This window comes from Gopherus flavomarginatus, chromosome 8 (genome assembly GCF_025201925.1).
Source record: "Gopherus flavomarginatus isolate rGopFla2 chromosome 8, rGopFla2.mat.asm, whole genome shotgun sequence".
Lineage (NCBI taxonomy): Eukaryota > Metazoa > Chordata > Testudines > Testudinidae > Gopherus > Gopherus flavomarginatus.
In genome coordinates this window covers 54,771,554-54,913,099 of record NC_066624.1, presented here as the reverse complement: position 1 = coordinate 54,913,099, position 141,546 = coordinate 54,771,554, and the positions used below count along the sequence as shown (strand labels likewise).

General features: G+C 55.2%; 2 protein-coding genes across 2 annotated transcripts; one reads left to right on the top strand and one right to left on the bottom strand.

The window, feature by feature from the left end:
• Window positions 1-46,389: 46,389 nt before the first annotated feature.
• SHROOM4 (shroom family member 4) lies at window positions 46,390-114,519 on the bottom strand. The gene is made up of 11 exons (XM_050965748.1): window positions 114,335-114,519; window positions 78,681-78,832; window positions 71,093-71,224; window positions 67,229-69,500; window positions 65,143-65,204; window positions 59,185-59,871; window positions 57,339-57,469; window positions 56,980-57,256; window positions 52,854-53,025; window positions 52,244-52,516; window positions 46,390-51,424 (listed from the first exon to the last, which is right to left on the bottom strand). Exons 1-11 carry the CDS (start codon window positions 114,470-114,472, stop codon window positions 51,155-51,157), a joined length of 4,566 nt encoding a protein of 1,521 aa, XP_050821705.1. The 5' UTR covers window positions 114,473-114,519; the 3' UTR covers window positions 46,390-51,154.
• Window positions 114,520-137,426: 22,907 nt separating this feature from the next.
• On the top strand, window positions 137,427-141,226 carry BMP15 (bone morphogenetic protein 15). The gene is made up of 2 exons (XM_050965609.1): window positions 137,427-137,772; window positions 140,209-141,226. Exons 1-2 carry the CDS (start codon window positions 137,427-137,429, stop codon window positions 141,063-141,065), a joined length of 1,203 nt encoding a protein of 400 aa, XP_050821566.1. The 3' UTR covers window positions 141,066-141,226.
• The last annotated feature ends 320 nt before the right edge of the window (window positions 141,227-141,546 follow it).

Below are 141,546 nucleotides of genomic sequence, written 5' to 3'. Positions count from 1 at the left end.
TGCATGCTCCTTCAGGAGGGAGGCAGGCCAGTGCACTCTCCCCGCAGCTCAGCTCGAGGGCAGAGGTGCAGAGGGCAGTGACTCTCTAGCTAAAGAGACGGGGATCTGCCCCCTCTCAAAAACAGCTGTGGAGCCCCAACCTCACAGCCTCCACCAGACACAGCTTGGAGGTGCCCTGACCGGGGCTGAGGGGTTGGGAACATCTGTCTCTACACCAAGCACCTCATCCCCCTGCCAGGGGCTCAGAGGCAGATGAAGGCAGGAGAGAAGGAGGCGCTTGGCCCCATGCTGCGGAGAGGTTCCCTGTTGTTCCAGAGACAGCCCTTCCCTGAAACATACAGGCAGCTTGAGGGGGTCCCAGCGCAACCCTGGGGTGGTGACTGCCTGTAAAGACAAGAGTAGTGCTGGACTTCGTCAGCTGAGGCCAGGCTGAGTTTGGATGGGCTGATCGCCCAGCTCATGCCCACCTCCTCAGCCACCTGCACAGCTCACAGCTCCTCACGAGCCGGGGCCCAGCTCATGGCAAGCAGCTGACAGGCACTGGCTGCTGCTCCATTACTAGCTGGAGAAACAATTCCTCTGAGAATGGAGTCAGGCTGGTGAGCAGCATGAGCTGTAGCACATTTTGCCATGCCTTGCCCAATGTGCCCCAGTCAGCCACACCAGCCCCTCCACTGCTTCCTAGTGAACAGTTCTTAGCCAATGGCTGGGAAAAAGGAGCCTGGCTCGTTGGCTCTCAGCCCAGCTCCATCCCAAGTGCAGATGAGCCCGAGCAACCCTCCCTTGGACAGGACAGGCAGGACAGGGCTTGTGTCTTTGTTACCAGCAGCAAAAGAGGAGCAGGCTCACTGTCCATCAAAGCCTCACTGATGAGCTGGGATCTGGCCCAGGCCCTGGCTGCAAGGCAGGGGTTCCGGCCAAAGAGACAATGCTGGATTGGAGGAGCTACAGAGCACAGTTGGGGAAGTGGGGGGAGGCACAGAGGAATGGGGAGCCCCAGCCAGAGCACAGGTCCAGTCCAGAGTTGGGGGGGAGGGTGGATCCAGGCCCAGGGCTGGCTTTAGGAAGTGCAGGGCCCAATTTGAACAGTTTCAGCAGGGCCCCGGCAGGATTGGGTGGCAAGTTTGCAGAAATTTTGGTGGTGCCCAGAACTCAGCCCCCACAGCTCTGCCCCCTCCAAACTCCACCCCCCACCTGCCTAAGGCTCTGAGAGGGGAGGTCTAGGGTGCAAGTCTTGGGCTGGGGATTAGGATGCAGGAGGGGTGCAGGGTGCAGGCTTTGGGATGGAGTTTGGGTGCTGGGTGCAGGCTCCAGGCTGGGGCAGGGGGGTGGGTGTGTAGGAAGGGGTGAGGGGTGCAGGCTTTGGGGTGGAGTTTGGGTGCAGGCTCTGGGCTGGGTTGGGGGGCGTAGGAAGGGGTGAGGGGTGCAGGCTCTGAGAGGCAGTTTGGGGGTGGGAAGGGGTGTGTGGGAAGGGGGAGGGGGTTTGGGGATAGGAGGGAGTGCAGGGGTGAGGACTGTGGGGCTGACGATGAGGGATTCATGATGCAGGAGGGGGCTCAGGGCTGGGGCAGAGGGTTGGGGTGTGGGGGGGATGAGGGTTGGGGCTGAGGATGAGGGGTTCATGATGCCGGAGGGGGCTCAGGGCTGGGGCAGAGGATTAGGGTGCAGAGGGATGAGGGCTCTGGCTGGGGATGAGGGGTTTGGGGCGTTGGAGAGGCTCAGGGCTAGGGCAGAAGGACAAGGTAAGGACAGCCTGCCTTGCCATTAGAGAATAGCAGGCACTAGGACAGTAGACAGCAGTTCTGCTGGGAGCCGCTCCACGTAGGAATGTGCTACACCGGCAGCACAAGCAGGCAGGGGAGAGGCACGCACCACTTTCTTTCAGGCAGGGACGCGGCAGGGGGGAATGATGACACGCAGGGGGAGGGGTGGCAGGTGGAGGCCAGGACCCGCTCCAGGCAGGGACGTGGCGGGGGGGAATATTGCTGGTGCCTGAGCACCACAAACATATAACCTGCTGGCAGGGATAACTTTAAAAAAAATGTAAAAAACATGTGGGGCTTGTACTCACCGGGCGGTGCTCTGAGTTTTCAGCAGCACTTCGGTGGTGGGTCCTTCACTCGCTCCAGGTCTTCGGTGGCACTGAAGGACCTGCCACTGAAGTGCCGCTGAAGACCCAGAGCGCCGCCAGGTGAGTAAAAATTAAAAAGGCGCCTCTAGCCAGGGAAGGGATTCTCACTGGGTGTGGGGCCCTCTTAGGTGCGGGGTCCAATTCGGGGGATTTGGTGGAATCGGCCCTGCCCATCCTAAACAATAACCCAGAGATCAAGCAGTTTTACTCTGGCATCAGCACCCCTTAAATTCCTGGGGATGTGAGCTGAGCAGCTCATCCCAGCCACCCCCTCTACCCTCCCCACACTGGCCTAGGCCACCCTACTGCAGCTCTTTGGAGCCACAGTGAAATTAAGAGTGATGGTGTCCAGAAAAGAACAGACATGAAGCCCTGCTGACCACTGGGTTCCTCAGCCACAGATCTCACAGCACTTATTGGGGGGAAGATAGCTCCCTCCCACAAGTGGGGAAACTGAGGTATGGATGTACCCCAGGTCATCTCATGAGTCAGAGCCAGGACTGGACCCCAGGAGTCCTGCTGGCTAATGACAGTCTAGCACTAGCCACAGGCAAAGCACCATGCAGCTCAGCGGCAGCCAGCACAGGGTGGGGTCAGGGCAGAGGCGGCCAGCATGGGACTGTCACGGCTCAGACAGTCACTGCACCATCAGCCAGCACCTGTCGCTTGGGCAGGCTGGACTTCTGGCCCTCAAAGGCCTGAGAAGCAGGCTTTGCCCAGCTGCACAGTGCCAGGTGTTTCTGTAGCTGGAATTACTGGCCAGAGTGTGTTTCACTGCCCTCAAGTGGTGAGTGTTGGGATTGCAGTGATCTCACTTGCAAAGGCTTCGCTGAAGTCCTATGGTGGGGGTGGGGCAGCAGTTTGTGGGCAGGCCTGGGGCTGCTCTGTGCCCGGCGTGGCAGCAAGCAGGCTGTCAGCACTCACCATGCAATCATCAGTGACATTAACAAGGGGCAACCAGCGCTCCCTGAATCCACCTTCCTCCCAGGGGAGAACACTGAGAAAGCCTCTTTCTTCAGGGATGGACTTTCCTAGGGCTGGGAGTAGCTGTGTGGTCTGCTCAGGGGCCAGGCATCGAGGTCTCCAGTGGGTTCATCCTGCCAGCTTCCTTGAGACAGTTGCGTCAAGTGTATCAGGTTAACCACTAACCTGCCTTCCCTGGGATTTGTGCAGCAGCTTAGCTAGGGTTAGTGAAGCCCTCTCAACACATGAATGCTGCACTGAGCCTTCCTAAACTGTGTGCTTGCTGCTTATCAGTGCCTCGGGAAATGTGCTTGTTAAAATTCACTGTTTCTCTGGAGACTCCCAATTACAATCTTTGTTCACTTCCAACAACATGTCCTGAATATGCTCCTGCCCGCCTGAGATGGCTTAGGGCAGGGTACGGCCCTCAGCCCTCACTGCTGGCTGGGGTCTGGCACTAGGGAGCAGGAAGCCTTTCACACCCAGGACACTGGCTACATCAGCAGCTGTCCTAGGGCTGGATTCTTACTAGGACTGAGGCATTGCTTGGCTAGGCACAGCACGGCCTAACCTCCCCAGCCCCGAGTCAGGCAGCACTATACAGGGTGGGGTAAGTGCCTAAGGCCTGGTCCACACTACGCTGTTAAACCGATTTTAACAGCGTAAAATCAATTTAACGCTGTACCCGTCCACACAACGCTGCTCTTTATATCGATTTAAAGGGCTCTTTAAATCGATTTCTGTACTCCTACAAAACGAGAGGAGTAACGCTAAAATCGATATTACTATATTGATTTACGGTTAGTGTGGACGCAAATCGACGTTATTGGCCTCATTCTTTTACAGTAGCTACCCACAATGCACCGCTCCAGAAATCGACGCTAGCCTCGGACCACGGACGCACACCACCGAATTAATGTGCCTAGTGTGGATGCGCACAATCGACTTTAATATCTGTTTTATAAAATCGGTTTTAGCTAATTCGAATTTATCCTGTAGTGTAGACGTACCCTAAGAAAGGGCTTTGCAGGAGCCAGCCAGCTCAGCAGGGAGCCGGCTCAGCTAGCTAGGAATGAAATGCCAGAGGTGTGGAGAAGAAAGCAGCTGACCTGGGGCCCCTGACAGGCCAGAGACTGGTGCCCCCCACTATGGATCCTCAGATGCTAACCCTCTCCTGGAGTCAGGCACCTTAGCCAGGTCAGCCACTTCTGTAGCCCAGCTGTTGGCAGCTGAAACCCTCTGTCTTAGCCAGTCTCAGTACCTCAGAGTCTCACGCTGTGACCCTGGCCATCTTCTGCAGACACTGACCTGCCACAACCCCCATTGGCAGCCTGAAGCCCCTGCTTTAGGGTTAGAAATCCAACAGTGAAACCTCTGGGGTTTTGGCATGAGCTAGGGCTCTGAGCAGCAGCAGCACCACTTGACTTTGAAAATGCCCACCAGAAGCAACCCAGGGGGGTTAGGCACCATGGGGAAGGGAGTTAGAAGCCTAGGGGTTAGGTGGCACCTGAGCTGCAGCTATGAAAATATCAGTAGCACTAGCATCTACATAGTGAACTCAGAGCCCATCTGCCTGGTTAGGTGCCTAAATCACTTTTAAAAGGCCCTGCTGTTACACAGGTGTCCGCTGGCCTGCGTGAAGCAGGAGAGTTGCTCTGAGTCTGGTTCGGGGTTGATGGTTCTCTGGATCAGGCAGGTCATGTGACCTAATGGATACAGCACAGGACTGAGAGTCAGGAACCATGGTTCTGACCCCAGATATGCTGCAAGGTCACCCTGGGACAGTCAGTGCTGCCTGTTTCCCTTTATCAGTTGCATCTATTGTGACTGTAGCTCTTGCGGGCAAGGCCTGGCTCTGTGCATGCAGCATTCAGAACAATGGGCACTGAGCATGGCTGGGCCCCAACAAGCTACTGGAATACAAAGAATTGTCATCAGTCAGGCCAGAGAACCGCCCTGGATTGGTTCCAGTTTGAATTAGAGCAGATCTTTTAGAAATTCTTCCAATCTTGATTGAACCACCACAACCTCTAGAAAATTGCTTCGATGGCTAATTACTCTCACTGTTAAAAATATGCCTTATATCCAGTCTGAAATTGTCTAGCTGCAACATCCAGCCATTGCATCACTGTGCGGCCCGCAGTGGGTGAGTAGGTAGGCTCACTGTGCAGCCCATGGGGGGTGAGTAGGCAAGCGGCGGGTGAGGGAGAGGGGCTGAAGAGGCGGGTAGGCAGTGGTGGGGGGTGAAGAGGCAAGCCAGGGGGGTGGGGGGCTGAGGAGGTGAGCGGGTGGGCAGTGGAGGGGGGGCAGGTGAGCTGTCGGCAGGGGAGGCGAGCGAGCGGGCAGCGGTAGGGGCTGAGTAGGCGAGCCGAGGGCGGGGTGGGGGCTGAGGATACGAGCTATGAGTTGGTGGCTGACCTGTTCTACTGATCTGGTCTGGCTCCTATCCCCTCTCCAAGGGTTGCAGCTGTTTGGAGGTGCTGCCTTCCATGCCTTCCTCATTCACACCTCATTCATTCAACAGGGCAATTGATTACAAAGTGGGGGGAAGATCTTATTCTACTTCTAGCAAAAAGACATTTTTCTTTTACCTTAACTATACAACCTTAGGGACTTGCTATAACATATTACCAAGGTTCAATACCACTGTTTCAGTAGGGCGGTGCTGGGGAAGGAGGGTTTGTTTCCATGGGGCGGGCGGTGCTGGGGCAGGGAGTATTTCAGGGGGGCTGGGCGGCGCTGGGCAGGGGGTCAGCGGGGTTCAGCCCTCAGTGTTTTCTTTGGAGTAATATGGCCCTTGTCGCTTTACAAGTTGTGCAGGCCTGTGTTAGAACTGCCTCTGCTAGACTGAAGAGGCCTCTATTATCAAATTTCTGTTCCCCATTGTGACCTGGGGTGCCCAGGGCAGCCCCCACTGGAAATGTCAAGGTCAGGGCAGGCTGCAAAAGGAAGAGCAGGTACTCCCAAGACTGGTGAGAAACACTGAAGTTAAACTCCCCAACCAGTCACAGACTGTGCTTCCGATCCCCCCTACTCCTTATCAAGAAGCAAAAAGAGATCACACAATGCCCTCATTGCATTCCAGTTCTCTGGCTTCCAATCAGCACTTAGGTCTAGTACAGTGAGAAGTTATTTTAAAACTCTGCTCATATACACAAAATGTTCTGACACCAAAGGGTCAGCCACATTACCAGGTCAATATAGGTTTGGATCTTACCCAAAATATCACGCTGCCAGCCAATCATTTAGCATCTAAAACTAAAGGTTTATTATAAAGAAAGAAAGAACGAACAAGAAGGGAGTTGTTAAATGATACATACAAAGATTCAAAGTCCATGAGGTTCCTAGCAGTATTGGTGAGTTTGCTGGCTTGAAAGCCCATCTGGAACACATCCACAGTTGGATGGGTCGTTCAGTCGTTTGTTCAGAGCTTCGTTTGTAGGCAGATTACTCCAGAGGAAAGAAGCAGGAATGAACACAAAAGGGAGAAGATGCAGCAGCCTTTTACAGTCTTCTGCCACGCAGCTTGTATTTCCTTTGTTCCAAACACAAGCTGCCCAGCACATGGCCTGGAAGCCTGAGAGTTCTGTCCATAGGCACGTCCCTGCATGCCTTGCTGAGTCATAAGGTGTATCTGCCTTCTCTCAATGGGTCAATTGTATACTGATATCCCTTGATGGCCTGTCAAGCAGGCCAGGCAGTGCTAATACCAATCTGTCTGGAAGCATCACCCAGATGCACATGTAAGCAGAGTCAGGATAAGCTCTACCCTGACATCTGGTGGAAAGAATGTGAGAGAGTGTATTTGCATAGGCACGCCCACCCTATCCCAGACTGCCAAGCTGTGGGACTGCTTGGTGACAAATTGCTCACCCTCAGTTGGGTGGTACTGGCTAGACATGGGACATGGGTTCCAAAACCCAGTGAAGTAGAGAGGCTGGGGACAGGTATCTGTGCCTGGTGGTGCAGTTGCCTTGTAGAGCCAGAAGCACCAGTTGCATCCCCTCCTCTCTCCACTGTGGAATGTCAGAGTTGATTTTTTTATTCCCTCAAGAATCTAAATACAGGTTGCTGAGCTGAACTCACTTTGGGCTAATGGTGCACTAGCACTGGGGCTCCCCCACTAAGAGCTGAGCTCACTAAGAGTTGAAATCACAAAAAAGATGAAATGACTGAGCTGAGAGCACTGAGTACTGTGCTAACTAGTGGGGGAGCCTGAAGATATGCTGTGGAACAGAGCAGCTGGCGGAGTGGAGCAGTTGCGGGAACGGCTGGAGTGGATCACGGGACAGCTGGTGGCAGCAGAGCGGCTGGCAGAGCGGAGTAGCTGTGGGACGGGTGGAGCGGCCCACAGAGTGAGCGGAGCCGAGCAGTTTTGCAGAGCAGCTAATGGAGCAGAGCAGCTGGTGGAGCGGAGCAGTTCCTGAGGACGGCTGGAGGAGCAGAGTGGAGCAGCTGGTAAAGTGGAGCAGCTCGTGGAGAAGGCGGAAGCAGAACCCACGGAGAGGCAGGGCAGTTGGCCCTGGACCACGTAAGGTGCCCCTTTCTACCCAGGCTGGGGGGAGGGACCTCTACAGATAGACTCTCGAACTCTGGGGTGGCATTGACCAGAGACTTTTGGGTTGTTGGACTTTGGGGTGATTGGACTTAAAACCCTAAGCGGAAAAAGGACAGTGCCAAACGTACTTGGAGGTGGGTTTTTGTTTATGGTTTGTGTTATAACCCTGTTTGTGGTGTTTCTCCAATGGGATGCCGCATTGATTCCTTCCTTTATTAAAAAAGATTTTGCTACACTCAGACTCTGTGCTTGCGAGAGGGGAAGTATTGCCTCCTAGAGGCGCCCAGGGAGGTGTGGTATGTGAGTGTCCCAGGTCACTGGGTGGGGGCTCGAGCCGGTTATGCATTGTGTTACTGAAACGGAACCCCTGGATACTGAACCCGGCCCTTGTTGCTGCCAACTAGAGGGGCAGAAGGGTTACACACAGCACAAGTTTGGGACTACTGACATACCATATATATAACTTATAATACAAAGGTAATATAAAAATATTAACAAGATGATCACACCTGGAAAATTATAACATTTTTGCAGATACAGTAATTCCTTGTGTAACATTGTAGTTATGTTCCTGAAAAACGCAACTTTAAGCAAAACAATGTGTGACAAAGTTCCTCCTCTACCTTGGTGGGTCCTGTGCTTATTGGCGGATTTGCTCACCTCAGAGATCTTCCCCTCTGGTGGAACCCACAGCCTGGGACAACTCCTCCTGTGTCTGATCAGGAGTTGGGAGGTTTGGGGGGAACCCAGGCCCATCCCCTACTCCAGGTTCCAGCCCAGGGCCCTGTGGATTGCAACTGTCTATAGGGCCTCCAATAACAGCTGCATGACAGCTACAACTCCCTGGGTTACTTCCCCATGGCCTCCTCCAAACACCTTCTTTATCTTCACCACAGGACCTTCCTCCTGGTGTCTGATAATGCTTGTACTCCTCTGTCCTCCAGCAGCACACCCTCTCAGCTCCTTACACCTCTTGCACCCAGCTCCTTTTTAAACCCAGGTGCCCTGATTAGCCTGCCTTAATTGATTCTAGCAGCTTCTTGATTGGCTGCAGGTGTTCTAATCAGCCTGTCTGCCTTAATTGTTTCCAGAAAGCTCCTGATTGTTTTGGAATCTTCCCTGTTATCTTACCTAGGAGGCCAGCCTCTACTCCACCCTGGTCCCAAGGCCCACTGGGGATATCAGTTGGCGGCTCCTCCATGGGGCCGTGAGCACAGGCGTGTACTTGGCGCGGTTTACCCCTGTCCCGGACACCTGCCCCTTCTGCGGCGTGAGGGAGACCCTGGCGCATGTTTACTTAGAGTGCGCCAGGTTGCAGCCCCTACACCGGCTCCTCACAGCCATCCTCTTACGTTTCTGGTTACACTTTTCCGCTCACCTCCTTCTCTACGCACTCCCTATCCGTGGCCCCACGAAGTCCCGGGACCTCCTGGTCAACCTCCTCCTCGCCCTGGCGAAAAAGGCCATCCACGCGACCAGAGAGAGGAGGTTGGCCGATGGAGACTCCGGTGACTGTGGGGCTTGCTTCCGCTCCATGGTCCGATCACGCATCCGGGCGGAGTTCCTCTGGGCGGCGTCCACTGGCTCCCTTGACGCCTTCGAGGAGCAGTGGGCGCTGTCCGGGGTTCTCTGCTCGGTGTCCCCATTAGGTTCCCGCCTTCTGACCCTTTGACCTCACTCCTGTCCCTGTTCTTCTATTAGTTGTCCCCCGCACTCAGTGGGTTCTGTGGCCCTGTGGTTCCTCCCCTTAGGCTGGGGGAGGATCCTTTGCCCGCCCACTTCCCAGACACCCAATAGGTACCTTACCTAGGGAACAAGGGACCTGTTTGTTCTGAGGGCTGAGATACCTGCCTTCCACTCTTTTGAGGCCGTTCTGCTGGCCAGTTGTCCACCCGGCTGCTGTGGGGAGGACCCTGCTGGTAAGACCCTCAGAAGGGAGTGCAAGGCCCCACTTTTTCTATCATTTTTGGGGCCTCCCCGGCTGGGTTGTTGCTGCCCTTGCCGCGGCTGGGGAGCTGTTACTGCTGCTGGTACTAAGGAGGGAGTAGAGGAGGCCTTGTTTTGTGGTGGGGCGTTGTAACATCTCTGCTTTTGTGGTGGCAGGTACCTTTTCTGTGGGGAGCTGGGGGAGTGGCCTGGAGCCCTCCCCCTGGTCCATCCACTCCCCTGCTACCACCACCACTGCCCCCTCCACCTTTCCATCTGCCTCTGTTCTCTGCTCCCCGGCCCAGCAGTTTGCTCTGCCCTTCTAACCATCCAGAGGCCGTAGCGGCAGCAAACAGGTATTTGTTTTTCAGACACCCGTGGGTGCTCATTTCCTTTCCCTTCCTTTTGTCCTCCCTCCCCTGCTGCATTTGGCTGGTGGGTCCCCTTTTCCTCTGCCTCGTCCACTGCCCAGTTTTTGCAGCTGCTTGCCCCTTTTCCCTTTGCTGCCTGCCCCGCCTGTCCCCCTTTTAGCTGCCCTGTTTTCTCTGGTTTGCCCTGTTGTGTTTTTTGGTCCTGATCAGTTTGTTTGCCCTGCCCTTGCCCTGTGGTGTAGGCCTGGTTACCAGACCCATTTCCCCCTTTTTTTGGTCTGGTTGTTTCTGAACCCACCTGTTCTTTGTTCCATGCCTGAGGCACACCTGCTTTAGCCCTCCCCTGCATTCTGCCCCGTTGCTTCTTGCCCTCCCTCCCGGTCAGCCCTCATTGCCTGCGTGCCCACGTTTTGCTGTTGGTGTTTGAGATTCTCCCCCCTGTTTTTCGTTCATTGACTCCTTCACTGATGCACACTCCCCATGAGGTCTTAGTTTTCTCTTCTTTTCCTTAGTGCAGCCGGGGGAGCCAGTTTCTTTCTCGTCTTGTGCTGGCATTGTGTTCCTTGTTTCCCTTTGTTCCTTTCTGTTGGTGTCCCTCCACCCTGCTTTCAGCCTAGTGGGTGGGGTGTGGTAGACGTTCTCCCCCCCTCCCCTTCCACTCTTCCCTCCTCTTCCTTTCATTTCCCTGCCCTAGTGGCTATCCCCTTCCCTTTCTCTCTGTGGTGGGTGATTCAGGGGGTGGGACTTCCCTGGATGCCCCTGCGGTTCCCTTTCAGTCCCCCTCCCCACACCCTCCCTTGCGATAGCTGCCTCGATGCCGCTGTGGGGCTGTCTGCCATCGCTACCATTGAGGCACTGGCAGGCAAGGACAGGGGCTCCCGAGAATCTGACCTCGGCCGCATCCACTTCTGAGACCGCTCCCTTGGCTGGTGGGAAGGGCCAGGGGATGAAGAAGGGCAAGGGCCCTGCCTGAAAGGTGAACCCCCCCCCATGACAGTGGTTCCTTCTCCTGCTGCGGCACCGTCAATGTCCACAGCTCCCCTTTCTCCCTTGCCCGTTCCCTCAACCACCTCTGGAGGTGCCGCTCCCTCGGCCCCCAGGGCGTACTCCCAGGTAGCTGCGACCCCTCGGCCCGCTGCCTCGCCATCTGCTTCAGCTGCCTCCCGGAATACCAATCCTGGTGGCCGGGGCCCCTTTCCCACCCTCACCAGGGAGCATGGGGTGCGTTGCCTCCTGGTGCCAGCCTCGCCCCATGTGGAAAGCTATGTACGGGCGTTGGCACAGGTAGTAGGGCCCACAGCCATGGTGGCAGCCTCTAAGATGTTTGGGAAGGTGGTGTTCTTCCTGGCGTCAGAGGCCACTGCCCAGGAGGCAGTGGAGAGGGGCTTGGCGGTGGGGGGCATTCACATCCCCCTCGAGCCTTTGGAGGACCTGGGCGTACGGGTGGTTTTCTCCTCTGTTCCTCTCTTTCTCCCCAATGCCACCCTTTTGCCATTCCTCTCCACCCTGGGGAGGCCCCTGTCCATCCTCAGCCCCCTTCCGTTGGGCTGTAAGGACCCCGCCCTCTGCCAGGTTTTGTCGTTCCGCCAGCAGGTGCAGGTTCAAGGTCCACCGGCGGCATGTGATGGGGAGGCTCTGGAAGGGTCCTTTCTGGTGCCCCACCGAGGGGCCCAGTACCGGGTTTATTCTTCTTCAGGGGTGGCCCAGTGCTTTCTCTGCCGGGCGGTGGGGACACGTCGGGAGGGACTGCCCCCTGGCCTGGCTCAGAGGGGCATCTGGGACCCCGATACCTGGAAGGGCGTAGGTTCTATCATCGCCAGTGGCCCTGCTTGTCCAGTCCCTGGGGTCACCCCTCCTCCATCCGTGACCGTTGTCAACTCCGCTTGGGTCTCGGGGGAGGCCCCCTTGACATGCCCAGATGAGCATGCGGGCCCCGCCGCTGAGGTGGGTAGTAGATCGGGGCCCATGGAGGGGAGGGTGACGGGGCCAGTCGCAGGACTCGAGCGGGGCGTGCCTCAGGGGGAGTGTGTCTCTTTCCCTGTTGTCTTGCCCTTGTCTTCCCTTACCTTTCTGTCATTGCCCTCACTCCCAGGCCCTGACCCAGCTGACGAGCCCCCATCTTCAGGGAGCTGGAAGCTTGTGCGGAGGAGACGCTGCAAGCAGGGAGCGCGGGCCCAGCACTCCCTCCCCTTGTTGGCAAGGGGGAAGGGACCCCCAGTAAAACTATGAAGAGGGTTGCTGGTGCTGGGCCTTCCGTTGGCTCCCCTGCTGACATTCATCGTTTGGAGTCAGCCGAGGTCGCTTCAGCTGCGGGGGCGGGTAGTACCATCTCTCCTATGGACTCCCTCCCTGAGGGGGTTACGGACGGTACCCCCGATGCCCCGTTGCCATCTATGCCCCTTGTAGGCACCGCAATGGCTACTGTCCCGGCTGCTGTCGAGGAGGAACCTGTGGAGGCAGGTGGGGACTTTGATTCCATTTTTGCTGAGATCGAGACCCTGGGCTTGACCCCAACCGGAGAGGGAGTGGCTGCCCCCTGTTGGAGGGCCTCGGTAAGGGTGATTGCTATCTGGCGCCCCCCCCCCCGACCTTCCCTCCGCCTCAGGTGGTTGACCCTGTTTCGGCCTCTGCAATGCCCCGGGCCCTGACCACCTGCCCAGCCACCAATGGTAATCTGGCTGATGCCACTGTGCCCACTGTGGCGGTGGTCAATGCCAAGCAGCCAGGCTCTGAACCCATGGGTGCCCTACCCCATGAGTTGGGGCTGCAGCTTTCGCCTCCCCCCAACGCTGTAATTGTGGGTGCCTCATTTAGTGGGGCACCTGAGCCTAGCGCTGTGGAGGCGCCCCACTCCCTTGCTGCTCCTTTGATTACCATGTCGGGTCAAGAGGCACTTTGCCCCGGTGGCTCTGCCACTCGGGCCTTAGATTTTGTCCCCGCTCCCTGCCCTGACCCTGCTCCCATCCTAGATCTGTGTCCTGTCCCTGTCCTTGACCCTGTTCCAGCCCTGGTTCCTGTCCTTAACCTCTTTTCCATCCCCTTTCCTGTTGCTGCCGCCCCCAGGATTGCCTCATTTTCTTTTTACGGAGGCCCCCAGGAGGTGGTTTTTGTTTTTTCCTCTTCTGGCCCATTTGGGGCTGCAGTTCTCCCTTTGCCGTTGTCCCTGGGGCTGAGTGTTGCATCAGGTGGCGTGGTGCCAGAGGGACGGGCGCTGCAGCAGGGCTCTGATCCCTGCGCACCCGTCTCGATAGGCCATGGGGCTGGCAGGGGGGTCCAATTGGGGGACGCCCTGGGGTCCGTGACCCTGGTCCCTGCCATGCAGAGGAGCAAGATGCGCTCTTCCTTGGAGGACACTTGTGGCTCCACAAACAGAATGAATCTCTCTCTTCAGCACTGGGGTGATTTCCATCATGTTCTCCAGACCGTGAGAGCCATTATGGGAGAGGGCAATGGGACCGGGAAGCGGGATGCTGCAGCTTTCCAGCGGGCTCGCGGCTTCCGTGATGCCCTGCTGGCTTTCGGGGTTGGTCACAGTTTGCTGCGGGGTCCAATGGGCGCCGCTAGCACCCTGGACTGTGAGGATCATCCCCAGCCCTCCTTATATCGCCGTCCATCTTTGCCACTTTGAACACCCGAGGCTGTAGGTCAGGTCTTCGCAGGTGCCAGGTGCTCTCCTTCCTTCAGGAGGGGGGGTACTCAGTTATTTTCCTGCAGGAGACCCACATGGACCCAGCCGCCAAAGCGAGCTGGCAGCTGGAGTGGGGGAACAGGGTCTACTTTTGCCATCTTTCAGCCCGTCAGGTCGGGGTGGCGAACCTGTTCTCCCCGCACCTACAGCCTGAGGTGCTGGGGATTACCGAGGTCATGCTGGATCGCCTGCTGCACCTCCGGGTTCGGCTGGAGGGGCTGATGTTGCATCTTGTCAATGTCTATGCCCCAGCATCTGGTCCGGTGAGAGCGTACTTCTTTCAGCAGGAATCTGCCTTCCTCGATACTTTGGATCCTGGTGAGTGCCCGGTCCTGGGTGGAGACTTCAACTGCACCCTCGAGGAGTGGGACCGCACGGGGATCGAGCTGAGCCCGGCTGCTGCAGACGTCCTCAGGGAGATCAGTGTCCATCACTTCCTGGTGGACGTCTGGTGCGACCACCACCCAGACGATGACTCTATGTTCACTTTTGTCCGGGTGGAGGAACAACGGTCGAGCCACTCCTGGTTGGATCGCATCTATTTCTCTTGATGTCATCTTTCGCAGGCCCACTCCTCCAGCATTCAGCCGGCCCCCCTTCTCGGACCACCACTTGGTGTCCGTGACAGCCTCTCTTTCTTTGGGGAGACTGGGCCCGGCCTATTGGCATTTTAATAACAGCCTACTGGAGGATGCGAGATTTGTGGCATCCTTCTGGGAGTTTTGGCTGGTCTGGCAGGGACAGAGGCATGTCTTTCCCGCAGCGCAATGGTGGTGGGATGTGCGGAAGGTGCGTGCCTGTCTCTTCTGCCGTAGCCACACCCGGGCGCCAGCCGGCAGAGGGATGTGGTAATAGAGCAGCTGGAGCGGGAGGTATTGGAGCTGGAAAGGTATCTGGCCGCCAGCCCCGGAGATCCACCCCTCTGTGGAGCATACCGAGAGAAGTGGGAAGAGCTCCGGGCCCTTGACAATCTTCGGGCCCAAGGTGCTTTCGTACAATCCCGCATCCATCTCTTTCGGGAGATGCATCACAGCTCCCGCTTCTTCTATGTCCTGGAGAAGAAGAGGGGAGCGAAAAAGCACATCCTCCTTGGTGTGCCGGAGGTTGGTCCTGGCGGGAGTCACCAAGATCGGAGACCTCCTGAACTACTACCTGGGGGGCTGGGTGAATCCTCAGGCGCTTGGTCGGCACATGGGGCTCTCCACCCTTATGAACCCCTGGCGTGTACTGCAGGAGGTGGAGGCAACCCTGCCTCCTGTGGCTCAGTTTTTCCTCGAGTGGGTCCTGTGCGAGGGTACGCTCTGCCCACCCCTCACTCCAGGCCCTCCGATCTTTCCATCGGCTCCTTGTCCCGTGAGCCTTCCCAGCCCTCCCCCCTGCCATACCTCCAGCCAGCTGCATGTCATGCAGCCAGTTCATTTCCAAACCATGCCAAGGGACCATCTGTACGTGCTCGTGCTGCACACGCTTCATTACCCCACCCTCGTGTCCCGCCCAGACACCAAGTGGCGGAACTTTTTACCAGCAGTAGAGGGTGAGGAACCCCGGTGGGCCAGTTTCTATTCCACTTTAGTCCCACGGTCCGCCGGGGATATTAGCTGGCGGCTCCTGCATGGAGCTGTGAGCACGGGCGTGTACTTGGTGCGATTTACCACTGTCCCTGAAGCCTGTCCCTTTTGTGGTGTGAAGGAGACCCTGGCGCACACATACCTTCAGTGTGCCAGGCTGCAGCCCCTCTTCTGGCTCCTCCAGAACCTCTTATTGAGGTCTGGCTGCACTTTTCCCTGCACTTATATCTTTATGCACACCCGATCCGAGGCCTCACGAAGTCACGGGACCACCTCGTCAACCTCCTCCTAGCCATGGCCAAGGTGGCCGTCCATAACACCAGGGAGAGGAGGTTGGCTGAGGGGGACGGCCTGTGACTGGTGGGGCCATTTTTCATTCTTTCATCCATTCATGTATCCGGGCAGAGTTCCTCTGGGCAGCATCCACCAGCTCTCTCAATGTTTTCGAGGAGCAGTGGGCGCTGTCCGGGGCTCTCTGCTTGGTGTCCCCTTCTGGTTCCTTAGTTTTGGCCCTTTGACCTCCATGCCTGTTCCTGTTGTTGCCTTTGTTGTGCCCCAGACTCAGTTGGGTTCCGGGTTTAGTAGCCCCTCCCTAGGCTGGAGGAGGGGCCTTCAGCAGTGCTAGTGCTCACCCACTTCCCAGTACTCAAAAGGATCATTCTCCTGTAGCTATCTGGCCTGACCCTGTCACAGATGTTAAGCGAATCCAATTTCCCCATAAGAATTAATGTAAAGGGGGGGTTAGGTTCCAGTGAAATTTTTTTCACCAGACAAAAGACTATATTGTGTATAAATTTTAAACAATTTAATGCCGTACACAGCAATGATGATTGCAAAGCTGGGTTGAGGTGGTGAAGTCAGAAGGTGGGATATTTCCCAGGGAATGCCTTGCTGCTAAATGATGAATTAACACTCTGCTGAGCCCTCAAGAGTTAACATGTTGTTAATTTAGCCTCACACTGTACAAGGCAGCACAAATGGAGGGAGGGAAGACAGCATGGCAGATAGAGACACACACGCTGTGAGAGAGATGTGCATTGCCCCTTTAAGTACACTGACCTCACTCTAAGTACATTGCCTTTTAAAGTAGATTAGCAAGTTGAGACAGCAGCTGCTGCCAGCAAACTCCCTCCATCCTGAGCCCTGTCTTGTCCCCCTGCTCTATGGAGATGGGGTAAGTGGGGGGCAGGAGCAGGGGGAGGGGGACACCCTGACATTAGCCCCCCTCTCCCCCCTGCTCTCTGCACAGCAAACAAGCGGCTCCTGGGAACAGCTCCAAGGCAGAGGGCAGGAGCAGCCCATGGCAGTGGAGAGAGGGACTGCTGAACTACTGGCAATTGATAGCCTGCTGGGCGGCTGCTGCACAGGGAACTTAGGGGAGTGGGGAGCTGATATGGATGCTGCCAGTCCACCCTGGTTCCAAGCCTCCACCAGCTAGCTGCAACGGGCTGCTCTTTCTGCAAGCAGTGGACAAAGCAGGCAGCTGCCAAAAAACGTTATAAGGGAGCATTGCACAACTTTAAATGAGCATGTTCTCTAATTGATTAACAACGAAACAACGTTAACCAGGATGACTTTAAGTGAGGAGTTACTATACCTTACATGGCATATCTGGCACAACTCATTGCCATTTTACAATATTGGTATTCATAATATCCTAAAGTGTCCCCCAGATTCCATACATCATCACACCCATATAGGTATTTACACACTGTAATCAAGCCTTCTCTTCTCTACGCAGACTGAGCTCCTTGAGTCTCACTGTAAGGCAGGTTTTCTAACCCTTTAATCATTCTTGTGGCTCTTCTCTGACCCCTCTGTCATGGAGTGTAGCGGGGGACAAGGCCCTGCACCTCCCGGTTTCCTGCGATTCACCATAATTCTCAGCCAGCCAGTAAAACAGAAGGTTTATTTAGACAACAGGAACACAGTCCAAAACAGGTCTTGCCGGCAACAGGAGCCCCTTCAGTTAGGCCCATCTGGGGGCCCCATGGAGGCCACAGCCCCGCTGGGAAGCCCAAGCCCCTTCAGGGCTCCACTCTCCATTTCCCAGCCCGCTCCAAACTGAAACTCCCTCCAGCCTCTCACTCAGCCTCCCTGCCGGCTCCTCCCCCAGCCTTTGTCCTTTTTCCAGTTTCCCGGGCAGAGGTGTTACCTGACCTCCAACTCCCCTCCTGGGTTCTCAGGTTATATGCTCAGGTATCCTTCCTTCCCCAAAGGCAGCCCCAGCAAAACTCCCCTGCAATCTTCCCAGGTTAATACTCCCCACTCAGTATTCAAATAACACATCAAGAACATTCCAACTTCGTCACATTTCTTCCCCCTTCGAGACCGACCTGAGCAGGGTCACTTCAGCCAGTTACCTGGGGAAGTTCAAACCTATTCACGTTCCCATGGACACCCCAGCATCCCCCCTGTTCCTTGGTGAGAATTGCACCAGGCCCTGCCAGTTTCCTGCCCCCACTTTAGGTCAGGTGTGCTTGATGGCACTCATAGTCCATGTGGGAAGGCTTATGTGTCCCGTGCCCTTTTTCCACCCCAATACCCCTAGGGTTCAAACTGGGAGGGGTTGTCTTCCAGCGTTCCAGTCTGGAGGGCTGTGATTCAGGCTCTCTTGGTTAAGAACCCCCTTTTGACCTTGGCCACCCTCTGGAAAGACTTCTCTGTGATGGGCAAGGGTTCTAAAGCTGTTTTCCCCTTGTCCTGGGCCTTCCTCACCCTCTGGTAGGGGTCACAGGATCGGCAATACTGTCCGACATTAATAAAGGCCCCAGGCCAGTAAAAGTTTTGTAGCAGACTCTGTTGGGAATGCCAGATTCCCTGGTGCCCTGAGAGGGGGGTGTCATGGGCCCGGTACAGCAGCTGGCAGCGATACTTCCAGGGTACCACCAGTTGCCTCTTGATTCCCCCTGACTTCATTTCTCCTGGGGAAGCCCATTCTCGGTACAGGAATCCCTTCTCCCACAGGAACCTTTTCCAGCAACCTCTCCCTATGGTCTGTACCACACTGAGGTCAGCCAGGTCCCTTATCTTTCGCAAGGAGGGATCTTTCTGCAACTCAGCCTGGAACTCAGCAGCTGGGACAGGGATGGAGACATGCTCTCTCTCGCTGGCTGGTCTGAAGCCGCAGCCTCCTTGAGCTGTGCCTCTAGGCATTCCCTCCCCACCAGGTTAAGGTCCTGCACCTCTGCCAAGGTACCGTCCCTGTGGTCAAGGCGCAGTGTCCCTTGCAGGCTTGGGCTACAGGTCATGACCAGGGCACCCTGGAGGTTGCTTGGCCAGTTCTCCATGTCCCCCTCTCCACCCCCCGTTAACACCTCAGTGGGCAGCTGGTGGTGCACCCCCACTTCCTTGGGGCCCTCCTTGGCCCCTCATTTTAAGTGTACCCTCACCACGGGCACTTTGAATGGGGTCCCGCCCACCCCCGTCAGGGTCAGATAGGTGTTGGGCATCACCTGATCTGGAGCTACCACCTCAGGCTGGGCCAGCGTCACCTCAGTGCCCGTGTCCCAGTATCCATAGACTTTCCTCCCATCCACCTCCAGGGGAACAAGGAACTCACTCCGCAGGGACAGCCCTGCTCCCACCCTGTAAATGGAGAACCTGGTGGCCGGAGCATCCAGCCTTGCAGAGGAGTTGGCCTGGGGCCCTCCTCTCTCCTGAGCAGTTGATAAGCTGTCAGCCCCCCTTGCCTGGGAAGCCTGCCCGTCGTCCGGTTGGGTCTCTACCCAGTTAACCCTCTGTGTGTTCGGTCTGCTCAGTCTGTCCCTGAGCCTGGGGAACTGGGTCTGTATGTGGCCTCTCTGGCTACAGTAATAGCAGCTCATGTCCCGTTGGTCCCCTCGAGCTGGTCGGCTGGCCCTGATGCCGGATGTTCACCTTGGGAGGGGGTTCTCCATGTTTCCCCTATGGGAGGTCCCAGGGTGACTCTCTTTCTGCATCATGACGGGCCTGTTCCTTTGGGACTCCTCCCTGCCACCCCCTGACTGGCTCTTCACAAACTCATCAGCCAGCCGTCCTGCACGTCGCAGGTTCTCTGGGTTTTTGTCCATCAACCACAGCCTCAGGTCAGATGGTCACCGCTCATACAGTTGCTCTATGATGATCAGTTTAACCAGGCCCTCCTTCGTCTGGGCCCCATCTACTCACTCGCTGGTGCTGATCCCTCTATGCGGACAGTTAGTTGCAGATATGAGACCTCAGGGGTTTTATACTGACCCTGGAACCTTTCCTGGTACATCTCAGGTGTCAGCCCAAATTTGTGTAGCAGAGCCTTTTTGAATAGTTCGTAGTCCCCTTTCTCTGCCCCTTCCAGATTGCAGTACAGTGCTGTAACAATGTGGTTCTGGCGGGACCCAACTGAGAGTGCCAATTCAGGACAAATCGCTTAAAACAGGACAGTTACAGCCCAAGGCTGGGGTTTTGCACCCCTAAGCAAACCAAACCAGCCAGACAAAGAGGACTTTGGTCTCATCCCACAGGCTAACCACAAGTCACACAAGCAATTCCCTTAGACACTCCAGTTTCCCAGTATCACCACCAGTGCCACTCGTCCTAGGGATGAATGGTTATGAAAACCAGCACCCCAATAAAAGAAAAAAGGGTTCTCTCGATCCCAAAGAATCAAGCCCCAGACCCAGGTCAATATACAAATCAGATCTTACTCACAAATCACGCTGTTGCCAATTCTTTAGAATCTAACATCTAAATGTTTATTCATAAAAGGAAAAAGATATAGATGAAAGCCAGAATTGGTTAAATGGAATCAATTACATACAGTAATGGCAAAGTTCTTGGTTTAGGCTTGTAGCAGTGACAAAATAAACTATAGGTTCAAATCAAGTCTCTGGAGTACATCCCCCGCTTGGATGGGTCTTTCAGTCCTTTGTGTAGAGCTTCCATTTGTAGCAAAGTCCCTCCAGAGGTAGGAAGCAGGACTGAAAACCAGATGGAGATGAGGCATCAGCCTTTTATAGTCTTTTCCAGGTGTAAGAACACCTCTTGCTTCTTACTGTGGAAAGTTACAGCAAAATGGAGTCTGGAGTCACATGTTCAAGTCCCTGCATACTTTGCTGAGTTACAAGGTGTATCTGCCTTCTCTCAATGGGTCAATTGTATAGCTGATGGTCCTTAATGGGCCATCAAGCAGGCTAGGCAGATCTAACACCAGCTTGTCTGGGATGTCATCCAGAAGCATAGCATAGGATTGAAGTACAGATAGTATAGAGCCAATATTAATAACTTCAACTAAAAAATGACACATGCATATAGACAGCATAATCATAACCAGCAACCCATGACCTGGTCTTAAGACACCTTATATGACCCCCTTTACATAAGATTTGGTGCCACTACAGGACCTTGGTTGAAACTATGTTCTATATGGTCCCAGATTATATCAATAATGTCACAAATGCCACAACTTCGGGGTCCAGTGAGGCGGTGAGAACCCGGAGCCTGTCCGCAGGATCAACCTGGTGCAGCTTGCAGGCCAACTCAAAGGCATCCGGGAAATCATCCATGTCCTTCCTCTCCTTACGCTGGGCCAGGATGCACTTATCAAAGCTATGTGCAGTCCTGGGTTCCCCTTCACTCACTGCAGCCGGGGGCCCACTGCTCCTCAGCCTCGCCAGTTCCAGTTCATGCTGCCTCTGTCTCTCTTTCTCCTCCAGTTCACGCTGCCTATGTCTCTCTTCATGCTGCCTCTGTCTCTTTCTCCTCCAGTTCATGCTGTCTCTGTTTTTTGTGATCCTCCAGCTCTCTCATTTTTAGCTCTCTTCCCCATTTCAGCCGTTTCCACTCCACGGATGCGGAATGTTGCCGGAAGAATCTCCTGCTGGCCAGCGAGCTTCGCCAGGAGGATCCCCTGCTGGCCGGGGGGGTCACGGTGCCCTCGGTATTCACTGGGCTCCTTCCAGCCCTTCCCCTAGGCAAAGGAAGGAGGGATCTCGGGAAACCCTCAGTGGCCAGCTGACCACTCCCAGCTGGGACAGACATGGGTGCCTGCGCTGCATCTGCCAGGCTGCTTCCCTCAGAGACAGGGATCAGTTCATTCGAGCGATCTCCCTCCTCCAGCCGGGCAGTCAGCTGTTCTTTGGTAAGCCCCCCACTGCGAAGCTCCCTCTGCTTGCACAGCTCAACCAGGTTGCTATTAAGGCACTTGGCATACATCTTCCTGCTGGCCACTCACAGACCTGGGTGCTCGCCGCTCCCCACAGTTTCCAGGGAGCAATCCTAGTGTGCCAGTCCTTCTTGAGCTCACCCCCTCTCTGGCTACACACTCCCAAGGTTAATAGCCCCATGAAACCGTCTCTCTCGGACTCTTCAGCACACCTGGTCCCTGTCAATCCCTCTTCATTTTACTGCTCCCCAGTCACTTACTGCAGGAAGCGCCATCCACGAGGTGCAATACGTCCCACCGCTATCACCAGTTGTCACAGAGTGTGGGGGAGTCAAGGCCCCGCATCCCTGGCTTCATGCGATTCACCATGACTCTCAGCCAGGAAAACAGAAAGTTTATTTAATCAACAGGAACACAGTCCAAAACAAGTCTTGCTGGTACAGACAACAGGACCCCCTTTAGTTAGATCCATCTGGGGGCCCCAGGGAGGCCACAGCCCCTTTGGGAAGCCCAAGCCCTGTAGGGGCACCCCTCTCCATTTCCCAGCCAGCTCCAAACTGAAACTCCTGCCAGCGTCTCACTCAGCCTCCCCCCCGGCTCCTCCCCCAGCCTTTGTGTCCTTTTTCCAGTTTCCTGGGCAGAGGTGTTACCTGGCCTCCTACCCCCCTTCTGGGTTCTCAGGTTACATGCTCAGGTATCCTCCCTTCCCCAAAGGCAGCCCCAGCAAAACTCCTCTGCAACCTTCCCCCAGGTCAATACTCCCCACTCAGTATTCAAATAACACATCAAGAACATTCCCACTTCGTCACACCCTCTCCAACTGATCAACATCCTTCTTGAATTGTGGACACCAGAACTGGACACAGGATTCCAAAAGCAGTCGCACCAGAGCCAAATACAGAGGTAAAATAACCTCTCTGCTCCTCTACTTGAGATTCCCCTGTTTATACATCCCAGGCTGGCATTAGCCTTTTTAGCCACTGCATCACACTGGGATTGTGCTCAGCTGATTATCCACCGTGATCCTAAGTCTTTGTCAGAGTCGCTGCTTCCCAGGACAGAGTCCCCCATCCCCATCCTGTAAGCGTGGCCACATTCTTTGTTCTTCCTAGCTGTACATTTGGCCTTATTGAAATGCAGGTTGTTTGTCTGGGCCAGGGTTACCAAGCCATCCAGATCACTCTGTACCAATGGTCTGCCCTCTTCATTATTTACCACTCCTCCAATTTTTGTGGGATAGCTTAGTGGTTTGAGCATTGGCCTGCTAAAACCAGCGTTGTGAGTTCAATCCTTGAAGGGGCCACTTAGGGATCTGGGGCAAAATCAGTACTTGGTCCTGCTAGTGAAGGCAGGGGGCTGGACTCAATGATCTTTCAAGGTCCCTTCCAGTTCTAGGAGATAGGATTTCTCCATTAATTTATTTTATTTAATTTATTTTTTTTATTTATCTGCAAGCTTTACCAGTAAGGATTTTATGTTTTCTACCAAGACACTGATACAAATATTAAATACCATATGGCCAAGAACTGATTCCTGTGGGACCCACTAGAAACACGCCTAAGCAGTGATGAGTCTCCATTTACAGTTACATCTTGCAACCTGTCAGCAAGTCAAATTTTAATCCATCCAATGTGGGCCATGTTGTCTGTAAAATTCCAGTTTCTTAAACAAAATATCATGCAGTACCATGTCAAATGCCTTATAGAAGCCTAAGTATATTACATCAGCACTATTGCCTTTATCAATGAAACATGAAATCTCATAAAAAAACAGATATTGTTAGTTTGACAGGATGAGAGGGTTACTTACTATAACTGGAAGTTCTTTGAGATGTGTGGTCCCTATCTGGATTATCTGGATTCCAAACGTGTGCGCATGCACACCATGTGCCGAAGCCAGAACTGTTCATAGTAGTGTCCGTTGACTCACACGTTCATCAACCACGTGGCACGTCTGAGGCTTTAAGACACTGTGCGGGTCGTTTCTCCAGTTCCCTCTTACCTGGCAACAGAGGAGCCTGAACAGAGGGGAACATAAGAACATAAGAGTGGCCATACTGGATCAGACCAAAGGTCCATCTAGCCCAGTATCCTGTCTTCCAACAATGGCCAATGCCAGGTGCCCCAGAGGGAATGAACAGAACAGGTAATCATCAACTGATCCATTCCCTATCACCCATTCCCAACTTCTGGCAAACAGAGCCTAGGGACACCATCCCTGCCCATCCTGGCTAATAGCCACTGATGGACCTATCCTCCATGAACTTATCTAGTTCTATTTTTTAACTCTGTTATATTCTTGGCCTTCACAACATCTTCTGGCAAAGAGTTCCACAAGTTGACTGTGTGTTATGTCAAGAAGTACATCCTTTTGTTTTAAATATGCTGCTTAGCAATTTCATTTGGTGAAATGAAATTGTGTTATGTGTGTTATGAGAAGATGTAAATAACAGGGAAGGAGGGCAGGATTGGAATCCAGATGGGGACCATACATCTCAAAGAACCTCCAGTTGCAGTAAGTAACCTCCTCTTCTTCTTCGACGGCTGGTCCCACCCTATGTGGATTCCAAATGCAAGAGAGTAGCGAGCAGTGACCAGGAAGGAGGTGGGCACAAGGGCTTTCGAAAAGACCAAGTCTGTAAGACACTGTGACTGACTGCTGCATCCATTGTTGTGGAGGAAGCAATGGTGTAATGAGTGGAGAAAGTGTGGACGAAGGACCACTATCCATTCAACATATGTCCGGCCACGGAACATCTGTGAGGAAGGCTGATGTGGCAGCATATGCCTGTGTGGAGTGGGCCATGAGTCCCAGTGGGAGTGAGTGCTCAATAGAATCATAGAATATGAGGGTTGGAAGGGACTGTAGGAGGTCATCTAGTCCAACCCCCTGTTCAAAACAGGACCAATCCCCAACTAAATCATCCCAACCAGGGCTTTGTCAAGCCTGACCTTAAAAACCTCTAAGGAAGGAGATTCCACCACCTCCGTAAGTAACCCATTCCAGTGCTTCACCACCCTCCTAGTGAAAAAGGTTTTTTCCTAATATCCAACCTAAACCTCCCCCACTTCAACTTGAGACCATTACTCCTTGTTCTGTCATCTGCTACCACTGAGAACAGTCTCGATCCATCCTCTTTGGAATCCCATTTCAAGTAGTTGGAAAGCAGCTATCCATTCCCACCTCATTTTTCTCTTCTGCAGACTAAATAATCTCAGTCATATGATCATTTTTGTTGCCCTCCGCTGAACTCTTTCCAGTTTTTCCACATTCTTCTTGTAGTGTGGGGCCCCAAACTGGATACAGTACTCCAGTTGAGGCCTCACCAACGTTGAATAGAGGAAAATGATCACATCCCTCGATCTGCTGGCAATGCCCCTACTTATACAGCCCAAAATGCCGTTAGCTTTCTTGGCAACAAGGGCACACTGTTGACTCATATCCACCTTCTCATCCACTGTATCTCCTAGGTTCTTTTCTGCAGAACTGCTGCCTAGCCATTTGGTCCCTAGTCTGTAGCAGTGCATGGGATTCTTCCATCCTAAGTGCAGGACTCTGCACTTGTCTTTATTGAACCTCATCAGATTTCTTTTGGCCCAATCCTTGAATGTGTCTAGGTCCCTTTGTATGCTATCCCTATCTTCCAGCATATCTACCACTCCTCCCAGTTGAGCGTCATAGCAGGTCTCAATGCAGCAGGAGATCCACTTGGAGAGACGTTATGAGGAAAGAGCTGAGCCACGGCAGTGCTCTGCGATGGCTACAAAGCCAGGGGGACGTGCAGAGGGCACTGGTGCAACGGAGATAAAAGGCGAGTGCCTGACAGACATCGAGGGAGTGGAAGGCGCGTTCCATGGGAAAGGCATGAGGCTTGGGGTAGAAGAACAGGAGGTGTATACTTTGGTTGAGATGGAAAGAGGAAGCCACTTTGGGCAGAAATTTGGGATGTAGATGTAAGGAGACTTTGTCCTTATGCAAGATGGTAAACAGGGGGTCTGCCATGATGGCCGCCAGTTCACTGACACAGTGTGCGGAGGTGATGCATCGAAAGGGTGCTTGGTGAGGGCAGAGAGGACCAAGGTGAGATCCAAAGGCAGGGTGGGCCTTTGTATGGGGAGAAAAACATTGAGGAGGCCTTGGACGAATTGAGAGGTGGTTGGGTGAGTAAAGACGGAGAAACCGTCCATGGGAGGGAGGAAGGCACTGAGCACATCTAGATGAATGCGGACAGAGGAGTACACTAGGCCCGATTGGCAGAGATGGAGGAGGTAATCCAGGAGAGTAGGAATGGAGACACGACAGTGGTGTGCCCAGGCAGTGAAGCAGCGCCACTTAGTAAAAGACGTGTGAGTGGCTTGGTGCCTGCTGTTAATGAGGCTGCTGTGGATGAGTGCAGAGGAGGCCTGATCTACCCGTGATCCCCAACCAAATAGCAGGCCATGAGGTGAAGAGGACATGGATTGGGGTGTTGCAGTCAGCCACGGTCTTGTGTCAGGAGATCCAGGATGGTAGGGAGGAGGATTTGGGGGTGAGCAGAGAGGAGGAGATCAATGTACCAGTATTGGTGAGGCCAGGAGGGAGCTATGGGGACTACTGTTGTCTGATCCCCACATAACTTGCATAGGACCTGTGGGAGAAGTGGTGTGAAGGCATAGAGAAGATCTGAAGTCCAGGGAATGAGAAATGCATTGTCCTGAGAGCCCAGGTCCAGGCCCCTTAAGAGTAGAATAGTGGAAGCTTGCGGTTTATTGGTGTTGTGGAGAGATCCCAGCGTGGTGTGCCACACCCACGAAAGAGGGACTGGGGACTGGGGTGGTGGAGCTCACATGCAGGGTTTGTGGCAAAGGATCATCTCAGTCTGTCTGCCCAGGAGGTGCACCACATGTACGGTGATCTTGTGTCAGTGGCACCAATTCCAAAGGCTTCCATACAAAGAACAGGGTACCTGGCATCACCTCGCTTGTTGATGTCTATGGCTGTTGTCATGTTGTCTGGCAGTATTTGAACACGGGGGGAGTGGTGGGAAGCTTGACATGCAAGGTGGCCTGCCCGGAGCTCTAGGATGTTGATGTGCATCCACATGTCTCATGGTGACAAAAGGACTTGTGCCATGTGGTCATGAAGCTGGTGCCCCAGCCCACCAAGGAAGCATCTGTGGTAAAGGTGGGAGTGTAAACAGCATGCCTGCTAGGAGTGCAGAGGCGTTGCACCACCAGGTGAGAGAAGCTAACACACAGGATGAGTGGTTTGTTTAGTCGATCCGACTGAGGATCATATACAGTGCGGAGCCAGTGTTGAAGGCAGCACATATGGAGGTGGGCATATGGTGTAACAGCAGTGCAGGCCACCATGTGGCTCAGGAGGGAAAGGCACTGAGGGACGCATGTGCTGGAAGGTGTTGAAGCGTCCCGAGGGTGGCAAAGTGGCCCTTGGGGAGAAAGGCCCAGGCCGTAAGAGAGTCCAGGTGTACCCCTATAACAGTAAGTGAGTGGGTGGGGACAAGGATCAACTTTGCCTCATTGATGCAAATACTCAAACTGTGGAAAAGGGAGCATAGAATCTGTATGGTGGCAAAGAGGTGGGAGCGAGAGGGTGCCATGAGAAGCCAGACATCCAGGTAAGGGAAAAGGGTATGGCCCAGTCGGCACATGTGGGCGGCCATGACCACGAAGACCTTCATGAAGACGTTGGGGGGGGCGGTAGCGATCCTGAAGGGAAGGACACAGAATTGATAATTGGCACTGCCCACTAAGAAGTGAAGGACTTTGCGATGAACGGAGTGGATGTCTATGTGAAAGTATGCATCTTTCATCTTGACAGCTGTGAACCCAGCTCCACGAGGATGGATGGGGATGATGAAGGAGAGGGTGACCATCTGGAAACTTGTTCAGGGAGCGGAGTGGAATTCCAGGATGGGGTGAAGACCACCCCCTTTCTTCGGAATGAGGAAGTAGGGAGAATGGGGCCACAGCCATGGTAGCATCATGCAACAGGTTCTAGGTACCATTGTGAAGGATTGCGGTGGAGAAGATGGTCTTGGGAAGGGTTCGGAGGGTAGCCCCTGTGTGCGTGGCAAGGAAGGAAGGAAAGAAATTTGATAAGGTATCTTGAGGGATGATGTCCAGCACCCAATGGTTGGAGGTGATCCTGCCTCAGTTGTGGGCAAGATGACCCCCAAAGACGACTTGTGGTGTGACTGGAAGGGTCAGGGAGAGTTTGTGGGTCTCAAGGGAAGAGTCAAAATGGTTGTTTGGAGGGTCAGTGAGAGGGAGAGGCAGCAGAGGTGGCAGAAGAGGAATGTCAGGGTTGCTGGGAGTGAGGGTGGTGGTGAGGTGGGTCAAGTGGTTGCTGGGGATACAGTTGGTTAGTGGTCCGAGGGCGGAAGGAAGGCCATTGCTATCAATGGAGGGGGGGCTGCAGTATAGATTCCCAGAGAATGGAGGGTAGCTCGGGAGTCCTTGAGGGAGTGAAGGGACTGGTCCATTTTGTCACTGAATAATTTCTTATTATCGAAAGGGAGGTCCTCAAGGGCCATCTGGACCTCTTTGGGGAAGCTGCTAGACTGGAGCCAAGAGTCATGGCGGAGGGCTACAACAGATGCCAAGGAGTGAGATGCAATATCTGCTGCATCAACCGCATCCTGGAGTGTGACCTTGGCTACTAATTTGCCCCCATCTAGCAGGTGTTGGAACTTCTGCTTTCAGTCTGGTGGAAGAGAGTCTTGGGAGTCTGTCAGCTTGGAGTAGGATAGGAAGTCGTATTTGGCAAGAATAGCCTGGTAGCTGGTGATGCGGAACTGTAGCCGGCGATGCGGAACTGTAGCCTGCTGATGAAGAAACCTTGTGACCCATCAAGTCTAGTTTCTTGACAGCACAGTTAGGGGGTAGATTTCAAATGTTGCTGAGGGGCACACTCGGTGGTGGCATTGACCACCAGGGAGTTAGGTCGTGGGTGAGTAAAAAGAAAGTTGGTGTCCTTTGAGGGAATGAAATATTGGCATTCTCTCCTTTTTGGTGTAAGGGGCGCAGAATGCTGACGTGTGCCACATCATCTGGGCCAGTTGTAATATGGCAGCATGGGTGGATATGGCAGTACAAGAGGGTCCAGGAGGTTGAAGGATGCCCAGGAACTGGTCCTGGGGGTCCTGAACATCTTCCACCGGGCCACTGAGACCAGTATCCATGCGATGGAGCGGGGACTTGTACTGTGCGAGGTCATCTGGTGGTGAGAGGGAAGGTGGAGTAAGGGCATCGTCTGGTGACAACGAAGTGCCTGTTGGGGTGGTTCCAACAGTGCGGTCGGGGCCAGCTGTGCTGATGGAGATGGAGCATCCAGGGGTTCTTCCTGGAGCATGGCAGTATGGGCAGGAGATGTGTGGTGCAGGTGATGTATACTGCAATGATGGTAGGTGTCCCACAATGGCCATCAAGGCCTGGAGTTGGGGTTGCCATGTGGGTACTGGAACCATGGGTCAGCTGCAGGACCATAGTCCAGAGGGTAAGACTGATGTTGAGGGTCCGGCTGTAGGAGTGGACCAGGCTGGAAGACCAGTCAGACTCTAAAGGGTCCAGGAAAGGAGGAGCTGTTGGTGCTGGTGTAACCGACGGTGCCAGGTGTGGAGTGGGAAGGCAGTTGACGAGCAAGAGGGGCTCATCCGTCACCAGAGCCAGTGGAGAATGATGGAGGACAAGTGATTTGTCTGCTGGAGAATGGAGTCTGGAGCCGGGTGGCAGTCCAGAGCACTGTGGAGTGCTCACAAAGGGCAACATAAGCTCTGCCGATGATGTGAGAGACCATAAACAGCTCGGAGTGCACAGACCCGGCTGTGTCAAGCCCAAGGGTCCCGGTGGAGTCAACAGTGCTGGGAGTGAAGTAGAAGGTCCCGGTGTCGAGCTAGAAGGTGGGGCCAGTGGTAAGCGTTTGGAGCAGTGCTCTTGGTGCGCTCTCTTTGGGTCCAGACCCAAAGTCAAAGCTGAACCTTCTGCTGTGATGCATAATTTCTCATCCGACTGTCACAGCTCGGGGAGGGAAGACTGTGTTTAGAGGCAGTCCCCATTGGGGAGTTGCCTTTGTGCCCATGCTTCTTGTGCACATGGTGGGGCTTAGGTGGATGTGATGGTGCCGCTGGTGCCACATTTGAGGGACCCAGTGAGGCACTCACCACCTGTGACAGGCGCCGCTCCAGTGGTTCCAGCGGAGCCGGGTCCAGTTGTACACATGGGCGCATCGCCTCCTCTATTAAAAAATTACAGAGGTGAAGTTCACGATCTGCTAGGGTCTGTGATGGAAATGAGCGGCAGATGGAGCAACGGAAAACTATATGGGCTTCACCCAGGCAGTACAGGCAATTGGTGTACTCATCACTCACTGTAAAGGAGTGAGGACACGAGGCATAGTTTTTGAAGGCAGCTTGACAGAGCATAGTTCCTGGGCCGGAAGGGAGGAGACGTCCCCGAGAGAGAGTCCAAGGCGAGAACCTAACTACAATGAATAATGGACAACTAATTAACTAGATAAGAAAGCTATATACAATGAAAGGTTTGATCACAGTACTCTTAGATGGTTAAGAATACTAAGGAACAGGGGTTCTGACTCTGGCCATGTGGCTGTAAGAGGGAACTGTAGTGGCATTGGCCCATGCAACTTCTTAAAGCCTCAGACATGCCACATCACTGACGCACGATGCACACATGGGTCAACTATGAACAGTTCCATCTCCAGCACATGGCATGCATGCGCACCCGCATTTGGAATCCACGTAGGGACCAGCACTCAGACAAGAACTATTTTTCGTGGTGATTGTCATTAATTATACTATTTGCAATTAATTATTGACTCCCATATGAGCCATTCTGTCATTTCACCTGGGATCAATGTCAGGTTGACAGGCCTATTCTTACTTATTCATCCTGTTTATTCTTTTTAAATAATGGCACAACATTAACTTTTTTCTAGTCCTTGAGAATGTCCCTGGTGTTCAAAGACACATTGAAAATAAACATTAATGGGTCTAAGAGTTCCTTGGCCAGCTTTTCTAAAACTCTTGGAGACGAGTTATCTAGAGCTGCTGATTTAAAAATGTCTAACTTAGCTGCTAGTTAACATCCAGCTGAGTTACTCTCTATATGGAAAGTATTTAAACACCGTTATGTGATATGATAATACTACATCCTGCTTTTTTTCCCTCAAAAAGAAATATTTATTGAACACTTTTGCCTTTTCTGCATTATAATTGATAATTCTACCATTTCCATCTAGCAATGGACCAGTACCATTTCTAGGACTTCCTTTGTTTCTAATATACTTTTAAAACTCCTTCTTATTGTCCTTAAGTCTGTTGGCCATAGAGTTTTCCTTGTGTCCTTTTGCTTCTCTTATCAATTTTCTACAACACTGAACTTCCAATTTATATTCATTTTCATCAACTTCCTCTTTTCTATTTGTTACATATTGGGGAGATGGATAAAGGGGGGAGAAGTAGATACATCTCCCTACATTTCCTTTCTAAACCAGGTTGATTGTTTTTAGCCTTTCTTCTTGATTCTGAGATTGTGGCTTTTGGGTCACTTAATTAAAATATTCTTAAACAGTCTCTCATTATCATTTGCATTTTTCTGTATAAATACATCCTCCCAGCTGATCATTGTTTTCAGCTTTGTAAAATTGGCCTTTTGAAGCACTGAAGACACCATCACAATTGACCCCTTTTTTTCCTGTCTCAGCAGGGAGACTGAGGACTGAAAGGGTCATTGAATTAGCTCCCCTCCCATGAGTAAAGCGAGGCTCCCTCCAGGGCAAGGATGAGGCATTGGTGGGAGCTGTGCTAGGATGCTTGCTCCGCCACTGCTAGTGTTCTTGTGGCACCAGCTAGCTCCCATTGTGGAATCTGGTTTCAATAGGGCAGGCTCAAATCCTAACAGATCTGTGGCTACACTAAGGCTGCCCTTCAGAAAGGGGACAGGGGAGACCTGAGCTCGTTGTTAAAAGTCTCTTGATTGAGATTTATGGCAACATTCCCTAGTTCAGGGGTAGGCAACCTATGGAACATGTGCCAAAGGTGGCACGCAAGCTGATTGTCAGTGGCACTCACACTGCTCGGGTCCTGGCCACCAGTCCAGGGGGCTCTGCATTTTAATTTAATTTTAAATGAAGCTTCTTAAACATTTTAAAAACCTTATTTACTTTACATACAACAATAGTTTAGTTATATATTATAGACTTACAGAAAGAGACCTTCTAAAAATGTTAAAATGTATTACTGGCACACAAAACCTTAAATTAGAGTGAATAAATGAAGACTCGGTGTACCACTTCTGAAAGGTTATCGACCCCTGCCCTAGTTAAACCTCCACAAATGTATTTTTAACCACCAAATAGCATTTAACACACTCAGAATCTTAATGTATTGGCGTTCCCACAGCCTGTAAGGCAGGCCTGGCAGCGTGAGTGAGATCAGTTGCTATTCGCAGAGGTGGCAAGGCTGTGAATGTTGCTGGCAAATTCATAACCTGCAAACCCTCCCCCGTGATGGCAGGGACCTAGCGGTCTGTGTGACAGCACCTGAGGGGGAGTTCGGCGGACCTAGTTGCCCCGACATGGAAAAGCTGGGAACTTTGCTGAGATGGAAGTGTAATGCTGCAACCCTTGAACCACCAGATCTGCCACCATTAACCTCTGAGCTAAAGCCTGCTGTGCAGGCCAGGAATGCTCAGCAACCTGTGTGTGACCCAACCACCACTAGAGGGGGGACAGAGCACCACACAGAGCCTGTGCCAGGTACAACCACAGCACCCCATGCTCACCCCCATGTGGTGGGAGTGGAAAGCAGCATGTTGCGAGTCCTGCCCCACTGGCTGCAGCAGTGCTCAGCTAGGAGACCTACCAAGAGAGACAGAGCCAGCTCCTCCCCCAGCCTCACTGCAGGGCAAAGACTCCTTGTGATGGGTTAGATCACAGAAAACCCCTTGGGAACTGCCAATTGATGTGCTGAGACTACCCCTGAGCCTGCTTCCCCTGGCAGCTTGGGACTTCAGTGTCCTCTCTGGTTTGAGCCAGACACGCTAGCCTGCTGCAAACCCAGACCCAGGTCTAAACCACATCCCCCAACAGCTGCAGGCTCAACTGAAAACAGCTTAAGAAGTGTTCCTGTCTTTAACACTGAGATGCCCAACTCCAAATGGGGTCCAAACCCCAAATAAATCCATTTTACCCTGTATAAAGCTTATACAGGGTAAACTCATAAATTGTTCACCCCCTATAACACTGATAGAGATGCACAGCTGTTCCCCCCACCGCCGGGTATTAATATATACTCTAGATTAATTAAAAAGTAAAAAGTGATTTTATTAAATACAGAAGGAAAGATTTAAGTGGTTCCAAGTAGTAACAGACAGAACAAAGTAAATTGCCAAACAAAAGTAAAATAAAACACACAAGCCTATGCCTAATACAGTAAGAAAGTGATTACAGATGAAATTTCATCCCCAGAGATGTTTCAGTAGTTTTGCAAACTAGCCTCCTTCTAGTCTGGGTCTAGCAATGACTCACACCCCAGTGGTTAAGTTACTGTCCTTTGTTCCTGTTTCTTTCAATATCCTTTGGGGGTGGAGAGGCCATCTCTTGAGCCAGCTGAAGACAAAATGGAGGGGTCTCCCAGGGGCTTAAATAGACTTTCTCTTGTGGGTAGAGCCCCCCTCCTCTCTCCTATGCAAAGTCCAGCTCCAAGATGGAGTTTTGGAATCACATGGGCAAGTCACATGTCCATGCATGACTCAGTTTTTACAGGCAGCAGCCATTGCACACATGCTATCTTGAATATTTCCAGGAATACTTCTTATGTGGACTGGAGTCTTCCAAGAGCCATTGTCAGTTAAGTGTTTCTTGACTGGGCACTTAATTTGCACATTCCTTTCTCAAGAAACTGAGCAAATGCCTTACTAAAGCTACTTAAACTCAAGCAAGTACACAGCCAATATTCATAACTTTGAATACAAAAATGATACATGCATACAAATAGGATGAATATATTCAGTAGATCATAACCTTTGCAAAAATATGTTACATGGCATATCTAGCATAAAACATATTCCAGTTATGTCATATTTGCACTCATAAGCATATTTCTATAAAGCATTATGGGGGTCCAACGTCGTGCCCCTCCAGTACTGAGCCATGTCAGCCCCACAGCCACATCTGAAGCCCCATCAGGGCTGCCCCTGCCTGCAACAGCAATCACATCCAGCCCCACCAAGAGGTGATGGCTCCTCCACATCAGCCGTGCTAGCCCACTTGCACAGTGACTCCTCCACCTGGGTCAGTGGCTCTAAGCCCCACTGGGTGCTGGGTCTGCCTCCCGCTCCCACTCCCCCTGATCCATGGTGCCTAGTTCGCTGGGCCGCTCAGCCAAGGGTGCTCAGTCCATTTGGCGCCTTACTGGTACTGCAGCCAACATGGGCGGGGCCAGAGATGCTGCTCCTCCCACCCCCAGGCAGCCTTGAGTGCCAGAAGCAGGGGCTAACAGTAGCCAGAGGCCAGTGCCAACTGCTTCTCCACGGCAACCCAAGCTGGTCTTAGATGGCCATGGGGCAGCGTCCCAGACCAACGCACTAGCTACTAGATTACACTGTATGTATCTCTCATTCCACCACGTGTCTGTACAGCACCTAGCACAATGATGCCCTGAGCTCAGTGGGGACCTCTAGGCACAACCAACATACTGAGCAACAGCATGCTGAGCTATTTATAGCCCCACCCACAAACTCCACCCCCACAGGGTGTACAGTCCTGCATGGAGCTGTGCTGGGAGCAGGGCGTGGGTAGGCTCCATACAGCCCCTGCCAGACTGTCAGGCAGCTCCTCGGGTCCCATTTCCCCTCCAAGCACTGGCAGGGAGATGCTGGATACCTCCATGATAAGCTGTTGGCTCACGGGCCTCCTTCATTGAGATTTGTGCCTTGTCTCAGCTCAGCTCTATGCACACTCATGGCCCAGCAGGGTGCTGCCATGAATCCAGCCTCTGACCTCAGCCTTTCGACGGCAGCTTATTGTGGAGCAGAGCCAGGAGCAATTCGTTCAGCATGGCATGGGCCTCTGGCCCAGCCCTATGGCCTCACAGCTAGGGCAGAGCTGTGTCTCACTGATCTCACTTGGGCTCGCATTGAATGAGACAGCCAGTCTTGTGTTCTACATGACAAAGGCCCAGCATTGTGGAGTGGGCATCTACTCAGGAGGCATGGGGCTGGAGTCTGCTCCTAGTTGTGATGCCCAGGCCACCTGGGGTCTATTCCTAGCTGTGCCACTGGCCTGCTGAGTGACTTTGGGCAAGTCACCTTGTTGCTTTGTGCCTCAGTTTCCCCATCTGTGAAATGGAGGTTATGCTACTTAACCTCCTTTGCAAAGCACTTTGAGCTGGTGGGAGGGAAGGGATGGACATGCTATGGCAGAGCATGGGGCTAGTGTTAATAAGGACTGTATTTTCACTGCTTCCCCCACCTCTGTCTGTCTACCAGGTGTTCCTATCTTTTGCCTTCCCCTGTCAGTTCACTGCCCTGCTGATGGTTTGTGCAGCTCCCTTGTGTGGCCCTGGCCCTGTCTCACACCCTCCTCACATCTGTGATGAACTGGGAATGTTCTTAATGTTTTCTCTGAATACGGTGTTGGTGCCTCAGTGTCCCCTATATGCCTGACACTCTGTCTCCTAGCAACTGATGGCCTTGGCCTCTCCTCTGCAAAGGTCCCAACTGAAGGTGTTGGAGACAAAGAGATCAGGTGGCCTACTGGCCTGGGAAAGAGACAAAGGCCAGAAAGGAGGGGCTGGAGGGGTTTTCAGTCTGGAGCTGGCTGGGGACGAGGAGTGAAGTGCAGACTTGGGGTTCTGGCTCACTGTCCCCCAGAATGGACCCAGCCGAGGGGTCCCGTTCTCTGTACTTACAAGCTCTGTTTTAGATCGTGTTCCTGTCATCTCAGAAACCTCTGTGATACTGGCTGGCTGAGTCAGTAAAGTGGGGGTGCAGGACCTTCTGGCTTCCCCAGGACCCTGCCTGGGAGGACTCGCTGTGGGAAGTGCACGGAGGGGCAGAGGATGCTGAATGCTCCAAGGAGAGACCCAGGAGGTGAAGACGTGTGAGCTTCTTGCCCTGAAGACAGTCTGCTACAAGGGAGAGGAGGCTCCCCAGAGTCCGGACTGGCTTTGTGGGGAGCAGTTCCAGAGCATCGCCTGGGGACTCCGTGACAACATCACATTTGCTTTCAGTAAAAACTCAGTCAAACTCACAATGGCCTGGAAATGCCAGGCAGGGCCCTTCCCTTTCCTGTGGCAGCTGCCCATATGTGGCTCAGCACTGCCACTCAGTGCCTGGGAAAGCTCATGTGGTGCAAAGCATCTGGCCTGTGTGTGAAATTCACCCCAGGCAGAGGGTCAGTATGAACCCTCAGGTCATAAATGGGACCTGCCTAGGGGTGAAATTCATGCTCTGGATCTACCTACACTACAGCCACACAGTGATCAAGCTGACTCTGTGGGTCAGGCCGATGGGGGAACAATCACACACAGACTGTGGCTGGCTTACATACCTGGGCAGAGGAAGCCATCCCAACCATCCAACTCCTACAGCAATTTGAATCCCAGCAGCGTGTGTCACATAAGTGGGGCCAACACTGGAGACTGAAATGAGGGGCTCACATGACACCTGCTGCAAATGGCCGTGCTCAGGAGGGAATTCTGGGAGAACGCATCCATGCTCCAGTGCATTCTGGGAGGAAAGGAACGCACCCCCAGGAATGCCCACAAGTGGCCCCTTTAGCCAGGTTCAAGAGCCCCTGGGAATTTGTGTGTTGCTGCCAGAAGCCCCGTTCCAATTTGTGCCTGCATCGCTGCTGGCACCTGCCCACCTGCACCAAGGCATGCCATGCTGCACTGAGTGGCAGCTGGCAGATTCTCAGGGCACCTGGGTGAGGCAGTGGCACATGATCATTTCTAGGGCACCTGGTTTCAAAGAGTCCAATCTCTCTCCCTTTGAAAGTGCCATGAGCTTGTCCCTGGGAGCTGGGCCAGGAGCATACCATGGGAGCATACCACTTGGCCTCCAGCGCACTGACTTCCCTCCTGAGCCACAGCCTGCAGGGAGCCTGGGGCGCCCTGGCTGTAAAGAGAAGTCATTGGGCAGGACTACGGGCCAGCGCCGTGCCAGCGAGGGTTGGAGGAAAGCCAGTACAAATTACCGGGACCTGGCAGTCCGGAAGGGGGCCCGGGGCCCAGCTTCCCCAGCTTCGTCAGCCCAGTTTAGCCGGTCCATCCTTGCTGGGGGGCTCGAAAAATGTTTTTCACTGGGGCCCAAACCCACTCTCGGCGGCCCTGGGCCAGCACCCGTGCTGCTATAAATCAACAGCGCTCCATTGGATCACTGGGACAAGCTCCCCAGCTGCTATCATTCAGCATTGCTCCATTGGCCTCAGTCTGTACCATGTAACCTTATGTAGAGCAAGGCATGATCCCTGCCCCCTCTCCTGGGTGTAATGTAGACATGGAGGTCATGCATCTTTATTGCTTGGCCCTTTGGAGGCAGGAAAGTAGGGGTGGAGAGCAGACTGCTACCTGGAGAGCTGCTAGGCATCAGAGAGGGACAACCAGGGCCGGATTAACCTTTTGTGGGCCTGGCATCAAACATATTTGTGAGCCCCCATGGAGGCAATGGAGCATGGCAGGGGGTGGGGGTGGGGGTCAGCCATGGCAGGGGTGGCCCTGCTCTGCCCAGCCCAGCCCAGTGCAAGGGCTCTATTTACAAACTGGCAGTTGACAGATGCACAGTGGCCCACGCATCCCTGTGCTGGGTGGGACCTGATCACTGTTCTCTGCATCTGCTGCAAACGCCAAGCCAACCACGGCACAAGGGACATTTCAAGTGGGACTTTCCCCTGCATTAGAGGGAGCTGCAACAGGCAAAATGCAGCACGCCTGGTGTCATTAGCTCTGCCCCCCGTGCATGCAAAACTATAGTGTTGCTGATGATGTGTGACAGAGCTGGGAACTGCCTGCAATAGCCTGGCCAAATATCACTGAAAGTTTCTGTACCATTGTGGCCAGGGCCTGTCTGCCATGGGGGAGAGGGTCCACAGCCCTGCAGGGATTAGGAACAGTGAGAGGGGATTAGGCACATTCATTTAGGCTGTAATGCCTCCACAGAGGTACTGGAACCTGGCCAGGATCACACCTGCTGGGTCACATGGGATTTTCCAGAGCCCGACAGCCAAAGAAAGGACTTCTGAGTAAATAGTTTGAGTTCAAACTACCTTGGTGCCTTCATTCAGACCCAGCAACCAGACAGGCCCCTCTGGCCAGCGGGTCCCCAATCCTTAGGGAAAGGTTTCAAGGCCTGACAGCCCCAGTGGAGCTGGGGGGATGAGCTCCGGTAAGGCTCTTAGCATGTGTGGAGAGTTCTCTGGGATGCTTTGTACCTTACCAATAACTGTGCTTGCTTAGCAAGCGTAGGGTGGTAGCTTACCTGGGGCAAAGCACTGTTTACTGTCTTGGAGGAGAGACATAACACGGGTGGCATAGGCAGCCTGCCTTTGCTGGGGAATTTATTAGCTTGGCAGGGAGCTGTGCAGCCTGGAAAACCCCAACTCAGGAGGGAGAGTCGCTGCCAAGTGGGGTTGCCAGATGTCCAGTTTTTGACCAAAAAGTCCAGTCAAAAGGGGACCTGTACACCAAAAGTCCAGTTACTACCTGTGGGGCACCAGAATGGGGGTGCCAAGGCAGTGCCCTCCGCAGCATATGTGACTGCATCGGGGCACTTGCAGAGATTTGGGGGCAGCATGGGTGTGAGCCAAGTGGGTGCCAATCCATATCGTGGGATTGTGTTTGGGTCCTGTCCTATTTTCCATGCTCCTCTCTGCTCCCCAGCTCTGCCCTTCCCTCTGCCCGCCTGCTGCAGAAACACCCCATCTTCGTGGGAAGCCGCACCCGGGGCTCTGAGACACACATGACTGGCACCAAGCTGAGCTGAGGATCCCAGGCGGGGCAGCTGCTTCTCCCTGGGGCAGAGGAAACTTTGCAACACCAGCTCCCACTTCTCCCTCCCTGTGCCACTTGGATGGGAGCTCAGCCTGTCCCGGGAGAGTAGGGGAGCAGCGCTCTTATGGTTCAGGGCATGTGGCTCATTGTGACCTGGCCTCCAGCTCACACACATAGCGCAGGGAGGGAAGGGCATTTCCCCCAGCACTGCTCATCCAGACAGACAGACTGACAATATCCCCACCCCCCACAATTGCTGCCTGCAAATGCCGTTGCCAACCTGGCCCAGGGCGTGGGGACCAGGGGCACTGCTAGGTCATCAACCCGTGCCAGTCCCTTCTCAGCCAGGGCTGAATCCTACCTTCATCTCATGGGCAGGCTACACTTCACCTCCCACCCCCAGCTCTGCAGGTGGCAGGTGAAGAAGGGGGAGCAAGCGAACAGGGGAGGTGAGCTGTCATCTCCAGTTTTAAGAAATTGGAAAGTTCATAGAATCATAGACTTTAAGGTTAGAAGGGACCATTCTGGTCATCTAGTCTGACCTCCTGCACAACACTGGACACAGAATCTCACCTGCCCACTCCTGTAACAAACTCCTAACCTATGTCTGAGCTACTGAAGTTCTCAAATCATGGTTTAAAGACTTCAAGGTGCAGAGAATCCTCCAGCAAGTGACCCGTGCCCCAAGCTGCAGAGGAAGGTGAAACCCCCCCAGGGCCTCTGCCAATCTGCCTTGGAGGAAAATTCTTTCCCGACCTCAAATATGGCAATCAGCTAAACCCTGAGCATGTGGGCAAGACTCACCAGCCAGACACCCAGGAAAGAATTCTCTGTAGTAACTCAGATTCACCCCATCTAACATCCCATTACAGGCCATTGGGCATATTTACCGCTAATAGTCAGAGATCAATTAATTGCCAAAATTAGACTATCCCACCATACCATCCCCTCCATAAACTTATCAAGCTTAGTCTTGAAGCCAGATATGTCTTTTGCCCCCACTACTCGCCCTGGAAGACTGTTCCAGCACTTAGAAACCTTCATCTAATTTCAAGTCTAAACTTCCTGATGGCCAATTTATATCCATTTGTTCTTGTGTCCACATTGGTACTGAGCTTAAATAATTCCTCTCCCTCCCTGGTATTTATCCCTCTGATATATTTATAGAGAGCAATCATATCTCTCCTCAGCCTTCTTTTGGTTAGGCTAAACAAGCCAAGTTCTTTGAGTCTCCTTTCATAAGACAGGTTTTCCATTCCTAGGATCATCCTCGTAGCCCTTCTCTGTACTTGTTCCAGTTTGAATTCATCCTTCTTAAACATGGGAGACCAAAACTGCACACGGTATTCCAGATAAGGTCTCACTAGTGCCTTGTATAATGGTACTAATACCTCACCTGATACATCCCAAGATCGCATTAGCTTTTTTCACAGCCATATCACATTGGCGGCTCATAGTCATCCTGTGATCAACCAACACTCCAAGGTCCTTCTCCTCCTCTGTTACTTCCAACTGATGTGTCCCCAATTTATAACCAAAATCCTTGTTATTAATCCCTAAATGCATGACCTTGCACTTTTCACTATTAAACTGCATCCTATTACTATTACTCCAGTTTACAAGGTCATCCAGATCTGCCTGTATGATATCCCAGTCCTTCTCTGTGTTAGCAATACCTCCCAGCTTTGTATCATTCACAAACTTTATTAGCACATTCCCATTTTTTGTGCCAAGGTCAGTAATAAAAAGATTAAATAAGATTGGTCCCAAAACCGATCCCGGAGGAACTCCACTAGTAATCTCCCTCCAGCCTGACCGTTCACCTTTCAGAACGACCCGTTGTTGTCTCCCCTTTAACCAGTTCCTTATCCACCTTTCAATTTTCATATTGATCCCCATCTTTTCCTATTTAACTAATAATTCCCCATGTGGAACCATATCAAATGCCTTACTGAAATCGAGGTAAATTAGATCCACCGTGTTTCCTTTGTCTAAGAAATCTGTTACCTTCTGAAAGAAGGAGATCAGGTTGGTTTGGCACAACCGTGTCGTATTTTGTCCCAATTACCATTGACCTCAATGTCCTTAACTACTTTCTCCTTCAAAATTTTTTCCAAGACCTTGTATACTGCAGATTTCAAACTAACAGGCCTGTAGTTACCCGGATCACGTTTTTCCCCTTTTTTAAAAACAGGAACTATGTTAGCAATTCTCCAGTCATACGATACAACCCCTGAGTTTACAGATTCATTAAAAATTCTTGCTAATGGGCTTGCAATTTCATGTGCCATGCACTTTAATATTCTTGGATGAAGTTTATCTGGGCCACCCGATTTAGTCCCATTAAGCTGTTCGAGTTTGGCTTCTACCTTGGATGTGGTAATATCTACCTCCATAGCCTCATTCCCATTTGTCATCCTACCATTATCCTTAAGCTCCTCATTAGCCTCATTAAAGACTGAGGCAAACTATTTGTTTAGATATTGGGCCATGCCAAGATTATCCTTAACCTCCATTCCATCCTCAGTGTTTAGTGGTCCCACTTCTTTCTTTGTTTTCTTCTTATTTAGACGGCTGTAGAACCTTTTACTATTGGTTTTAATTCCCTTTGCAAGGTCCATCTCTACATGGCTTTTGGCCTTTCTCACTTTATCCCTACATGTTCTGACCTCAATAAGGTAGCTTTCCTTGCTAATCCTTCCCATCTTCCACTCCTTGTAGGCTTTCTGCTTTTTCTTAATCACCTCTTTGAGATGCTTGCTCATCCAGCTTGGTCTACAATTCCTGCCTATGCATTTTTCCCCCTTTCTTGGGATGCAGGCTTCTGATAGTTTCTGCAACTTTGACCTGAAGTAATTCCAGGCCTCCCACATCTTTAAATCCACAAGCTCTTCAGTCCAATCCACTTCCCTACCTAATTTTCTTAATTTTTTAAAGTTACCTCTTACCTCGCATTGGTGTACAAATATCTTAATTTTTGCTGTTTGGCTTTGCTCACATTCTTTACTCGATTAGGCCCAGACATTCTACTGCCAGTATCACCTGACTGGTATCTACACTACCCTTCCTCCTTATGTCCATTCTCCTACCCGGGCTGTATCCTTTCCAGGGCAAGGATGTTTCGTGCCCTAGGCGAAACTTCCACCTTGCGCCCCCCACCCCTGTCCTGAGGTGCCCCCACCTTGTGGCAGCTCCCCACCCTCCGCCCTGAGGCACCCCCCCGCCCCAGCTCACCCCTGCTCCACGCACGAGCACCCGAGCATACCGTGGCCGCTTCACTTCTCCCGCCTCCCAGGCTTGCAGTGCCTAAGCTGATTGGCACCGCAAGCCTGGGAGGTGGGAGAAGTGGAGTGGCCACGGCGTGCTTGGGGACGAGGCGGGACAGGGGTGAGCTGGGGCGGGGAGTTCCCCTGCGTGCCGCCCCCACCATACTTGCTGCAGGCGGCCCTCCCTGTGCTCCTCTGCCCCAGCTCCCTCCACCTAAATGCCAGCGGCGACTGGGGCGGCCAAAGACCCGGCCACCGCAGTCGCTGCCGAAGAAAATGGCGCCCCCCAAATGCCAGCACCCTAGGCAACTGCCTAGGCTGCCTAAATGGTTGCACCAGCCCTGATCCTTTCTTACTTCATTTTCTTCCCTGTCAATGTTAACATCTGGTGTGGAGATTACCTGGATATCTCCCATCTCCCCCAGATTCCTAGTTTAAAGCTCTCTTAATCAGTTGTGCTAGCCTCCATCCTAGACATTTATTTCCCTCCCTAGTCAGGTGAAGTCCATCCTCAGAGAACAGTCCTCTGTCCATGAATGCCTCCCAGTGGCCATACATACCAAAGCCCTCCTTATAGCACCACTGCCTGAGCCATATGTTGACTGTCATAATCTTGTCACACCTTTGTTGCCCTTCTCTAGGAACAGGCAGAATCCCACTGAAGATCACCTGAGCCTCGATTTCCTTAAGCGTCTTCCCCAGCCTGGCATAGTCTCCCTTGATACGTTCCAGCGAGAATCTAGCCGTATCATTTGTTCCCACATGAAGGACAATCAGTGGATTCTTTCCTGCTCCCATTGGGATCCTCTTCAGCCTCAGGTCCACATCCCGTATTTTAGCACCCGGCAGACAGCACACCCTTCTGTTCTCTGGACCAGCTCTGGTTACAGGTCTGTCTATTGTTTTCAGTAGGGAGTCCCCAACCACGTAGACCTGCCTTTTCCTGGTGATGGTGTGATTCTCCGGTCTATCCCCTGTTCCCTCAGGCTACAAGTCCTCTTGATTCCTATTCTCCCTTGCAATCCTCTGCAACCCATCCTGTATCCTCCTGGGGCAAACCTATGCCTGAGATAGGCAACTGCAGAGAAGTTGCAAGCCCAGTGTGGGTGCTCTCGCAGGCCTAGCGAGGAGGAATACAGGTGCAATTGCCCTGAACTGTGACAACATGGTCACATAGCCACCGTCTCTCCAGCTTTTGCCATGGCCAGGCTGGGCTGTTTAATTCTGGGTAACTTAGAGAAGAGGAAAGAGCAGGGCTGGCTCCACCATGCAGAGGGATAAGGGGTGAGACTAGCCTCACATACAGATCTCAGTTCCATGCAAAGCTTCCCAGGGTCCCTAGGGAAGGGCTCACGGGGGCAGCACCTGGCTGGCTGGACACCCTGCAATCAGATAGTTGCCCAGACACCAATTCCACTGCTGCCTCCAGCACAGCTCAGCCTGGGACTCAGCAAGGCCAGGCTTTGGGTAGCAGAGAGAAAAGGGCAGCTGCTCGGTTGCTAGCCATGGGGTTGGTTGGAGGGCCCAGCCTCAGACAGAGTATGCCATCTAGTGGCTGCAACATGGGCTTTAGTCACTCTCTGAAGCAGCCCTGTTGCTGTGGCTCAGCTGCTGTCTCCAAAAGCAGGTTTGACAGGAGTGGGATGCACCTCATGCCCAGTTTAGCAGCTACTTTGATGCTTTAGAACAGGTTAACTGCAATTGAGTGGCCAGTCCTTTTGTAACACCAGTTGGCGGCTGGCAGGATTGAACCTGGGGCCTCTGGAGCTTAGTGGATGAGCCTCTACTGCATGACCTAAAAGCCAACTAAGGCTGTAGAGCAAGCTCAATCTCTCTCTCTTTAAGTGGTCTCGGTGCCACTGGATGGGGCAGAACACCACACCCAGGTATGTGGGTTACTTTCAGCAATCGACGTGGCTACGCTGTGCACAGCAACCCTGACAGGGCTTTGGGGGTGGGCATCTTGCATGGACTCCAGAGCAAATCCAGCCCCACGGCAAGGAAAAAGGGAGGCTTTGTACAAGCACCCTGGGATCAGAATGCAGTTGGGTTCCTTGTGCCTTGCACATGGCCAGGCTGTGTGTCAGGACTGTGTTGTGCCACAGATGGGCATGATGCTTTGAGGGTAAAGATTCTGTCTGGGAACTTGAGCTAACAGTTCTGTGGCCATGCGAGCCAGCAGAGTATTGCTCTCCCCGTCCTCCCAGGGTCCAGAGCTCTACTGCTTCAGCTCTTTCATCTCCTGCAGGCAAAGGCAGAACAAGAGCCACTGGCTGGATACTGAAGCAAGACAAACTGAGACTAGAAATAAAGGTGCAAATTCCTAGCTCTCTCCACACAGATCCAGGTCACAACTGGCCTACATAGCAGCCGCAGCAATCACTTCCATGCAGCGATTCCCCACCCCCAGCTCCTTGCACAGGCAGGCGTCAGGGGCTCTTCTTTATAATGCAGAGCCCATTAGCTGAGGGAGTAGCAGGCTGAAGAAGGAGATAGCGTAACCTGCCAGGCAGTGCGTTCCATCTCCCTCCCTGCCTGATCCCCACCCGACAAGCCCAGTATCCTCAAGACAGAGGTTGTCACACTCGTTTGACATAAGCTGCTGGCTCCCCTGGGTCACCAGTGAGCCGCCACCCTTTGGGCCGGGCTGCCCAGCTGCAGGGCTACATGTTGGGGTGTGGGGGGGAGGCTCAGAAGCATGCCCAGACCAGAGGAACTAACAGTAGCTCAGCACATTATTCTCCCAGGTCATTTTGAAGCCCAGACATCTGGCAGCATGTCTGAGCTTCTCAGAGGTGTGAGCCAAGTGCCACAGCGCTGCCAGCAAAGGCCTTAGTTCAGCCTCAGCTGTGGTTTTACCCTTCGCATGGCAGCCATAGGCTCTGCAAGCAAGCAGACAGCTTGGCCAGGCTAAGCTAGGTCCCGCTAGGGCACCAGCAGAGCTACATCAGCAAATGGCTCCCGGTAGAGACGAGGCCTCGCTCTTCTTGCTGTCACATCTCAGCAGCAGTGTGAATGATCACACGACACCCAGTGGCTCATTGTTAGCACCGTTTAATGTAGTGGGTCCCTCGCTAGTCGCCTCCCTATGCCCCCGAGGTGGGGATACATACCTGCGGCCAGCGAGCTAGGGGACACTAACAAGCTCAGTAATCAACAGCTTAGAAAATACACGTAACATTGTAAAAAACACCGCTTAGGGACGCTGTACAGAGCCCACTGCACCTTTAGTGTGTAGGAAGAACAATGGTACACAAAATGTACATTAGCACATCCCTGTGCTGGGCCAGCAGTTGGGCTGGGCCGTGCACATCAAGCAAAGGGGTTAATGTTGGAGGCTTCAGGACTATAATAGAACAGCCGATGGTAGTGCCTGGCAGTCAGGATTATACACCAGGAGACCAGGCAGTGCGTGGCCAGTGGGGGCTCCGCGCTATCCGACACTCACATCTGTGATTCCAAACACTGGGAACGTTCCTTCCCTCCTGTCTCACTGCCACAGTGAGGGCTTCCTGGCCTTCCTTAGCACGTTCCTCACCCTGCCTGCCTGCTAAAGCCTGTAGGCTGCCCATTGCCCAGCAGGGGCTCTGCAGATCCACTTTCCCTTCCCACTTGGACAGCAGTCCTAGGGCTGGTCTACACTAGGGGGGTGCCGATCTAAGATACGCAACTTCAGCTACGCGAATGGCATAGCTGAAGTCAAAGTATCTTAGATCGATTTACCTCTTGCCCTCATGGCACGGAATCAATGTCCGCGGCTCCCCGTCGACTCTGCTACCACTGCTCGCTCCAGTGGAGTTCCGGAGTCGATGGGGAGCGCGTTTAGGGATCGATATATCACATCATGATGAGACGCAATATATCGATCCCCGATAAATTGATCGCTACCCGCCGATAGGGCAGGTAGTCTGGACATACCCCTAGTCTCTGCTGGCCAGGGGCTCCCACATCACAGCACAGAGCAGTAGCCATGGGAGTGAGTCCCTGCGTGTGATTTTCTAGTGGGCAATTGAAATAAGGCTCCCTGCCCCTCAGGGCTTTTAGTTAGGGTTATCTGAAGGCCTTTCCCTGACAGGCTCCTGTGCTGAACACAATTGCACATGGTGGGAGTGGAGGAGCTAGCCTAGGGGCTGTGGCCAGGGCCTGGGGTGCAGCGGGAAGGAGCAAAAGTGCGATTTGAAAGCCAATGGAGAGCCCTTTCCAAGCCCCGGGGCCTGCATGTGCACTGCAGGGACTGGAGCCTGGGGCTGTCAAGCCACTGGCCAGGAACATTAGAAACCGACTAGCAGCCAAACCACTACACCCACTGTACACAGGCACCCCAGGCTATCAGCAAGGGAACCCGTGTGCCCGTTGGCTGATAACGCACCACAACTCTTCCCTACACCCATAGGGAAGCCATAGGCCAGTGGCGTGGCACTTTGAGCTATACCTCCAGCTGCTCAAGTCCATGGCATGGAATTGTGTTGTGGGTCATAGCACCCTATGGCCTGTTTTTTTACTGGGCCTTCAGGGAAGGGCAGACCACTAGCCTCAGACAAGGGCTTGTCTCATATACACCACATGGGGAAAGGACAGGCTGCAGGGGGATGAGGTGAAACTAGGCCCTGTCACTCAGCATGACAAGGATTTAACCAGATGGCCCAGCTGGGGCCTATGTGATTTGACATCATGCAATAAACCAGTGGTCTCCAAAGTTGGGTGCACACACCCCAGGGGGTGTGCAAGAGGATCCTTAAGGGTGTGAGGCAGGAGGAGCACTGCTTTGACAGTTTGGGCAGCTAGCTTGTACAGGTGGGTGTGTGTTGGGCTCTGGGCACATAAATAATTCATTTTCAGGCTCCAAAGGCTTTGGGTGGATTTAACCTTCCCTGTAGTGTTAGAAACTCAAATCAGGGCAGCCTTGGGTAAGTGCATGAAAATCAGGAAGTGAAATGGACAGTGTGTGATCTTGACCAGGCTAGTTCCACTGTCTGAGATGAGTGAAGTGAAATGGGTCCAACAGCCTAGAGGGTGAAAAGTACAGCAGAGCTTTTAAATCTGTGTAGTGTTAAGGAGGCTTCGTCATTGCATGTAAGGGATGTCAGAGATAATTGTTAAGTGGTGCCATGGCCCAGTTCCATTTCTGAACACCCTGGGGGAGGAGACTCTTTAAAGGGGGCTGTAACATCACATCTGCTAACTGCTCAAAAAGGATTCCAGGAATTTGATTCACATCAGAAATCCAGAGCCCAGCATGGAAACAATGGGATTTCCAGTTCGATATTCCTGTATTATTTCAGGAGTCTTCTCATCCCATGGCTTTAATTACCTCCTGGAGGCAACAGGATACCCTGCACTGAAACGCTGAGCTCCCTTTGCTGCATTTTCACATAACATTGTAATTACTCAACCTGAATTATTTGCAAATCAGTTGTTTATTTTTCTAAAGCAGCTATTTCCTCTTTGGCTACAGCCAGTTTTATTCAGGTTCCAAGGCTCGATTGGAAAAGATGCACGTGCAAATTCAGCAAAAAGCTTATGTCAAATTTCTTTTCAAGGGTTTAGTACTGGATGCAAGAGAGACCGTTGCAGGAGTGGTTCTTACTGCAATGAGCACATTGGAAACATCCCATCCTTGCTACAGTCTCTTCCTGGGTGGAGAATGTCAAAAGTTTAGCGTAGTTGCAGTTAGTGTTAAGGAGCATTTGAAGAGATTAGTGTTTTAGCTATTCCCCCCGAATCGCTAGCTCAGAATCTTCCCCTTAAAAAGAGTGTGACCCAGATGAGTCATAAGCAAATGACCCATCCCTTTTTAAGTGCTATTTTTGTATCGACAAGGGGTTAGGTTATTTTCAATGTATGTCTTTGTTTTTATGCCTGTCCCCGGTCCACTCCTGGCTGAGGGGTGAGGTATCTCACTGGGTGCATGAGCACATGAGGAATGGCACGTGATAGGGTGTCTGGCTACAGCTAGCTGCCCACTGCATGCCCTGCAGCTGAGTGGGAAGGGAAGGGCACAAGCCTGGCCCTGCTCTGACGTGGGGCCTGATCCCCCTTGGGCATAGAGCACCCAAAACCCATAGTGCAATGAGAGCTTAGCACCTCTCCAGTAGTACCGAGCCCTGATCTGTGCGGTCCCATTGGGCACACAATGTGCATCGGCCTATCCCAACCTCCCTGGATGGCACCATGCCAGGGAGAGTCTGGGAATGCATCAGGCAGGGAGGTGGGGCACTTCAAATGGGGGTTCCCTCACACTCTCGGATCAGAATATAGGCAGGACCAGGCTGTCTCCCAGTTTAGCTCCATGTCCTCCAACCAGCAGCTGCCCAAAGCTGTGGCCAGACCCTTGCACTTCTCTCTGACCCATGGTGAATGGAGAGCTGTGCCCCCTGCATGGGCTCTGCCTAGCACAGCTCCTGCCCATGGGAACAAGTGCTGTCATGCTCCTGTCTCCCCAGAGTTCCTTCTATACCCTACTCAACTCCAACCCCACACTAGCATTTGCAGCAGGGCTGGCATCCCTGGTGTTCTGGGAACGTGCCCTCCCACCCCCACCCAGCTGCAGAGCTACAGCAGGGATCTCCTCCAGGGGCTGCTAGTGGGAGAGGCAGCCCACTGGTCAGGTTCCTACTCAGCTCCTAGGGGAGGGATAGACCCTCTGACTTGCCAGAAAGAGAGAGTTCCCAAGGGCTCTGCCCGGGCTGCCAGGAGCCAGCTGGGAGGCAGCATCAGTCTCCTCTCTGCAGTAATAGCCTAGGCTGGCTAGCGTCACAGATAGCAGGGCAGGGGCTCTGAGCCCAGGCGTGGGCCACGCCCAGCACAACACTGAGAGATTTAAGCAGCTAGTGGGTTTAGACTATTGTTCCAAACACAATGGAGAGGAAGAGGATGTCGGGGGCTGAGAATTTGTGGCAGGTCCCCAGCAAATTCCTTTGGTTACTTTAGAAGCCATGTGTGTTAGAAGAAGTGATTAACACTTTACGACCAGAAGTGCTGGAGTGCGGGGGCCGGGAGGAACAGACCAGCTCAAGTCCTTAATGCCAGGAAATCCCAGCCTGAACCTGCTTCTACAGAACTATAGGGTGCCATCGTGTCTCTATAGCTACAGTCCAGGTGCAGTTCTCAGGGAGGTAAATCCCAGAACAATGGCACAGGGTTTGCACCTGGGACAGACTGGGATCTGGCTGCTTGGGCCACACTAGATGCCCAGACACAGAGATGGCAGCAAGAGGCTTTGGTTCCTGGGTTAGTGCTTTCTCCTGTTGCCTCTTATCCCTGAGCTACTTGCTCATGTGATATGATGTGTTTATAAGGTACGCTGGATGGCCACAACAGCTCCTATGGAGACTGGCAACCAGCAAGACAAGGGGTACCCAACTGGGAGGCCTGTAGGGTCTGCAGCAGCACATTGCATCAGCAATCACATACTGAGAGGGAGACACGCTCCAGAACCCATTCCACTAGGGCATGGAACTCCACTCCGCGATCCCCCTGCAATTGGACAAGCGGAGCAGATGCCACCTGGATAGGCATGGTGGTGACATAGGGTCCAAAGCTGGGGGGGGCGGAGGGGGAGGGGGACAGAGCAGTGCCACACCTGCACCATGCAAGAGCACTGGGAGGCTTCCGCCATGGAGACAGGAGCAGGGCAGGTGCAGATGGGACAGGTGGCGAGGGCGGCAAAGGAGAGTCAGTGCCCTAATGTGAGCAGGTGTGACAGCAGGGCCCAGACCCTCCCATCACGCACCAAAGGCACCAGAGCTGCTGGCCACAGGCGCCTAAAGCTACCCCATGGACAAACAAATGGGTCTCCAGCCCTCACATGCCCCAGGGCAAGGTGGACGCTGGGACCTGAAAGCCAGGGCAGGTGGCCACTTAGCACCAGGTGTCTGAGCTTATCAGAGACAGGATGGTCTGGGGAATGGGGTTTCTGCACAGAGCTCCCAGCTCCTTGCCAAGATGCCCAGGTGGCATCACCCCATCGTACAGCAGGCATGAGGAAGGCACAGACAAGGAAGTGCATATAGTCACACACAATCAGTGGGTGAAACGGGACGAGAACCCAGGAGTCCTGGGCTTCCATTCCCATGCCCCAGCCACTGCCCCACATGGTAACAGCTGGGGATGAGTCGCAACTGCAGTAGAATCTGGGTGTGAGCCGATACCAGGTGACCCTGGCCTGGGTTCTTGGACCCTCCTGGAATGGACTCAGAACAAACTGTAGGCAAGGGGCCCGCACAGGGGGGAAGTGCCCCTCAGCTATACCTCAGGGGAGGGACCTACACTGGGGGGTGGTGCCTCCCCAGCTAAACCCTGGGCAAGGGGCCTGCACTGGGGGGGGGGGGGGGCAGTGCCTCCTCAGCTAAACCCTGGGTGAGGGGTCCGCACTGGGGGGGGGGGGGGAGGCAGTGCCCACTCCTGGTGTGGAGCTGGTCTTGGCTACAGGAGGGGGAGCCTTCAGTTAAGAACATCTTGAACCTGGCAGGAAATGCGGGATGTTCAGAGGTCCCCGACCCCCTCATACCCAAAACAGCGAGGGCTGAGGAAGAGCCAGGCAGCTTGGCAGCCAGCTAGAGGGCCAGGGGCTCATCCCATTCCCTGTCCCTTGGGGGCTACTGGTTCCAGGCCCTGCTTTGGGTGGAACGTACAGTCCTAGCGCCATGGCTGAAAGCCAGGGCTGGGCAGGAAGTTGGCGTTGGGGACAGGCTCTCCCTGGCGCTAAGGTCCCTGGCTCCTCCCCCACCACATGTGCTCCTCCCCCTTCCCGCCTGCCCCTCTTCCTTCCCACAAGGCCCCTCCACAGGAAAAAAGCAACTTAAAAATACAAAAATAAATAACATTGGCAGGGATCTCACACACACGGATAAGGCACTGGTGCGAGATCCTCTTTGGTCGTGCCACCTGGGGTCATAGCAGTGGGGCAGCAATGTCTTCTGCCCCACCCTGGCACCGCACAATGGAGAGGGAGATCTTTGGGCAGGCAGCAGCGGGGGCCAGCTGTGGGGCTCTCCCGGCTGGCTGTAGAACCTGCTGCAAACCTTGGCAAGGGCTGGGGAAGCGAAAGCAACATCCCCTTTGGCGTGTTGAAGAGTCCAGTTTCCTCTGGCTTCCAGTTCAGCTCCAGAAATCCCGGCCCGCTCTCCAGCAGAGCCCCTCCCACCCGGAGCGCTGTTTGCTTGGCTTTGGTGGCCCGGCCCATGGCAGCTCGGTGCTAGAGGAGATAGCTAGTGCAGCCTCCCCCTCTTTGGGGCTTCAGGCCATGGCATCCTGGGAAGGGCTGAACCCCCCTTTCGTGCCAGTGCCCTGCTGGATCTTGCCAGCTGGAAGACACGTGACGGGCTCCCACTGAATCAGTGCATTGATGGGGAGGGAGGAGAACGACGCGCACTGGCACCATTCGCTTGGGTCACCAGCTGGGAGGCCATGGGGGGTGGCGGGATGCTCCCACACACCCCTCTCTGCTCCAGGGTCCTCCAGCAGCAGCCTGTGAGAAGGCTGTCAGCTCTAGGCCGCACCACTGTGGAGGAGACCGTGGCCACATAGCCACCAGGAGGGTAGCGCTGGGGCTAATAATCTCTGGGCCCAAGCAGGAGGCTCTCCCTGAGACACCTGAGCTGCTCCTCCCCCAGCTTGATCTTCTCCTCCAGCTCCCGCTGCTCGATGATGAGGGCCGACTTCATCTTGACAAAGTGCTGGTAGTCCTGGAGCTGCTCGGCTGGCAGGGAGCGTGAGATGGTGCCGAACACGGCCCTCTCTCGCCGATCCACATGCTCCTTCAGATCCTTGGCATCCTCCAACTGCTCTGTCAGCTGACGCTTCTTCTCCAGCAGCGCCAGCTGTGGGAGGCAGAGCGGAGAGCAGTGAATGCACATGGCAGACCCACCACGGAGTTGGGGGGTGAGACTCCCCCCCCACATCAGAGCAGTGCCCAAGTGAGACCCCGCACACAACAGAGCAGTGCCCAAGTCAGACATCCGCCAACCTACAGAACAGGGAATTGCCCAGGTGAAACACTCTTCCTCACACACACAACAGGGCAGTGCCCAGGCCACATAATTAATTTAAAAATATCAGAGGAAACTGGATGGGGGGGGGAGGGGAGAGACAGCACAGAAAGCTGGGGAAGCTTCCCCTCCAAACACTGTCAGTGTCTGTTTCAACCCACAGTCCCCCACTACCCCAGCCCTGAATTTCCATCCCCCACCACTCTGCCGCTGCCCCTCACTCCTGAGCCACAGCCCCTCCTAAACAGAGACAGAGCACCTGTTTGACCTGTGCTTTGCTAATGCAGCGTTGGGGTCAAAGCACTGCTAAATCTTGACCTGTAGCCCTGGTGTTCCAACCACACATTAACCTGGGTAACCACAATCTGCTCCAGAAATTCATCCTGCGGGTCAGCTGAACACAGGATTCTGCCCCACTTCTGCCTATAGAACGTTGCTGTGCATTATTAAATGCCCTACTCCAGAGGTGCCTGCATGTCAGCTAAGGGGGTGGAGGAGGACAGATTCCTGGGGATCCTGTAGGATCAGACCTTTGTTGCTGCTTGTGAACCACCATCCTGGTGCCCAGGCTAAGGGGGTGATGTGGACGAGCTGGCACATGCATACCAATACAGAGGATTGTGCCCCTCCCCAGAGCATCCCCCCACATACCTTCTCATCCTTGGTGGCCTCATGGTCCAGGCTGTTGAGGGCATTCTCCACCCGGGCCAGCCGCCCCGAGAGTGACAGCAGCAGATTTACCACCTTGTCCAGGTCTCCGATGAAGAGACGGAACTTGTCAAATTCATTGGGTTTGCAGACGCCCTTCACCTGGCACTCCACCTCCTCCCCCAGTGCTGCGTTGGCGTTGATGTCCTCCTGGAGGCCCCGCTGTGCCTCCTGCAGCACCGCCAGCTTCCTGCTGATGCTCTCGATGAGCTGCGCCTGCGGAGGGAGAGAAATGTGGGGCATGGGGCAAGAGCAGGGATTAAAACCCAGGGGACATGTCAGGTGCCATGTTCATGACAGGTGGAGCAGGGGAGCCTGGGAGTCAGGACTCCTGGGTTCTATCTTTGACTCTAGGAGGGATGTAGGGGCTGGTGGTTAGAACAGGAGGGGCTGGGAGTCAGGACTCCTAGGTTCTATTCCTGGCTCTGGGAGGGACATGAGGGCTGGTGGTTAGAGCAGGGGGGCCTGAGAGTCAGGACTCCTGGGTTCTATCCCTGGCAATATCAGGTCCGAGAGACAGTGCACAATCCCCATAACCTCTGTCCCACTTTACCTTCTTCTGTGCTAGCTCGTGATCCACCTCTTCCTCTTCTGAGGTCCCCTCCGGCAGCTCCTTCATCTTGTTGAGCAGCTCAGCTTTGCCCGCCGAGGTGTTGTAATAGGCTGAGTAGGAGGTGGGGCTGACAGCGCCTCCCAGGGGAGAGGAGATGGGCTGGAACTCCTCCCTACACACATACAGCACACGGGGTCGGACACAGCCCAGAGTGGAGGGAAGCTGAGCTTCCAGTTGCAGAGTGGGGAAGTTACTGCCAGGGACATGCAGGGCCAGCCAGAAGATTCAGGGGGCCTGAGGCAAAGCAATTTCAGGGGCCCCTTCCATAAAAATATTGCAATACTATATTCTCGTGGGGATCCCTGCAGGGCCTGGGCAAACTGCACCACTTGCTCCCCCGCCGCAAGTGGCCCTGGGAAAAATAAACCTTCCGCATCTCGGCACAAATCCAGTTTTAAGAAAACTTCTTTACAAGGTATCACTGGTTCTCAGCATCAGCTAGTGCTAAAAGGCACTAAAGCTCATTAAAAGGGTTGGACAAATATTTTCCGTCCAAACTTTTTTTGGATCGAAAACTAGGGGTTTTTAAAAAGCAGAACAAAATCACAGACAATGCCTGCTTTCCTTCAAAATTTGTTGTGTTTTTTTTAAATTGAAAAGCTGAAATTAGTCTGCCAAAACCTGAATATGGTTTAGGGTTTCAGAAGTGTGTGGCCAAATATTTGCTGCTTGCTGTGTTTGATTGCTTAAAGAAACAATAAAAAAAATTCTGCTTAAAAAAAATCCAAAACTTTTGAACCACCTCAGCTTGTGACCAAACGCCTAAGCCCATCCAGAGATTTTTCCAGGTTTCTGATACTCTGCTGGCTTCCTTGACTCATATCTGTCTCCATACCTTTGGGTTCATTTAGCCTAGAACATAAGAACAGCCATACTGGGTCAAACCAAAGGTCCATCCAGCCCAGTATCTGTCTACTGACAATGGCCAATGCCAAATGCCCCAGAGGGAGTGAACCTAACAGGTAATGATCAAGTGATCTCTCTCCTGCCATCCATCTCCACTCTCTGACAAACAGAGACTAGGGACACCATTCCTTACCTATCCTGGCTAATAGCCATTAATGGACTTAACCTCCATGCATTTATCTGTTTCCTAGAGACTGGCTCCATGGGGTCCCTCACAAACTGGAGACGGTTACTGTGGGTTTGTCTTTAGTATAGACTATGCACTGTGACAAAGTTCCTCCTCTACCTTGGTGGGTCCTGCGCTTATTGGCAGATTTTGCTCACCTCAGTGATCTTCCCCACTGTCTGGATCAACTCCTCCTGTGTCTGATCAGGAGTTGCGAGGTTTGGAGGGAACCCGGGCCTGCCCTCTACTCTGGGTTCCAGCCCAGGGCCCTGTGGATTGCAGCTGTCTATAGTGCCTCTTGTAACAGCTGCATGACAGCTACAACTCCCTGGGCTACTTCCCCGTGGCCTCCTCCAAAGACCTTCTTTCTCCTCACCACAGGACCTTTCTCCTGGTGTCTGATAACGCATATACTCCTTAGTCCTTCAGCAGCACACCCACACCCACACCCACACCCACACCCACACCCACACCCACACCCACACCCACACCCACACCTTCAGCTCCTTGTGCCTCTTGCTCCCAGCTCCTCACACGCACTTCCTCTCCTCTGGCTCCTCCTTGCCTGACTGGAGTGAGCTCCTTTTTAAACCCAGGTGCCCTGATTAGCCTGCCTTAATTGGCTGCAGGTGATCTAATCAGCCTGTCTGTCTTAATTGGTTCTAGCAGGTTCCTGGTTACTCTAGTGCAGCACCTGCTCTGGTCACTCAGGGAACAGAAAACTACTCATCCAGTGACCAGTATATTTGCCCTCTACCAGACTCCTGTACCCCACTGGCCTGGGTCTGTCACAGTACATACTCCACAAAATGAGCATTTGAGCTTGTTCCAGAATCTGCGATGAGCCTATGTTGTGAAAACTGAAATGCTCAAAATAGCACATGCATGTGAATGGACACAGGGTGTTAAAATTAAATTAACCCAGGGGTTCTCAAACCGGGGGTCAGGACCCCTCAGGGGGTCACGAGATTATTACTGGGGGTCGCGAGCTGTCAGCCTCCACCTCAAACCCTGCTTTGCCTCCAGCATTTATAATAGCGCTAAATGTATAAAAAAAGTGTTTTCAATTTATAAGGGGGTGGGGGGTGTCGCACTCAGAGGTTTGCTGTGTGAAAGGGGTCACCAGTACAAAAGTTTGAGAACCACTGAACTAATCCCTCTGAAGCCTCAGGGAATGCAGGGGAGGGGGGGGGGTCTCCCTTGGTAGGGTTGGGCAGGATATTGCTCTTCTCATGTGATCCTTCCCCTAGTGGCTAATTTTAAATGAAGCTACTCTCCCCTGACATGAATCTCCCTATGGCACTGAAATTAAATATAGACTATAATTTGGCATTTGAGAAGTGAAAGGGATGGTAGCCCTAATAGAAAAGCTACCAGCTTGCTCTTCTGCAAGCCTCAAACTGCTGAATGAGCTTTAGGGTAGGGAAGGCTGTGCCTCCCAAACAGCCTGGCCCTGCCCCCTATCCGACCCCCACCCACTTCCTGCCCCCCGACTGCCCACCTCCCTCAGAATCCCTGACCCATCTTGTTCCTTGCCCCCTCACCGTCCCCCAGAGACCCCACCACCACCACCCTGGGACCCCACCCCTGCTCCCTGTCCCCTGACTGCCCCGACCCCTATCCATCCCGCCGAGTCCTGACAGACCCCCGAAATGCCCACAATCCAACCCCTTCATTCCCTGTCCCCTGACCGCCCCCCCAACCTCTGCCCCCTCCCTGTCCCCTGACTGTCCCCGGGACTCCCTGCCCCTTATCCAACTCCCCTAGCCCCAGCCCCAGCCTCTTACCCCCAGCTCCTCCTATCACCAGGAGCCTCAGCACATAGCATCCAGGAGCGTCCCTGAACAGCGGTGCAGCGTAGCTCCGGCTGGGCCTGAGCTCCCAGCCACGCCCCCTTACCATGCGGCTCTGAGTGGGGCAGAGCTCAGGCCCCGCTGGAGACATGCTGTAGCTGTTCAGGGAAGCTCCTGGATGTGCTGAGGCTCTGGGAGAGGAGCGGAGTTGGGCCGGGAGCCTCAGCTGTTCTCCTGGGAGCCGCTGTGGAGCCCGTGGCCTGGGGCAAATTGCCCCACTTGCCTCCCCCTCTGGGCGGCCCTGGGGACAAGGGGAATCTGCACCTGAATCCCAATGGCTGCTAATTCCACTAGGCTCTTTGAACCCTAAGCATGCAGTCTCAGGGCACCAGATCCCCCCAATCCCTTGGCTCCAGCTTGGGGACAGAAGCGGCATTTTGCCAGATGGGGGGAGGCAGTTAGACATTAGGGGCTGAGATACCTGTCACAGCCCGTGGGTTTGCTAAGCAGCCTCAGGAGAGCAGGAGCAGGACCTGGCCAGACCCCCAGCAGGCTCTTCTGGTGCCACATGGTGCAGGTGGGTGCCAGCACAGAGACGGCACTTTCTTCCTGTTCTGCCTCCTGTGTCAGAGCAGCAGCAAAGCGCTGATAGCTGCCTGTGCCCAGTCCCCATGCCCATCCCTGTCCCTGCCCCTGCAGGGTCCAGCCCAGCATCTGCTAGCTGCCTGTGCCCAGGCCCCGCAGCCGTCCCTGTCTCTGCCTCCACAGGGCCCAGCCTAGCACCTGCTAGCTGCCTGAGCCCTGGGAGCGGGTGTGAAATTAACTCCCCCCGCATTTAGAACACAGGGGGGGATCCCTGCAGTGCCCCCATGCCATTGGCACCCCACTATGGGCGCCCTGGAGTGGTCCCCTGTCCCCAAGACCACATGGAATGACCCGCAACTGAAACAGTGCAGAGGTGACCCTGCAATGTTCAGCAAGCCCAGGGCTGCTTGGCTGCGGACACAGGGAAATGGGCAACCGTGGGACAAAACCCAGAAGGAGGGAAGATGCTGTGATTGCTTGGGGCCGTGCACCCACCCCAAAGGAACGTGCACAGAACATGCAACACCCCCAATGCCCCAGTGGTTGCACCAGCACCCATGAGCTATTTACACATCAAAATCCGGGCCCACCCAGGAAGAGCCAAGACGACTCCTACCTTTCCTGAGCCCCAGCCTCACTCTGCTTCTCCAGCCGCCAGTCCTGCTGGTAATGGTCCTTCCACGAGTGGTGGTCCCCCACCGAGAAGAGCTCTCCCATGACCTCGGCGGCTGTCACCATGCTAGAGGCTGGGCTCAGCACACCTGCCAGGGAACGATCCCTGCCCGCCACGTCTCGCATCAGTTCCTCTGAGGTCATTCGGCAGGGCGGCTGCCGGCCCAGCCGGCAGCTCTCCACCTCTGCGATCTCCTGGGCCGACTCCACCTCCTCGGGGGCTGCAGGAGGAGGCAGGGAGTGAGCGGCCATGTCTGCCACATGGGCCCATGCCACGGGAATTCACAGAGAAGGACCACTCACCCAGGCAGGGGGGGCTGGGCCGCTGGCGCTCCTGGCCCCAGCTAATCACTTGGTATTGTTCATCCTTTACAGACCTGCCCTTATCCCACCGTGGCGTCTCCTTCACCCCCACCTCTGAGAGCCCATCTGGCCTGTAAACAAAATCCCAGAGGAAAGGTGTTAGTAGGGAGCCTAAGTAATGTAGCAGCACCCAGAGCATCCAGCTCTTGGGGTACTGAGGGAGCTGGAACTCCCCCTACCTCAGGGGACAACTTTGGGCCACTGGACTGAGGGAGCAGCCTTGGCTCAGGGGCCTTGCCACAAGCTTGAAAGGAGTGTGTGCTGGATCACAGCACGTTCACAGGAGCCAAAAAGGCAATCGCACCCAGCCTGGCTTTCAGAGGGTTCGGTCAATGTCAGAGGAGGCAGACGGGAGAATTTCTCCCTGCAAGCTCAGCCAAACTCAGTCAGGTCCCACCCTCCCCTGCCAGCATCCAGGGCCATGGGGACCAGGCAGATGTGACATTTAGCTTGACACGCCTTGCTGGGATTTTTGGTTAAAGAGCCCCTTGGACTCAGACATCCAACATGCACTTGGAAGAAGGGATCTCAGAGCTAAAGGTCCAGCATGCGCCCCTTCAGTGGGGGACTGAGACACTCCCAAGGATCCCTCCTGCAGAGATGGGGAGGACCACGCTCATTACTGCTGAAATACCAAACAAGCAGAGGAAAACACACCTCAGGGCCTGGCCCTTCTTCTCTGGCCTTTCCAGGCACCCCTGCCATCAGGCTGGACCCAGCAGGGGATCCACCCACCTCCCACCCCTCCCCGCCTCTGGACATGGACAGCCTGGGCCAACAGCTCTTTGCTCCGGGCTCTTGTGAGCCATGATGGGCCATGGGCCAGGGAATCGGCAGGACAAACATCGGTCCAAGGCTGCCCCAGAGAGACAGCGATCGTGGGAAAGGGAAACCCACCCCCCACACACACACGGTAAGAGACCTGAGAGCCGAATCATAGAATACTAGGGTTGGAAGGGACCTCAAGAGGTCATCTAGTCCAACCCCGTGCTCAAAGCAGGACTAATCTCTAGGTTTTTACCCTGGTTCCCCAAATGGCCCCCTCAAGGATTGAACTCACAACCCGGGGCTTAGTAAACCAATGCTCAAACCACTGAGCTATCCCTCCCCCCAGGGCGAAGGGGGGGGCCATTCCTCAGTCCCTGCTTGCCTCTGGTGCTATGGGAATCAGCATCCCAGGGACAAGCCTGTCCTGGTCAGCCAACCTGCTGCAAGCACAGCGGGGATGCCAGCCTGGCTCCTGCGCTGGAGGGGGGTGTGTGTGCTGGTGCTGAGCTCAACCCCCGAGCTGCACGGAGTGACCCCACAGAAGGGCCTAAGATGGACCCAAGGGCCATTGGTCTCTTGCTCGCCTTAGCTCAGGGGTGGTGGATGGTGCAAGGCCTTGCCAGCTCAGCAGCCTGCCTTACATGTGGCCAATGCCCACCAAAGCACTCCAGCCCTTGGCACAGCCCCCTAGCCAGCAACTCCCAGCGAGGATGGGGTTTCTCCTCAGCAGAGAGTTGGGCAGGTGCAGCCCCCTGACATAGGCTCAGAACAAGAGGCATGCCAGGAGCCCATTACAACACCCAGGATCGGGGGCAGCATCCAGCGGCAGTCTTGAGAGGGAACAGATCATGGTACTGAGGTGAATGAGGCCCCTCAGGGGCAAGGGGGCAGTGACGGGGCTATGGGCCCCGCCATCGGGGCAAGGGGAAAGTGGGCCTGTGGGCCCCGCCATTGGGTAAGAGGGTGGTGACAGGGCCATGGGCCATGCCATCGGAACCGGCGGACCGGGGGTACTTGCCTGGGAGCGTTCCTGGTGGCCATGTCCAGTGCCAGTGGCTCCCGAGGCGAGACGTGGCAGTAGTAGTGATGGTTGTTCCCCTGCTCTGGCAGGTGCCCGGTGTCCAGGGATTCCTGAGGGAGGGTGCCAGGCATTTGAGGCTGTGAGATGGCCACAGGCTTGACCGAGTCCCCAGGGAGCTTGTCCAGGGGAAGGCTCTGGGAGCGCTGCCTTGCAGTCTCCACGCTGCCACCGCCTTGGTAGTGAGGCTGTCCCAGGGGCACTGCGAACAATGCTGAGCCGGGCCCGGTGGGCTCCAGTGGGTAAAGGTGGTGGTGGGAGGCCCGGCGAGTTCTGTACTTCTCCCAGTTAGGGGGTGGGGGCCGGGGAGGGGGCGGCCCTTTCTTTCTGGCCGGACACGGAGGCATCGGGTGCATCTCATCTAGCTTGGCTAAGAGGGCATCTCTCATCTCCTGGCCCCGGGTGCTGGGCGGCTCCATGTTGAGGTGGCTCTCGGAGAAGGCCCTGCCCCGGAGCGGGCGATGGAGTGGCTCGCTGGGGCTCTCTGGCACACGCCGCTCGCAGTCCCAAGAGAGATCGAGAGAGGACGCGGCCCGGTAGCAAGGAGGCCACGTCTGTTCAGAGCTCTCCAAGCAGGGCCGGCAGGAACCCTCCTTCTGGAAGCCAATCTCGTAGTGTGCCAGCTCGCTGGGGAAAACATTGGGGGGCAGAAGCCCCCGAAACCCATTCAATCCCAGCCTGCTTCCTGCTTGGCCTGAGGACAGCCAGCGCTGCCGCACCAGCCAGCCAAAGGAGCCAGCAGCCAGGGGTCAGAGAGAAACCCCTTCTCTATGGGCCAACTGCCCGTTGCTGTGGCAAGCCCACCCTGGGGCAGTTTCCAGCCCCAGGTAGCCAGCGCCCAGAGTCTTGGCTGCTCGCTAAGGTACTTATCCGACTCCACCCATAGTGTCTGGGCCCCCCATCTGTAATGGAATAGCCGTCTCATGCCCCTGGGCAGGGGTGGAGGCAGGGGAATATTCTCCCCACGGCATGGATGGGAAAAGGAGCTGAGCTTCGATTTCCAGAATCCTAGACCCCCACCACTGAGCATTTCCTCTGCCTCCCCTCCCGCTGCGCTGACAATGATCCCTATGATACCCCCCCATGGAAAATCCTTCCATGGAGGGCTAGACACGCAATTCTCAGCATCTCTGTGTAGCATATCATGTTCCCAGCTCCCAAGGACTGAGAGTGGACAGTCCCTGCTCCCCTGCTCCCCTGGCCACGCCTCAATCTCACATTCTAGCTACTGCCAGACCCTCCTCTCAGCACAGAGTGGTGACAGCATCTCTCCGGGCCTTCCCCCACCTTCTGCTCCGTTCCCTGCTTGCCTGGGAGCTGCTAAAATAACTGGCTTGTTTCCTCTGGAACCGCCCTGCTGCATCCTGTCGGCTGCCTTGGGAACAGGGGCAAGTTCTTGGAACGAGGGGCAAGTTCAAAAAGAACGCTAGGGGCAGGGAATCCCCGAGGGTCGGGGCTGAGATCACCAGGGCTCGGACCAGCCTTAGGAAATTCCTGACTGGACAAGGCAGAGAGCGGGCCCATTTCAGAGAGGCACGCTGACCATGCAGCGTAACATACAACAGCCAGCCCCACTCTCTAGCGTGCTTTGGCTGCGCTTCAACCCCCAGCTTGTGCACAAATCCAAATCCAAATCCTGCTGGAGCCAGATCAAACGCCTGCTTTGCTGGGGCACATGGAGACGTGGTTCTCAGCTACAAGCAGGGCAGAGCTGGAGAGAGGAAAAAACTAACCCTTCCAGGAAAGCTAGCAGCAAGCCCGGGAATGCAGCAAGGAGGGGACACCAGCGGGGCATACCTGGAAAAGCCTAGAAATGGAGAGGCAAAGGGACTCTGAACTCCTCTGCTGGTCTCCCCTGTCAGGCAGCCTGGTATCCTCACCTCAGCCATCTTCCCCACTGAGGCCTTGGCCACACACACACCTGACTGATTCCTGCCTAAGTAACCTGGCCCCACAGTCACAGCTGTAAATGTGCTTACTCCACAGGGAAGCAGAACAGCTGTACCTGAACAAGGCACTTTCTCCCAGTACAACAGTGTCACTCTAATACCAGCCTTAGTGTGAGTATCAGCCCAAATCTCGAGCACAGTACCCAGCGGAGATGCCCCCAGAGCACAACGGACTCGCCTGGCATGTGGCTTCTGTTCCCTGGATAGCCTGCCTAGCCCTTTGAGCTTCTCTGCTGATGCTGCCTCTGGGAATGTACTGTACCGCCTCAACCCTTTGCCTCATCACAGCCCAGACCCGTCCCGCAGTCTAATTCAAAACCCATGGCATGGCCACCTCTCAGATGCACTCACTAACCTGCCCCCCTCTCCTTAGTCCACTGGCTACTCCAGGGCAGGGACTGACCCACCACACCACCTGCTGCATGTGACATTATGAGTGTAATGTAATATCTCACTGAAAGGTGACAGGACCAGAAAGAATTAATTAACTCACAGACGGACCTGACCTACGGGCGAACTTTAGAGACTTGTTAGGAAGATCTGTAAATGAATAGAGCTTTGAAATGCTAGTCTGCATTGTTAGAGGTAGAAGGGTAGATGTTTGCTCAGGTCTTGTGATGTAACAAACAAGTCTTGTCTATCCCTATGGCTTTGATTCAAAGATCAAAAAAGGAATATTAACATTTAGGAAGATACTTGAGTGAAATAGTATTATTGTCTATGTTGTAGTAACCTGTATCTGAACTGTTTAATGGATAAATTACTCTGTGCTAATTGCCAGGATGTTTGGGAGAAGGAGTTAAGCCTATTGTTTTCTCAGGCCAGAAGGCTGCTGGACACAGTCCTACTTCATCTCAGATCTGCTTTGGATTTCAAGAAGGGGAAACCTTAAGCCATAAAGATTGAGATCCCCAGTCACTGACTGGAGTCACCCTGAATATGGACATTGGACTATAACCTATGGACTACTGCTAAAAGGACTTTTGGCAACTGCAAGCTCACCTCTACTATGTATCTGAACCTCAAGAACTGAATTCAAGTTTGTATGTATATTGATCTTTTAACCAACTCTCTCTCTCTCTTTTTTTAATACATTTTAGCTTAGTTATTAAGAATTGGCTATAGCGTGTATTTTGGGTAAGATCTAAGTTATAATTGGACCTGGGTGTGTGGCTGACCCTTTGAGGTTGGAAGAACCTTTTCTTTTATATGATGAGAAGATTTTCAGTAATCATCATCATCATGAGGTGTGTGTCTGGACGGAGGCCTGAGGCTGGGCACTTTAAGGGAACTGAGGTGTCTGAACTTCTGAGTAACCAGTGAGGTACTGTAGAAGCTGTTCTGTGCTGGCTTGGTAAATCTAAGTATTGGAATAACCACCAGCTTCTGGGGTTTGTCTGACCCGTTTTGTTTGCAGTTCACCCTAATTGGGTGACCTCAGCTGGCTCCCACGGGCAGCACCGTCACACCGCACCAAACACAGCTCAGTGTGGAGGGGCCAAAAGGGCCTGTCAGATCACCTAGCCGGACCCCTGTAGATCTCTAGCCAGCTCCCCTGGACCAAGCCCAGTGGCTTGCGTTCAACTAAGGCAGATCTGTGGGGCCCCAAGGCATGCCTGTGTGAGAAATGCTGCAAGGCGGCCAGCACTGACCAGACATGTTTCATCATTACTTTCAAACTGTTGAATATGACTTGAAAGGCTCAGCCCTGGCCCTCGGCTCTTAGCAGGGTCTGCGTGGGGGGAGGCACAGGGCAGAGGACAGGCTGTTTGCTTTGCCTTAGCTTGGCTGTCCACAGTGCCTGCCGAGCATTTGGGATTTCGCTTCCAAAACAAAATCAGATCTGGGAAATTTAGGACAAGATTTTAACCAACAGATGCCTAAACCTCAGCCCCTCCAGAGTTCGGCACCAAAGCTGGTATCTTCACAAGACTTTCAGTGGGACTCCTGCTCCTAAATCCCTAAGGACAATCTAACTCCTCAATACCAGGGCTGATTTTAGCCAGCCTCTCTGGATTACAGTCTATCATCTGCCTTGCAGGGGTACTTGGGAGGCCCTTCAGAACCCAGGCTAACGGAGCAGATTGGTGCTCTGCACTCTTGAAAATCAGCTGTTATTCAGGGACCAGATCCTCACAGATATTTTGGTACCTAACTCCCACTGATGTCAATGGAAGTTAGAGGCCTAAGTACCTCTGGGGATCTGGGCCCAGGCACCGCGATAGGATTTGGAGGACTAAACTGTGGATTGCCCTTTTGAAAATCTTGGCCTGAGATGACAACTTTTGCAGTGTTTCCCTGCTCAGCTGTGCAGCCTTCATGTGCTCAGTGTGGGGATTTACTGGTGCTCATCTGCCTGGAAACAGCAATTCAGGCACCTCCTTGATGGGTGGAAGCTCGCCACAAATCACCACAGCCAGAGCTGTACTGAATGGCTATCCTGGCAGGGAATCCTGGCGACAGAAACCCAAGGCCTCTTGCAGCAGCGGCACCCTGGGAAGACCCAACAACCGGCTGCCTGCCTGTCCCAGACACTGAAACAGAGTGGCCCTAGTTAGACTTTGGTGATCCTATGGATTGTGAATGTGTGTATACGGGGACATGGACTCCTCCTGGCTCCTCGGGGCTGGCAGCTGGGCCGGGGGTTAAAAAAGGCCTTTTGGAGCTGGCAGCGAGGCTGCAGGTTTCTCTGGCCATGTGCCCAGAGCTTTGTTATTGGGTTCAAGCGAGAGGCAGCAGCACGACCCAGGTGCCAACCCTGTGCCCTGGCCCGTAGCGTCGCATGCAGAGCAACTCCCTGGGCACTGTCACTGCCACGGGCCAGCTGGAGATCCAGGGAGGATCTATGGGCCTGGAAGCCAGGTTTGCTGCAGTGTCCACCCTGCCACCTCACTGCTCTGGCAAAGCAGGAAAAAGCTTCCTCTGAGCCCCACAGTGCAAGCCCCACTGGCTGCCTGTGCAGGGAGGTGCTGGCTGCTGGAGCCTCCTGTGCTCTGGATTGGCCCAGGCACGCTGCTTAAGAAAAAACACCTTGAGGCTGTCAGTGCAGCTGGGCGGATCCCTGGCTTGCTGCTGCTAACAAACCCTGCTGTGCACTCCTGGCCCAGCCCTGCTCCACGTCCCTGGTCCCTTCTCCGCTCCGGCCCTCTAGCCCAGCCTCAGCTCCACTGACCCTGCTTCGGCCGGCTCACTTGGCTCCAGCCTGGTGCAACTCAATGACCTGAGTTCAACCTGCTCCTACAACATGGCACTAGCATGGGCTGCTGCTCCTGGCCTGGCCTGGCCCCCCAGCCTGCACTCAGATTGTGTCCCTTCCACACCAGGCTCAGATCGACCCGCTCCCCACAGCTGGGGCCCTGACACCAGGGTCATAAGGGATGGCCCCTGCTCCAGCACAGCTAAAACATGCTGGGAGATACCCCCACCTCTTGTGCAGCCCCCACCACTGCCTGCAGCACATGGTACCCACTGCCTCTTCTCCTGCCCGGGCTGCTAACTCAGGAGCCCAGCACTTTCTGGGGCTTCTTTCTCAGGGCTCTCATGCCCTTGTCCACCTTCAAAGCCTTGAACCACCGCAGCTGATCCCTGCTGGCCAGGAGGGAGACCTCTCCCCCAGCAGCAGCGCCCTGGAGGGGGGAGCAGGTAGGAGCCTGGGCTGAGTGATGGGAGCAGCCCCCCCACATAGCCCAACTGAACAGGTATTGCAGGGCAGGACCATGGCCCCACCCGAGCCACCGGCCACCACCTGGAAGTGGCAGCATCCCAGCAAAGCGTCTGGGTGAGCTGAGTGCTGGGGACACCATCTGAGGTGCATGGGGCTCTCCATGAGATCCAGGCAGCCTCTGCCCCCTTCGCTGGCCGGCCGGCCATTTTATCGGTGACCCCCCCCCAACTCCGTCCTCATATCAAAGCCAAGTAGGCTTCTCTCCCCCCCCGCCATGGCTCTTACCTCACTGACTGGCTGCCCTTCCTGTTTATCACCCCAGGCTCCCACTCCTCCAGAGGAAATTCCTGCAAACAAGAATCAGAGGAGTGAGATGGCCAGGATGAGCCGCCCATCCCTTCCACCGATGCTCTCCACCCCCACTCCTCCCGGCCCCTCACATCCCAGGAGCAGGACAGGGGCAGGTCAGGGGCTCTTTTCCGCTCACAGCCCCATGGCCACAGCAGAGTCTCAGCAAGGAAACGCATCCTCCTGACAGCCAGGTTAGCGCCCGCCTCCGCAGAGCCACAAACCTGCTGAGCCTGTTTGCCCTCCTGCTGTGGGGCTGGGCTGCAGGGCTGGTTCCCAGCTGCGGCAGAGGGACTGCACTGAAGAAGGCTCCCGGGGCAGTGGAGCTTCGGGGCTCGTGCTGGCTCATGCAGGCAGGTCCAGCTGCCAAAGTGCGGCAGGCCAGGCAGGTCCTGTCAGAGCCTGACAGATACGGAGCTGGGCGGGGCGCGAGCAGGAGGGCGTGAGCGGGAGAGCTGGGTGGGCACCAGGGCCTCAACCCAGCCCTCAGGGCACCCCCCACCTTGGGGTCTGAGGCCCTGCCAGGAAAAGACACCCCCCATCCCTCTCTTCTCCAGTCACCCCCAGCCAAGGAACACCAATGCCCTGCTGCTGCCAGCAGCCTGACAGGAGAGTGTGATGAGCCCAGGAGGGACATGTGACACAGTAGGGCTTGGCCACGAGCAGGCCACTGGCGGGATGGTGCAAACTGGTGCGCACATGGGGATGAGATTATTTTTCGCTACTATTTTGGGTGGCAGAGGGATGAGGGGTAGTGGGGCAGAAAAGGCACATTAGCCAAACAAAAACATCCTGCAGAAACTCATTGGGGTCCAGGATGGAATTTGGGAGACGCCAGAACAGCCAGCAGCCTGGTGGGTGGGGCATCCACTTGGGATGTGGGAAACCTGGGTTCAAGTGGCTGCTCTGAATCAGGCATCCTTGAAGGTGGGTCTCCCCGGTGAGCGCCGAGGCCAGGCTGCAGCTCTCTCAGGCTCTGGTTTGCAGACAGCACTGGGTTTAACGGAAATAAACACCAACCACAATGCGTCATGTGCCGAAGTCTCCTTCTCCAGCCAGCAATGCCAAGGTGCCCAGCGGCTACATGGGCTGCTGTACAGCCCTCCCCCCTGCTCATGCCACCCCAATGGCATGGGGACACATGGCAGGGTGGGAGGAGGAAGGGCTGATGGTCACAGTGTCACTGTTTGTGAGTAAACCCCGGCTAATGCTTCCCAGCTGTGCCCCCAGGCCAGGAGAGACAAAGCTCCATCCTACCCTGGCTCAAACCCACGGCTTCCCTCCCCAGGCTCCCGCTTCCCCGGCCCGCAGCTAGCACTCTGCTGGCTAGGAGCCTGACTCCTCACCCTCTCCTCTCCACCAGTGTAGGAGCAGCACTGAGGGGTGCCAGAGGGACACCAGCTGGCTGCTCCAGGCCTGGCAGGGGCATGTGTGGCGGGGGGCAAGAGGGTACCAGTGGCACATTTCTGGAGAAGGTTGAGTTCAATACAGATGGCAGGGGATGCCAGTCACTGTCCTGGCAGAAGTGGGCAGGTCTCAGGCAAGGGGTACATGGTTCCTCCCACACAAATCAGGCATATGCCAAACAGGCACACAGAGCCATAGGCAGAACCCCTTCCCTGAGCTGGGGAACCACTGGGGATCCAATGCAGCCACACAAAACACAATTTACCCTGTTCCCTGACACCTCCCAGGAACTCTGCCCCCAGCCCTGCTCCCCACACACCCAGCTCTGACACCCCCCATCCCCCACAGCTTCGAACAGCCTGGCAGGGGACTGGTGCCTCCTGGTGCCAGTGGCTGGCATGAGGCAAAGGGCTCAGGGTGAGGCAGGGTGAAGGAGGCAGCAGCTCCTAGTGTTTAAGCAGGGTTGGCTCCCCATCCCCAGGGACAGATAGACAGACAGATCCCTCTGACAACCTCCCCCTGCACCTCTTCACAAGCTGGTACTCAGCCAGGCCAGGCTCAGCCACGGGGCCTGCCCACTTGGCACCGGGGGCAGCTTGCAGGGAGGATCTCTTACCGGCAAGAAGGCCTTCCTCCCAGGCCAGGGCTCTGTCTCCTCCAGGGCCTTGTGGGGAACAGAGCAGCAGCAGTCGGAACACCGCGGCACCCAGGGATGGGGGTGGCAACGATAGCCATGGTGGCTGGGCTGCATGTTCCTCTGCAGCAGTGCGGGGCACATGTCACCAGAGCAGTAGAGGCAGGGCTCGCGGAGCACCGGGGCTGTCCCGGCACAGGCCCGGGCAAAGGGCCGCAGGTACTCGAACTCGCCATGCCGCGGGAGGCCAGCGTAGCACACAGGCGGCTCCAGGCAGCACTCGGCATAGGTGGGGAGATTCTGCCGCCCCGGTGACAGGGGCGGGTAGGACTGGTCCACGGAACAGCGCCGCAGCTCCCGACATTCAGTGCCCAGTGGCTGAAAGGCATGCGACTCGGCTGCCTTTGGCCGAAAGCTGGGGGAATTGCTGTGCCGGGCCGGGAGATGCGCCACGCATCTGCTGGTCTCCTCAAAGAACTTTCTGCGGTCAGCAAAAGGTAGCAGGACGGCATCCTCTGCCAGGCGCAGCGAGGAGGCAGGCGCCTCTGACCCCTTGGCGTACGCCTCCCCAGGGCTCAGGGCCCGCTGCAGCTTGTGCTCTGGAGACCACCGCCACCGGCCCCCAGTCCCCGGAGCCCTTTGCTTCTCCCTGTCAGGGGCACGGGTGCTGGGGCCTTTCCGTGCAGGCTGGGGGGTGGGGGCACTCCTGTTGGCTGGGTGGCCGGGGTTCCTGCCATGTTCCCCAGCAGGCGCCGTGCCCGGTGTGGGACTCAGGCACTTGGCTCTGGCTTGTGCCATGCCGACAGAGCTCCTGTCCCCTGAGCTAGGCAGCCTGCCCTCTGGCGGGGCTGAGGGACTGGGGTGGCTCTCGCATGGCTCGTCCGTCTCCTCTACTGGCTCTTCCCCACACAGCAGAGCCACAGAGCCCTTGCTCTTCTGCAGCTGGGCCTTCCTCCTCTGGATCTCATTGCGCAGGTTGGTAGCGAAGCGCTCACTCCGGCGCCGCAGCTGGGCTGATCGCTGATGGGAAGGGCCCGATTTCCTGGCACTGGGCCTGCTCTGCCCGGACTCCTTCCCCTCCTCCACCAGTGCCTTGGAGCTGCATGCGGGGGTCACGCTGGCAGGCTGTGGTGGCATGGCTGACTCGCTGGGGGTGCTACAGGATCTCTCCAGCTCTGGGTAACACCTGTACGGCCCCTGGCTATGGCAGGAGTCCTGGGCCTGGCCAGGGGAGTGCTGTGCTTGTGTGGCGTGGTCATCAGCACGGTCTGTGCCCGCGGCTGGATCCGTGCACGGCTGCTCTTTGGCATCCTCTGTCTGCTGGCTGAGTCCTGGCTGCTCCAAGTGCAGCGGGTTCACAGTCCATTGATGCCTGTCCTGCAGCTGGGTGTCCCAGTGACTGCTGCCCATGGCTACATTCAGGGAGCGCAGCTGGGATGCAAGCAGCTGCTCAGGGGCACTGTGCCGGTGCCCCTTCCGAGGAGACTGGGGCGGGTCAATGTTGGCACCTGGCTGTCCTTCGTAGGCACCGTTATCCTGGCACTTCCCCTGGGCAGCCCCCTGAGGATGGTCTGTGCTCTCCCCTAACAGCGGCTCCATGCTGGGCTGACGTCTGTCCAGGTGGGAGCTCAGCATATAGTACTGGTCGGCAGACAGGTGCTCCTTCGGGTGGCCTCCCACCCCCTCAGGCTCCTTGTCTCGCAGGCACAGCGAGGTGTCTGAGGTCCATCGGCCTGGGAGGTGCAGAGCATCAGCGGGGGCAGAGGCCCGGCGTCGCTCGGTGCCAGCTGGCTGGGAGTTGGAGGCCCGGAGGCTGTCCCTCCTAACGGGAGGCTGGGGAGGGGCGCCTGATTTGGCGGAGCCCGACAGGTTGCTTTCGTGGGGGCATGAGGAGGGCCTGGAGTTGGGTGCCAAGTGTCCACACAGCTGGTGGGAGACATCTGCCCCCTCGCTACCCGTCTGCAGGTAGCGCCCCTCATGGGCTCGGCTGGGGCCCAGGCCCTGGAGGATAGAGTCTGTGGAGGAGGTCTCTTCAGGGCGCAGGGACAGGGCATAGTCTGAGGCATTGGAGCTGGCCGAGAAGGAGCTATAGGCAGAGTCCCGCTTGTTCTGGTACATGCTCTGGTCCACAGGCGAGAGGCTGCCCTCATAGTATGTCTGGCCGGGTGGGTCCAGGCTCTCCATGCTTCCGATGGAGCTGCTTTTCTCCGTGCTGCAATGGCGAGACAGCTGGGCCCACTGCAGGGACAGGTCACTGGAGAGAGACACCAAGTGTGAGCAGCACCAGAAAAACACCCTCCCGCCCCCACCCCAGCGCCATGGGCAGATCCAACCCAGCCTGTGTCGTGCGGTGCCATTCACAGGCCAGGTACAGACCAGATGCTCCTTAGCCCAGTGCACCCCTCAAACACCCCAGCCCTGCAAGCTCACACAACACTGGCAAGCTCCTGGGCAGCTCCCCCGCTATGGTGAGGAAGGAATCGCTCCCCTGTGGGCATTGCACTGGGGACCCAGGTGGCAGCAGAGCAAGAAGCTAGTGCAACAAGGGCTGGGGCCTCTCGCCTGCCCCCGCTGGGGACAGTTAGTCCCAGCCTTGCCCTGGCTCCACCCTGGGCAGGGGCTGAGTACATCAGGGGATCACCCTGTACAGTGGATTCAGTGGTGGGCAGAGCCAGGTGATGCTCCCCAGAGAGGTGAGCTGTCGATCCCACTCCACTCGTCTCACTGCCCCTTTGCCCAGCCCCAGGATGCCAGTTCCTATTCCGAAGTGATGGGGTGGGGGTGGGGGGGTGTTGCGGCCAGAATAACCGCACGTAAGCAAGGGCAGCATTTGGCCGGGGGGCGGAGGGTGAGCCCGCTGGGCCTGCAGTGTGTTCTTGGCTGTCCTCTGGGACTGGGGGCAATCTGGCATTCGCAGCCTCTAGCCCCTCACTTGGCCAAGAGGACTGGAATTTGTTAGCTCCACGCTCGCAGTGCAGCCGGCTCTGGCCCACCACCCTTCCTGCTCAGGAATCGGAGCTCGGCAGAACAAACCAAAGCTGGAAAAAAAGGGAAACCGTCCCCAGGGAAGAAAGGGAGAGTCAGCCATGGAGAGGGGCAGCTCCTCCCTTCGGAACAGGCTGAAGGGGCCCTGTGGCAGTGCCAAAGGGCCCCAGTGGGAGGCGGGGCTGCAGCCAATCAGGCCAGCAAAGAGAAGAACGTGCTGGGCTTGGAGACAATCCAGCCCAAGGCGGAAAATTCCAAGGTGAGACATGCACTTGTGCTGGGATAAAGTGCGCTCTGGAGAGCCAGCAACGGCACGTCAAAGGGCCATGTGGCCCTCTGGTCCGAGCCCTCCATGTCTCAACAGTACAAGGCTGCTTTCCCCATAGCCGAGGCACAGAGAACGCTAAGGCAGAGATCAGCCAGGGAACTGAAAGGCTAAAGACACGGTGACAGGCGAGTTACATTATCCCAAGGACTAGGGTGAGAGCAAAGCTCAGATCTAAGGGAACTGCACTCGAGCAGCTCTGGGGAGCATGGCTGGCCTTAACTCTGCCCTCTGCAGTCCACCAGGGAAGACAAATGAGCCCAAGCCCAAAATCAGCCTCAGTCAACCCGGGGCCACCAATGCCTGGCTGACAACCAAGTGGCCATTGCTGGGCCCCGGCCCGGCACTGGAGGCCCAGAGGCGGCCCAGTGCAGGGGTTCTGAGGTTGGGGAGCAGCTAGATTGGGGCTGGGTTGCTCCAGGAAGGGGGCATTTTAGAGCCAGGCACCTGCCCAGGCTTCTCCACCTGGAGGGCTCTCGGGTGCCCCAGGGCAGCGAGTCCAGGCAGAGCTACACCCCAGCTGCTGTGGGACTCACCTGGAGTCACATCCTGAGTGCCAGGACAAGCTGAAGGCATCAGAGGGACAGTGCATGGTGGCAGCCTCGGTCCGGACCTCGGAGAGCTTGGCCAGGTGCCAGGAGTGGGGCCTGATGACGGGCACGTTCCTCCTGCCAAGAGCAGCACAGAGCCGAGAATGGAGAGGAAACCAGGCTGAGGCACTGGGCTGAGCTCACTTCCTGGAGAGCTTCCCGTCCCATCCCCCACAGGGAGGCTTCCTTAGCAGGACAGAGGGGACATCCCGGAGGAGTTTCCCATTAGCTCACTGGGGTCTTTGGGGGCCATCTCCCCCACGGCCACGCCTGCCCAGCCCAGAGAATGGCATCCCACGCTCCTCTGAGCGAAGGGCTGGGAGCTGCTGACACTCAGGGGTGGGGAGCAGGTGCCTTCCACCAGGAGGATAAAGCCACAGAAGGCATGGACTGGCGTGGAAGCCCTTTCTCTGGGCTGCCCCTCGCAGCACTCCCCACTCCTGCCTCTTTGCCAACAGGGGCAGGGAGCAGGGATCCGCCCCCCCACTGACTGAAGCAATGCAGAGACCTCTTCCCCCCATGACATTCCAATAGGCAGAGGAGGGGCCAGCGCTATGGGGCTAAATGGTCACATCCACACACTTTGGCTGATGAGGATTTCAGTCCCCACCGTCCCCATGCACTGCACCCTCCCTTTCCAGCACAGTACCCCAAAGCCTGGGATATCCTCAAGCCCCAGCTCCCAGAGTCATGGGATTATGCTTGGCCCTCAGTGTGGGATTTTTAAAAAGCAGGTCTCTAGCCCTGGTGGCTGGGGAGAAGAGCTGGTGAAGGGGCCCCACCAGACTCAGACACTAGGAGATGGAGGAACCAGCTTCAGGTCTAACGCCTGAGTTTTAAGCCAGTCTCATGATTTCTGGGGGCCTGACTCACACTGGCTGATTGCTGGGGATTAGCCAGGCAGCCCCACCCCCATCCTCTATGGGCATCGCTCCAATAGGTAGGACAACTTGGAAAGTTCGACTCATGCCAGGAAGCCAGGGCAGGGCCCTAAATAAAGATCCCAGCCACATAGCACTAGCCCAGGCCTGGCTCTGCTGCTGGCTCTGTCTGGATGGAGTGGGGCAGAACGCAGGCAAGCCCCCCGCTCCAGTAATTCACAACCTTGGACGATCCCATGGGGAGACTGGGAGCCCTCTGACTGCCCCTGGGCTACCAGGGTAGGTAGCCAAACTGTCACCCCCAAGAGCACCCAGACTGGAAGCACCCTGCCCCCACAGAGCAAACAGGGGCATTTTAGCTGGGCCTGGCTGCACACACAGGCTTCCCATCACCCGTACAGGGTCCTGCATCGCACTTACAGGCCAATGATGGGACTCGACCCCAGGCTCCCAGAGCCAGGCCAAGAGATTCCCTGTGATGGCACGTTACCGCTGCCCTAGCTTGAGTGTCCCAACAGTTGGGGAATGAAGTAGCATGGAGGTAAGGAGTTAGGTTGGCAGGTGGCAGAGGAGTCAGCATGAACTATGCACTCACTGGATTGGCTCAGAGCCCTACACGGCAGCATCACACTCTGGCTCAGCACAAGCCCCACGGCCCAGGCTGGACTGAATGGAAACCAGAGTGAGGGGAAACTGACACCAGAGGGACAGGGCTGGGAGCGGGAACCAGTCAGGTTCCCAGCACAGCGTTGCGCGGTGCTGCTGGAGAGAGCAGCCAGGGGGGAGAATGGCTTCACGCCAGGGGCAGCCCGGCCCCTCAGGGAAGAAGTAGGCTTTGCAGAGCCATCTTCCTGCTCTCAGGGGTGAGGGATTTGGGACCCCAATCCTGGAGTCCCTGATATGTAGGCAGTGCCCCGGCGAGAAGTGCAGAGGAAGCTGTTGTGTAGGGGTCAGGGACTGCACACTGATAGCGCGGCAATAATGCCAGGATTTATGGGCTCCACAGGGTTGGTGCCAGGCCAGCACAGCAGAGCTGCACAGTTGCCTGCTCCTACGGGGAGACACATGCCCCCGGCAGGCACCCTACATAGGGGGTTGGAATCACCCCCAGGAAATTCAGAGAGCAGGCTCAGTTGTACCATGTGATCCCAGTTCTCTAGAGGGAGTGTTGGGATGTCGTGGCCCCAGGAGACTAGTCAAATGCAGTGAGAGCCAATGCATCGAGAGCCAATGCATCCTCGGTTCCCCTAGGACTCTCGGCTGGTGAGATCCTTGGGGCAGTGCCCAGGGCAACAGAGGCCCAACTCCACCAGCAGTGCAGAGACCCCAGTTAGGCCTGGGGCCCTGTCTGGGTGTGGTATTCACCCCATCCCTGCCCCTGAGAATTCACAGTGCCCTGATCCAGCTGTCCCCTGGCTCCACAACCTGACATTGGCCGCTCCCCAGCACTCAGAGCCCCTTCTGAAAGGGTTGCAGCAACACTTACTCAGACACGACTCCTTGCACCATGGCCTGTCCTTACAGAAGCTAGCTCCAGTGCCAGGATGTGGCCAGAACACCAGGGGTACAGACAAGTCAGGGCATTAAAGTGCTCCGGGACCTTAGTGACAGCAGGTGGGCAGGAATCCAGGTTTTATGGCTCCTCTGGAAGACGATGCTTCAGCAGCACAGCGCCCCTCAGCACCACACTGCGGTCAGCCCTGGCTCTGAGGGACCAGGGCCACCATGCCTGCAGGGGCTAGCTGCAGCCTGCCATTCTGTGGCAGCCCAGTCCAGCAGCAGGAGCCCAGCTCAGTGAGGGATGGACACAGGAAACTGTGCCAGACCACATGGTGCCATGGCACAAGAGCTGGGGGCCCAGACCAGAACAGCCCTGACCAGTCCCTGCAGAGCCCTGCACCAGCACCGTTAGCTGGCACTGAGCACAACCCCTGCTGGGACCTGGCCTGGAGCCCCAGTGCTGTCCCCGAGTCCCTGGCTCCCCCAGGAGCAGCCGCCTAGTCTAAGCATCTCCAAGCAGCTGTGTGCCCCATACATTGCCTTTGGTCTGATCTGTGAGGGTAGCCCCTCATTCAGCTGCAGCCCTCAGTTGATAAGGCTGGGGTGCCAAGTCAAGGGCAGCACCACAATCACAAGGGGTCTTACTGAGCCCTGCAGGCTGCACCCTGAGCGTGAGGGGAGACAGAGATGACTGCAACAGCTGGCCACGGGGGAGCCACAAGCCCCCTGCCAGGCCTGAAGGGACGGGGCACAGTGCAGGGGAATGTGCCACTTTTCGGGAGACCCTGACTTCACCCGAACTGGCATCGAGTGAAACAGACTTCAAAAGCCTTAGGAACCTCAGGGACTTGGCTACATCACAAAGCTGTCCCACGACTGGGCAAGACCAGCTGCTTCTGTGTTGTGGGAGGCACGACTGGGACAGAGGGGTGGTGGAGAGGGGGCCTGGGTTCTGACAGGGGGCTGGGAGAGCAGGGGCTATGGGTTGGGACTGAAGGGCACCGGCAGAGCTGTGCAGAGACGAGCCCAGGGCTGGGACAGCAGCGGGCTGCAGGTCAGGAGTGAGGGGCACTGGCAGAGCTGTGTGCTCAGCGTGGGAGTCACAGGAGGCAGACGTTCTGTCAGGATTCAGGTGAACTCCAGTGGGAGAGGGGGCAGGTGCTATGCAGGGCCCCAGAGAAGAGGTGTCTGAACCCTACAGGATGAGCAGTGCTGGAGACGGAGGGGCAAATGGATGGCATGCTCTGCTCTGGCATGGGCAGCAGCACCGCAGGTGCTGGGGAGCCCAAGCTGTGCCCCACATCTCCTGGCAGAAGTTGCCACCTTCAGCAAGGCACAAGCCGTGGAGCAGGGCATCCATCCTTCCCATTGTCCCACTGGGCCTGGCTCCCTCCAGGGCAAACCAGGCTGCCTCCCAGAGATGGGCTGTCAGCACCGGGAGCCAGTGGAGCCCCACCAGCTCAAGGCCCCGTACTCACCATGGATGGGGGATTCCAGAGAGATCTGGGCTGGGCGACCCCAAAGACTAGAGCGTTGCGTCCCTCGTAGCTGACCTGCTGCCCCAACGCCTCCCACAGAAGCACATCCCAAGCCCTCCGTGCTGTGGAGCCACGAGCCTGGGTGCCACGTCAGACTGCAGAGATGGTGCCCTTGCTTGCTGGCTGCACCACACCGGGCAGCCTCTGCTAGCACCGTGGCTGCTGACCTCGATCCCAGTGCTCTCCCAGAGTCTTTGCCGGTTCTGAGATCCCCACCCCCAGGCCCAGCAGCCAATCGTCTACCTGCTCCCAGGCAACCGCAGCAGCCAGGAAGGGAGCGAGGAAGCGATGTTCAGGGGAGATAAGCTCCGGACAGCAAGGAATTCGCTGCCACTGGGAGAGAAAACAGGGAGGGAGCTGGCTGGGGCTGGAGAGCAACCCAGGGCTTCCTGGCTCAACGAGCAGTCACAGAGAGGAAATGGGATAGCAGAGCCCCGTTGGGCACACTGAGTCACCCCTGCCGTCCCTCGCAATGGACTCAGATCCCGAGCATCATTGGCACCCCGGAGGAAGGGGGACGACCCCTGCATCCGCAGGCTGTCCTGGGGATCAGGGAGCGTTTCCAGTTGTAGGGGAGAGCAGGGCCTATGCCTGGCCTTAGTGCTCCCCTCCTCCCCTGGTAGCTGCACAATGCCAACGGCCGCTGGGCTAGAGAAGGGGTCTCCAGCTGGCATGCCCAGGGGTGCCTTTGCCAAGTCTCCCGCAGCCATTCACAAAGGGCCATGGCTGCCCCATGTGGCAGCATGAAGAAGCCAGGTCACCTCCCGGCCAGCCAGGCCCTGACATTGGGGTGCACCCAGCCCCCTGTCCTGGGCAGACCCCAGCCAGGGCTGGGCAGAGTGGGGGAGCCTGTGGGATCCGTCCAGGGGCTCGCTCCACAGTTAGTGCAGATTGCAACCAACCACAACAGCTGCAGCTGCAGCTGCTTCCCTGCCCTAAGCAGCTGGGCTTGGCCGTCCCCCACCCCCGGCCCTCACCCTCGCACAGGAAGCCGTGGGAAGAGCCCAGGAAGAGGGAGGTCACGGGGGGGGGGTGGAGTTGGCAAGAGATCAAGGGGAGGAGGGATAGCTCAGTGGTTTGAGCATTGGCCTGCTAAACCCAGGGTTGTGAGTTCAATCCTTGAGGGGGCCATTTAGGGAATGGGGGTAAAAATCTGTCTGAGGATTGGTCCTGCTTTGAGCAGGGGGTTGGACTAGATGACCACCTGAGGTCCCTTCCAATCCTAATCTTCTATGATTCTATGAATAGACAGCCCTGCAACCTCGGTTCTGGGAAGGGCCAGGTGGGTTAGGGAAGCCCTGGCTGGGGGCTGCAGGCAGGAAACACATGGCTAGAGCCTTAAAAGCCAGCTCAGCTCATAGCTTGAGGCCAGGGTCATTTCATCCTCCCCCAATCTCCTAGCCCCACGTGAAACTCCCCGGGCAGAGCCCCCGGCCCATGTCACTGGCACCAAGCGGCCTCACAGCTACAGCGAGTGCCAAGTTCTGCGGGCTGATCTGGGCTCATCAGGGAGACCTTCTGGAGGGGGGAGGAGGAGGGGCACCGTGCTCAGAGAGCTTGGGTCCCCCGGGGCATCCCCTTCGGGCCAGTGTCTCATCTCTGCAGCCACCTCCCTGCCTGCATTTGAGTGCTGGGGAATGGGGATCCAAGCTGTCCTGGCCCTGGCACGAATAGCCAATGGGCTGCCCCAAGTCCAGGGGCTCCTCTCCCCAAGCAAGTAGCCCGGTTGTCGCAATGCACAGGAAAGGCTCTGGATGGAGATGGCTATTGGGCCAGAGATTCAGTGCCAGGCCCTCCTGGGAGTGCCAGGGTATAACCCCCCTGGGGAGGGGAGAGGGTCTGGGGCTCAGCATGGAGCCATCCCAGACACCGCTAGGGCTCTGGGGCCAACAGGCTGTACTGTCCAGGGCTGCCCAGAGGTGGGGGGCAAGTGGGGCAATTTGCCCTGGGCCTCACAGGGGCCCCCACGAGAATACAGTATTTTGTAGTACTGCAACTTTTTTTCAGGGAAGGGGCCCCCAAAATTGCTTTGCCTCAGGCCCCCTGAATCCTCTGGGCAGCCCTGGTGCTGTCTCCCCGCCCCATGCCCTGAGTCCAGGCACTTCTGACCAGCAGAAAACAGACACATTCCAGCCACCAGAGGGCAGCAGCAGCTCAGGCTGGGAGCACCACAGGACAGCAGGGCCCATGTCCCCCAAGTCCCCGCCTGGAGCGGGTGGGAGGAGGGCGGGTTCCCTACTGAGCCAGGGCCCCCTACAGCCAGGAGCAGGGGCCTTTCCTGGGTCTCCGGCACACGGGAATCCACACCCAGCTCAGCCTCTTCTGGGGCCCATCACCTGGGTATCTGGCATCGCAGGAGCAGCTGAAACAGTCAAAAGGCTTTAGGGCTCCCTGCGACTGCACAGCCCAGAGCCGACTGTGTCCTGGCAGGGAGCTGTGGGGGCTGCCCCGGCAGAGACCCAGCTGTGCCCCCATGCACCAGAGCTTGCTGCTGGAGCTCAGCCAAGGCTGCCTCCCAGGGGCATCAGGAGGCCCAAGGAGGCAAAGGGCTCTGGCTCCAGCCAGGCCTCCTGCACATGTCCTCACACTGCTTCCAGCGCCTGTCTGCTGTCAGCTCGACATGGACGGGGTCCCCTGCCCAGCTCCCCAGACCCTTGCCCAAGACAGTAAGACCCCCCACAGCTAGACTCACCCACCCCAAATAGTTGGGAGATAAACAGGGCAGGGCGCCTGGGGTCGGGAGATAAGGTGGTGCTGGGGATTAGCCCTGGGGCTCTCAGGGCAGAGAGGAGCCAGACACACCTGATTGCTGGAGGAAGGGGTGGTCCAACCCCCACTGCTCCCCCTCCCTGGGTTTGGGGGTCAGGTGCCTCCAAAGACACAGGTTGGGGGCAGGGGGAAGGGCTGTGGAGAGTCCCTGAGCTGCCCCTAGCTAGCAGGGGAGCCTGGGCCTGCTGTGGGGAGCCCAGCAGAACCAAACTGGGGCCAGGAGGCTCCACGCCCAGGGGAGGGGTCCCCCATCTCATTGCCCCTCTGCGAATGGGGAAAGCTCCACACACACACACACACACACACACACACAGCTGCCCTCAACCCTCTGCCCTCACCTGCTGGGACAGTTCCACTCAGAGTGTCTCCTCCCCAACCCCTGGGTGAGGCGGCATGGCAGGGGCCAGCAGAGAAGGGAGACAGGGTCCCATGGCCCCCCCTGCACAGAAGGCAGCGAGCCAGGCAGCCCCACCGGCCATAAGCTCCCAGCCAGCCCCAGATGCAGCCTCTAGCCCTAACTCTGGGTAGCGAGTGCCAGGGGTCTGAGGCTGCTGGGGAAACCCCTCTGCTCTGTTCTCTCCCTTGACTGGGCCAGTCAGGGCCTGGCAAGATCCAGACATGCCAACCCGCGGCCCAGTCACCTCAGCCCCTTGCTGCCCCCCAGCACCTCTGGAGCGGGGCAGACCCTTCCTCAAACTGCTGCCAACAGGATTCTCCTGCAGCTCTCCCCTCTGCCCACAGGATGGCGCCCTCCCCAGAGCCTGGGGACCCTCAGTGGGGCTGACTCTAGGACAATTCACCCGCTCTCCAGGCGAGGACAGCCCAGTCAGGGGCCCACGCTCCTACCTCCTGACAATCATCTTCAGTGTGCGGTAGGAGCCTTTGATGAGGACGAGCGCCTCCTGCCGGGAGCCGTACAGCGGGGTGCCATTGATGTTCACCAGCTCGTCCCCAGGCCGCATCTTGCGGGACAGGGCTGCCTTACCCCCATCTTCAACCTAGGCACAGATCCAAGACAGCCGGGTGGTCAGATGTGCTGGGCGCTGTGCTCACACATGCCCGCGCACAGAGGGGTGTGGGGCAGCCAGGCCCTTGCTTTCTGGGGATGCCCCAGAACCCTGGCCAGTGACGCAGGGAACCTGTTTCAACATATCCGGCTGTCCAGCCCTCGCCACACCTCTCCGCTCCTGGCATCCCATCTGCCTTTGAGGGGAACCCCAGGCCCAGGTACTGCGAGACAGAGGTCTCATGGGATTGGGGGTGCACCAAACGGTGGTGGTGCTGGAGCCACAAGTCCAGAGCTTGGAACACACCATGCCCATAGAGATGTCCCACAAGGACCCTGTAAGGTAGGGAGCACGGTGGTGCATATATTGTGGAGGCTGGAAAGTTACTGTGGGAGTCAGGGCACGAAGGCCTCCCAGCACTGCTGACCAATCCATTAAAAGTCCGTTTGGCCACCTGCAGCGGGGCAAGCAAGGTGCCTGCCTGGCTCTGCGCAGCTCCTGGGAAGCGGCCAGCATCTCCCTCTGTCTCCTATGCATAGGGGTGGCCATGGAGGTCCATGTGCTGCCCGTGCCCTGAGCGCTGGCTCTGCAGTTCCCACTGGCTGGGAACTGCAGGGGCGGCACCTGCAGGCGGGGCAGCACATATTGCTGCCTAGCTGTGTCTCTGCCTAGGAGCCAGAGAGAGATGCTGGCCTCTTTCTGGGAGCTGCCTGAGACTAGCAGAGCCACCTGGAGCCCACACCCCTCACCCTCTCCCACACCCCAACCCCCTGCCCTTGCCCGGAGCCCCTTCCTGTATCCAAACTCGAGCCTGGAGTCCTCTCCTACACTCCAACCCCCTTGGCCCCAGCTCAGAGCCCATACTCCCAGCCAGAGCCACACCCTCTCATTGCCCCAACCCCCTGCCCCAGCCTGGAGCCCCCTCTCCCACTCCAAACCCCACAGCCACAACTCAGACACCCCTCCTGCACCCCAACCTCCTCATCCCTGGCCCCAACCAGAGCCCTCATCCAGTCCCACATCTCTTCCCCAGCCTGGTGAAAATGAGTGAGTGAACAATGGGGAGGGGGATGGTGGGGCCTCAGAGAAGGGGCAGGGAAAGGGCCTCGGGGAAGGGCAAGGGTGTTCAGTTTTCCACAAATAGAAAGTTGGCAACCCTACCCATCCATCGCCAACAAAATCCACACACACCCCCACATTCCTCTTTCTCCCCCCTCCTGGCGATGACATTCAGTTCCTCTCCCTGCCTCCCCACCTGCTTGTCAATCCAAGTTGGGGATGGGGGAAGACAATTTCCGGGGTGGAGGCAGCAGCAGGGCCCCCAACCCATGTCGCCATGACACAGCACTTGGAGACCAGCTGTCTGGCAGCAGGTGTCTCGGCCGGCTGACGCTGGGGCCTGGCTGAGCAGCAGGCAGGCAACAGCCCAAGGGTAGCTGGAGGGGACAAGGACCCCCAGCTGCAGAAGCTCTGAGCCAGCCTTCCAGCCAGGCCCCACCACGGAGCTGCTAGAAGCACCCAGCCCTCAAACAAAGAAACCCAGGGAAGCCAGGTCCACAGAACGTGTCTGGAATCCAGCCCAAATGGTGCATCTCACACCTGGTGCACCCCATCACACCATGCGCGCACACCCCTTCCTAGCATGCCACATAACAGGCCCATTCTAGTCTGAAGAAAGGCGCCAGCCTTGCACAGCCAGCAGCAGACCAAGACACAGCTGAATGGACCGGCTAGGCTGGACACCCTCCCCGCCCACAGCACCCCCCCTCTGGCAAAGGAGTCCAGTTTCCTCTTCCTCAGCCCTAGGTTTTCCCTCAATCCCAGTCATATTTGGCTTGAACCTATCACTGAACCTGGCACACAAGAGGTTAAAAGACACAGCAAGCAAGGGGGAGGGGCAGCAGCTGGCTCCCTCCTCCACCCAGCTGGCTGAGGGGAGACGGCCCCTCTGGCTGATGGGGCACTAGGCTGCCATTTGGGGGAACCTCTCCTCCGGCTCTGACAGGACAGGCCATTCTTGAGTGCTCCCCTGGGAGCATGGCCAGCCAGGAGCATGTGGCTCCACTGAGTGTCACTCAGCAGATCCCCTTACCACCTGCGCCCCAGGGCATGGCAGCCCAGCACCAGCTCCCAGGCTGGCTGCTATTAACCCCAGCCAGCTCAGGAGAGAGGGTGCCCCTGCGGAGCCTCAGCATCCTGCCTGGAGCCATGACACAGCTGCTGGGCAAGGCTCGAGGCTCACAGCCCAGCTCCTAAAGGGGCACAGCCCACACCACCAAGACCATCTCTGGCCTCCCCTGTGCAGGTGCCCGGAGGGAGACTGAGCTAGAAGGGGCCACAGCCAGAGAGCTTCCATCTCCATCTGGGACAGCCTACACCAGCCATCTGTTCTGGAGCCAGATGCCATGGTGATGGTCCACCTTAGGACAGCCTAGCTGGTGACATTCACTAAGGAAAATCACCCTGCTATGAGCCTCAAGAGAGGATTGCTGGTGCAATGGGGGTCTTGGGTCTCAACCCAGCTTTCTAGGGGATGGGGATTTTTGTGCTGGATCAGAACCCAGGGCCCCCCTCAAACTGTGGCCAGGAACAGTGGCTGAGGAGAAAGCTGTAGGAACTCCCACTGCCATCAGCAACACGCCCCAGGGAGCCTGTCCTGAGCTGGCTTGTGGTCTAAAGTGGATGGGGGTCCCAGCCGACATGGAGCTGCTACCCCCCAGCAAGCTGTGAATGCTCACGTTACTTCCCTCCTGCCCTGCCCCCACTATAAGCCCCAAGCTCCCAACCAGCCCACTCTGCCACACACAGCCCTTGGGGGACCTGGCTGCCAGCGCCTGACCCTGCCTGGCTCTCAGGAACCAAGAACCAGGCGGGGAGAACATGGATGCAGTGATTGCAGCACAAACAGAAAAAAAACAAGCAGCCTCAGAGCAAAGCCCAGGGCTCCCGCCCCAGCGCAGTCAGCCTGAGTCAACGTTCCGCATGCCCCAAGGCAGACCGGGCCCCTAGACCCCCTCACTCACACTGGGGTACCCATCCTGGCTGCTATGGAGCCCCTGCCTAACACCAGTGTGCGTGGGGGCGGCTTTGTGCCCAGTCATGAGGCCAGCACAATACTTAGCTAGATGGGCATGCTCCAAAGAGCCTAGCAGCTTGGCAATGGCAGCCCAGCCCCGCATGGCACTCCCACCTGAGGACAGCAGCTCCCTGGTCTGGCTGCTGGGATTCCTGAGCTATGAATCTGATCTGACTCCGGCTGCTAGCAGCGCCCAAGCTCGCTCTGGCAGAGAGAGTAACCCTGCGCTAGGGCTGTTTAAGAGGCCAGCAAGCTAGGCCCACCCGGCCCCAAGTGCCAGGGTCACAACCTTGTACTGCCTTCTCCACCCCCTGGGAGAAAGACCATGCAAAACACAGCAGTGACCCTCCAACCCTTTGTCCCTGGGCTCAGCCCCACATGGCTCCTGGCAGCCTGGGTGGCAACACACCATCTTACAGCACCATCCTGCACTGCTAGGCACTGCCTCTGTGCCCATCACCATGGCACGTGGGCACCCACCATCCTTCGAGTGTTACCCTATTGGCCCTCCTGACATGCTGCACCAGAGCAGCTGGGATTCTGGCAAACGCTGGAGAAGCCAGAAGGTGCCTTGAGTCCTAGCCAGGGATTGGCTCCACGGTGTGCTCCTGCTCCCCCAGGGGGCTGTCAGGGCTCTGCAGGAGACCAGGGCATGGCAGGTCTGCACCGCCCCAGGACTACAGCCCCCCCTTCCCCAGCACAAGCTGCACAGGTTAGACAGGGCAGGTCTTCCTGTCCCAGCCCTCGCTCTGCACGCCCAAGTCTGGCCAGATCTGCCATTTACCTGTGGGGGATGCCCAGGCTAACCCCCCCCCCCCCGTCACTCCACGTGCCGCCCCTGCAGGGGCACAGACCCTGCCCACAGCACAGTGCCCATATTCCAGCCTCCAAGGAATACACAGTCATGGCCCAGGCCCCTTCCCCAGCCCACCGCCAAGCAGGAAAAGGGCAGAGTTGTGCCCATCCCTCACTATGCCCCCTTTCTCACTCATCAACTTGGCACTCCTGTCCCCCAAGACTTTAACCTTCTTCCCTGCTGGGAGGACAGCACAAACTGGACCGGTCCCAGATTGGGACCCCCCCACCCAACACTCTACGGACACCATCGGTGGTGCTCCTTTATCTGCAAAGCGGATCAGCCATCAATGCCCCTTCTCCATCTCAATGCCCCCAGACCCAGCTAAGTCCCCCTTCCCACCCCCCGACCCAACTCTGCCTGGTGGGCTTAAAAACCCCAAGCAGGAAAGCCGGGTTCCCCCTCCTCCCCCCTCAAGCAGTGCACTAGGGACCAGGCTGTTATACAGCAGGGGTGCTCGTACCACTTTCCGAAGGGTCCAGTGCTTCCGGGCCCACAAAACCAACCTGGCTACAGCTGGATCTTGGCCTGGGGCGGCCATCGAGTCAACTCTGGGGGATCCACTGTGGGAGAGGAGGCTCCTGCCCCAGGAGGTCCAGGTGTTCCCAAGACAGACCAGGCTGGAGTGGAGGCACACTGAGCCGAGCAGCCCAGCTGGGCTTGGCGTGGCCTCCCTCCCCCATCCCGGTCACATGCATCTCAACAGCAAAGAAAGGAAGCTGAAAAATGTCTCTCACTCTCCTCGCAGATTCCCCAGAGGCGTCGGGACAGTACAAGAGCCCATTGTACGGCTGAAATGCCAGCCCAGGGTCCAGCGCTCCCAGCCACCCTGTCCATGGCATCAGCACATCCACCCCGTGGTGGGTGTAGAACAAGGGGCTCTGTGGGCGAGGGGAGCTGGGCATTCCAGCTCCTGGGCATTGCCAACCTAGATCAGTGGCTGAAAGTGCTGGTCCTGACAGCCCTGTTCGCTGATCAGAGGGCAGCGCAGACTGGGGCCTTGGATCCTTGCCACTGCACAGAAACCGCCCTCACATTGGCACAGACTTGTTCTCAGTGCTGCCCATCTCCACAGAGAGGCCAATGACTACACGTGCCTTGGAGGCAGGACTCCTGCTGTCCCCTGCATGGGAGCCCCTCAAGCCCAGGGCATTGTCCAGGTATGTGCGGAGGGGATGCCCATGCTGCACCTGCTCTGCGGAGGAGACTGCCCCTGGGGCTGGAAGACATGCACTGAAGTAAATGAATGTACAAATCCCTGGGCAGGACGAATCCACAGTCGCAAGGTGGCCGGTGGCTCCCTACACCAAGCAATGGCATTGGCAGGAATGTAGCAAAGGCATACTGGATCTCACCAGTAATAGATGCATGGAGCCCAGCACAGAGGCGGAGGCTGAAGGGGGGCACAAATTGGAGTCCAAACCCGGAGCATGGAGCTAGAGGAAGTGAGACTGGGACAGAGCAGCTGAGAGTGTTCCCAACACAAGGGGAGAGCTGGCATCAAACCATCAGGGGTCAGGAGACAGCTCAAAGCCCTCCCCACTCATCTGGGCAAGCAACTGCCTGCTGCTGCTTCAGCAGCTTTCCCAACCTGGATCGCCTGCCAGATCCCACTGTGCTGGCTCCCATGCTGCCCACTCTGCACCAGGAAACTCCTGGATCAAACTCAAACAGCTGTTACGGCCTCCACCTTCAGATCCCTCCGTAAGGGTCCCTGCAGCCACGGTGCTGACAGAGCCCAGCCTCCTGACCTTGGGGTTCAGCAAGTTCCTCTAGAGCTTCTTGGAAACGGGGTCTGAACCCCCCAAATAAAGCAATTCCAAATGCCCAGTGGTGCCTCATGGGCACTGGAGTTCACAGGCTGCTAACTCTCATGATTTCGCCCAGCGATATTTGGTGCTTTTGGTTAAGCCCCAGCACCTGGAGTCCTGTGACAAGGGGAGAATCTCAGCCTTCATTTTAAAACTGCCTATGCTTCTAGCTCTCCTAAATGCAGGGCAAATCTCGCCAGACCAGCCTGGATGCTCAGCAAACAGCAGCCAAACCAAGAGAGCCCACCTTTTACTCTACCTTCGAAATCTCCTGGCTTTGGGGACTGACTTGTGATGTCTGAACACGTGGGGTTGGCCATACTGCATCCAGACTACATCTCCTATGATGCACTGAGGTCAGGGGAGTGGGCACATGACAGGCACCCCTTGCCACACCACAGTGCACCATGGGAGATGTAGTCTGGCCAGAGCACCTGATCCACAGAGAAAGGGAGCCAGCAGGACCTGAACTACAACTCCCATGAGGCACTGCGGTGCCATTTTCACGGAAACGGGAGCCATATGGATCCTCCCTGTGGCCAGCAGAGGCTTTTTGTGACAACAACAATTCGACTGGAAAACTTCTTCCCGGCTCTATATTCCCCTCCCCTGCCCCCCAGCATGACCTCCATGGAAACCGCCACCTGAGCTACAAGTCCCAGAACTAGCCAGGCAGGTCCAGGTTTCACCCAGATGCATTGACTTGCACCCCCTTCCCAGCCCACCTTTGTCCTTTGGCTGGAGGCCCGCAGCGCAGCGATGGCCTCCTCTCTGCATTCATACAACACCCAGCACAACATCCAGCGGGGCGTCTGAGCACCACCATGCTATCACTATTATCTGCGCCCACTGCAAGCCCTGAGGCCACTGTGCCCCTGGCAGGAGCTACCATGCCCAGCATGGTGCATGTGCATCACCAGAGGATGATGTGCAAGGGAACAGCAGGCGGAGAAGCCAGCCCTGACACAGCACCATCAGCTCAGGGGCTTAAAGCACCATAGACAGGCAGGAGTGTAGCACTAGCCCCACTGCAGCAAGGGAAGCTGAGGCACAAACAGGGAGGAGCTTACCCAATGTGACAGACACAGAAAGAGTCAGGAGTGCAGTGCCCTACTCAGTTTCACGGCCTCTTTGGGTACAGCGGGCCCCACCACAGGACATCCAACACCTCCTTCCAGGTGAGAGGCCTGTGTTTTGGTCTCCGGTTCTGTTCCCCTGGCCTGCCCTGGATCTCCAACAAGCCCAGCCCCCTTTGGGCAGGAAGAGCACCCTGCCCACCCAGCCCAGAAGGCCAAATGTCCCCCAGGGACAGCTCCATGCCTCGTCCCATGCTCGGTGCCAAAGCCAGCCGATGGACTCCAGCACAACAGCAGCTCGACTCTCACTCCCTACCCCCACCCACTGGGTTCCATCTGGAAGGGTATGAGGTGGGGACGCCCCACGGGCCATGGCACAAATGGGGTAAGTGGGGAGCTTCTGAATGACCTGCCCATGCCCGGTTCTGGTGCCAGAGCACCCACATCAGCCTGCTCCTCCACAGCTCATTCATGGGCACTGCCAGGGAGGGACAGGCTCAGCTCCCCGCCACTGGCTCACACCTGGGCTCATCCCTAAACAGGATGTGGTTGAGGCTGAAGATCCTTTTCCGGCTGATGGAGCTGGGTAAACCAGCTCTGCTCCCACAGGGGCACCTTGCCTGAGTCCCTCCCGGGAGGGGCAGCACAGGGCCATTCCAACACCCCTCGCTACGGCACCCCCACATCACTGACCCCCTCAAAGTGAGAGCATAGCTGCTGCAGGCTCTGACCTGTGGTCCCCAGCACCGCATTGAAGGCCAGGGCACCTACCAGGCCCTGCTCTGTCACAAGCTGCAAAGAACCTGAGCTGGGTTCCCGAGCCCCCTGGGAATGGGCTGTGGGGCCCCAGCTTGACAGAGTCCAATGCAGGGCTTGAGGATGCTGAAGGCCAATGCAACCCCCATAGAGCACATGCTCCCCACAGAGCCAGGTGGGCCTGGGGAGACCCTGCCCCAGATCCTCACCTGTGCTGCCAACTGGGGCCCAGGGTAGCTGACTCAGAGGTATGGTGACCAGACATCCCGATATTTGGGTTGCTGTCCCGCGTCCCAAAGATACTTCGCTCCGCTGGCAGCACTGGTTTGTTTGTTTGTTTTTTTGCTCCATCAGCAGACACCCCCCCCCCCCCGCCCCCCGTGTCCCAATATTTTCTTCATCTCATCTGGTCACCCTACTCAGAGGGGAGCGCACCCCCTACGAGCTGCCCATGGCAGCTCCTGCACGCATGCCAGCTGTCCCTGGGGACAGCAACTCCCAGCCAAGGAGGTACCAGACATGGCCCTGCTTAGCTAGCAAGGCCCAGCAGGAGCTACAGCTGCAGAGGAGCCAAGGTGTGTTTCTTGTCACTTCCTTCCCTGCAGCTTTGGCCGCGTCCGCTCCCCAACCCCACGGCCCCCAGCACACAGTGAGCTCCCCCAGGCGCTCAGCAGGCTCCTCCTGGGGACCCCACCGGGCATGCAGCGGCTCCCCATGGGGCATCCCACAGGTGCACAGGGGCTCCCCAGGGGGCCCAGCAGGCTCCCCCCACCCTCTCAGAACAGACTGGGTTCCCCTGGCCGCCTGGCATGCAGCAGGCTCCCCACAGCCCCCCCGCAGGCTCCCCCGGCCTCAGGGCCCCTGGAACACAGCAGGCTCCCCAGGCCCCAGAACACCCAGGGCTTCCCAGCAGGGCCAGCTTGAGGACGTGCGGGGCCCAATTCAAAAGAGCTGCCACCGAAATGCCGTCAAAGACAGCGGCAATTTGGCGGCAGCTCAATCACTTGCTGTCGTTTCTGGCGGCACTTTGGCGGAGGGTGCGGGGCCCCTCTTCTGGATGCTAAGGGGCCCTCTTGGGCGTGGGGCCCGATTCCTAGGAATTGGGGGAATCGCCCTAAAGCCGGCTCTGCTCCCCAGCGCTCACTGACAGAGCGCAGCAAGTCACAGCCTCAGCACAAAGTCCTGATCCACACCAACCGGGGCAGAACTGGGATTTGGAAAAGAAAATAAATATAGCTCCAGTTCCCAGTGCTAGATTCCTGCCATCTCTGGCATATTGCTGAAATAGAGTCCAGATGAGGGGACGGCCCGGTACACCTCCCACCCCATCCTTCAGATCCCAGACGGGGAGGAATTTCAGAGCCTGGAGGGAGGAGCCGGGAGGGAGCTGCACACCAGCCCCAGGTAACGGAAGGCACCGGGCTCTGTGCAGCCCACGGAGAGGGTCCCAGCACCGCCATCCCTGGCACACATGGCACAAGGCACCAGGGTGCTGCCCCCAGGTGTTGCCCCCAGGCACTGCCCACTTCGGCTGAGCCACAGACCAGAGATCGTAACAGCACAAGCTCCCCCCAGCCAGGCTGCCCTGGCTGAACCCCTTGGGGGAGAGAAGGGCTTGGTGGGGGGAAGATGGGTTCCCCGGGGGGACAGAGGGGCTCCAGCTCACCTACTCTGTGTCCCCGCTGCTCAGGCTGCAGGCCAGGGAGCACCTCACAAATGCCTGGAGGCCAGGAGGGGCTCGGAGATGCGCCTGTGGACAGGCAAGCAGGCACAGGGGTCAGGGCTGACTTTGGCTCATGGAAGGTGGTTTATCTAAGGTGTCTCTTCTCTTGGGCTGGGGGTGGTGCAAGGCCAGTGCCAGGCCCAAGGGCAGGAGAACTGATGGGGCTGGGCTTGGATTTCTCTGCCTGTCCTGGGCAGGGGTGGGGATGGAACACAGTCAAGCCTCCCAGTCATCCCCCTACAGGGCTGCTCCTGGGAACAGGGAGATCGAAGGACATTAAGCACCACTTCAGCAGATACAGTTCAGCCACCAACTCTCCCAGAATGGCTGGAATCATTAGGGGGTGGAATGGGGGGGAAAGACATCCCACCGATTCCATAGGACCCCAAATTGGAGAAGAGGAGCCAGGATCAACACACCCAGAGGGGCTGCAGGTTGGGACTAAGGGGCAATGGCGGAGCAGGGGGAGTGGGGAACCCAGGATTGAGTTAACAAGGAGCTGCAGGTTGGGAGTGAGGGGCATGGGCAGAGCTCAGACTTTAAAACCAGAAGGGACCATCGTGACTATCTAGTTCTGATGAAGTGAAACTGTCCTTAATGTTTCTTCTGAATACTGTCTGGGTTCCTCAGTTTCCCCTAGGCATTTCTTAAGTCTCTAGTGTGCATAAATGGATGACACTCTGTATCCTGGCAACAAATGGCTGGGGCCCTTCCCCCCTGCAAGGGAACAGCTAAAGGTGAACAAAGAGATCAGGTGACCTCCTGGCCCGGGAAAGAGACAAAGGCCAGAAAGGAGGGGCTGGAGGGGGTTTCAGTTTGGAGCTGGCTGGGGATGGGAAGTGAGGGCAGATGGGGTTGTCTGCCTCGCTGGGCCCCAGAATGGACCCAGCTGAGGGGTCCTGTTCTCTGTACCTACAAGCTCTGTTTTAGACCATGTTCCTGTCATCTAATAAACCTCTGTTTTACTGGCTGGCTAAGAGTCACGTCTGACTGCAAAGTGGGGATGCAGGACCCTCTGGCTTCCCCAGGACCCTGCCTGGGCAGACTCACTGCGGGAAGCACACGGAGGGACACATGATGAATGCTGCAAGGAGAGACCCAGGAAGGTGAAGCCATGCGAGCTTCTTGCCTTGAAGACAGTCTGCTCCGAGGGACAGGAGGCTCCCCAAAGTCCTGACTGGCTTTGGGGGGAGCAGTTCCAGAGCATCGCCCAGGGACTCCGTGACACTAGTCTGACCTCATGCACATTGCAGGCCACAGGACCTCACCCACCCACTCCTGTAATAGACCCTGAAACTCTGGCTGAGTTACTGACGTCCTCAAATAATGATTTAAAGACTTCAAGTTACAGAGACTCCACCTTGACACTAGTTTAAACCTGCAAGTGATCTGTGCCACAGGCTGCAGAGGAAGGTGAAAACCCCAAAGGGTCTTTTTCAATCTGACCCAGGGGAAAATTCCTTCCTGACTGCTAACCTGGTGATCAGTTAAACCCTGAGTATGTGGGCAAAATCCACCAGCCAGACACCTGCAGGGGGAGCCCAGGGTTGGGCTAGCGGGGGTTGCCAGGTCGGCGGTGAGGGGCACTGTGGGAGGGAGCAGAAGCAGGGTAGATTGTTAGCCAGCAGGGGCTGGGGCAGTACCATGCCAGTGAGCATGAAGCACCCACCCTTCACTGTAAAGGCTCATTTGGCATGAACCAGCGGATGAATGGGCAGGGGGTGAAACAGGCACCGAAGGGAGCTGGTAAATGGTGACACCTCCAGAGGGGACAGAGCCCGGCATCCTGCTGCCAAGCTCTTCAGGCTGGACACTGGACCAGTGCCCCTCATTGCCCCCAGAGGTGCCAAGGGAACCACTCTCCAATAGGCAGAGTGCTCCCACAGGGTGGGCAGTGCAGCTCTGTTTGTGGGCACAGAGCAGAGAGTCCCTGTCACCCCCTGAGCCCCACAGGGGATGGTTCCAGGGCATTGCACCCAACAGGAGCCCCCAGCACAGCCTGGGGCCTCTTCTGCTGTCTTGGTGGCTGTCCCCCAAGAGGCACATGCACTGTCGAGCATGGGGGCCCATGCGGGATCCTGCCCGTGGGAGAGGCCGGCTCTGAGCCCTTCACCAGCATGAGCAGCAGCATGCACACTCCAGCTCCACTGCAGGAAAAGCAGGCACCATCTTTTCTGTAACTGCATGGGGAAGCAACAGCCAGGCATCCCTTTGCTCTCGGTGTCAACGGGAGGCTGCTCCCCCTCCAGGGCTCTTTCAGCAGCAACCCACTGGCTGCCAAAGCCCCCACTCTCCCTCTGGGGCAGCATCCCCAGCTCACTGTGAGAGAAAGCGACTCCCAGCATCAGAAGGCTAGTGACCCAGCTAGGGACACAGCCTGGCCTGAGGCAGCTTATGCTCTGCTCTGACCACTAGGAGACAGCAGCCCAATGGCCCCATCAGCCCAGAGCTGGGAGAGGAGCAGCTGGGTGCAGCCACAGGGATGCACCGAGGGCAGCAGGACAAGGAGCAGAAGCCTAGAGGAAGAGGCCCAAGCCAGGCATTCACAGCAAGGGCAGGGGAGGGCCTGGGATGAGGAAGGGCAGATCTGGTCAGACTGGGCTTTAACGGTGCTGTTAGATCTTTAGCAATCCCCTGCCCCAGGGATCCCGGTCTCACACCCCCACCCCTCCCAGGCTCTGCATGGGGAAATAGCGGCACAGAGGTCACGTGGCTTGACCGAGGTCACCTATGAGCTGCAGCCAGGAACCCAAACTGGGACATGTGCCACTCGCTGGGAGCCATGGATCGGATTTCACCCTGCACCCCATGAGGAGCACTGCACAGGAAAGTGGGCACTGGCCAGCAGGAGCAGCTTTTGGCCTCTGCTCCCCAGCTCCCACTCCTGAGCATCCACATCGAGGGCAGAGAGCACGAGCTGCCCTTCAGCTTGGCTAAATAGGGAGCCCACTCAGGTCATCACAGAGCCACACTGGGACACAGACTCACGATTCCTGGGTTCTTTTCCTGCCTCCCCATCAGGCCAGCCAGCTGACCTCCAGTCCCTCCCCCAGCTCTGCCCCATTCTCGGGAGCACACCTCATAAGAACATAAGAACGGCCGTACCAGGTCAGACCAAAGGTCCATCTAGCCCAGTATCTGTCTACCGACAGTGGCCAATGCCAGGTGCCCCAGCGGGAGTGAAGCTAACAGGCAATGATCAAGTGTCAAGTATCAGAAGGGTAGCCGTGTTAGTCTGAATCTGTAAAAGCAGCAAAGAATCCTGTGGCACCTTATAGACTAACAGACGTTTTGGAGCATGAGCTTTCGTGGGTGAATACCCACTTCGTCAGATGATCAAGTGATCTCTCTCCTGCCATCCGTCTCCATCCTCTGATGAACAGAGGCTAGGGACACCATTCTTTACCCTTCCTGTCTAATAGCCATTTATGGACTTAGCCACCATGAATTTATCCAGTTCCCTTTTAAACAATGCTATCGTCCCAGCCTTCACAACCTCCTCAGGTAAGGAGTTTCAAAAGTTAACTGTGCACTGTGTGAGGAAGAACTTCCTTTTATTTGTTTTAAACCTGCTACCTATTAATTTCATTTGGTGACCCCTAGTTCTTGTATTATGGGAATAAATAAATAACTTTTCCTTATCCACTTTCTCAACATCATTCATGATTTTATATACCTCTATTATATCCCCCCTTAGTCTCCTCTTTTCCAAGCTGAAGAGGCCTAGCCTCTTTAATCTTTCCTCGTATGGGACCCTCTCCAAACCCCTAATCATTTTAGTTGCCCTTTTCTGAACAATTTCTAGTGCTAAAATATCTTTTTTGAGATGAGGAGACCACATCTGTACACAGTATTTGAGATGTGGGCATACCATGGATTTATATAAGGGTTCTCAGTCTTAGATTCATAGATTCTAGGGTCAGAAGGGACCAATGTGATCATCTAGTCCGACCCCCTGCACAAAGCAAGCCACAGAACCCTACCCATCCACTTCTATAACAAACCCCTAACCTATGCCTGAGTTATTGAAGTCTTCAAATTGTGGTCTGAAGACCTCAAGCTGCAGAGAATCCACCAGCAAGTGACCCATGCCCCACACTGCAGGGGAAGGCGAAAAACCTCCAGGGCCTCTGCCAGGGGAAGGCGAAAAACCTCCAGGACCTCTGCCAATCTGCCCTGGAGGAAAATTCCTTCCCAACCCCAAATATGGCGATCAGCATGTGGGCAAGACTCACCAGCCAGCACTCAGGAAAGAATTCTCTGCAGTAATTCAGATCCCATCCCATCCAACATCCCATCACCAACCACTGGGCATACTTATCTGGCGATAATCAAAGATCAATTGCCAAAATTAGGCTCTCCCATCATACCATCCCTTCCATAAACTTATCAAGCTTAATCTTAAAGCCAGATATGTCTTTTGCCCCCACTACTCCCCTTATTCTCTATCCCCTTTTTAATGATTCCTAACATCTTGTTTCCTTTTTTGACCACCTCTGCACACTGCGTGGACATCTTCAGAGACTATCCACGATGACTCCAAGATGTTTTTCCTGACTCGTTGTAGCTAAATTAGCCCCCATCATATTGTATGTATAGTTGGGGTTATTTTTTCCAATGTGCATTACTTTACATTTATCCACATTAAATATCATTTGCCGTTTTGTTGCCCAATCACTTAGTTTTGTGAGATCTTTTTGAAGTTCTTCACAATCTGCTTTGGTCTTAACTATCTTGAGTAGTTTAGTATCACCTGCAAACTTTGCCACCTCACTGTTTACCCCTTTCTCCAGATCATTTATGAATAAATTGAATAGGATTGGTCCTAGGACTGACCCTTGGGGAACACCACTAGTTACCCCTCTCCATTCTGAGAATTTACCATTAATTCCTACCCTTTGTTCCCTGTCTTTTAGCCAGATCTCAGTCCATGAAAGGACCTTCCCTTTTATCCCATGACAGCTTAATTTACGTAAGAGCCTTTGGTGAGGGACCTTGTCAAAGGCTTTCTGGAAATCTAAGTACACTATGTCCACTGGATCCCCCTTGTCCACATGTTTGTTGACCCCTTCAAAGAACTCTAATAGATTAGTAGACACAATTTCCCTTTACAGAAACCATGTTGACTATTGCTCAACAGTTTATGTTTTTCTGTGTGTCTGACAATTTTATTCTTAACTATTGTTTTGACTAATTTGCCCAGTACCGATGTTAGACTAACCAGTCTGTAATTGCTGGGATCACCTCTAGAGCCCTTTTTAAATATTGGCATTACATAAGCTAACTTCCAGTCATTGGGTAGCGAAGCCAATTTAAAGGACAGGTTATAAACCTTAGTTAATAGTTCCGCAACTTCACATTTGAGTTCTTTCAGAACTCTTGGGTGAATGCCATCTGGTCCCGGTGACTTGTTAATGTTGAGTTTATCAATTAATTCCAAAACCTCCTCTAGTGACACTTCAATCTGTGACAGTTCCTCAGATTTGTCACCTACAAAAGCCAGCTCAGGTTTGGGAATCTCCCTAACATCCTCAGCAGTGAAGACTGAAGCAAAGAATCCATTTAGTTTCTCCACAATGACTTTATCGTCTTTAAGCGCTCCTTTTGTATTTCAATCGTCAAGGGGCCCCACTGGTTGTTTAGTAGGCTTCCTGCTTCTGATGTACTTAAAACACATTTTATTACCTTTGAGCTTTTGGCTAGCTGTTCTTCAAACTCCTCTTTGGCTTGTCTTATTACACTTTTGCACTTAAGCTGGCAGTGTTTGTGCTCCTTTCTATTTGCCTCACTAGGATTTGACTTCCACTTCTTAAAGGAAGTCTTTTTCTCTCTCACTGCTTCTTTTACATGGTTGTTAAGCCACGGTGGCTCTTTTTTAGTTCTTTTACTGCGTTTCTTAATTTGGGGTATACATTGAAGTTGGGCCTCTATTATGGTGTCTTTAAAAAGGGCCCATGCAACTTGCAGGGATTTCACTTTAGTCACTGTACCTTTTAACTTTTGTTTAACTAACCCCCTCATTTTTGTATAGTTCCCCCTTTTGAAATTAAATGCCACAGTGTTGGGCTGTTGAGGTGTTCTTCCCCCCACAGAGATGTTGAATGTTATTGTATTATGGTCACTATTTCCAAGTAGTCCTGCTATAGTTACCTCTTGGACCAGCTCCTGCACTCCACGCAGGATTAAATCTAGAGTTGTCTCTCCCCTTGTGGGTTCCCGTACCAGCTGCTCCATGAAGCAGTCATTTAAAGTATCGATAAATTTCATCTCTGCATTTTGTCCTGAAGTGAAATGTTCCCAGTCAATATGGGGATAATTGAAATCCCCCACTATTACTGGGTTCTTAATTTTGATAGCATCTCTAATTTCCCTTAGCATTTCAACATCACTATTACTGTCCTGGTCAGGTGGTCGATAATAGATCCCTAATGTTATATTTTTATTAGAGCATGAAATTTCTATCCATAGTGATTCTATGGAACATGTGGATTCGCTTAAGATTTACACTTCATTTGAATCTACATTTTCTTTCACATATAGACTCATAGACTCTAGGGCTGGAAGGGACCTCGAGAGGTCATCGATTCCAGTCCCCTGCCCTCATGGCAGGACCAAATACTGTCTAGACCATCCCTGATAGACATTTATCTAACCTACTCTTAAATATCTCCAGAGATGGAGATTCCACAACTTCCCTAGGCAATCTATTCCAGTGTTTAACTACCCTGACAGTTAGGAACTTTTTCCTAATGTCCAATCTAAATCTCCCTTGCTGCAGTTTAAGCCCATTGCTTCTTGTTCTATCATTGGAGGCTAAGGTGAACAAGTTTTCTCCCTCCTCCTGATGACACCCTTTTAGATACCTGAAAACTGATATCATGTCCCCTCTCAGTCTTCTCTTTTCCAAACTAAACAAACCCAATTCCTTCAGCCTTCCTTCATAGGTCATGTTCTCAAGACCTTTAATCATTCTTGTTGCTCTTCTCTGGACCCTCTCCAATTTCTCCGCATCTTTCTTGAAATGTGGTGCCCAGAACTGGACACAATACTCCAGTTGAGGCCTAACCAGCGCAGAGTAAAGCAGAAGAATGACTTCTCGTGTCTTGTTTACAACACACCTGTTAATGCATCCCAGAATCATGTTTGCTTTTTTTGCAACAGTATCACACTGTTGACTCATATTAAGCTTGTGGTCCACTATGACCCCTAGATCTCTTTCTGCCATACTCCTTCCTAGACAGCCTCTTCCCATTCTGTGTGAAACTGATTGTTCCTTCCTAAGTGGAGCACTTTGCATTTATCTTTATTGAACTTCATCCTGTTTACCTCAGACCATTTCTCCAATTTGTCCAGATCATTTTGAATTTTGTCCCTGTCCTCCAAAGCAGTTGCAATCCCTCCCAGTTTGGTATCATCCGCAAACTTAATAAGCGTACTTTCTATGCCAACATCTAAATCGTTGATGAAGATATTGAACAGAACCGGTCCCAAAACAGACCCCTGCGGAACCCCACTTGTTATACCTTTCCAGCAGGATTGGGAGCCATTAACAACTACTCTCTGAGTACGGTTATCCAGCCAGTTATGCACCCACCTTACAGTAGCCCCATCTAAATTGTACTTTCCTAGTTTATCTATAAGAATATCATGCGAGACTGTATCAAATGCCTTACTAAAGTCTAGGTATATCACATCCACCGCTTCTCCCTTATCCACAAGGCTCGTTATCCTATCAAAGAACGCTATGAGATTAGTTTGACACGATTTGTTCTTTACAAATCCATGCTGGCTATTCCCTATCACCTTACCACCTTCCAAGTGTTTGCAGATGATTTCTTTGATTACCTGCTCCATTATCTTCCCTGGCACAGAAGTTAAACTAACTGGTCTGTAGTTTCCTGGGTTGTTTTTATTTCCCTTTTTAAATCTAGAGTTGTCTCTCCCCTTGTGTGTTCCCATACCAGCTGCTCCATGAAGCAGTCATTTAAAGTATCGATATAGTGCCACTCCTCCCCCTGCATGACCTGTTCTGTCCTTCCGATATATTTTGTACCCCGGAATGATTGTGTCCCATTGACTGCTCTCAGTCCACCAGGTTTCTGTGATGCCTGTTATATCAATATCTTCCTTTATCACAAGGCACTCTAGTTCACCCATATTATTTAGACTTCTAGCATTTGTGTACAAGCACTTTAAAAACTTGTCCTTGTTTATTTGTCTGCCCTTTTCTGATGTGCCAGATTCTTTTTTATGTGACTGTTTATCATCTAATCCGACCCTTACATTATCCTCTTCTGTCCTTTGTTCCTGACTATAACCTGGAGATTCTCTATCATCAGACTCACCCCTAAGAGAAGTCTGTTTCTGATCCACATGTTCCTCTGCAGCAATCGGCTTTCCCCCATCTCCTAGTTTAAAAACTGCTCTACAACCTTTTTAATGTTTAGTGCCAGCAGTCTGGTTCCACTTTGGTTTAGGTGGAGCCCATCTCTCCTGTACAGGTTCCTCCCATCCCAAAAGTTTCCCCAGTTCCTAATGAATGTAAACCCCTCCTCTCTACACCATCGTCTCATCCATGCATGGAGACTTTGAAGCTCTGCCTGCCTACCTGGCCGTGCGCGTGGAACCGGGAGCATTTCTGAGAATGCCACCATAGAGGTCCTGGATTTCAGTCTCTTCCCTAGCAGCTTAAATTTGGCTTCCAGGACATCTCTCCTACCCTTCCCTATGTCATTGGTAACTACATGTACCACGACCACCGGCTCCTCCCCAGCACTACAAATAAGTCTGTCTAGATGCCTCAAGAGATCTCCAACTTCGCACCAGGCAGGCAAGTCACCACACAGTTCTCCCGGTCATCACAAACCCAGCTATCTACATTTCTAATGATCGAATCTCCCATTATTAACACCTGCCTTTTCCTAGAAACTGGAGTTCCCTCCCCCGGAGAGGTAACCTCAGTGCAAGAGGCAACCCCAACACCATCTGGAAGGAGGGTCCCAACTACGGGAAGGTTTCCCTCTGCTCCCGTTGACTGCTCTGCTTCCCTGGACCTTTCATCCTCCTCAACAGCACACAGACTGTCTGAATGGAGCTGGGACAATTCTACAGTATCCCGGAAAGCCTCATCAACATACCTCTCTGCCTGTCTTAGCTCCTCCAGTTCCGCCACCCTGGCCTCCAAAGTCCGTACGTGGTCTCTGAGGGCCAGGAGCTCCTTGCACTGACTGCACACATACGCCACCCGCCCACAAGGCAGGTAATCATACATGCTACACTCAGCGCAATAAACTGGATAGCCCCCACTCTGCTGCTGGGCTTCTCCCTGCATTGTCTCCTAGTTAATGAAAGGGTGGGTTTAAAGAAAGGGGTTTTGGAATATGGTTTGGAATATAGGTTTTAAGGGGACTACAGGAGAAAAGGTAGGACCGACAAGCGACCCCCGCTCCCTTCCCACTCCCCTGCCAAACTCCCTGCGAAACTCCGTTAGCAGCCCCTGGTCACAAGCTCCCTGGTCGCTTGTGCCGGCTTTATAAAGCCCTGGCCTGAGTGAATGCCCGCCCACTGATTAAGGCTCAGCCAATTACCAGAGGCTTCGAGCTTTCAAACCTTCCTTTGAAGCTCACGGCCTCCAACTGCCAGCCACAGCACATGGTCCTTCAAACAACCAAACAAACAAATGAACAAACAGACTGACAAACACAAGCACAGCACACAGCAAGTAACCCCCAAACACAAACACACACACACTACAGATAGTCACTTACCCCACAGATGCTGTATTTGCTCCTCCTTCAGCTGGAGAACACCATTGTGAAACTCCCTGTTAGCAGCCTGTTTGCACAGTGCTACCAGACCTCAGTGCTACCAGGCCCCTCCCCAACAGAGCCTGGCAGGCAGCAGGTCTCCTGGGCACAGTAGGGTGCAGGGCCAACACCTAAGGGCCCATGGCGACTGGAGACAGTCCCCCAGGGATGGAGCACAGGCATGTGCGGCAGCACAAGCACTGGCAGATCTCACGTGGGCTTGTAAATGGTGCTTCACACAGGGCAGCCAAGGAGGCTCAAAGAGCAGCTGCCAAAGCTACCCAGCTTCTTGGGGCCCCGGCTGCTGGCGAGTGCCATCCCTAGGGTGACCAGACAGCAAGTGTGAAAAATTGGGATGAGGGTAGGGGGTAATAGGAGCCTATATAAGAAAAAGACCCAAAAATCGGGACTATCCCTATAAAATCAGGATATCTGGTCACCTTAGCCCTCCCCCCACCACACACTGTGACTGCAGGGGGGCAGAGCCAAGGGGCGCCTGGGACCTGCAGATGGCTGGTCACCTAGAACCACTCCAAGGGCAGCTCCCAATGCCCACGGGCAAGGCCCCCTGACTCGGCCCTGAGCACTTGAGTGAAGACGGAGCGGCAAAGGGGGGCTGCTCTGCGGTTTGTTTGCTGCATGCAGGGAGCCAGCCATCTCCGCCAAGGTGCCGCTCACATGCCAGTCTTGTCTCTCTGGATGCTGGTGGGGGTCAGGGACTGGCCAGGGGTCACTGGACCCCCTCGAAACAGGCAGGACTGAGGCAGCCCATCCCCCACACCTGCTGTGCTCACAGGTGTTGGAGCCCCACCAACATTCGTCTGACCCCAGAGATCAGCTCCACTCAGCTCTCCCATTGCTGGGGGAACTGGCCCTCCTGCTGTGGCCCAGCCCTGCAGACCAGCCTCACCCTAGGTACCACAAGCTCGTGTCCCTGAAGTCAGACCATCCCAGCCCATCCACCACCCCCAGCTAGGCTACCTGTGCTGCCCCCAGGTGGTCATGTTGGTGCCGGCTCATACACCTCCCCCAGCCTGGCAGCCAGCACCCATCATGCCTCTGCCTGGTGTCCCCGCTGCACCGCACAGTCCATGTCCCACTCCGAACTGAGCCATGCCAGGACCTGGGACCCTGCAACCTATGCCACAGCCCTGCGCACGCCCCACACAGCTCAGTCATCGTCTCACATCCCCCTCCATTGTGCAGGGCTCGTTCTCGGCAAACACAGCTCAGGCCACCTGGCACAGGTCAGTAGAGGCTCCCCTGCACTCCCTCCTCCCCCATCTGTCATATGCCACTGGCAAACACACAACCAGGCCACGCCCCTCCTGCTAGAGCAGAACTGACGAGGCCACCCAACAGGCTCTGGGGACAGAATGGCTCAGCCATGGGGCACACTGGGTCCCCAACAGGCCCCAGATCTCTGCGGTTATAGCCCTCAGGCCAGAATCCCCTACCCCAAGGCCTCGGGACAAAGGGAGGTGGCTGGGAGAGTGACTGGCGCAGGCCTGGCTCTGGCCAAGCACAGCCAGTGGCAGTCGTAGTGGGACACAGTGAACAAGGCAAGTCTAAACACTGCGCTGACGTCATCACCAGGGTTTTCTCTGGTGACCTGGGAACCGTGTAATTCAATTACAGCCAGGCCTAGCAATCTTCCCAGCTGGGAACTGGGAGGAGAAAGTGGCTTTGTCTTAATTAGGGTGGGTTTAAGAGCTGATCTCCTGCAGCTCTACATGCTCCCTCCCGCCCCCTCCGCCAGCCAACCCCAGACTCTCAGCCACAGCTGGATTTGGGCAGCGGGGAACGTCAGCAAAAAGGGCTCACTTTCCAGGGGAGTGAGGATCCCCGGTCGCTTCACAGCCAGCCTGGCAAGGGCCAGAAATGCAGCAGGGAGTGCTCTTCACTTCGAGACACAAGGGTGCTGAGCCAGACGCACTGCCTTACTGGACAGCACAGCAGGGAGTCCCTGAGCGCACATAGACTTTTAAGAAACAGCCACAGGCGCTTTGCACCTCCAAAGCTCTGTTGTCTTGACCAGACTCCAACTTGGGTAGGTCGAGTCCCCCTGGATCATTCACTTCCTGTCAAACTGCTGTGCAGCATTGCTGGGGGCTATTAAACAGCTGGCGCCTTCCAGCCCAGAGGTGGTTGCATTTCAGTGATGGACAAAGTGAGTCTCTGTACTGAGCAGAGAATTACAGTAGCCAGAAATCCTTCAGTACGGAGGACCCCCTCTGGCTTGAGTGACTGTGCAGGCAGGTCACTGCTATCTGCGCATGCCACATCCCCTTTACCAAGAGCCCAGGTACAGTCCCTGCATTCACAGGCCCCGACAGATCGTTTCAGAAATGCCCATCTAAGGATTTCTTCTGACCAGCCCAGAGCTGGGCTAAGAGTGCATCTCAAGTCAGACCCGAGTCCTCACTCCCTGCCCACTCAGCTCAGAGCTGCTCTTTCCAGTCCAGACAGCAGCGCCAGCCCTGCCCCCAGCTTCTCCCTGACCTGAGCAGAGGGCGCAGGGGGCTATAAGCCAGAAGCCAAGTAAGGGGAGTGGAGCAGAATCCTCCAAGCGGGCCCAATCTGGCCCTGGATCCCAGTGGCCAGAGACTCCCACAGCCCCTGGCATTTCACCAGCTCCCCAGGTGGCTCTGGCTGGCTTGTTCCCCAAACTCACTGGTCACCCTGCCCGAGGCACTGCAGCCTGCTCATTTCAGCACAGCGGATCCCAGTTTACTTGCAATTCCGGGAAAGAGCAACTTCCCAGCATCTCCGGCTCTGGGCCAGCCTCCGCCCCACTTCCAGGCCCTGACAGGCTTCAGCCATGCCTGGGGGGCACTCCCGCCCTCCACGTCCACAAGCTCACTCAGAGTCTGCCATGTCCTCTGAGTGAGTGAGGATCTCAGCCCTATCCGCTAACCCAGACGAGCAGAACGCAGCTCCTCACGGATCCCACTTCACCCCACAGGATAGTGTGGCTGAACCGATCAGCATTCTTTGTGGGGCCACTGTCTCCAGTCAGCCACACCAAGAGCACAGCTAGGGCCGTCTAGCAAGACCTCTGCACTTCGAACCCTCGGGTGCTGGCTGCAGAGCCTGACAGAGGGGCTATAGGAGCTCACGCTCTCCCAGAAGACATGATCCCGTGGTAGAGGGAGAGCTTCGGCACACAGATCTCAAGAGGTTGGGAGCCAAGTCACCCGACAATACCCCGCACAGAACCCACACACTGCCCAGGGTGTACCCCAGCCAGCGCCCCTCCCGGCCCCTGACAACTAGCCATGCCATCAGCAGCCCAGCTCGTTTGTGTTGGAGCCCCTGAGCAAGTCCCTAGGGAAAGCGAGACCCAACTCCAGAGCCAGTCCCACCCCTGGGACCCTGAACAGAGAGCAAGCTAGTGGCCTGCAGTGCTGTAAGGTCGGGCTGGCTTCATTCCAGAGAGCCCCTCTCCTGCAAAGCACAGCCCCAAATGCCATACACAATCCAGCAGAGTTGGGAGGGGAGACATGCAGCTGAGATCTCTGTGGGACTAGAGTCAGTCAATTCTGTCCCTCCTCAGTGCTTCCTGTCACTCATTCAGATTAGCCCTCAGAGCCCTTCCCCCACCAGGCAGCTGGGTATCATCCCCCCACACTGTACAGATGGGGAAACTGAGGCCCAGATTGGGAATGCAATTTGCCTGAGCTTCCACAGCCAGTCAGAAACAGGAACAGAACCCAGCTCTTCCGGACCCACCAGTTCTAGCACTGAGCCACACGCCCTCTGCTGAAGCAGAGACGCAAGGCGGCAGGAGCCGCAGAGCTCCCAGCAGTAGGACTGCCGGGTGGGGATTGGGTGGGTGGGGGGCTGCGATGCGGGTTTCTACAAAGGTAAAGGCTGAATCCTCAATACATGGGGAGATGGCAGGACATAACAATGGACAACTGGGTCACACCAATGGTCCATCCATCCCAATGTCCTGTTTTCCAACAGTGGCCACTGCCAGGTGCTTCAGAGGCAGTGAACAGAACAGGGCAATTTATCAAATGATCCATTCCCTGTTGCCCACTCCCAGCATCTGGCAGTCAGAGGTTTAGGGACATCCAGAGCATGGGGTTGCATCCCTCACCATATTAGCCAATAGCCATTGATGGATCTATTCTCCAGGAACTTCTCTAAGTCTTTTTGGAACCCAGTTATAGTTTTTGCCTTCACAACATCTCCTGGAAAGGAGCTCCACACATTAACTGTGCATTGTGTGAAGTAATTTCTTTTGTTTGTTTTAAACCTGTTGCCTATTAATTTCATTGAGTGACCCCTAGTTCTTGTGTTATGAGAGGGGGTAAATAACACTTCCTTATTCACTTTCCCCACATCAGCCATGTTTTATAGACCTCTATCATATCCCCCCTTAGTCATCTCTTTTCCAAGCCAAACAATCCCAGTCTTTCTAATCTCTTCTCATACAGAAACTGTTCCATGTCCCTGATCATTTTAATTGTCCCTTTTCTGAATCTTTTCCAATTCCAATACATCTTTTTTGACATGGGGGGGACCAGATCTGCACACGATATTCAAGATGTGGGCGTATCATGGATTGATATAGAGGCAATATGATATTTTCTGTCTCATTATCTATCCCTTTCCTAATGATTCCCAACCTTCTGTTCGCTTTTTCAACTGTCATTGCCTGTTGAATGGATGTTTTCAGAGAACTATCCACAATGATGCCAAGAACTCTCTCGAGCGGTAATAGCTAATACAGACCCCATAATTTTGTATGTTTTAGTTGGGATTATGTTTTCCAATGTGCATTACTTTGCATTTATCAACACTGAATTTCATCTGCCATTCTGCAGCCCAGTCATCCTGTTTTGTGAGACCCCTTTGTAGCTCTTCAGTCTGCTTTGGACTTAACTAACTTGAGTAATTTTGTATTGTCTGTAAACTTTGTCACCTAACTACTTACCCCTTTGTCCAGGTAATATATGAATATGTTGAATAGGACTGGTCCCAGTACAGAGCCAGGGGACACACCACTATTTACCTCCTTCCATTCTGAAAATTGAATTTATTCCTACCCTTTCTTTCTTGTCTTTTAACCAGTTACTGATCCACAAGGGAACCTTCCCTCTTATCCCATGACAGCTTACTTTGTGTAAGAGCCTTTTATGAGGGACCTTGTCAAAGGCTTCCTGGAAGTCCAAATACACTATATCCACTGGATCTCCCTTGTCCACATGTGTATTGACCCCCTCAAAGAATTCTAGCAGATTGGTGAGGTATAATTTCCCTTTACAAACACCAGGCTGACTCTTCCCCAACAAACTGTGTTCATCTCTGCGTCTGATCATTCTGCTCTTTGCTATTGTTTCACCCAGTTTGCCTAGCACTGCAGTTTGGCTCACCAGCGTACCCAGCTTTCCAGGGGGCGAGGGGTCTAAGGCAGCCAGCCCTTTCCAGGGGGCTAAGCCACACTCACATTTCTCTGCACAGCTGAGGAAGCAGCAAGTTACTAGGTGGAGGCATCCAGCATACAGAGCCCATGTTCTCCCCTCCAGCCACGCTGCTTTACTGGCCCTGCCGCTGCCCCTGAAGCCAGCTGTGCCCAGCAGCAGGGGGACAGAGCCCACTCAAGAGCAGCAAGAGCATTTGGCAGCTCCCCTGTTGGGAACATAGCCAGCCCGAGTGCCAGGATGGGGCCCGGCAGGCAGAGCAAAGGCCTCTGCTCTCACACATGTGGGGTGGGAGGAGGGGGAGTGCTCGCTTTACAACTCCCCAAGGTTGCTGCGCCAAAGGCCCCCACCCAAGGGCTACAGCAATAGAGGAGCAGGTGTCACATGTGGCCAGCCAGAGCCCTAGGGACAGAGGGTCACAGACAGGGGGTGGGAGCCAACAGACATTCCCCTAGGTAGGGCTGCTAGCCCCTTGGGAGACAATGACCTAAAATCCCTTGGTTATCTACCAGGCAGTACTTTCCCCTCTCCCGGCTGCTGTGCCTGGCTGGCTGCTGCCCTCCACCCCAGAGGTGGCTGCATTTCAGCAGTGCTGCACTCCTACCTGGACTGGGGCTATGTGGATCTCATGATCAAAGGGAGGCACAGTCAGGTATAGTAGACACAGGACCGTCCCTGTGTTACACCTGTTCTGATAAGCAACGTCACCCAGCGATCAGTTGCAAGGGGAAGGCAATGACCACCGTTTGGGTAGGACCTACTTTATTTCCTAGTCTGCCTGCAGAGTGTTGATGTGTGCGCACATACGGGGAGATCCCCACTTCCTGCCAGGTGCACCATGCTCATGGAGGGCAGGTAGTCAATGGGAAGGGGCAGGTGGGAAGAAAGGAGCCCTAGTGCTTGCCCAACGTTTTCCTAACTAGGGCAGCAGAGAGGTTGGCACCTGCTGGGAGAGCCAGGGCAGGCCTTATTGGAATCCTGGGAGGTGGGCGGGCAGAGAACCCTGGACTGTGCCCACTGCTCCTCAAAGCTGTCTAGGGAGCCAGTGGACGCTGCCTAGAGGAACTCTGCCTGGATACGTGAGACCAGGGTGGAGCGGAAATAGGCAGGCAACTGGCCCTGCACTCGCCTCCAAGAGCACAGACCCATCAGAGAGAAATACCAGGATTCCGACAGCTGGAACTGAAGGTTATTTGTGCACAGATGGGCAGGGAGGGCAGCTGGAACCTAATGGGACTGAGTCATTGGCTGTTCCAGCAGGCTGGAGAGCCCAGCCCCAGACAGGGCCACCCCTTTGTCTGGCAAGTTTCATGAGGGCTGTGTGCGCTGGGTGAGGGTCAGGGGCTGGCACCCCTGCTGCAGGGGCCGATTCCGGTACAAATGGGCTTGTTCTGCCTATGCCACTAATGCCCTCAGTACTGAAGGGAAGAGGCTTCTCAATGCAGGCCTGCTCCCTCGGCCGCCCTAGGCCAGGGAGAGACGTCCCCCACCCCTCAGCCTCTGTCCCAGGCCTGCCCTCACGGCTGCAGAGAAACCCTTCCAAACACAGCACAAGCATGACCACAGCAGGGACACCTGCCAATACCCTGAAACGACTCACAGATGTGTTGATACTGAAGCCTAATAATGCCACTTTAAAGAGCAGAGCCTGCTCCCCCAGCAGTCAATAGCAAAGTCCCATTGACTTCCCTGGCAGCAGGACCTGGCCCTGCATTTCAGTATCCACATTAACTGTTTCATTGCTGACCATAGTGGTGGGAGCAGGTGGCTAACATGCTCATCCTGCAATTCCCAGGGGCCCAAACCCTCCAGCCAAGCCCCTCAGGCAGTGTGGGGGTCACACTACAAACACCCAGCAGCACCGAGCCCCGAGCACCCAGCTCCCCAGCCTGCAAGGGCAATTCGGTGCCACTGTGCAAGCTCAAGGCAAGAACCACTCTCTGCCCCCTCCCTTCCCAGGGCCCCTCCCACAGTGCCTGCCACTTCTCTGGGCTGCTCACAACCATCAGCCCCAACTCAGCTGCCAGCTCGGCTAGGCAGAGACAGGGGGCCTTAGAGAAAAACCTCTGCCCAGAGACCTGCCCGCTGACAGGGCGCCCTCCCCGACAACATGCAGACAGACATACACCCCACCCCTCTGCAACATGTTCCCAGCGCACAACCTCCCTCCCCCCAACATGCACCCGGAACTCCTCCCCCCTCAGCAGCGCTGCACAACTGCATGAAAAGCATCCCGGACGTGCTGTTGCTAGGGGCAGTCTGAGGACACAGCACACACCCGAGCCCCCCTACTGGAATTCAACCCTCTCCCCCTTGAGCCGCAGGATCTTTCATACCGACCCCTAGGATCAGCTTCATAGCTCACTCAAAGCATGGTCCAGCACAGCGCCCCCTACCACTGCCCTGGGATGGGGCGCCCCTCTCTGCACCACTATGGGCTCCCTAACAGGTCTCCTGGCCAAACACCAGCCAGCTCCAGCCCCCAGAGCCCGAGTGAAGCGGAAGCTCCCAACCCCATCCTTACCCACCATGCCCAGGGGCCAGAGAGCCAGGGCATCACCAGGAAGTCAGGGGAGCAGGCGTTGCCAATGGCCCCTCACCCTGACGCTGGGCCTCCCCACAGAGCTGCCAATGATTTTGAGTGGAAAGGGCTGAGTGTGCCAGACACCTACAAGGCTGGCCCTGCCCCCTCCCACACTCATCACATCTGCTGCCCTCAGTGCGCGTGACCCTGCTGGATGCAGGCAGAGCAGTGCTCTGGAATTCCCGGGGCATGGGTACGCTCCCCACCTCCGCCCCCACAGTGGGGACACTCCAGCCCAAGGAGAGCGGCTCCGGCTTCAGCTCAGGGATGACTCACAGCGCTGAGCACCTAGCTCCAGGAGACCTTGTCGCAGCCCCCCTGAGCAGATCCAGTCTCTCTCCACTCCTCAGCACAGCTGTGCCCCAGGCCTGTTCCTGCTGGCTTCACGCACATCTGGAGAACAGTGGAGAATAGCATTACTGGAAATAGAGACCCCTAGCCAGAGCTGCCAGGCACATCTGGCTACGCTGGATGGGGCTACCCATCATCCCTGGCACAGGCTGACAGCCCCCAGACTCCCACACCCCGCTCCTTTCGTCACTGTCAGCAGGTGAAATCGCTCCCAACCAGCACAGCTCTGGCCTTCAGTTTGGCCTCCCCATCTCCCCCCACCCCCACCCCCAGGACCCCAGCACCAGGGGAAGTGCACAGGCAGACATGGCATGAGACCAGCATCATTGCAGCCACTCAGTGCCCCCCAGCACAGATCCCAGTGTGCCAGCACCCCCAGGACCAACTCTCCACCAACAGGGGTGCAAAGAGCCACGGCTGGGCAGAAGTGGGACAGCGCTGGGCACGCAGCACAGAACACAGTGGAGACAGCTAGGATCTATGCCAAGCTCCAGCCCCGCCACAGGGAGTGAGAGCCGACTCTGCCCAGGGAGATGCCAGGAGGTAGCAGTTCCACCAAAGCCCTAAGCTGCTCTGGAGGGCCCCACACTAGCAGAGAGCCACAAAGGAACCAGATCTTTTCAGCCCGCAGTGCGGCACTTCCTCGCAGACACGACGAAGGCCACCAGCTCTACACCAGGGCTGAACGCTGGGCAAGGGACAGGCCTGGGAGAGGGCTAAGCCCCCAGCATCACAGAGGACCAGCACCAGCCCAGCAGAGCTGCCCAAGGCTCATACGGACAGGACAGCCTGCACTGATGGAGCAGAGCACCTGGGGTTACACTAGCCATACGCCACTCACAGGCCACCTTCGGCTCTTCTCAGGGGACTCATTTAATAATGGAGGTCCCATGCTAGGCAAGCAGGGCCCAGAAGACAGACAGACAGTCCTGACACTGGGATGGAAGGTGTTGACCCCGAGCCCGGGGTTTGCACCGTCCAGCACGACCCCTTTTAGAATGAAGAGACCATCTCTGGTCAGAGAATGGCCCATCTCAGGGCTGGGCCACAAGGGATCTGAGTTCAGTCCCTGGCTCAGCCACACACAGACTTCCTGAGAGGTCACTTCGCCACTCTGTGCCTCAGTTTCCCACCTGGAACAAAGGGCTCATGCACAGCAGTGTTGGGGAGACTCACTAGTGGCTGCCAGGTGCTCAGATACTGCAGTGACAGACCATAGACAGTACCCCTGCTGCTGGACAAATGCAGCCTGACCCCACCACTTCCCACTGCTTCCCAATCCCCCAACCTGCCTAGGGCTGTTGCCGAAGTACCTATGGCCACATGCCCCTTCTCTGTACCAGAGGGTCCCGTAGCCCCCTGCAAGAGGGTGCGTTAGGAATGCTGGGGAGTTCCTCCTCCAGAGCAGTGTGAAGAGATATCACCTCTGTCCAGTATTCACAAAGAGCAGGAGCCAGGCCAGTGCCACCCCACAGCTCTGCACAGCCTGATGGGGTGGGGGGGAAGCCACGGTGCCTGGAGGGAATTCTGCACCGAATACACAGTGCTGTTACAAGCGCCCTTTGTTCACTAGCACTAAGCCACGCGCAGCAAGAACAACCAGGCTCTAGGTAGGGCAGAGGTTTCCTGCACTGACCTTCCATCTCCTGCTCAGGCGCTGTTCCCAGGTTACAAATAATAATGAGATTTGTCCACAGCACAAAGACAAACAGTTTGAAATGAACGGCAGCCTGTGCACAGGAAACGCCTGGGAGGCTGAATGTCAGGATTGAGGGGCACCAGCAGAGCTGGGGGGGAAGCCCAAGGCTGGGATAACAGGGGCTGCAGGTTGGGTCTGAGGGGCACCAGCAGAGATATATCTGTTTGGAGTCACAGGGCCAGGACACAGCCTAGATAAACAGTGACAGATGTAAGCATGCTGGAGCCAAGAGACCCCTGGAACTGGACTCAAGGGCCCTGCTTCTAACTGGGGTGAGCTGGGAAGGAGGCAATCACCAGCTGAGATGATCAGCACAAGCAGCCAACATGCCCAGGGTTCTTCTCCAGCAACTATCCTAGAGGGAGCAGCATCTGTGCAGGACATGCTGCCAGCACATCAGCCCAGAGCACTGCCCGTGCCCACAGGGCCAAGATCCTGGGCCAACTGCCAGCCCATCACAACTGTCAGTTCATCCCGCAGCACGGCTCAGGGGAGACGCGGAGGATGCATCCTGCTCTGGCAGTCAGGAGACCCCAGGGCAACACACCCCACCTGAGCCCAGAGCAGCTCCTCTGAATGAGGCAACAGCTTCCCAGGGGAGGAGATGGGTCCCACTCGCCACAGTGCATCCAGGCTAAGCCTGTGGCAGGGCGGGTACTGAATTCAGACCTGAGCTGCCTGCATGCCGAGATCGCACACACACCTCGGCCTGCAAACTTCCTTCCTCCCTGGAGGCCTCTGGCTCTCATTACCAGCAAGACGGAGGGAAAGTGTAACTGGAGCCAGAGGCAGCTGGGAGAGGCTCCTCTGGCAGTCAATGCTGATCGCTCACCCAGCCAGCGTAGGGGGATATCACACTGGCTCTGGTTAACCTCGCACAGCTAGGGAGCCCGCAGCTGGGTTACAGACCACAGCCACACTGCCAGGGGAGAGGGCCACAGAGCTGGTGGGGGGCGGGGACAGCAATCTCTGTCACACCAGGAGCAGGGGTGGAGGGGTGCAGCAGCAGCATACTGGCACAGGAGCCCTGGATCACCCCCATGCGAACATGAGCAGCCTCCTCCCACTACAGCACTACCAACATCTGCAGGGGCTCTGAGGAGCTGCCCTGGCCCTCACTACTGCCAGTCACTCTTGTGTTCCCACTGCCCCCTGCCTTGGGAGCTCAAAGAGAGGGCAATGCCCCGCTGCTCAGCACAGCCATGGGGAGGGCAGGAGCTGGGCTCCTGCAAAAATTTCAGACCCCATAGGTCCCAGGGGGAGAAGAACGGTCTGGCTTTGGAAGGACCCTAAGAAACCCGGAGTCCTACAACAAGCCCATGGCTCCCCAAGACCTGCAGGCACCCATGTGATTTTCTCCCAGTCCTGTCCACAGGACCCCTTCAAGTTCTGGGAGCCTCACAGGACAATGAGCCCCTTAGCAATTCAAGCCCCATGCTGCCTGTACCTGCCAGGGAACTGGCTAGCAACCCTTGGGTCTGCAATACAGACATGCGAGAACTATAGGGCAAGCCACTTCGTCACCAGTGAGGCTCTGAAGAAAGGGCCCATGATCCTGTGCTCCATGGATTGGGGCTCAGAGCTCGGATCTTCTCAGTGGTCAAACACTGGAAGTGCAGGTCTGGGGAACTGGCCCACAGGATGAAAACCCAGCAGAACCCCAAGCCCGCAGAGCTCACCCTGGGCCCCACACTACATTAATTTTACAGTGCACTTCCAGTCAGAGCTGAACGCACTCAATCCAGTTGTTAGCTGTGGGGGACCCCACCTGAGAAAGTCCCCTTTGCAAGGCCGCTGGCAAGGACAGCTGCTGTCACACCCAGGGCAGCAAACACGGCCAGCGAGAAGCAAGGGCCAAGGCTGCTGGAGAACAGGCAGCAGTTGCCTGGAGCCTGGGGCCCATCCATGCCTGCAGGAATGCTGTACCACCCAGAGGAGTTTAACATGGCCTGCAGGTAATGGACTGTTAACATAGCCAGCAGCTGGCATGGAGGAGCCGCAACACAGTCAGCAGGGATGTTTCTTGCCCCACTTCAGCTCCCAGAGGCAGCACGAGCGGACATTTCCCCATCTGAGAGGATGCTTCCCTGACTAAGTGCACGATGGAAGCTCTTGCCCCTCCCCAGAGCTGCGAGGCACGCAGACAATGTGGCTGGCTGGACATTGTCCTGTTTCATTAGGACGGCTCCCACAAGGATGAGGGTAAGAGCAGCGAGGACACGGCTCAGCGCAGCCCACCGTGAACCAGAATTGTTTGATATTCAGAACCACTGTGGCCTCCTCCCCAATCCCAGCCCTGCTCACGGGTCCCAGGCATTTCAGTGTGTGCCAAAATCCTGCCAGACTGCCCCCTGGCACCACCACCTTAGGCAGCCGAAAGCAGGGGCAAGCTCCTTCTCTACCCCACACACAGGCCAGGAGGACCACACTGTTAGCCTTAACCTGGGGCAAGAGGAAGGGGTAACCCCTGGGGAGAGGCCAGACCACTGTCTAACAGATCTCTCGGGTAACAATGTTTTCCTGAGACCCAGCGAAACTGTTCCCTTTTTTCAGCTTTGTGCCATTCCCCCGTCACACCCTCTAGCCCAGACCAGTCACCTAACCTCCTTGGGGATTTCACTTTTCAGATGCTTGTCCACGTTCAGCTTCCTGTCACTGCCAACCCAGCTTAGGAGGCACTTAGGGAGCTCGACATTCACACTGGGGCATTTTCCACCCCAACTCCCAGATCAACCCCTGTAGCCTCCTCTGTCCCTTTGTTCTCAACTCCCCCTCCTGCGTGCCCGCATCTTCCTCAGATCCAGCAGCCTAGAGACCCCTGACACATGCATTCTAAACAGCGCGGCCACCGGGTGGACCTATTCACCCTGCTCTCTTTCGCATCCCCGGGGCGCTGCACTTAAACAGCCTGACCTGCACTATAGCCTTATGCATTTTTAAATAGTAATAAAGAAAGCTCAAGTGTCAGCCAGCTGGAACGGTTATTGGTAGGTTTGGCTATTTCCACTGCAAGGGGGAAAAGCTAGCCCAGCCCTGAATGCGGAATTAACATAGTCATGTGCCCATCGCTCCAGGAGCAGCATTCGGGGTTTATTTAACCTCCCTTTCAGCACCCTTTACGTAAGTTTCCACTCTGATCAGAGGCAGCTTCTCATTACAATCTGCAAGGAACTAATGTTGAGGAACCACGGGACCAGATTCCTAAATCTAAACTTTCCTTTAAAAAAATAAATAAATAAAGCTGCAGGCCTGATAGCCAAAGTCCCATTTCACATATGAGCAGAGCTGAGCAGAACCGGATGCAGTGCTATCTTCCTGAGTCTGCAAACAGCCCCATTGCTTCTGCAGCACCTCATGGCTTTGCCACATTTGCAGTGATGTTAACAAGATGTTTGTCAGTTTCACTGCTGCTGTTCACAGCCACCTGGGATGATCAATGTTACCCTGAGGCAGCTGGTTGGGTAAGGCATAATGGAGTTTATCCATTCGAAGGCCTGAAGGGACCACTGTGATCATCAAGTCTGTGTGTAAGACAAGCCAGAGAATTCCTTGTCATAATCCCTAGAGCAAATCTCTTAGGAACACACCTAGTCTTAATTTAAAACTTGTCGGGGATGGAGAATCCACCACAACACTTGGTACATTAACCAGTGGAACAATCACTTTCCTCGTTACAAAATTACACCTTATTTCCAGTCTGGATTTCTCTAGGCTCAACTTACAGACTATAACAACTTACAATCATGTTAGACCAGAGCTAGGCAACCTATGGAACACATGCCAAAGGCAGCACGCGAGCTGATTTTCAGTGGCACTCACACTGTCCGGGTCCTGGCCACCGGTCCGGGGGGCTCTGCATTTTAATTTTATTTTAAATGAAGCTTCTTAAACATTTTAAAAACCTTATTTACTTTATATACAACAGTAGTTATATATTATAGATTTATAGAAAGAGACCTTCTAAAAACATTAAAATGTATTACTGGCACACGAAACCTTAAAGGAGAGAATAAATGAAGACTCAGCACAGCACTTCTGAAAGGTTGCTGACCCCTGTGTTAGACTTTCCTCTGCGAGACTGAAAAGCCCCTTATTAAATAGTCATGCCCCATGTAAGTACCTTTAGGCCAGGTCCACACTACAGCGTTAAATCGATTTAAACAGCGTTAAATTGATTTAACGCTGTACCCGTCCACACTACAAGGCACTTAAAATCGATTTTAAGGGGTCTTAAAATCGATTTCTGTACTCCAGCTAAACGAAAGGAGTAACCCTAAAATCGATATTACTAAATCGATTTAGGGTTAGTGTGGACGGAAATCGAAGTTATTGGTCCCATTCTTTTACTGAGCTACCCAGAGTGCACCGCTCCGGAAATCGATGGTAGCCTGGGACCATGGACGCACACCACCGAAGTAATGTGCCCTCGTGTGGACGCGTAAAATCGATTTTATAAAATCTGTTTTATAAAATCGATTTTATTAATTTCGATTTTACTCTGTAGTGTGGACGTGGCCTTAGACTGTGATCAGCTCCCCCCTTAACCTTCTTTGTTAAGCTACCTTGATCAAGCGCCTTGCATCTCTTCTCTACAAGGCAGGTTTTCTAATCCTTTTCTAATCTCTGATCCCTCTCTATTTTAACTGGAATTGCAGGCACCAGAAGGGGGTGCACCACTGCCAAATACAGGGGTGCAATAACCTCTCTGTTCCTAATTGAGATTCCCCTGTTTATGCATCCAAGGATCACAACAGGTCCTTTAGCCACAACATCACACTGGGAACTCACATTTAGCTGATTATCCACCCCACCCCCACATCTTTTTCAGAATCAGAAGTTAGGCACATGGAGAGGAGGACCCACAATAATGGTGAGTAGGGTGAGGGGGGTGAGTAACAAGAGACCCCTATTCCCTCCAAGCAGCTAAGATCTAGAGGAGGAAAAGAGAAAAAGTCCCTTCTCCACTTCAGCAGCTAAAGAAGCTCAGCTTCAAACACTGACTAGCCAGAGGGACTCATCAACGGACAAAGCCCCGACGCAACAAGCAGAGATGAGTTCCTCATTCCTAGGCATGGGTGGCGGGGAGCAGTCCCATCCACCCCACCGCGGCCTTCTGCATCCACTCCTGTGCTCTTCACCCTTGCCTCTGGTAAACTGTCTAAGCCCCAGGGAGCTAGACAGCAGACTGCATGTGAGACAGCTACTGGCAACCACTTCCATGCCTCGCAATGGCTCGCACAGGACGGAGAGGAGGGATTAGTCTCTCTTAGCTCTTCCTCCTCCCGTGCCAGACACACACTGTTCCCAGCGAAGCTTGTTTTAAAATCTGTCGCTCACCCACATTCTGGCCTTGACAGGAGCTTAGACCTGGATCTTCAGGGCACCCACCCCAGCTCCTGCTCCCTTCTTCCCCCAGAGGCTCCGCAAGGAGAGAACACTTTGGGGGTTGAATTTTTTTGCCCCGTTAACAGGGAGTGAAGCGCAGCCCGGTGCCACTCAACCCCAGGAAGCCTTCCCCCAACCCCAGTGTCCCTAGTCCTCCGGCCAGCCCAGCCCACCCTGCTCTGCACAGCCCCTGGCACAGCTCTCCTATGCGGCCGCCCCTCCACTCTCAGCTCGCCCGCATCCTGGCTCGGGGCTGCCACAGCCAGCCTAGGGGGATGGGAGGCCGGGCACGGCTTCGGAAGGGTGGGTGATGAGTCTCTTCCCCGCTCCCCCAGAGCACAGACCCGGCGTGGGGAGGGCAGAGGGTCCGCCTGGCCCACCCCAGCGCCGGGGGCTCCTGCCTGCCGTACAGCGCCTCCCTGGGCGCTCGGACTGGCCTGCTCCCCGCGCCACCAACGCTGCATTAAGTGCGGAGCAGCCACTAGCCCCCCCAGCTACCTGCAGACCCGCCTCCAGCGCCGCGCCGCGCGGCCCGGGGCCGCTTCCCTCCTTCCCCGGCCTGCCTGATTGTCCCGGGGCCACTCCCGTCCCGAGCCTCCTCCCGGCGCCCAGCTCTGCAGGGCGACCCCGCGTGTTCATATCCCCAGCCCCGGCCAAGCTCCCTGCGCCCTCCCGCCTGGAGCCCGGCCCCGCTACAGCCCGCGCTCCCGGTGCGGCCAGGGCGCCCCGGCGAACAAAGCGGGGCAGGGACCGCGGCTCCCGGCGCAGCCAGCTCCCAGCCCCAGGTTTGCTGCAGAGCCGCTTTTCCGCCTCTCAGACAAAAGTTTCCAGCAGGCGCGGCCCGCCGCCGGCCCCGGCTCCCTGCAGCGGGACAAGGCCGCCCCGGCGCCTCTCGGGCTCAGAGCGCCCCCTGCCGGCCGCGCCCGGCTGCCTCTTACCTTGGAGACGATGAGGGGCTCCCCGTGCTCCAGCCCCCCCTTGAGGGTGAAGCCCCAGGGCGCGCCCCCCTGCAGCTGCACGTGCACGTACTGGAAGGAGACCAGCCGGCTCTCGGTGCGCTCCTCCGGCGGCTCCATGGCCGCTAGCGCCACATCCCTCGGCCAGCCCGGGCTCCAGCGGCAGGAGGAGGAAATGACACGGAGCAGCCAGCAGCGTGACGGAGTCGGGGGCCGAGCGGGGGCTGGGGCAGCCCCGGGGGCCGGCCAATGAGGCGCGGCCGGGGTGGGGCGCGGGGCTGGCCCCGGCCTCACTGTTACACACTTTCCGCTTGCGGGCGTGGACTGGGGTGTATTTACATAGGGAGCTTTAGCACACGTGTGATGTGTGTGAGTGCATGGCCATGTGTGCATGTGGCTATATGTACCTGGGCACGTGGGTACCTCCTTATTCACACTGATCTGTGTGGGTACGGCTGTCTAGGGATGTATACTGCAGGATGTATGTGTGTCTGCACATCCTCGTGTCTGTGTGTGTAAAAATCAGCCTTGCACAGCGCATGAAACATGCCTAATCCTCCTGTCCTGCCTTTCTCAGGAGAACTGGCCATAACCAGAAAGCCACTGATATTTTGCTCACTCCTCAGAACAATTCCTGGCCCTCTCCAGTGCCCCATGGGCTGCACCCAGCCTCCAAGGAGAGAGCCTGCATCTCAGGGACACGTGGCACGCACCTATAATGCTGCCTCCAGGTGAGTAGAAGTTTGACAGGTGATTGTGTGTACCCCCATGGTGATATATGTGTGTGTAGATATATAGAAATGCCTGCAGCCTATGTGCTTGGAAAACCAATCTCCACCTCTGGGAAGCAGGCTCAGTCATTGTTCAGTGAATAGGGCAGGCAGGGGCAGAAGGGACTCAAGAGACTTGGGGCTGGCTAATCCTGGCTCTGCCACTGACTTGCTGTGTGTCCTTGGGTAAGCCATATAACCTCTCTGTGCCCTGTTTTCCCTCCTCCCTTCTCATTAAATTGCAAATACTGCAAGGCAGCGCTTGTCTCTGGCCAGGAGTGACATCCTGGCCCCAGGGAGAGCTTTGATGGGGCCAAGATTCCTCCCCACATGTCTGCAGTGCCTTGCACAATGGAGCCCTCACCCTGATTGAGGTCTAGTCTAAGTGCTACTGGAATGCAAATAATGACTCAGTCCCAGCTGCCAGGCTGGCCGCTCATATGGTTTTGCAATGGCATGTTCACTGTCTTGCTCAGAACGTCCTACATGCGCATGTCCCAGCTGGCCATGAGCACGGAGTGAAACAGAACCAGCTGAAAGAGGCAACACCTCGTCTGCAGGCTACCTTTCTGCTGTGGTATTCTAAACATGGCCCTTACCTGGTAATGCTGGGTATTTTTGCTTCTTGGTCAACTTTTAACTGGTGAGTTTCAAAAACAAATCCTGACTGGAGAAGGAAATAAAGCTGCCCAGATCCCCTAGACAGGCCATGCTGCACCAAACCTCCTTCATGCTCCTCTGATCCTGGGCCAGCCAGCATAAATTAGCTGCTTACCTACCCAGCCCCCATTCGCATAGTACCTGCCCTCCCTACTGCCAAGGATTCGTTCTCCCACATCCCTGTGAAGTGAAGCCCGGGCCATTGTCTCCATCGTACAGCTAGGCAATTAGCCCACAGGCGCACCGGCTGCCTGTGACAGCACGGAGCTGATCCCAGGTCACTCAACTCACAGACAAGGGCTCTAACCACTGGACCATCCTTCCTCTCTAACATTAGTGCTGCCTCAGGGGCTAATGACTCTATGCTGTTGCCATAGTTACCAGGACCTGTTGCCTGGCCTTTCTGCAATTTCTTTTCAATTAAGTTTATCATTTTTGTGAGCTAGGATCAGAAGTGCCCCTGAACAGGCCACCCTGAAAATCACTGGGTTGCCCCCCTGCAGTTTAACTCTCTGCTGCTGGCTGCAGAGTGCTTCACTTCAGCCCTGCCTGGAGTCGCTCTCAGGACACACCAAGCAACTGCCTCATCCTGGGGCTGTCAGGGCAGCTGGAGCAGCCTGAAAACTTTCCATCCTTCCTCCTGAGGTGGAGTGAATCCACTTTGCCCTGGGCAACAGGCTGCAAAGGAGCCAGAGGGGTGAGCCACACACTAGCAAAGCTGCCATGGGCACCGGGCCTGAGCATCTCCAGCTGGGCTCTCTGGGGATGTGCTGGGCCCTTCCCTGGGGTGGAGTGCGGGGGAACCCCTCAAGCCAGCAATCATCTCCCTCTCCCCAGAGTGCCTGCTGAGCACGGGATCCTAGCACGTGGCTCTGCTTTGGCTTCAGGCCTGAGTGACTGGCAGGCAGGAAAGCTCCCACAGTGGCCGTACCCTTTCTCAAAGGCAGAGGGAGATGGGGGGAGTAGGGAAAGTGCTGGAGGAGATCACCCTGCACAGTAATGTTTTCAAGGTGGCACATTCAGGGGCACATCTGCTCCTCACTTCAGTTCAATACCCAGGAGGATCCGGGCAAAAGGGAGACATCACCAGCTTGAGAACACTCCACGCCCACCCCAGAAGTATTTACTTCCAGTCCCTCTGACGTGGTTGATCCACCTGCCTGCATCCTTCGTGGTCACATTAGCAGGGGGTTGGCCAACTGAAAGCATCTGACAGGTCTCTGCCCTTACCTCACTGAGACCCACATGCCAGCAGGGGAAGAGCAGCGCTGTGGAGCCACTCATGGGCTGAAAGCCACAGGGATAGGATGGAGCAGGTCCCAGCACATGCCCTAGGTGAATTGGGATCAAGCCACACCCTCCAGCTGACAGATCACACCGCTGGAGCATAGAGTGCCAACTCACCATGCTGTGCACTAGCACAGGAACATGACCAATGATGTATTGGATGCACTGAAGGTCCATCTCCGTCTCTTGGCTCTGACAGTGGCAAATGCTAGGCCCTTAGCAGAAGCAGGAAAAGCCTGTGACAAATCTTCGGGGTCAAAATTCCTTCCTGAGCCCATCAGAGGATCAGGGCATACCCAGAAGCATGAAAATTGAGAACCTTTGTAACGGTTGTCCTAGCAAGATGCTGCTCTCATTCACAGGAATATAGGAATTGCCAGGCTGGATCAGACCCAAGGGTCATCTGGCCCAGTATCCACAGTGGCTGGTACCAGATGCCTCAGAGGAAGGTATGAGCCCCCTACAGTAGCATATGTGGGATAATCTGCCCTCTATGTTAGAGATGAGAGCCCTCTGGTAGCAGATCTGCCCCTGACAATAGGTCTTATCCTAGTCTCACACAGACTGGCTTAAGCCTGAAGCATGAGGATTAATACCAGATCAATGTCTACGGCCAAATTCTCTGCTGGTGTAATATAATTGAGGTCAATGGAGTTTCACCAGCAAAGGATTTGGACCCTAATCAATCACTGTCTATCTCAGGGGTTGCTCTAGTGCCCATAGCATCTGAACACTGCCCAGGTAAATCATATCTGTCTGGCAAGGTCTCAAGTGGAATGTGGTACTATCCAGCAGCAGCAGGTTCCACAGGTGAATTCTACCAGTATTTCCTCTCTGATTCTAGGATTTCTTTGATTCTAATCCACTGTCACCTTTTCATTTTGCCAGCTGCCCCTTTGTACATTGTGGGATGAGGGTAAATAGCAGCACTCAGCTCGCATTTGCTGTGCCATTTATTAGTGCATATATGGTTCTCTCAGACTTCATTCATAAATAATAATCCTTTGTCTTTCTCTCAGCCCTCTCAACAGAGCATCTCAGAGCACAGCCCAGACATTAGTTCGTTTATCCTCGCAGCACTCATATGCGAGAGGTCAGTGTCATTATCCCCATTTTCTAAATGGGGAAACTGAGGCACAGAGCAATGCTCAAGCCACACAGTGAATCAGTAGCAGAGCCAAGGTCCTGCCCCCGCTTGTTGCTCTTACTCATTTCCTTTCCAGATTAAATAGGCCAAGGTTTTGAAAACCTCTCCCCATGCAAAAAGGGGCCCAGCCTCATGTGGCCCATTTCTGTGTTCCCCATCTTCAGGGTAGATGGGTGTGCATGGATACACAGAGTGCCCCCTACTGGCTGGTGGGTGCTGCTGTCTCCCCTAGTGCCCCTGGTCAGGTCACTGCATTGTCATTAACACTCAGGCCTGTCTGGTTCTCATGATCTCGGCCAAACCATGGGGAAGTGATGAAACCGTGTTTCTCTTCTGACGCTTCTTGGGTTGACGTGCCAGATGTCAGGCTGAGAGGAATGCATGCTCGTGTGTGGGAGACCACAGGGGAAAACGAATCTGGTCCTGCAGTCCTGCTGCCTTGGGGTGTCTCGCTGTTAGCTCTCGCTAATTATGCAATACCAGGACTGCTTAGTGCTGGGACAGGAGGCCACTGGGAAATCCCCAGCTGCTGCAGGACATGGTGTGAGTGACTCAGCAGGGTGCTTCTCCCTCTGAGTCAGGCCTGAACCTACTGCTGGGAGAGGCTGGCTGTCCGGGGATACCAAAATCACAACCTGTCCAGGTATGGTAATTCCAGACCCCAGGATGCTTTTCACAGAGCGACCTGCCAGCCCAGGTCTCCTGGCTAGTCTGATCATTCCCTACAGCTTCTGCAGTTACACCGAGACACAGATTCTTTATCCTGGTCCTGCCCCACTGCATGGTGTTGCCGTCAGATGGCTAATGCCTTTCACACGAACATGGCCCCCAGGAGGGGGGCCCCAGCCAGCTAACCAGCAGTGTGTGTGGTTAACTCCCAGCAGGAGGTTCAGAGACCCAGCGGGGAGGGGCCCCCATGCTGACCCAGTCAGGTGCAGCTGGGCCTACTAGGCTCAGGCCTGTAGAAGGTGCCTAGGCCATGCTCATGAGAGGAGTGGCAGGGGTGTTCTCCATAGCTGCATATTTACCCACAGGAAGGCCAAGCACAATTCTTCTCTAGTGACAGGGAGTTCGGGGGTGTAGGTCAGGCTCCTGTGCACACCCTGTCTCCGCTCTCCTGGGCCTCCCTGACAATTTTGGCAGCCCAGTGAAGCAGAGGGGTCATGGCTGCGGAGGGAGAGACCGCAGCTCTCAGGTAACAGGGGCCAGTCCCATTGATGAGCAGGGCAGGGGACATCTGATGAGCTGCTGCAGGTTGTCCCATCTGGAGCTTGTTTGGGCTACAGTGTTTACGTCCTCAGAGTGACAAACTGCTGCCCAGATGCCATAGTGTCTGGCTTTATGGACAGACCAGCTACTGCGGTTGTTGCTTTGCCCTGTTGGATGCTGTTTGTTTGGAGGGTACGGATGGCAAAGCTGCAGGACGGGGATGAGGCTAAAGATTCTGCTACTTTGTGTCCTCTGGCTGGAGGAGAATGCTGTACAAAAACCAGAAGCTGCCAGAGGGTCATTCTGCATAGTGTGAGCCACTGACCTCTGGGCCACAGGCTTCTGTCTGTTCAAATGAGTGCCCCGCATGTCTTCTGGGCATGGGAGTGGAGGCTTGCTGAGCATAGGGGCCTGGAGGAGGGCTATGTTGCTTCAGTGACTTGGCCTCCCTTACTGTCTTTCTGTCTCATGAGCCTCCTGTCCACCCCTCCAGTTCCCCACCTCTACCCCTCCCCAATTCCTACTGCTCCCGCTGTGTTTTTAAAATAACTCGTCTACAGCCCCAGCATCTCACGGGTGTTTTTGTGCTGTGACAGCTGGTATCTTGCTGGAGACAACACTCACTCCAACTCCGAAAACACAGGCCTCAGCCACTTGAGTCTGAGCAGAATCTCCTTGGGTGCTAACAGGATAGGGCCTATGACACACAGCTGAGCAGTTCCACATACACAATGGCCAGTGTAATGCAGTGCTGTCATGCACAGAAGTTGTGGCTGGGTCAGAGGTTTAATAATTCTCTGGAAGTGTGGTGCAGAGACAGCTGCACAGAGCCACTGCATCATGCCGAGTACCATACAGCAGTCATGAGGTCCAGCTCCAACCTCACATACACATGTCATGTCCACCTTGGGACAGGAGGAAACTGAGGCTTTTTAGATAGCTGCATTCATGTCTCAGATGCCCTGTGTCCTGCAGTGTGATCAGCCCAGCTCGGCAAAGGCTGTGGCCAGTGAATGAAGAACTTAAACACAGCTCCCTCAGCAGGGCCGCTCAGAGGAGGGAGGCAAGTGGGGCAATTTGCCCTCGGCCCCACAGGGGCCCCCATGAGAATATAGTATTCTATAGTAATGCAACTTTTTTTTATGGAAGAGGCTCCCGAAATTGCTTTGCCCCAGGCCTCCTGAATCCTCTGGGCAGCCTTGCCCTCAGGTGATGACAGCCCACTGCAGGGCCCTTCCCACCCCACCCACAGACACTGCAAGCCCTGAACAGATTAGCTCAGCCATCAAAGCAAACCTCACCCAGCTCCTGCAGCAGGCTCTGATCTCTGCTCAGGAATAAAGGTGACTTTATTTCAGGACCTAGCCCTCCAAAGAACAGTCTTGACTTCAGTGCAGCTCACTAGCTTGGGCGCAGGACTCCTTGTGTGATGGTCCTGAATCTTTTCATCCTTCACCATCTCTGCTCTTGGCTGACTCTTCCTCCTAGGCCTTTGATTGCTTTGCCCCATGATAGGCTTGAACCAAGGGCCAGAGATTAAAGGTTAGTCCTTTGTGCACAGCACTTTGAAACCCAGGGGATTGTGGCAGTTCTCAGATACTCAGTGTTGAAACCAACTGGCTTCCAGCTGGTAAACGTTCCGTCTGCAGCTGCATTTACAAAGAGACAATGGGTTCCTCTCCCCTCACTTGCAGAGACAACATTGTGCACCCTGCGCTTTTGAAGACAACTGGAGTCACAAGACATCTCGCTTCTGTGCATCGCCAGCAGGCTGCAGCCCAGGATCTCAAGGCATCTTAGCCAAGCTCTGATGTGCCAGGTGGACAAATGCACATCAGCAGCGAGTGCACTCACACCTGTCCCTGTGTCTCTGTTCGCTGCCCATGTCTGTATAAAGGTCTGGGAGCTAACTTAGGAGGTTCCTCATTCAAATCCATCCATGGCAAGGAACGGAACGTTGCATCCTGTGGAACACTGATTAGAGAGCTGGAGGGCTTGACTGATGGGAAATATCAAACTAATCACACGGGAGTGAACCCATGTGGAACTGCCCAGACTTTTAGGCATCTGCAAGCTGCAGTCAATACATCCTGCAGCAGCAATACATGAAGATCTGTATGCTGAGGCCAAGGAGATGTCCTTCCGGGGTATTTTCAGGACCAGCGCTAGGGGTTTGAGTGCCCTAGGCAGACAGCAATTTCACCGCCCCACACGCTGGTCCCGCAGCTCCGCTGGAGCTGCCGCAGTAGTGCCTGCGGAGGGTCTGGTGCTCCATGGCTCTGGTGGAGCTGCCGCAGTAGTGCCTGCGGAGGGTCCGGTGCTCCGTGGCTCCGGTGGAGCTGCCGCAGTCGTGCCTGCGGGCGGTCCACCGGAGCCGCGCAAGCAGCCGACCGTCCACAGGCACCACTGCGGCAGCTCCACCAGAGCCATGGAGCACCGGACCCTCCGCAGGCACCACTGCGGCAGCTCCACCGGAGCCGCCTGCCGCCCCCTCCGGCAAAACGGCGCCCACCATTTATTCTGGCTCCCTAGGCGATTGCCTAGGCTGCCTAAATGGTAGCGCCAGCCCTGGGTATATTGGATGGATAAGCAACACTGGCCCAGGGTATCCCCATTCCACTCCATAGCTTGAGGAGCTCACTGGGATGATGCCTGCTCTTGTTGCTCCAAAATGGCATTGTGGCATGTGAAGTGCCAGCCCCAAGAGGGAATTCTGGAACGGGAGCACCATGCGGTCTAGGATGGCGCAGAGCCGAGAGTGGGGCAGACTGCAACTTTTCCATCAGGCAGGGGATGGCCGTTGTGTTCCATCTCGAAGCTGCATGGCCTGGGGGAACCATTTGGCTGCATCCCCCGCCGTTCCCACTTCTCTAGCTCAGCTGAGGGCTTTTGAATGCACTTTATCAAAATGTCTGCCATACACTGCAAGCCTTGTTTATCACTCTTCTGTTCAGAGGCTTTAGGAAGCTGTAAACTGACATTGGCTTCCTTTACCAGCTTCCCCCCCAGCACAGGTACATCTTTGCTTGGTACTGTAGGCCTGCTCCATGGGACAGGTTTCTTATTCTAGGGCTGTCAAGCTTGTTATTTCAGGGCTGCTCATGAGGCAGGTTTGTTATTGTAGGGCTGCAGGGGAAGGCAGGTTTGTTATTGTAGGACTCCTCATGGGGCCGGTGTGTTAATGTAGGGTTGCCAGGTGTGTTATTGTAGGGCTGCTCCGTGGGGCAGGTTTCTTACTATAGGGCTGCAGAGGAAGGCAGGCATATTATTGTAGGGTTGCCAGGTGTGTTATTGTAGGGCTGCTCCATGGGGCAGGTTTCTTACTGTAGAGCTGCAGAGGAAGGCAGGCGTATTATTGTAGGGTTGCCAGGTTTGTTATTGTAGGGCTGCTTTGTGGGGCAGGTTTCTTATTGTAGGGCTGCAGGCGAAGGCAGGTTTGTCACCATAGGGCTGCCCGGGAAGGTGAGTTTGTTACTGTAGGGTTGTTGAATCCTTCTTGCCATGGGCTCTGAGCTCTCCCTGAGGTCCTTTCCTGGTCCTTCTTGGGGATGCCTCTGGCACAAAGCTCTGGTTTCCCTGGCTATCCCGCTAATCTCTGGAGCCTGCTTCAAGGAGAGCAGAGCATGCAGCCTAGCAGGCAGGGGCCACAGCACAGAGCCCAAGGCTTGACTGTCTGACACCAAACCCTCTGGGGCATTGTAGGGCACCACTGTCCAGGGGAGCAAATTCTTGGCACCTTCAGCATCTTCCCAGCCCCATGCTGCTCCTGGGAGATGCATGTGTCCTGCCTGCTCTGTTAATTATCCCCCTGCGTCCTAGGGAGTTGGACTTTCCCCAGGTTTGCAAAGGATCAACAACAAGGGCAGTTTTATAACTGCTCCCAGTTGGTCCTAGACACTAATTAATAACTATGCGCTGCCCAGCGAGGGGTGACAGCGCCCCCAGCTCCCTGCCCCACTGCCTGTCAAGCAGGAGAGGAGAGGCCAGGGGCTCCCACATGGAACCCTTGGCCCCACTAGCACCACTGTCACATACACACACCCCATTAACTGCCAGCCACCTGCAGAGCCCTCCCCGGGTCATGAGACCAGGCTAATCATTAACCCACCAGAGAGTCCAGGTGCTGCCGCTTTCCAGCCACAAGGCCCAGCTCAGCCCCAGGGGATTGCCTTGGTCAATGGCATGGCTGCCCTGCCCTTGCCATGCTCCAGCCAGTGAGTGCCAGCACATGGCAGGAGGCAGGTAATGTGGCCAGTAACCCCAAGGGATAGGGAGAGCCTGTGGGCAAGCTTTGCCTCTGTTAAACATTTGTACCCTGAGCAGTAGGCAATCCTGCTGAGAGGGAGGGGCTGGCAGTACAGTCCCCAAGCGAGTACGTTGGGGCTGCATGAGTTCCCCCAAATAGCTCTGCCGATTCACCTCAGTGCTGGCCCATAGCAGCCATCCTACCATAGCCAGGGGCTTCCCACTGCCCCAGGCTCAGTCAATTTCCCTGAATCCCAACCTGCAGCCCCCTGCTATCCCTCTCCCAGCCCTGGGCTCCCCTGCCATCCCCTCTCACCCACCCTATTCCCCTCAGTCCCAAAATGCAGCCCCCTGCTATCCTGGGCCTGGGCTCCACCAACCCATCTCAGTGAATTCCCCTCAATCTCAACCTGCAGCCCCCTGCTATCCCTCTCTCAGCCCTGGGCTCCCCCACAGCTCTGTCAATGCCCCTCAATCCCATCCCACAACCCCCTGATTTGCATCCTCACACAGCTCTGTCCATGTCCCTTTGCAGCATCCCAGTTATTCTAATGGGTCTCCCTGCCCAACGCTCTGCCAAAGTCGCCTCTCTCCCACTCGCAGGATGGGGAGTCCTCAGGTGCTGGCATTATTAGGGCTCAGATCCTCTCTGCTGATCCTTCGCCACGGAAAAGATGAAATCCCTTCAACTGCTTCTGTGGGATGGAGATGGCCATAGCGCAGCACTGTCCTGAGCCCCGCACAGGAACCTTCGTCATGGTTAGCTACTCCAGGCAGTGCACTGCAGGGAGCCCTTGAGCAAATCAGGTGCCAACCATGAAACACAGCACCCACCCCTTGGGGACACCAAACACCCTCATGTAACAAAGGGCTCCAGGGAACTGGTGTGTGGCGTCACCATGTTCCAGTGACAGAGGCCAGTGCCACAGGGCCCTGATTCCCATGGGCTCCATGTGCACATACCCCAGGGCTCCGATTCCCCTGGGCTCCATGTGCATGTGCCCCGGGCCCCGATTCTCCTGGGCTCCGTGTGCATGTGCCTCAGACCTCAATTCCCCTGGGCTCCATGTGCACATACCCCAGGGCCCAGATTTCCTTGGGCTCCATGTGCACATGCCCTGGGCCCCGATATGCATGGGCTCTATGTACATGTGCCCCGGAGCCCTGATTCCCCTGGGCTCCAAGTGCACATGCCTCAGGGCCACAATTCCCTTGGGCTCCATGTGCACATGCCTTGGGGGCCCAATTCTCTTGGGCTCCATGTGCACATGCCCTGGGGCTCAGATTCCCCTGGGCTCCATGTGTGGCCCTGTCAGGGTTCCCTCCACACTCTGAACGCTAGTGTACAGATGTGGGGACCCCCATGAAAGACCCCCTAAGTTTATCTCTACCAGCTTAGGGTCAAAACTTCCCCAAAGCACAAATTCTTCCTTGTCCTTGGAACGGTATCGTGCCACCACCAAGTGAGTTAGACAAAGATTCAGGAAAAGGACCACTTGGCATTCCTGTGTCCTCAAAATATCCTCCCAAGCCCCTTTACCCCCTTTCCTGGGGAGGCTTGAGAATAATATACCCACCAAATAGGTTAACAAGGTGGGCACGGTTCAGCCTTTGGGTTTTTAGGGCACTAAAAACCAATCAGGTTCTTAAAAGCAGAACTTTATTATAAAGAAAAAGTAAAAGAATCACCTCTATAAAATCAGGGTGGAAGGTAATTTTACAGGGTAACCATATTCAAAACATAAGAGGATTCCCCTCTAGGCAAAACTTTAAAGTTACAAAAAAATCCCAGGAATGCCTCCCTCTTAACCTGGGGAAAATTCACAAGCCAATACAAAAGATAATCTAACGTATTTCCTTCCTATTACTTACAATTTGTAATCTTAGATGCTTAGTTCAGATATGGCTTTAGGAGATGTATTTTCCCTGTCCTGGTTCCTCGCTGACCCAGTGTGACAATGCGGTTCTGGCGGGACCCAACTGAGAGTGCCAATTCAGGACCAATTGCTCAAACAGGGCAGTCACAGCCTAAGGCTGGGTTCTTTCCACCTCTAAGGCAAACCAAACCAGCCAGACAAAAATGACTTCGGTTTCACCCCACTGGCTAACCACAAGCCACACACGCAATTCCCTGAGACACTCCAGTCTCCCCGTATCACCACCAGTGCCACTCCTCCTGGGGATGAATGGTTATGAAAACCAACACCCCAATAAAAGAAAAAAGTTCTCTTGATCCCAAAGGACCAAGCCCCAGACCCAGGTCAATATACACATCAGATCTTACCCACAAATCACACTGTTGCCAATCCTTTAGAATCTAAAATCTAAAGGTTTATTCATAAAGGGAAAAAGATAGAGATGAGAGTTAGAATTGGTTAAATGGAATCAATTACATGCCATAATGGCAAAGTTCTTAGTTCAGGCTTGCAGCAGTGATGGAGTAAACTGCAGGTTCAAATCAAGTCTCTGGAGAACATCCCCCGCTGGGATGGGTCATCAGTCCTTTGTGCAGAGCTTCAGCTTGTAGCAAAGTCCCTCCAGAGGTAAGAAGCAGGATTGAAGACCAGATGGAGATGAGGCATCAGCCTTATATAGGCTCTTCCAAGTGTAAGTACACTTCTTTGTTCTTACTGTGGAAAATTACAGCAAAATGGAGTCTACAGTCACACGGGCAAGTTCCTGCACACCCTGCTGAGTTACAAGGCGTATCTGCCTCCTCTCAATGGGTCAGTTGTGTAGCTGATGGTCCTTAGTGGGCCATCAAGCAGGCTAGGCAGAGCTAACACCAACTCGTCTGGGATTTTTCCCAGAACTACAGCACAAATTTGAAATACAGATAGTATACAGCCAATACTCATAACTTCAACTACAAAGTGATACAGACATATAGACAGCATAATCATAATCAGCAACCCATAACCTGGTTTTAGACACCTTATATAACCCCCTTTACATAAGATTTGGTGCCACTACAGGACCTTGGTTGCAAACCATGTTCTATATGGTCCCAGTTTATATCAATAACGTCACACCCAGACAGAACACACAAAGAGGGCACAGAACAAAAACCTTCCCCCACAGATTTGAAAGTATCTTCTCCCTTTATATATCAGAGGGGTAGCCGTGTTAGTCTGGATCTGCAAAAGCAGCAAAGAATCCTGTGGCACCTTATAGACTAACAGACAGGATTCTTTGCTGCTCTCCCTTTATAGGTCCTCTTGGTCAGGTGTCAGCTAGGTTATTTGGGCTTCTTAACCCTTTACAGGTAAAGGAGGGATTATATGCTACCCTTTGCTGTATGTTTATGACACGCCCCAATTCCCCTGGTCTCCATATGCACATGCCCGAGGCCCCGATTCCCATGGGTGCCAACTGCCAGTGCTCCAGTTCCCATGTAATCCAACCACCACATATTCCACGCCAGCATATCACCCTGGCAATCCCATATTCCATACAGCACCTTCCTCCCATGGGGCTCCAGTGCCCTGCACTTTGGTGATGGTGCTGCAGCAGATGTGTGCTGAGGCTGGGCTAGAGCTCCATATGCCCATCTCACCATTCCTCCCTCACTATGTAAGTTCCTATATTTGCATCCTCTAGTCTGAGTGATCCGCCCTCGGTCCCCACGTCACTGTACCAAGCTGGGGGGCTGGGAGCTAGTCTCAGAGCTAAAAAATGAACCCAATTGTTCCCAGACCAGTGCCAGGTGGCAGCAGGCTGCCACCCTTCCACACTCTGCCAGCCTGTTGAGAGCAATGGAGCTGGGCAGGACCTTCCCCAGGCGGGTCCCTGCAGCAGAGGCCACACAAAGTCCTGTTGCTACGTGTATAGAGCTGAACCGTGCCCAGACTCCTTTTCTGCCCCCAGAAGCAGGTCTGGCACTATACACAGTCAGCACCAGGCCAGGCTGCGGCTTTGTAATACAGCCAGAGGAGCAAAGGGATCCCAGATGCTGGGTTCTGAGGGACAGCCTGACATGTCCCAAGGCCCGGTCCCAGCTCATGGCAAGCAGCTGACAGGCACTGGCTGCTGCTCCATTACTAGCTGGAGAAACAATTCCGCTGAGAATGGAGCCAGGCTGGTGAGCAGCATGAGCTGTAGCACATTTTGCCATGCCTTGCCCGATGTGCCCCAGCCAGCCACACCAGCCCCTCCACTGCTTCCTAGTGGACAGTTCTTAGCCAATAGCTGGGAAAAAGGAGCCTGGCTCATTGGCTTTCAGCCCAGCTCCATCCCAAGGGCAGATGAGCCCGAGCAACCCTCCCTTGGACAGGGCAGGACAGGACAGGGCTTGTGTCTTTGTTACCAGCAGCAAAAGAGGAGCAGGCTCACTGTCCATCTGAGGGTATGTCTACATCTACAATTTTGCAGCGCTGGTTGTTACAGCTGTATTAGTACAGCTGTATAGGGCCAGCGCTGCAGAGTGGCCACACTTACAGCAACCAGTGCTGCAAGTGGTGTTAGATGTGGCCACACTGCAGCGCTGTTGGGCGGCTTCAAGGGGGGTTTGGGGAACGCGAGAGCAAACCGCGGGAAAGCAGGTCTCCTTCCCCAGTTTGCTCCAGTGTTCCCCGAACCCCCGAGCAAGCAGGTCTCCTTCCCCGCGGTTTGCTCTCGCGTTCCCCAAACCCCCGAGCAAGCAGGTCTCCTTCCCCGCGGTTTGCTCTCGCGTTCCCCAAACCCCCGAGCAAGCAGGTCTCCTTCCCCGCGGTTTGCTCTCGCGTTCCCCGAACCCCCCTGCAAACGGCGGGGAAGGAGACCTGCTTGCTCGGGGGTGCGGGGAAGGAGACCTGCTTGCACGGGGGTTCGGGGAACGCGAGAGCAAACCGGGGAAGAAGACCTGCTTCCCCGCAGTTTGCTCTCGCGTTCCCTGAACCCCCCTGCAAACCGCTGGGAAGGAGACCCGCTTGGGGGGGATTCGGAGAACACCGGAGCAAACCGCGGGGAAAGAGACCTGCTTGATTACCAGAGAGGCTTCCTCAGGTATGCTGGGATACCTGCTTATTCCACGGAGGTCAAGAAAAGCGCTGGTAAGTGTCTACACTTGATTACCAGCACTGGATCACCAGCGCTGGATCCTCTACACCCGAGACAAAACGGGAGTACGGCCAGCGCTGCAAACAGGGAGTTGCAGTGCTGGTGATGCCCTGCAGATGTGTACACCTCCTAAGTTGCAGCGCTGTAACCCCCTCACCAGCGCTGCAACTTTGTGATGTAGACAAGCCCAAAGCCTCACTGATGAGCTGGGATCTGGCCCAGGCCCTGGCTGCAATGCAGGGGTTCTTGCCAAAGAGACAATGCTGGATTGGAGGAGCTACAGAGCACAGTGGGGGAAGTAGGGGGAGGCGCAGAGGAATGGGGAACCCCAGCTGGAGCACATGTCCAGTCCAGAGTTGGGGGGGAGGGTGGCTCCAGGCCCATCCTAAACAATAACCCAGAGATCAAGCAGTTTTACTCTGGCATCAGCACCCCTTACATTCCTGGGGATGTGAGCTGAGCAGCTCATCCCAGCCACCCCCTCTACCCTCCCTACACTGGCCTGGCCAACCCCACTGCAGCTCTTCGGAGCCACAGTGAAATTCAGAGTGATAGTGTCCAGAAAAGAACAGACATGAAGCCCTGCTGGCCACTGGGTTCCTCAGCCACAGATCTCACTGCACTTATGGGAGGGAAGATCGATAGCTCCCTCCCACAAGTGGGGAAACTGAGGTGTGGACCTACCTGATTTAGTTGGTGCTGGTCCTGCTTTGAGCATGGGGTTGCACTAGATGACCTCCTGAGGTCTCTTCCAAACCTAATCTTCTATGATTCTACCCCAGGTCACCTCATGAGTTAGAGCCAGGACTGGACCCCAGGAGGGTGAGGAACGGGGATCTGGGCTGGGGCAGGAGGTTGAGGTGTGGGAAGGGGTAAGGGGTGCGAGCTCCAGGAGGGAGTTTGGGTGTGGGAGGGGGCTCAAGGCTGGGGCAGGGAGTTGGGGTGCAGGGAGGGTGAGGACTCTGGCTAGGGGTCTGACCTCTGGGGTGGGGCCAGAAATAAGGGGTTCAGAGTGTGAGAGGGGGCTCTGGGCTGTGGCAGAGGGCTGGGGTGTGGGGGGTGCGAGCTCCTGGAGATGAGGTGCAGGAGGTGCCTCAGGGTGGGGGCAGGGTGTTGGGGTGTATAGGGGGGTGAGGGTTCTGGCTGGGGTGCAGGCTCTGGTGTGGGGCCGGGGATGATGTGGGAGGGGGCTCAGGGCTGGTGCAGGGGATTGCAGTGCATGAGGGAATTTGGGGTGCAGGCTCCAGGCGATGCTTACTTCAGGCAGCTCCCGGGAAGTGGCCAGCTCTGGCTCAGGGGCAGCCAGGAGGCTCCATCTGTTGCCTGCACCCACAGGGCCACCCTTGAAGCTCTCATTGGTTATGGTTCCTGGCCAATGGGAGCTACGGAGCCGGAGTTCAGGGTGGGGACAGCAGGCAGCACGTGGAGCCCCATGACCACTCCTTCACCTACTGGCCACAGAGACATACCAGCCACTTACGGGAGCTGTGTGGAGCCAGGACAGGCAGGGAGTCTGCCTTAGCCCCACTGTGCTGCCAACCAGACTTTTAACGGCCTGGTCAGCGGTGTTGAGCAGAGCCGCAAAGGGTCCCTTTTCAACTGGGCATTCGTGTCAAAAACTGGATGCCTGGCAACCGTACCAGCAGCTCATCCCCATTGAAATGCCTGAGTGGCCATCCTGGAGAGAGCTGTGGAGCTTCGGGCCCAGTATCAAGGAGGGAGAGTCTGGGAGTGGTTTAAAATCCTCATTTCTGCATTGTTCTATCACTGTAGTCTCCACTTCCTATTGTTTGTCTGTATAATCTCGGTCTGGTTCTGTAATTGTTTGCTGTATAATTAATTTTATTGGGTGTAAACCAATTAAGGTGGTGGGATATAATTAGTTAAATAATTATGTTACAATGTGTTAGGATTGGTTACTTAAATTTCAGTAAAATGATTGGTTAAGGTATAGCTAAGCAGAACTCAAATTTTACTATATAGTCTGCAGTCAATCAGGAAGTTAGGGGGAAATGGGAACGGAATGGGAGTGGGAGAATTGAAAACATGTTTCGCTAAGGGGGAGGGGAATGGGAACAGGGTCACAGGCAAGGCTCTGTGGCATCAGAGCTGGGAAGGGGGACACTGAGGAAGGAAACTGGAATCATGCTTGCTGGAAGTTCACCCCAATAAACACCAAATTGTTTGCACCTTCAGACTTCGGGTATTGTTGCTCTGTTCATGCGAAAAGAACCAGAGAAGTAAAAGGGTAAAGGAATAAGCCCTCTAACAGTTTAGGGCACCCCGATGTTATCCTCCCCGTTTCTGCAACTGCTGAGTGTTTGAGGGTGATGCCTCTGGGGCTGGCACAGAACTACTGGCCACGTGGCTATGCCTCTGGGGTAGAGTAGCTGTGTGGGCACATGGGGCATTAATGGGAAGGGGGTACCCAGGGGTTAAGTGCAGGCGTTTAGGTGGCCATTCACTCCTAGATGTGGCCAGTGGGACTGAGGACTAGCATAGCCCCAGACAACTTGCCAGGTTCATTTGAAATGAGGAAAACCGCTGCTGGCGGGAGCATGATTGATAGGTGATGGGCAGGACTCCACGCCAGGACACCTGGGTTCTCATCTATCCAGCAGTGTCACTGGCTCACTGGGCGAGCAGCTGCCCTCTCTCTCTGTGCCTCAGTTTTCCACTCTGGGGAATGGGCTGGTGATGCTGAGCTGGGCTGGGATCCATGGGACATGTTTGCAGGTGTGCAGGCATGAGAGACCTGAGCCCATACCCCCGATCCAAGCCTGGTTAGCCCGAAGCTCAGGGGTATGGGAAGCTGTGGGTCAGCCTATCTCTGTTACTGTTCCTGCCAATTTCCTGGCTTATGGTGGCAGAGAGGGGTTGCGTGTGCCTTTGAGAGGCTGCTGGGAGAGCCCAGCCAGTAACCCTGGGGAGAGCACCCACAGGGCCTGCCCCAGCTCTGCCGTGATTTATGGCTCTGCTGACGTGTTTATGGCCATTTAAGCAGCACACAGCACTCCAGCACGGCCTTCCCACTTGCACAGCTCAGGCCTGGCAGCATTGTCTGAAACAAGAAGCACTGGAGCCCAGGGCAGCCAAGCAGCCCCCATCCTGTCAGTACCAGCAGGGAGACCTGGACCCAGCCCCAGCCCCAGCCCAGCACATGGAGTCCTCCAGGGGCTGAGTCAGCTGAGGAAAGACTGCAGAATGGACTCAGTGGGTTAATCCACCCATTCCAAGGCCATGGGACCAGAGTCCCCTGTACAACACAGGCCAAGGAACTGCCCCACCCCCACCCCCCGATCCCAATTCCTAGGGCAGATCTCATAGGAAAACAGCCTGTCTGGATTTTAAAATGCCCAGTGATGGAGAATCTACCACACCCCTCAGAAAGTTGTTCCAGAGGCTAATTAATCTCACTTTAAAAATGTATGCCCCATTTCCAGTCTGAATTTCTCCTGCTTCAACTTCTAGCCACTGGATCATGTTAGACCTTCCTCTACTGGGCTGAAAAGCCCATGATTAAATATTTGTTCCCCACATAAATACAGACTGATCAAGTCACCCCTTCACCTTCTCTGTGTTAAGCTAAATTGATTGAGCAATTTGAGTCTCTCACTATGAAGCAGGTTTTCTAACCCCTTAATCATTCTTGCAGCTCTTCTCTCAACCTTCTTCTTGAATTGTGGGCCCCAGAACTGGACACAGGATTCCTGCAGTGGTCAAACCAGTGCCAAATACAGGGGTAAAATACCCTCTCTGCTCTTGCTAGAGATGCCCCTGTTGATGCATACCAGGCTCACATTAGCCCTTTTGGCCACAGCATCACATTAGGAGCTCATGTTCAGCTGATGAGCCCTCAAACACCATGGCCCCAAAAACCCCAAGTCTCATGTGAGCACTAACACATCACACACAACCCCGCACAACTACACACACACGCACACACCTTGCACCACCCCCAAACACACCCCCTTCTATAACCCAGCATAAAGACACCCACCGTTACACAATACCAATGCACAGTTACACGCCCCCGCACACCGAGAGACACCCACCTTGCACAGCTCTCTCCATGCCATGCAAAGGTGCACAAAGCATTGCTCATACCTGCAGATACACAGATGCGTGCAAAGCCCCCCATTTTCCCCCAGACACACACAACCTTGGGCCAGGTCTATGCACTGGCCAGTCTCTCAGCCTCGCCACATCCACCCCATGGATTGACCCTCTTACTGCCAGCACATCCTGCTCTCAGTGGGGCCCACAGGAGCTTTGCCTCTCACCTCCCTGGCAGCAGCCTTGGGCTTGGTGCCCCACTGGCCATTTATGCCCCCTCATTCCAGGGGTCAAAGCCAGCCCAGCAGGGCAGGAGCAGCATTCACGATATCATGCAGGTGCCTCTAGTTGAGCCCCAATCCTCAGCCTTTGTCTGCCAGGCCCATGTATCTCTACAGAGCCCTCCTGGTGGCCAGCCATGTACACAGCCTGAGTTAGGGGTAGGTGGAGCTCCCATGGCACCAGGTGAGGAGGAGGGGATGCTGCCCTACCACCGCAGTTGCTATAGCCTCTGAGAAGGGCTCCCTAAGGACCCAAGTCCAGGCCACCTGACTGGTTCATGCCACACTCACTGCACGTGGTGCTGTGTCCCCTTCCTGGTGTGTGTCTGAGGGCACCAACACAGGCTGATGAGTCAACAGAGCGAGGTCTTTTCACTCACGCAGGAAATGCTCATGCTTTAAAATGCAGAGTTCCCTGGTTCAATCCACTCCCACAGAGTGATTCCTTGCCCCAGGACCAGTTCTGGCTGCACTGCCAGCTCAGCCTGGCAGATACAGTTGCCTCCCAGCAGGGCCAGTGAGTGCGGCTGGGAGGCAGGGTGTGGGGGAGTGGGTTTCTTGTGGGGGCAGTGCTGGGCTGTGAGGGGGTAGGGAAGATGTGTGTGTTGGGGGGACGCTAGGGAATGAGGGTTCTGTGCAGGGTGCTGGGCAGTTGTTATGGGGCTGTGGGCAGGGAGACGCTGGACGGAGGTGGTATTGTGCAGGGTGCTGGGCATTTGTCTGGTGGGGTCTGGGGGGCTCTGACCAGGATGATGTTGGATGGGGAGGCTGTGTGGTATAGCATGGGCCTGCCCCCCAAGGGGAAGGGGCAGGCTGACAGTACAGGGTTGGGCAGGCCACTGTGTGTCTGGCAACTGCCAGTATGTAAATATTGCCCTCGCACTGGGCTGAGTGTAGCTGGGCCGCCCCTGCCATGCCATGCCCCATTGCCCCTGTCTGATCCCTCACTCTGGGGACTGACCTCCCCGTGCCATGCTCCACTGCTCCCATGGGGGCCCACAAATAAGTTTGGTGGCGGGCCCACAAAAGGTTAATCTGGCCTTGTCACTAGGGCATTTCTCTACACACAAAGCCACCACACCCTTCTTCAGCATTGAGTCTGCACCAAAGAGCCCCAGGGCTTGAAGAGTGGGGCCTGCTGCAGTCAGGACTGAGGGACACCAGCAGAGCTGGTGTGGGGAGAAGCCCAGGGCTGGGTTAGCAGGGGGCCTACAGGTCGGGACTGAGGGGCACTGGCAGAAGGGAACAGAGCCTGCAGGGACACGTGAGCCCACAGAGCTGTCAGGATCCCCTGTGCCAGGTGCCACTGTCAAGAGAGAGCAGGGCTACTGGACAATGCTACATGGGAGACCTCCTGACTCGAGGGAGATGCAAACTCTGCCCTCACCTTGGGGAGGAGGGAATTTTATATCTGTTCTTTCTTCCTTTCCTCTAATCCAGAGGTTCTCAAACTGTGGGTTGGGACCCCAAAGTGGGTCGTGACCCTGTTGTAATGGGGTCATCACCAGAGCTGGCATTAGACTTGCTGGGGCCCGAGCCCAAGTCTGAGCCCTCGGTGGCAGGGCTCACGTTATAGCTTTCCCCTCCTGCCCCCGCCCAGGGCTGAAGCCCTCAGGCTTCGACTTTGATCTCCTCACCACCACCACCCCACCCAGGGCAACAGGTCTGAGACAAGCTCAGGCTTCAGTTCCCCATCCTGGGGTCGTGTAGTAATTTTTGGTGTGGGAAAGGGTTGTGGTGCAATGAAGTTTGAGAACCCCTGCTAATCCAATGGAAGTCTGCACATGCAGGAAACATTGCAGCCAGAGCTAAAGCCACATGCCACCTAGTCACAAAGCTCTGAGCGGGCTGAAGCAGGCTCCCCCCTCAGCACTCCCAAAACTAACTCTCGTGAGATGCGTTTTCAGAGCAGTTTCTATCATCTTCTTCAGGGCTCATCGACTGGGGCAGAGAACTTACACCACAACGTCATGGAATACTGTTCCCAAAATCCCCCTCTGCCCTCTCCTCTCACCCCATCACTGAAAATGCTTACAGTGACCTCTGCTGGAGAATCCGGTCAACTGCAGTCACATGGAGACCGATGAAACACTCAAATGTCCTGGAGCGGAAGACATCCCTCAGCTCCAAGCTTGGAGGTAGTGGCTGCTGCTGGAGCTGTGGTTGGGACAGGCCTTAACGCTTAGGTTGGCCTGTGCCCTGACTGCAGGAAGCACTGACCCCAACCCTTAACCTGGCTCAGAGCATGTGAGACCCACCACTCTGCAGGCTGCCCAGAGTGTGACATGCTCGGGGGCTGGGAGCAGCATCAGGATTCACGTGGCTGCTGGGAAGGCAGCGCTGTCCCAGTCAGAACATGGTGACTTGCATGAGCATCTCCCACCTAGTGTCAGCAGGACTGCGATGCCCTCAGACCCTGGCTATAGACAGTGAGTGGAGGAGAACTGACAGCTCTAGATGAAGGCTATGGGGGGCCTCAGATGCTTGCTTGAGAGGAGATGAACTGTGCTGGGAAAATCCTCCCTGAGTGGGTGAGGACCAGTCCCCAGCTCTTCATTCATGCTCTCCCATGGCCCGCCCTTTCCCTTGGCATGAGAGGCCTGTGGCACTGCTATCATTGCCTAGGGCTGGGGGAAGGAGGCTTGTGCTAAGGACCTCTCCAGGGAGCTTGAGGCAGCACAGATAATAATCTGCATGTCACCTCCACCTGAGGGGCATGTCTACAGATCCTCTTGTACAGCAGGGGAAACTGAAGCACAGTGTTTGCCCAGGCTCATGCAGAGAGTGAGTGGAGGGCTGGGAATAGAACCCAGGAGTCCAGACTTCCAGTGTAGTGCTCTAACCACTGGTTCATGCTGTCCCTGCCAGTCCTCCCATGGAAGCCTTGATTCCCTACCCACTGTGAAGCTGGAGGGATGGGTAGAGGGGGTCTGTGTGGGGAGGAAAACAAACAGTATGTGATGCCTCAGAGAGGCAACTGCTGCTGAGATGGGGTCTGGTGACACAGCAGTGGCAGTGGACCTTTGAGAGCAAACCCTGCCACCACCCCCTTCTTCATGTGTTTGGCATCAGCCCTGGCACCAGCATGGGAAACCCAGCACCAGACTCACAGGCACTTGAGATCCTTGTGGGGAAGCTGTATCCATGCACACTGCATCAATGGGAGTGGGGAGAGGAATGGCAGCTTTGCTGCTTTCTGGGGCAGGGAACCAGGACTCAGGTGAACTTTTCTCAGCTCTGCCACTGACCCACTGAGTAGCTTTGGACAAGTCACTCCCCCTCTAGAAGGCCAATAACACACACCACTCTCACAGCACTCCCCCTCCAAGGATCTCCAAGCATGTTATAGGCATTGGCCCATCAACCCTCCTGACCCCTTGTGAGGTGCTCATAATCCTCAAACCCATGTTCCCAGATGGGGAAACTAAGGCACAGAGCAGGGAGGTGAGTGACTCACTGACAGTGGCCGAGGAATCCTGTGGCAGGTGGGGAACAGCATTGAGGTCTCCTTACCCAAGTTTTAGCCTCTAAAGATCCTCTCCCAGGTGCTGAAGAGCTGGGAGACCTTGTGGAGCAGCCCCATAAAAAGAAGTCAATTATTGTTAACTAGGCTGTCTCGTGAGCTGTCGCTGGCCCCCGTATGCCTTTGGGACAATCTGCAGATGGCTGCCCCCATTGTACCAACTCCCCTGGCAGCTCCTATAATGGCAAAGCAGTGGGGAGCTCTGGCTAGTTAGAGTCGGTAGACCCTATTCTCCTCTGCCTGGCACCTAGTGTTGTAATCTAGATCTGTCTATCCCTCACCTGCCCCAGCAGAGCTGAGCATGGGGAGCAGGTGAAGAACAGCTCCTGCCCCTTTAAATCCTGATTAACACAAGGCCTTTAAAATGGATGTGAGGCCTGAACCCTTCTTAACCCAGTGGACTGGGTCAGAGAGGAGGGGCTAGAGCTAGTCTGGGTCCTAAGGATTTTAACCTTCCCCCCTGCTGAGTGCTGGTCCTGCTGACCTTGCTTGGCCCCCAGGCCAGTGGGGGTTTTAAACTGCATTCAGAGGAATCCCTTAGTGCCAGGTCCCTGGGGGGCTGGTTTTAATCCTAAAGGGTTTACCCTCAAGGGAGGGCAATAGGGCAGGGAGCAGAAATTGTCTGATTAGACCTCAAAACTTCCCTACCCCCAAGGAAGCTACCTAAAGGCCCAGCCTGGGAACAGCTGAGTGAAAGCAGGAGAGCCCTGGGACCCTGCCCTTGCTAGGGAGAAAGAGCTTACCTTTGTTGGGGGAGGGGGAGAAGAATGCTTCCCCCTACTCTGTGGCTCCCATAGCACCAGCCCTCTAGATCTCCCTGCCCACCACCTAGCCAAAGCCTGCTGCCCACCCCTTAGCCATGATTGCAGTGGGCCCTCTCTGCTCCCTTGGGAGCTTGTTCCTCTTGGCTGCACTGCTTCCTCTGGAGCTGAGTACGGGGGAGGAAGGGAAGGAGCCAGCTGCCCTGAGTGCCCTGGCTAGGGTGCCCTCCTTGCCCCTCATCCAGGTGCTGCTGGAGCAGGTCCCCAGTGTCTGGCCCTGCTGCCACCGGAAGCAGCTGACCAGCAGGCAACCACTGCGTTACATGCTCAACCTGTACCAGAATGTGGCAGACCGGGCTGGGCGACCTCGCCAGAACCGTAAGCTGGGTGCCAATGCTGTGCGCCTGGTCAGGCCCTTTGCCAAGACAAGGCAGCCTGGGGCAGGTGAGTTACTAGGCATAGGGGTGTGGGCAGGTGGGTCTCCTGGGGTTGTGAAGCCACCTGGTGAGGGGGATAACTGGAGCTGAGGGGGTCTGCTCTGGTCTCAGGGGGCTGGTGTTTGAATAAGGGGCACTGGGCTGTGTAGTGCCTAGGGCTTGAAGGAGATGGCAGTGGGAAGGGCAGCTGTAGGGAGCTGGGAACTCTGCTACTGTAACCCCTGACTGTGCCTGTAAAGGCATCAGTCAAGAGGATTCTGCTTCTTCACAAGAGCTCCCCACCCCTGGTCCCTCCCTCTCCATGCTGCCTTTAACTCCCTCCTGCTCTGGCCCATTGGCACTAGAACAGGAGAGCTGAGCTTCTGGCAGCAGAAGGGGCCCAAGCAGCAAGTGGCCTTGCAGAGTCTTGTTGCTCCAGGCCTTGATGTGCAGAACTGGCCCGGGTGTGGATTCTAGTGAGCCTCCCCCTGGCTTGGGGCAGGCTGGATACAGGGGAGTTCCCCCCTCCAGGGATGCTCTGCTCTGCAGTGGCCTGTACACTGGCACAAACAGCCATGTTAGTTACTGCAGGGTGTTGGCCCTCTCCAGCCCAAAGCACCTGCCTGCAGTCCCTGGTGCCTGGAGCTGGTTAAGCTTGTGTGCAATGGGAACTGTACCATACTCTTGGCCAAGGAGATGGACTCGGGACTTTGCCTTGTCCCCTCTCTGTGGCCAACATCACTCCCTCCTGCACACAACTGCTGTTTGTTTCCACCCCTCCTGCTGTCTGGTTGCACGTGCTCAGGGACCCTGGTTACCTAGGGACTCTGGTTCTCATGGGCTTCTATGTGGGAGGGTGGAGCGTAATGCTTCACACTAAGACTGTCCAGTCTGCATGTCAAATGGAGCTTCAGGAAGGGGGTGTGTTCTGATGTCTGCTGGGGAGAGGCCCAGAGCGGAGACTTGTTTCCTTCTTTCAGCTATTTATAGGGACAAACCCAGAGTCTGGGCTAGGAAGGACAGTGCTTCCTGTTAGCTCTCTAACTGGGAGCCATAAAGAGATATTGGGGGTGGGCTGGGTGCTGCCCTCTTCCTCAAGGACTGGAGCCTAGCCTGTTGACAGCTCTGTATCCCTTCTGGTCTGTGGCTGGAGAATGAGCGAGTCTGGCTGCTGTCTCAAGTCTGTCAAGCAGAGCACCTGCTGTCCCCATTGCCAAGGAAGCCATGGAGAGCCAGGAGAGCTTAGCTGTTTCCCAGGCCTCTAGTAAAGGGGATGTGATCAGTCAGGCCATCCTGGGTCATGCTTTGCAGTGAGCAGGCTCCTCTCACCACCAGTGAGGTGCTCCTGGAACAGCCCTGTGTCCATGCGGGGCAACAAGGCTCAGGAATGAAATTTTCTCAGGGTCACACAACCAGACCATGGCGTGTTAAAGAATGAAACCAAGATGGTCTGACTCCAGTCCTAACCACAGGCCTTACTGCCTCAGGTGGATAATGGTACATGTCTCCTGTCATGGCTGGTGTTCACGTGCAAGGGGGGCTCAGGCTCAGCCAGAGGCCATGTGAGATGGTGCCTCAGCACTGGCTCAAGGGAAACTCCTGCCCTCTTGGTGAGGGCTGAGGTTCTTCCGAGCTCTGCCACAACCTTGTCTTGTGCTGGCAGGCATGCCCCTTCCCTCCCCATCTGTCTCTGCTCCTCCAGGCAACGCTGCAAGATGCTCTGATGCACTAATCTGGTTCTAGCAGCTTCCTGCCTGGGGCTTTGTACCTTTTGGACTTCTCTAATGCCTTCCATATGACCTTGATGCTTCCCAAATCAAGGGGTGGGAGGGGGGAATCTTTCATGCACTCTGTCTCTGATGTATAAAGAGCCTGAACAATTTAGAAGGAATAAAGTCTTTCAGAAGATCGGGAATATGGCTCTGTCTCACTACAGACCTCTCTGGGGCACCTGTGGAAGCAGCCTGGAGACTTGATACAGAACATTCTTCCAACAGTTTCTTGGACACTTGAGTTAAATAGGCATTAACCAAAACAGCTTCCCCTCTCAGTCAAGTTGCAATTCCTTGATTTCTGTAATCTTGTAAACATCTCCACTTGTCCAGCCTTCTAGGAAAAACCAGGTAGAAATTACCTGAATTTCTGACTTGAGGAAGAAAACTATTTATTTAAAAAAAAAAAAAAAACCTGTGTGGCCCTTTTTCTAAGAAGCAAACTGGGCAGAAAGCCCCTATCTATCCAGGTCATTCTTTATGCCTCTTCGAGGCCTTCGGGAGATGCATAGGAGTGTTCAAGCTACCTCCTAGATGGGTGTGGGCGGTTCCAGGAGGGGAGGGTGAAAGGGGGAACAAGCTGTTCCAGGAGCATGGGCACAAACTTACTAAAATTGCTTGTATGTAAGTTTGAGGCTGTTCTGTCTTGCTTTTGGGAAAACTAACTCCCATCTCCTCCTTCCCCCCCACAGGTCCCTGGTACATGCAGACTCTTGACTACCACCTGAACGTCCAGCCAGGCATGGAACATCTGGTGAGAGCCACAGTGGTTTATTCAAAGACTCTGCTGCTGGCTCATGCCCAGCTCTTTTGTGTGGTTCAGCTGGATGGGGAGGCTGGGGTTCCAAAGCTCTCACCCCCTCGAAGAGGCAAGAGGAATGCCCTTGTCTCCTCTAGGATGGACAGCTGGGAGGAGAGGGACATCACCTCCCACTCTTTGCCCTGGGCCTGGGACTCCAAGAAGAGCCAGCTGCTCCGCCTTAGTCATGTGTGTATCCGGCTGGGACCAGCTGATGGCTCAGAGCCTGAAGTTGTCTGGGAGAAGACTGATTCCTTGAATGACCCTTTCCTGTTGCTCTACCTCAATGACACTCAGAAAGGCTTCCGGGCCAAGATGGGGAAAGCTGGCTTGAAGGAGACTCCTGATGGGCCAGTGCTGAGTCGCAAAGCTCGCCAGGCAGGCAACCTCATTCTGGATCTCCCCAGCTACTCGCAGAAGACCAGCGCTGAGAAGGATGAGTGTGCTCTCCGCTCCTTCCGGGTCAGCTTCAACCAGCTGGGCTGGGACCACTGGATCATAGCCCCCCATCGGTACAACCCCAAGTACTGCAAGGGCACATGCCCCCGCATCCTGCGCTATGGCTACAACTCCCCCAACCATGCCATTGTGCAGAACTTCATCAACCAGCTGGTGGACCAGAGCGTCCCCCGACCCTCCTGTGTGCCCTACAAGTATAGCCCCATCAGCGTTCTGATGATCGAGCCTAGTGGCAGCATCCTCTACAAAGAGTATGAAGACATGATAGCAGAGTCCTGTACCTGTAGATAAAGCCCTCCACATTTGAACCAGTCATTATGTCTAACACCCATCAGTGCTTGCATGAAGACATGGTGATCCTTCACCCGGCCTCCCCACATCAACTCAGTCTTTGGTGAACCAGATGCCCAGCTGTCTGAATTAGTTTGCTCAATGTGCCTCTAAATTTTTTTTTTTTTGCATTTTTGACAGCCCCCTCCCCACACACACACACACACACAAGGATCTGGGTTTTTAAGAAAGGTTGTCCAACTTTTTTTTTTTTTTGCTTGGTCCTCTGCCTCCACCCTCCATTGCACAATGGACACTGGGCTCTGCTGGGACATTTTACAAATGGATTTTTATGCAAATATTGTGGAATAGCAGTTTTTAAAGGGAAGAGTTTGCTGGGCCTTGTACTAAAGGACTGCCACTCCATATCTTCTCCTTGGGGCACTCCTCTTCCTGCTAGGAAGCTTTATGGGGACTGAATGGAAGCAAGACCAGTCAAATG

What these genes read in the sequence shown, in the direction of transcription:
- BMP15 (XM_050965609.1), top strand. Translation starts at nt 137,427, where the DNA reads ATGATTGCAGTGGGCCCTCTCTGCTCCCTTGGGAGCTTGTTCCTCTTG. An exon ending in GACAAGGCAGCCTGGGGCAG is followed by an intron (nt 137,773 to 140,208) that starts GTGAGTTACTAG and finishes TCCCCCCCACAG; the next exon opens with GTCCCTGGTACATGCAGACT.
- SHROOM4 (XM_050965748.1), bottom strand. Translation starts at nt 114,472, where the DNA reads ATGGAGCCGCCGGAGGAGCGCACCGAGAGCCGGCTGGTCTCCTTCCAG. An exon ending in ACGAGCTAGCACAGAAGAAG is followed by an intron (nt 52,517 to 52,853) that starts GTAAAGTGGGAC and finishes CTCCCTCCGCAG; the next exon opens with GCGCAGCTCATCGAGAGCAT. An exon ending in AGGCCACCAAGGATGAGAAG is followed by an intron (nt 51,425 to 52,243) that starts GTATGTGGGGGG and finishes TGCCTCCCACAG; the next exon opens with CTGGCGCTGCTGGAGAAGAA.